Below are 141,017 nucleotides of genomic sequence, written 5' to 3'. Positions count from 1 at the left end.
TGTGGTTTAAAGTTAACGGCTGCAGTCATGCCGTGGTTAGGGTTAGGGGCTGGGGAAGACATTATTTGAATGGGAAGTGTGTGTGTGTGCGTTTGTGTGCATAGCAGTGCAGGGAATTGTCTGTGAACTGTGTGTGCAGGCCTATAGCTAAACAGGGTCTATAAAGCAGACACCCAGTGATTGTTGTGCAGCGCTATTGTTGCTCGGTTTCTCATTCCCCTTTTCAACAATAGAATCTTCCCCCTGCATTTTTCCACAGCAGTCAGAGGAGCCAACTTATCTCCAATTCATCAACCTGACTGTCCGTGAATGCAAAAGAAAACCATTTTAGCTTTATTCTGTTTGGCTCCTTTGGGAAAATTCATAACTGAAAGCATAATGTTCTCGGTGCAAGTAATAGTAAGACTGATTTAATGTCTTCCCTCCGAATGCCATAGCATGCATATGTCTCCCTCTTTCCTCGTCCCTCTCAGGCCACGGACCTTGTGTTTGTACAATGCAGAGGGCTTGAACTCTGAGCCAGTGTAAACGCTCCATGAGAAAAGATCAATTTTTCATGAATGAGTCCTTAGTGTTTTCAGAAGCAGGCTGGAGCAGGCGGGGTGTTCTGCTTTCAGCAGCCGCTTAACAAAAGAAATACTGATGTCCCACAAGACAACACAATGCAAATCCATGAGGAGTCTGGCGGATGTGAAAAGATTTTCCTTTAAAATAAAGTGAAAGAAAGTTTGAGGGAAAATGGCTGCGTCAATATTTCTTGCTTCCCATCTTTTCCGGCATCCTTTGAGTTGAAGTAACAGAAAAGAGAATCCGTGAATATATACTTATATTAATATTATATATTTTCTTTTACTTATTTATATTCCACCAACGTGGGGATTGCCAAAATGTATTTACCACTGAATCACAACAAATCATATGTACTAAACTGATCTCTTTGGTTTGTGTACTTGTGGTTTAAGTAAGTTTAAAGGTCCAAGGCTGTCCACAGTCACTCACTATTATCAGAACCTGATTTCTTGGGCCCTTAAAAAGTCCAAGAGGACCTGCGCTGCAGGTACCCTAGATACCACGTGCCAGCGGCTGTTTAACAAACTCTGGGGTGAAGTCGAGAGCCAAGGTTTTAACATTAACCTGGACAAGCAGGACGTGGACAAGGCCATTTTGAAATACATCTGCAAAAGGCTGCACCGCCCCAAATCAGCTTTGTGAACTCCTATGATCTATCGAGGTCCACAAATGGAAGACGTCATGGTGTTGTCTTTTAAAAAGCAGTTGAAGCGACGATCGGAGGAACGTGGCATCATCGCAGAGTTGTTCACAGCAATAGGAAGGACTTTCAACAACCCTACAGTTGGCCCCACAGTACCAGTGTTTTAAAGCTGAACATCATCATCATTGGTAAATATTTTTTTCTTTGTTCCCTGTCACTGCAACACCCTAATTTCTACACAGGGATAACTAAAGTCTTTTCTTAAATGATCTTTCTAGACGATTCCAACAGAGAGCTTAAGCAGGAGGCTACTTACTAGTGAGGATACCTTCCCCTGGACTGATAGCTGCCAGACAGAGAGCAGTGGAGGGTTTGGTTACTTACGTCTGGGGACACCTTCTCCTCCACTAGTTTCTGCGAGTCAGAGATCAGTGGAGGAGGGGGCACTTCCTGTTTCTCCCTGTTTGTGGGATTACCTTTTCCTCTGCTGGAATCCGCTAGATGGTGACCAGTGGAGCAGGGGGACGCCTACGAATAGGTCTGGACTAAGCTCATATCGTCATCTCGATGGACACTGGTACCACCTGACAGCTAGGTATAGGTAGGGTGAGGTATTGATTCCCCGACTTTCATGTGGCATCTGTACAGCTGATGCTGCTGCTGCTTACTTCTCTTCACTGCTACGTTTTACTGCAAAAAAAATAAATAAATAAATAAAAATATATTTCTCTTTATGTCAACAAATTAATAGTAATAATTATATAATAAATATTTCAAACAATAATAATATATACAGTACATACTCGGGCTGCATGATTCTGGAATCACGATTTCTTTGCTTAGAATTGAGATCCCGATTCTTTGGCATGGTTTTTTATTTTTTTTTCACAAAAAGTTTTTTGCACTGATGAACTTTAACAAAACGACACAAAGTTTTAATAATAATAATAAAAAAAAAAAACATTCAAATCGTCATTCAAGTAGAGTATCAAATATTGAGATTTCCTTAGAATGTGGAGCATACGTTTTTGGGCATGAGTTCGGTTCAGGTCTGTGGGTGACTCTCCCCATTACCGCCTGGAGTTTCTTTGCCATCCATTTAACTCTCTTTACCGCTGACTTCTCTCTGCTTCTCTCCCTCACTGTTTACACACACTCAACTGCAGGCGGGCTTCCTCCACTGACGGAATCACGTGTTGTAAAGATGTTTTATCATAGGTCGAGGAGTGTGGAGTGTGGTGAGGATCTCAACAACATTTTTTCAAGCCTTGTCCTTTCATTATCTCTGTTGTTATGCATGCCAACATTATGCTGTTAGCGGTTGTTAACTATCAGTCTCAGTGGGTTCTCTAGTAGTGGTGTTCTTCTGACATGCGGCTGATGATACCAGTTGACCACCAAATATTTAACGACTTTAACAACTTCAGGTCGTATCCAAGAACTCACAAATCAGCAAAACTTTGATTAGAACACCAAAATAATTACATAATAATCCATATTAATATTTAATATTTAAATTAATGTTAATCATTAATAATAATTAAAACACAAAATTCTCCTCAGTTAGTTAAAAAGGAAGATGACTGTTAAGTTGCTTATTTTTATTCAGGTTTTTGGTGACTGGATCATGTAAGTGACGTGACTGAGCACGCTCCTGTTTGTTTTGTGGACACAAAAACCTCACTGACGGTTTGACTGAATTACAGTTATGAAGTATTCACCTAAAAAGAGCAACAGGTGGCGAAACAGAGTGACCCTCTGACTTCTTTCGTGGGTGAACTCTGTGAAGGATCGCTCAGACACTTTAATGGACTTTTCAAGAGGGTCTTTTTAGTATTAATTTCACAGTTGCATAGCTACAAGAGGATTTAATTTGCTCGAGCCAAACATGGCTGGTGTGACTCTTTGACTCGCAGTGTGAGATTGGAGAAAGTCCAGTTTGGTGGCTTCGCACCTAATTGTCTGTGAAATGCAGCATGCCTATTTCGAGCCAAATGAAATTTCTCCCTTTTCATCTGATGCAATTTCAAAGCAATGAGGTTGCTAAGAGGTGCTGAAGCCAATGAGGCATTAAAAAGCAATACATTTTTGTATTGTTAAGCACATGACCTTATATGCCACGTTCAAAGCATCCTCAAACAACACACATACTTACACGGTAAATGACTTGTATTTGTGTTGCACCTTTCCTACATGTTGCTACTCAAAATGCTTTACATTCACAATGTCATATTTGCCCACTCTTTCACATGAGCACACACTTTCAGGGTTCAGTGTTTTCACGGACACTTCAGCGTGTGGTCCGTGCACTGGGGATCAAACCACTAACCCTCTGGTTTTTGTACATCCTGCTCTACCTGCTGATCCATAGCCTGAAACACTGTACATCAGTCCAGTAGGCAGCTCGCCTTCATCACTCATCCTGCGTATCAAGACACCGTTAGGACTTCTTGAGAGGAATCGGACCATGGTTTGTCTCGAATGGATAATTGTCTCGTTGGCTTTTTTTTAAATATCACACACCGATGCTGAACAAGGAGACGGAGCAATCACCTAGCTGATTAGATTAGTGGACACGGGCAGATCAAGTGTCGTTCAGCTGACTGAGAGAAGACTGAATGCGGGCCAGGACTTGCAACTGCACATTAATTGTGCTTTAAGTCTACCGACCCGCGGCTTAACTAACACTTGTTCCCAGGAATGCCATTAATATGGATGTCTACTTGTTGCCCACCACGTCCCAGTGTGCGTGTGACGACACACACAGATTAATTGTCTTGCGCACACATGCGTGAGCACACATGCTACATTAGCTGCCTCCCAATGAGTTTCAGCACAGTCCGCTATGATAGCGTGCGAGTCCTGAGGGCACAGCATTAATCAAATGCTCATTGCTGATAGCCATCTTGTTAAAGCCTCTTATGCTGTAACTGCGCAGGGCTGTGGTAGAGCGTGTTGCGGCCATGCAGTTCAACTCTCTGATCTCTCCCTTCTTATCCCCTATTAATAAAAACAGAATTGGTTTGTGCCACACACAGCCTCTGCATCTTTGTAGATTCATATGACTGCAGATGAGAAATGAAAAAAATAAAAATAAGAGCTGTTTGAATGGTTTAAAATTGTAATGTTAAAATTGTGTGTGCGTTTGAAGGACTCAGAGCAGAGCACTGAAGAGGGATCAGCATGACAAGACACCTGAGCTCCAAACTGATGTTGGACCGTACAAATGGCAGAAGATGCTCAAATTAGGCACCTGGGACCGCTCCACCAATTAAGCATAATTAAAAAAGAAATACAAAATGCCTTGAAGCCTTGTAGTGAGTTGGTCACTTTCAAGATTTAGGTTCTGGATTTAATGCATGTTTTAAAAAGGTGGAGTTGACAAAGTGGCAGCACGCATTATAAGACAGACAAACATCAAGACTGTGTGCAAAGAGTTGGACAGACATCTTAGAAACTTAGAAAGCAAAAGAAAAAAAAAAATTTCTGTCCAAATGTGATGCGTCCTCTATTTTGCATTGACAGCTCAACCAGCTGCAGATTAGTCAATGCAAAGAGTTGCAACAATCCTGCCTCTTGTCTAATGTGGTGGTAACGGTATTTTGAAGGTTACCAGATATCTAGCTTGGTTTGAATGCTTTATCCAAAACTTGATGGGTTTTCTTGAAGGCATTTCGAGAAAAACGCACCTAATCTGTAAACGCCCAGATCCTCTTGAGAGAATTTTAAGGCTAACCTCATGGTGTCTTCTTTTCACATCCAGAGAATCTCTAAAAACTCACTAATGGCCAGAATCTCGCCAGACTCAAGGGAAAGGTGCTAACTCTGTGTTGTAACACTAAACAGATCGTCTCCTGGTCGGCCTCAAGCAGATGGTCCCGTCTATATATAGTTGGGTTTTTCTCAGTGCTTGATCTGAGGGGTTCAGGGTGGGTTCTGCAAAGCTCCTCGAGACAATTTGGATTGTTGTCGATCCTATTTGAATAAAAGTGAATTGATGTGAACACTGACCTAGACAGTTTCAGATGGGCACCACCCACAGATGTTTTGATAAATACCTGAACTTCACACCAGGCAACTAAAGAAGAGATTTGGATGAAAACTGAGTAACATCGAATGCAACCTTGTCTCTTGTAGCTATTACTTCCTAAATCAAAGTAATACAGATGTGAAAGCAGTGCGAAAAGGTTTTTTGAGATGACATCATTACTTGGGCCTATCAGAGAAAAGTTTCTCATATATATTAGAATTTGTTAAGTTTTTTTGTGCCGCTAATGTCTAATCACTTCATTCTTGAGTTCAAGAGGACATTTGTGGAATAATTCGATGAAATACCCTTGAGGTGTCCCTCAGATAGAGTCAAAATTTAGCTGAACCCGATAGCTGGTTAGCTTAGCTCAGCGTGAAGAATGCAAACAGGGAGAAACAGCTATCCCTGGCCAGGACTGATTATCTGACAGAGGGAAGGAGAAAACTGCGAGGCAGCTGATGAATCCAGCCCGTATAGAATTTAATTGCCCTTTTTAAGCAGCTGCTGCAGCATTGTGCCTTTACAGACTATTATTTATAACTCGTTTCTAACTCAACATAAATTGCCGCTCTTGAATGCTTTGGCAGGTGCTGCTTTGGACGTGACAGCTAATACTGCTGCAGGATGTTAAACGCCATCCATGCATAGGCGCTGACCAGTTGCTCTTTCCACCCTCATCTTCACCTTCATCTCTCTCCCCCTCTTCTCATTCCTGCTCATTAAAACCATTCCCGTCACAGCGGTTCCTCCCCATTAGTTCTCGTGCTGGCCTCTGGAACTTTCTCACCTTCCTTTGTCACTCCATTTTTTGATCCTCCGTTCAGCCTCACTGTATCTCGCTGCGCACTCCTTTACCATTACAAACCTTCACCGGTTTTAATTCTTCTTAATCTCCGCGCTGTGTCTCTGTAATTCGATGGCAGACTTCAGTGCCCGCAGGACAGATTCACACAGACGTCATTTCACATCGAAGCAGAGCTCTGTCAGCTTTTTGGATCTCCTGATGTAATATTTGTGATGCAGTGCATCGCCTGTTCTCTCCGTCGGCCCCTGGGCACCTAATGATGAGATCTGTAACGACAACAAAATGAGATTTTGACAATGCAGTGTCACTGAATATTGTGACTTTGTTGTTTGAATGAAATAAAGCCAAATGAAGTCCGATAAATAATTCAAGTCTGAAACCTTTTGATATAAATGTTGAGCAAAGCGTGGTCATCGGTGAGAGCCTTTTAAAGATTTTTAAAGCAAGGACAACGAGAGACAAAGAGATCGGTGGCTCGCTGCACACTGGATGAGTAAAATTTTAGTTTGGACAAACAAAACGATCCACATCCCACAGATATAGTTTAAGGGACCTTAACACATGTTTCAGTGCAGCAGAGTAAAATGATCTGCTGAGTAAAATGTGAGATTTAAGCGTATTTCTTAGAACCTGCTGTTTTTACCTTCGGCAGGAGGATGCAGTGAACCTGAGTGGCTCTGTCACTCTCCTCGTGGCTGAATTTTCCTCTTCGTGCCTTTTGATAGCACACTGGTCACACTGACACAAACAGCTACTGAAGCCTTCCTCACAAGTGCAGAGAGCCCATCAGACAGTCTCAAATGAGACAATTATAAGTTCTGACCAAAATTTACCGCCTGTCTGAGAGGATACCACGTCAACCACTGGGCGGCCAGTGATTGTGCATCACACTCATAAACACGCCTTGCGCGGCTGAATAACTAACCGTCTGATGTGAAATGACATTTTTTTAGATAAGAACAAATGGGGTCCTGCCCCCCTTTTTCACCCGTCCGCAGCCCTGTTTTCCTAAACTGTTCCAAGTGCTGAGGGGTAATTTCCAATAACAGCCATGGCGCTTTCAGTGGGAGTGGCGAAAAGGTTAATGAATTCAACACAGTGAGCCACGACTCCCCTTACAGTGGGCACAGAGAGAGGTGGCCGGTGCACAGGACCCCGGCAGCATGCTGATGAAGGCTCGGTGGTACAGGAGGGTGTCGCTGCCCCCTGAAGGTGGAGATCAGTCAGTGCAGGGCTCGTGTGACTGGATGGGCTGTCGGATTTAATTCAACAATATGCTTTTAATTAGATTATTATTATTGCTGCTATTATATTCCTATGCTTTTATTATTATCATTATTATTATCATTACTTCCTGGCTAAATTTGAAACTTTTTTAGAAATGAATTAGTTTGACATCAGTAAACAGAACCATTTATGTTATCAATTATGAGAACTGCGGTGTGTGGAAGCACTGAATAGATGTTTAATCAAAAATATCAGATGTTTCCTGTCGAGTTTCTCAAATGAAAATAAAATACGTCGCGTCCTGCATTTTAGATAGTAAAATGTGCAGTGGTGTCCTTATTTTGGCACAAAACCATAAACTAATCACAAACAGCATCTCGATATTGCAACATCCGAAGCACGGGACTGAGATGAAGGGACACACCGGCGGATTGTGGGATCACATAATCAGCAGCACATGCAACTTAAACAAGCAGAGGGAGAGAACAAGAGAAGGATAGAGAAGTTCAAACCCGGCTCTGTGTTTCTGTGCGTACAAATGTGTCTGTGTCTGTGTCTGTGTGTGTGTGTGAGAGACGGAGAGAGAAACGGGGAGGATTTGTGTTCGCTGTATCTCACAGTGCATCTCAACAGCTTGACAGAGGGCGTCGGCAGCAAGAGACCTGAACCAGTGACCAGAAACAATCCCCAGGCAGGCTGTGTATTTCTGCTTTCTTTCCCTCCACGTCCCCCCCCCCCCCCCCCCCCTCACCCCCCCTGCCTCTCCCCTCTCCTCCCTGTAAATCAAAGCCTCATGCAGCGTAGTGTGTGCAGCTCCATACTCCAGCTACTGGTACATCAGGTGGAAGAAAATCCAATCTATTTGATTGTGATATTATTTGCATAGCGTACACTGCGGCTATTACGACTGTGATTAAAACAATCATTCCAAATCCGCTCCCAGGGAAAGTTGGCGGAGCAGAAAACACATCATTGACGTGATTGGATGACACTGGTATATAAATAAAAATAAAATAAATAAACAACCTTTGGAGACATATCTTAGCTGTGCATCCCCGTGTCCCACGAGGCCGTATCATTCATTTTGTGATGTGGTTCAACGTTCGGAGTCACGGGCCAGCAGCTCCGTGTTTACTCAGTAGTTATGAAGTCTGTGGAACAGCTCTGTGTTTTCTGCTCCCTGTGCAGTTACCCCCTTCTGCACTTAAAATGACAAGCTGTGCGTTTGCAGCCCTGCGACTCCGGGCGTCCAGTCAACACGGAGAGGGGGGAGAGGGAGCAGCTGGGGTGGATGCACCATCCTTTATTTATGGAGCTGGAAGCAGCCGTGACTGACAACCTGGGCTAGCAGAGAGGTCCGTCTCCCTCAGTCCCCCCCCAAAAGCCTCAGGCAGTCTCACACCCAGGACGCTGTCACACACACACAAACGCAAACATAGGCGCCGTCGTGTGGAAACCCCACGTCTCATCTCCGTAATGTCACCTTGTCAGGGTCGCCGTTTGCTTGACAACCTCTTTGAGTTCACCTGGCCAAGAGTAGGATTTCGCTAAGCTGCCGAGGAGCAGGCAAACTGTAACGCCAGTAAAAGCCGAAAATCAACATATTCCGAGATGGCAGCGTTAGACATGACAACTGTGACGTGTTGACCTGAGTGTGGAGAAGCAGCAGCAGCGGCGGTGGCGGCAGCGGCTCACTGCCATTACACCCAAAAACTGGATATGAAACTGACACCCGGGCAGACGCTCACGTCTTATTCTCTGCTGCTCTGCTGCTCTTTCCCACACCGATCCCTTATCCCGCTCGTCTGCTTCATTATTTAAAACATTTCTCTCACTTTAACCGGTGTCCACGCTCACCAGCCACCCGTGCAGCAGCAATGAAAGAGCGTGCGGAGGCTTCGCGCGAGCACCGCTCCATAAATATTGCAGCTCACCAACACGTTTGGACGATTTACACTTTTTACTTTTTCCGACAGCTCCATCAACAACCGACTGGTCGGGTCCCATTCACATGAATAAACAATCAGGCCGAAACAATGCGTGGGTTGTTTCAAAATAAAGTTTCTCCCCATCTGATGAACAGCGTGGATGTGCTGGACTTCAGAGAAGCGAGCGACAGCTCTCACATAACTTTGATTTTATCTGTTCTAGCATACAAGAGTGCGTTTTATTCCATTGGAGACAGAAGCATTTGCTTTTTTTCACCCCCCCGCCCCCCACACACAAAGCTATATGTGAACTTCAAAGCAACAGAGGACGACACATAATATCATGGAAATAAAATACAGAGTCTCCTTTTGGGATTGGCGCTTGCCGCAGAATGTTTAAAATTTAAACATGCTTATCGCAGCCTTTACAAAGTGCCTGGCAAATTATTAGCAGCAGCAGCAGCGAGAACATGAAATGGTTCCACAGATCGAATGCTTTTAATAGCGTGGAGATGGTACACTGCAGAAGTGTTTGCTCTGCTGGCGAGAGATCACTTCACAGAGCTTCCATTGGTCTGACAGCCCGAGAGAGCCGTGTAATAAGAGCCTTAACAGCCAGCAACAGGATGACAGCGCTTTTATACTTCATGTTCGCTGATCGATAAAGGAAGAAAGTCGACACTTTCCTAAGAGCACCACTTGTCCTGAGACTCGGAGAGTAGCTTGAAAAACCTGGAGGGAGTGAACAGCAGCGAGACAGACTTGATCAGTAGGCCCGCAACATGCGAAGGATCAGTGTCTTCGGGAGCAATTTGATTCAGAGGCGCACAAGGCTCGACTTTGCCGGGAGCAAAGATGATTTTTTTAGCACTCGCTTCATCACTTTGTTGTTTGTAGTGTGATTTAGCTTTTACTGTGGAGACAGAACACAGCTCACATGGCAATTACAGGGCTACATGTAGGAGGTGTGTTTCAATGAGGCTCAGCAGTCAGGCGGACGGGAAAGTGTTCCCACCATCACGAGAGCCAGATATACATGATAGCGCGATCAAATTCATATATGCGCTCGCCGGGGGGAGAGAGAGATACAGCACAGAAACCCAAGTCAAGGCGGTTTTAACTTATAAATATAAACTCAAATCCCTCTTTTTATAGACTTCACAGGATGTGACATCCTCTATCTTTAGAGCCCCAGTTTGGGGAAGAAGAAAAAAAAAACAAAAAGGGCCTCAAATGTTTCAAAAAAAAAAAGCAGACGCCTCGAGAAGAGCCACAGAGAAGGGATGAAATAAATATATGTTTGTGTACACAGAGTACACCGTAGTGCCTGTTTAAGCACAATATGAAGAAGCGTGACGATGCGAAGTGAAAATAGAGCGGAGCTACACCTGCCGCCGCCTACCTGACCAGAGGTTAACGCTGCGCTTGGGCTGCAACAGCGTGGATTAAATTGTGTGGAATGCGTCAGCACTTGACAATGTCTATGGTCATCCCTAGCGATTACAGCTGTCTAGCATGCTGAAAATGTCAGAGCTGGGCTGAACCTGATTGTAAAAAAATGGATGCTTTGTAAAAACAAATTGAGTCACCACTATGAAGAAGCACCTCCGTGGACAATGTCGCCGGCTTTAACACCTCAAAGCGACAGGTCAGCAGCATAGGTCAGAGGTGATTCTCCTCTAGTCTATGGGAGCCCATTATTTGGATTGTTCCACTGACTTTAGTCTAATCGTTGGTCGGATTTGTCGCCGTGTCCTCGTTTGTGGTGTTTCAGACAAGAACTCAACAAAGACTCTCTTGAGTGGATACTAATGGCTAGCATGGCAGCGGCGCTTTCCAACACTTTCTTTCAGCACATGCAGCACATCGAGCATTATTGTCGTAGGTTCTGTCTTATGGCTGGTTTTCCTTCTGTGATTTATTATTTAAGGTTTTTAACACGTCCCCCTCATTGTTACTAAAAAAAAAAAAAGACTAAAAGATTTGAGGCATTTTGTTTGTCAGGGTGAAAACAGTTGGCAGCACATAGCAGCGACTATCCCTGTAGATGACAGAAAAGGCGTGAATCCACAGTTTTTCGCTTTGTGTGCACTGTTGTTACAAAGTAAAGAGCTACTGCTGCCGTGGCGGTCGGCATGCAAAAATGTACTCCTCAGTTTGAATTGTCAAGCTTGATGGTTTCAAACGATTCGTAGTTTTAGGTCAGAGGGCGCTGACCGGTTTGTGAAACTCTCTTAAAGAAGTTGTGAAATGCCCATCAGAGTTTCTCAGAGCCTGAAGCAAAACAGATTTGCTTGACTCCAGTCTGAACTTTTGTTTCCTGCATTTGCATTGATCCATTGCATTGTCTTCTTGGATGCACATCTTTGTATGATTTAACCATAATGTGAAATGCAGCTGCGTTTTTAATTTGCTAAAGGTTGCATCCACCCAATTGGAGCAGAACCTGGATGGAAATCTATGTGGTTTTGTTTTATAGGCCTAGATGTACCTTTAAAAAAAAATGAAAAATGAGTCACTGGATGCATTGATTATTACTGACTCTTGCTGTGAAGGAGTAAAACATCTGTGATAGCCTGGGCCACTGACTTCTTTAGGTCACTCCAAACAACAGTGTGTGTGTGTGTGTGTGTGTGTGTGTGTGTGTGTTAAACCTTGTAACTTTCACATTTAAAGCTGTGTGACACAACACTTTGGTGCCTCCAAATGGTGCCAGGTGGTAACTGCATGATCTTGAGTGAACTGCCAAGTCCCCCCACACTCCTCAGTTTGGCATATGTCTGCCAGAGATGGATGGCCATTCTCTAATATTATGCTTATTTTCTGGCACATAAAGTTAAATTTGTGTTCATATTGACGCGGCCAAAGCTTCAAATAATGAGGTAAGTGACGGTCAAAGTAATCTCTGTAAGCCTAAAGCTCTGACTTCAGTCTGACCTGTACACTTACATATATATTTCACAAATTTCACAACAACCAGACATCAACATGTTTTTATCACTTATCATCTCCAGACAAAGCACAACCACAAAGATAAGGCAGGGCAGTTCACTGGTGAATCACAGTGGGTGCCGCAATAGCTCTAGTGTCCACTAGAGGCTCCATCACTGAGTAAATCCTCAGACATGTTTATAGCTTGGCACAAAAAGAAAAAAAGAAAAAGAAAAACAGTTTTGGCCTCTATATATAATTTATGACAACTGTACAGGGAGAATTTTTATGGAACTCACCTGTTTGAATAATTCATTATTATTTGTTCATTATCTGTACCTTCTTGGACAGTCACGTACAAGGGTGGGGTAGGGCTGAAGCCTATCTTGGCTCACCAGTGTATCAAGGCTTACAGTCCGCCTCAGCTGCACAAAGACCCCGTTCAGACTTTGCATTAGCATCCGTCCAGGGTAATGTGATCACAAGTGACTGGCTTGAAGTGCAGACGTCAACACGTGCAGGACGCATTGAGATCACATTTGGGAGATCCGATCTCGGACCATATTTGGAGTCGGTCTGAGTCCAATGTTTCTGCATTTCCTTCCCACATGAGAATCTAGAGTTTTTGGTCATGACGCACACACACAAAACAGTGCTGTTCTTGGTACCAAAATAGCAGCAGTATTACAGTATTTTACCACATTCCCGAATGATTTCAGTACTTATTTGCATACAGAGAGTAAAAATTGGGATCAAGTAAGAGGAGGAGAGGAGAGATTCAAGAAGAGGTGGCAGGAGAAGCATTCGGAGAGTGTGAAGACATGTATCTAAAACGGGTCACTTGTGATCCCTAGATGGGATCTTAATAACAGGTCTAAACAGGGCCTAATGTAGGCCATTTATTTGAATTAGCTTGGAGTTAGGGGGAGTCAGGTACTACCAAGATGGAGACGGCTGAAGACACCACACTGAGCTTCAAAACCTTTCCTTCATCTTTATTCACAGGTAGTGGAACTTCTGGACCTTGGCCAATCAGATGAAAGTATGCCTTCAGGGACTGGGGATATGAACTGGGCGGCTGCATAACCGCAAACGGCGCCAAGCTAAGAAAATCTCAGAATAAAAATATGAAGTTACAAATAAACATAATAACACCCTTTCAACTAAGATCCATTCACAAGTAAAACTTTCCAAGGACAGGCATGCAGTGGTGCTGCTCTTTGAACCATTTAGCTTGTATTTTTATTTTTCTATACCGTATTTTTACACGCGTTAGACAGCGCGTGAATGAATAACAGCCTCAGGACCCAGAGAAGAAGAGAGCTCACAGAGGATCTATTCTCTCCCGCACTCCCTGGCTCTGACGCAGACCAGGCCACCTCTGATTTCCCTGGAGTGGAGCTCTGATGTTCTCTAGTAAACTTTATCTACACAGCAAAAGGTAATGGGCACAAAATCAAGATGCATCAGGTCAGGTAATCACCCTGGAGGAGGCTGTCAAAGACGTACTCAGCATCACCAAGTTAGTTATGGTTTGGTCTAGTTTTTTTGTGACAGGCAGAGGGGAATAAATGTGCAGCCTTGTTAAAGAAAATGACAAAATGTTGCAGTTGTTTTGTTCTTTACGTCATAAAAATCAATCTGCCACGTTTCACTTTTTATGAGCTGGAGACAGATGGAGACCATTTATCAGTTCAGAGACTGGACGGAATGATTGAAGCACAAAGTGGCTCCTCAGAGTCGCCCCAGACATTCCTGACTCGTTGAGTTTCACAGGGAGGTGTAGATGTTAGGTGTAGATAAATGGTTTACTGGAGAACCTGACCATCTACCTACCTGTGATGAAGAGCAACATTGCAGCAGCTAAAGCTTCAAAAAGCTGCTGTATCCTTATAAATGTATTATATTTGATACTTGACCTCTCCAATACCCACGTAATCAATACTTCCCTGAAATATCTGTTGTATACAATTTGTGACCAGTCTAGTAGATGTACACATGCAGTCAGTAGCAAGCCTTTGCTTTCATCGGTTTACTTGGAAGCTACTCATTTTGTAAAGGTTGCATTAAGAATAGCATTTATTTTATAACTCGGTAGGAATTTTAATATGAATATTTACTTCTATTATTATTACATACTTTATACGTTATGTTATAGTATAATATAATGTATAAAGTATACACAACTTTTTTTTTGGCACAGTCTTAGTATAACAGTTATACTGAGATTGAGTCAAAAAGTTGTGTATTCAACTGGAGAGATGTAAAACCACTGAGACTGAAAATGGATAGATGGTGGAATTAAGTTTGCAGCTGACCATGGGCATTTCTGTGCAAAGATGGATTTGTATCTCAAGGTACCTGGGTGTTTGGTGGATGTGATGATGTGATGGTGTGCTGTTGGGAAGAGACATCTATCTGAATTCCTCTTTGCAAAATATTGCTCAGCCACTGTCTACATATAGTTCCCCCTTTACCTATTGTGGTCAATACTTATAAATAAATGTGAACCTTTCCTTTTACATATCTATTTCTAATTTGCTTTATATTTACCTATTCTATTGTTACACTTAATCTTTAGGCCTTAATTCATATGTATGTATGTGGGTATATGTATATGAAGATATCTGTATGCATGGGTGTGTGTGGGTTTTATTATCTGTTTCTATTTATTCAATTACTTGCTTGTTAATTTATTTATTCACTTTTTATTTATTTATTCTCTCTCTTATTTTGGTAACCTATACTGCTATAGGCCTGTCTGTCATTTAATATATAAAGTAATATGTGAGGAAATGTTCTGTATAAAGTTATGTAAAATCTTTAAATAAAAAGTTTAAAAAAAAAGTTGGGCATTAAATATAATACATACAGTAACTAGCTCATTATATGTATTGCATTTTGTGATGCTATCTGCATTATGTGTTTTTTTGTTTGTTTGATTTTTGTTTTTTTTTGGCTTTTTTTGGAGTTTAGTAGGGGCAGTTTTTCTTTTGGGAATGAATGTGTTACTGGAGGAATTTTATTTTTTGTTCCAAAAAAAAATTTACTTGCAGTCAGTAAATGACCACAAATTGTGTCATGATACCACACAACAAAAACAACATGTGGAAATGTTTTGGCATTTTGCAGTCAATCACTGCATTAAGTCAGGCTTCAGGGGTTAACGTGGAGAGTGAGTCCGGGTGAAACGGCTCCGCATTTTCAGGCCGACGGTTCTCCGCGGATTCACTGATTTATTTGAGTGGACTACATGCAGATTCACAGGACAGCTGAGGCGAACTCTGCGCTTGAATGCAGTAAAACAGAATTTGTGGTGCATCCTCTGATCGCACCCCCAGGAACACCCGCTGGACAGCTCCGTGACTGATGAGCGACTGAACGCACAACGGAGGCAGATAATCTGCCAGGGTAAAGCAGCAGAAAAACAGCAACAACAGAGAAGCGCGCACACCAGCGTTGGTGAGGTGCTGACAACCGGAACAAAATGGTAAAACAATGAAAGTGGAGTCGCGCCCTCGTAGTCAAAAGTCGAAAGTCAGAAGTGTTTTAATGAAAAAGTTGCAGGCGTGAGCGACGCCGGGACCTGGAGGTCTCCTGATGCCCCGGAGAAGACCTCCGAGTCAAACTTTAACTTTTTCATTAACATCAGAGCTGCGAGTGTGCGACTCGACTTTATTTGTTTTAAGGTGAAGTAACAGAAATGATAAACACATCTGCCATCTGACTGCTCGGTGGCGTTTCCATTAATGTTGCAAATGTCCCCACGTGAACTTGTTTTCAAGTGTTGGTCTGTCTGAACAGTCTGAGCTCCAGTTCAGTTTGTTGTGTTCAATTAAATTCCAAAGTCCTCCCACGCACTCGATCAAAACACAGATACAGATATTTATTTCGCAACGTGTGTCGACACAGGAAATGGATGCCATGGGCAGGCGATCTATTAGTCTCTTATCGGACCTCTTTAAAAACTTCAGTTTCAGACCCCGTGGAGCAAATTAGGCCAAACTCATAAAAATTGTTTAACGATGTTGGAGAGGTTTGAGACTCCAGCAGCCACGCGAGAACCTGATAAAAACGTCTTTAATTTTTATCATGTGCTCACATCTGACCCGGCTCCGTCTCTCTTTGAGATCTGTTTACTTCTGTGCAAATGTGACTCTTAGACTTTAAGAGTGTTTCCTTGTCGCTCATAAGTGATCACTTTTCACTTAGGTCACAGATGATTCAGGAATCAGGCATCTGCAGCTGCTGCAAACAGCTGTGGTCAGATATCCTCGCAGGAATCACTTAATTGTTGTCTTGCTGAGCCCCCTTCTCCCTGAGGAGCGCGGCATTTTTCTGCGACGCCAATTAATTTGCCGCTCCGTGCGACGAAGTCGCGTGTGACTGCCCGGTTGTAGAAAGAGAAAGTGGTGAGTAACCGGTTTTATTTGAGAGGGCGAATAAATGCAAACACATGGTTCGCACGGACCTGGCGATTTCTTCGCCACAAAGGGATTTGAATATTTGGTTTTGTTGCCGTAGTTTCAGTCAGAAGTTGAAGAAGAAAACTGAAGCAACAGAAGAGTTGTATCAAAATCGGTTTTATTTGTCTGTCGATATAAAAACATTTGAACAATAAAAACTTTTAAATAAATAAGTCAACATAAATAATACTGACAAGCAAAAATATATAAATGTGGGCATGGGTGCATTTCATCAGTGGTGTTCTTACACAGACTGGCTGCTTTAGTTACTTTACATATGTTAGTCCCTTTACTCCAGCTTCTCTCCTTTCTGTCTTTTCCTGCTTTCCTGGCTTGTAATCACCAACCCCCCCTCATCCAAATCCCCCCCCCCCCCCCCACCCCTACCCCACCCCCGGCATTCTTCAGCTCTCAGTCTCATTTCTCAGTCCTCTGCAGTCCCTGTGCAGGAGTTTCCGCAAAAAGCTCTCTCCTCTGCGTTCCTCGCGCTGGTGGGCTTCAGTCCTTTGAGGCTTTGTCCTCTGCCCTCTTCTTTCTTTCGATACACTCCATCTTGCGGCTCTCGTCTTTGTTTATCCTAGGAAGAGCGAGGGAGAAAAACTGGATTTAGCCCCGACGACTAATGCAAAACATCTGGAAGGAGTCACGTGTTAATGTGTCATGAGATTTGGAGAGCTGAGATCTGCAATAAAACCTCTCGGATCTGGAGAAAGATCACTCTTGTCTTGGGTTTCTTTTGGTAATTTTGGCTCAGACACTCAAACAAATCCATCCTGATTATTCAACTCGGGTTCAAGTCAAACATTTAATCTGCCGCTCAGTCAGCAAGCGCAGCTCAGATTCTCTCATTTGTGTGCAGCTTTTAAGAAATAGCATTTCATATTTTTGGGTTCAGCATCAGAAAATCAGCAGAGGCGAGCCGCCGTTGCAGCACGAGCTGATTGCTAAAAATGTTTGTCTGGATGTGGGAGATGTTGTGAGGCTTGTGTTGTTTGGATCATTTGCATTACCTTTCCCAGCACCTCAGAAAAGCCTTGGCCATCTTCCCCTCAGTGTTCATGCAGATTCTTTCAGTGGAGTTGTTTGCATTGCTCTGGGTTAATCTGAGAAGAAAAAAAAAAAACATGAACGGTGAGCTCATAGATGTAAGGGGGGGGAAAAAGGGTTCAGATATGTCAAAACATTCCTCTAAACTTACATGACTTCAGTAAGATCACACCCAGGACGTCTTTCAAGGACTTCGAAATCTGATATGTTGCCCTTGACAAACTTGACCGTGTTGGGACACGAGCAGCGTCCGAAGAAGTGTTGCGCTGCAGGGGAAAGTTTAGAGACAGAGGTCAGACGTGCAAGATCAGCGAACAGAAAACAGCCCTGACACAGTAGGGTAAACGTCCATTAAACTGCAGTTACGGGCTATAACTGCATGACTTTTGCAGGTTTTTGCAGCGTAACACATCCTCCAGAAACAAAACGGTCACTTACCCTGAGAGCACTCCATCCAAACCGCAGCCACAAAAACCAGCAGAAAAGCGCAGTTCCTCTGTGACAAAGCCATTCTTCAGCCGACAGACAAACAAGTCCAGAAATCCTTCTGCGGAGAGAGCGAGAGTGAGAGCTTGAATCCGAGGAATCCGCTCAAAGTGAAAGGAGAGGAGTGAATGGGTGTGCTGCTGTGAGCTGCCTCTTCAGCTTTTATAGTGTGGGGCCGAGTGGGATTTCCCAGCTTCCCGTCAGGCCCAACCTGAGAGATGTCCTGGAATCTGGAATTTCCACACAGTGAGCTAAGCTTGTTTCAGAGAGAGTTTAGATAAAGTGACTCTGGATTCCTGACGTGGGTAGCTGGCCCCAGAGTGAGTCTTGAACACGGTGACTGGACAATATATTGAGCTGATTAACACTTTCTAATAAATCTTTTCCAGGCAAATCCAGTGTAACTGGGAGTACAGTTGCATAATAAAGACCCTGGCAGATGTTCTTCAGAATTTGTTTAGGGGTTATCAGCAACTTGAGGTGAGGGGGTTTGTTTCCCACCAGGGCTTCAGGCAGTGTTGCCAGACTCAACTGACAGATTCCAGCCTCAAAGTACGGTGCAGCCGAGAGAGCTCAACACACGCGCCTTCAGAAAACACATGCACACAGACATAAACAAAACTTCATCACCGCAAATACTCAACACCGCAGCAAACAGAAACGCATGCCGTCACATTATTTTAATCGTTATTTTATCTGAATTGACAAATTCTAGAAAACTAGAACTAACAAACAAAACAACCCATTTCTGACAGCGGTTCAACAACTTCAAAAGTCAGAAAACTTTTAATAGCGAGTGCATCCCAGCAGGTTCCCCTGGAAACCTCTTCACTTCATGCAGTGCCTCTCTGTGGCGTTGAGTATTTGCAGCAAATGTCATCTCATTGATGAAGATGTTTTCCGTTTGTGTATTTGCTATTAATCATAGATCTCCAACAGGGATCCGGGACCACCTAGGCATTCCACGGAGGTACTGCAGGTACTGGGTTGCAAAATATTTGGTTGATTAGATATCTATATATATGTAAATATATATATTTTAAATTTCTCCCACAAACTTAAATTTCTTTAAATACACATAAACATGAATCGAACATATTTTAGCAAAGGGATAAATGGAGGCAGAAGACGTTATCTTTCAATCAACACTTCAGCGATAAAGGAGTTGTCTCAACAGTGCACACTTTCACACGGAGCGCCTCACTAGACCTGTCAATCTAAGCCTCCTGTACACAGTAGGACTCGCCCATATCACTGCTCAACTGAGCTCTTGGCAACCATACAAATGTTGCTCAAAAACCACAACAACTCGCACAAGAATACCCAAAATCAGGGAAATCCTCCAGAAAAACAAACCCCTAATTTCGTTCACCCGCTCAACGTTATGTTGACATGCAAAATGAAATGTAAAACCACCCATTCTGTCAACACCGACTTCCACTTTAGAGCAGTGTCTGGTGTAGAATATTGAACAGAGAATGCAGTTTGTGCCAACTAAATTTAAAGATTAGTTGTCTGCATTCTTCCAGACTGCTTACCCCTTTAAAGATTTACTGGAAACGACAAAACACAATGACACACCGTGGCGTCGCAGTGGGAAGAGGGGCGGGAGAGGAGGCCCATTGTCTGGAAGGAGGCCAGCCGACGGAGCGGCACCTGTTTCACGGAGGCAGTGGAACACTCACTGCGGATAACGGTTCTGCTCATGTGATCTGAACTAATCTGCCCGTGTTTCCGGTATTTACAAGTCTGCTCGCGTACGGTGTCATGCTGTGGCAAGCATCGTCCTGTGACTGAATAGCTCACAGCGTGTGAACTGCTCACTTTCCCACAACTGCTAAAACACATTTCACAACAGGTAAACGTCTGTCACTCATACTCTTTATCTGAGCATTAAACAGCCTGAACCCATTTCAGGTGAAGGGGCGTCTGCACGCTTCACCGCTTTGCTTTTCTTTTCATCTGCAGGTCATGAGGCGAGCAATGAAGACAGTACCTGCATTTAAATAAAGTTTGTCTTAAGAGACAAATTACGCTTTTCAGTGGAAGCAATGTGAGACACTTGAAAATAACGGATGAAAACGTACTGGTCCGTAGGTCATAAACTGCCAAACAGGCTGATCAGTGAAGTACATTAGCATAGACTAAAACCTGAGCCAGGACGGCTAGCTATACTCTGCCCATTTGCCAACCATCGAGCAAATCTGGATACCAGACTCAAAGATGGCTCTGCTCTCGTCAATAAAAATTTCTTAAAAAGTACTTGCACACATACTCGGCAGTGTTTCCCCGCCCTCCCCAAGGGCACAACAGCATGCTATCAAGAAAACAACACTCACCTTTCTAGGTTGCAGAGCTAGACCAACTTCTGCACCTACACTGTGTTTGAGGCAGATAGTTGGTCTGGAGTCTCTCTGTTGGGAACTGATCGTGCTCTGGGACAGATCTGCTGAGCCAGTGACGGGGGGAATTGCAGAAAGGGCGTTCCCGTTCCACTTGTACAATAAACTTTTATATCGATACGTCTGAAAATTCCATTACCAGTTTTTTGTGGCGATATTTGTTTTTGTGCATTTCCAGGGGTAATGGAAATGCAGGAAGTGGTAGACAGAAGAGTAACAGTAATGGCTCGATGGGGACAGCCGGAGACACCGCACTGAGCTTCAAAACCACTCTTTGGGATGGAGGGTGGTTCGTACATCTTTATGTACAGTCGCTCCTCTTAATACATCCACGGCGTTAAATTCATGTCATGTTTTTAGAGATCAGAGCAATAAAGGGGTTACTGGTGTGTGCTAGTCATGCCGGTAGAATAGTTTATAGTAGTTTTATAGTAGTAGTTCATAGTTTGAATCATTTAATTCCTGAATATGGGATGAGGCCTTTAGAAAAAACTGGAACGTGTTCAGAGCTTTCCTGAAGCTAGTGAGCCCAGAGAAAGTATCAAGAATGCTAACGTGGCTGGATTACAGGAAAATTGAGACTAGAATGATTTGAACAGATTTAATATCTCCACGCGAACACAGGACAAACTTACTCCATGTTGCAGCAGCATCGGTTCAGGGTTAAAATGCCTGGAGTGGTATTTCTGCGGCCTCATTTTCACCTGTTAACAAACAGATGAGTCAACAAGTTGCCGACATATTCGTACTCGTAACCACATGAGAGCGAGCTGTCATTGACAGCCTTCACTCTGACCAAGCAACACAGAACGGAGCGCCACACGCCTGGCGTAGACAGTCCTCTGACAAACCCAAATAGCTGAAGTCAGGAAGCTCACTCAGCTCTCACAGCTGCATCCTGCAGTCCTGCAGAGTCTGTGATTGCAGAAAAAGAAACCAAAAGAACAAAGAAAAGAAAAAAGGCGAACAACAAAGCTCCTCGTTTGGCTCGCTCTTTCTCCTGTGTCAGGTGACGGTGGACGACAGTGAATGGCACACTGCAACTTGCTTTATGTCTCCTTCTTTTATTGACAACTTTATTTCAAAGTCGATATGATTGCACAGCGTATTACAGGCAGGCAGTTTAACAGATCATCACATTTAAATTTTTACAGTGTGTTTTGAAAGCACCACAAACATTAACAGCAGGAGGTGATCAGACCTGAGCGTGACATTTATTAATTTTGACTTGGTGATATCTTTATCTCTGTCAGTGTAATAAAAACACAGACTGAGGTACGGCCTCCTCATGAATTACGGTGTTGTATTTCCTGTAAGAAAGTAAATCTTCAACAACCAAACTGCCTTTGTTTATTAACCTCGTAGAGATGGGGGCAAACCTGAAGTTTACTGAGTTTAACTGAAGCCAATGAACCTCTCAACAATCTGCTACCCACTCAGTAGTAGCAACACACTAAGAATAAACACAGCAGCCCACACAACCGTGTCACTGTTTATTTTCTACATTTCATCGGCCTTCGCAGCAGCGGTGCTTTGAAAGTTAGCATATTGTACACAGACGTAAAGCTGCAGCAGCAGATTTTAATTCATGGAAAAGCAGGAAGTGTGTTTAATGTAGTGACACACCAGCAGGAAAGTTCTCTCCATGTTGCATCTTAGCATTTTCCCTTCTTCGTCTGTTTGGATTCATGGCCCACAACCTCACCTCGTATGGGTCAAAAGGTTGCACTACAACACGCCGTGAAGCTTAAAGCCAATAGCCTGCTGGTGCATACACCAGTCAGCCACAACATTAAAACCACTGACAGGAGAAGTAAAGAACACCGACCATCTTGTGACAATTCGACAGTTCAGTGTTCTGCTGGGAAACGTTTGGACCTGGCATTTATCTGGATGGAACTCAGATATGAAGCACCCACTGGACTTCACTGGAACAAGTCTGATCCACAGAGGACCCTCCCCTCAACCCATAGGACCCAAAGGTCCCCGCTAACAACATTTTGCACCACAGGACACCCTCAGGGCGACCCGTGTCCATTCTCTGTTGTGTCACAACTGTTTTTCTTTTGTGAAGGCACAAGGAAGATCTACACAATATTAAGCAGTATACGCCTATATAGTACACCACTAGGTGACAGTAGTCTGAATTTATTATTCAAAAGAGAAAAAAAAATCAAAAGGACCACCTAGAGCAACAAATTACTGTTTGATTTGTTGTGCAATGTTTTAGACGAGCCATTTAGAATAATCTCTCTCACCGACCACTGATTAAATGTGCCCAGATGGCCGGACAGCGAATAAATTCAGTAAAAGTTACCAAATCAACACTAGACGGCAGACAGAAGCAGTTAACTCAACAACATGCTGGAGCACTAAGGAGTCATCCGAGTTGCGTTGCCTGCAACAGGTCAGAGCTAAAAACAAGGCAGCAGCAGGTTTTCTCATGAGCACTGTAGAATCTGGAGTACATATGAATGGCAGCCACGCTGAGATGGACTTGTGCAGATCAGCAATGCAGTGCTGTGTATTGTGAAATAATGAGATCATACAAAGTAAATGAAGTATAACTGTTTTATTTTGTCAAGAAACTTGGGAATTCATCCAGACTAAAAACCTGCTGATAATCATCAGTAAATCCAGTACATGTCCCGACTGGAGCCTGGCGGCCTGCAGCGACAGTCCTGCAACTGTTTAAAGTTCAGTTACATTTCAGGAAGATGATTTGTAGACTTTTTCGATGGATTCTGGTGATATGACTAACTTCTAGCGGTATCCTCCGACACTCTGCTCCTATTCCTGCAGCCATCTTTGGCTCCATTTCTTGCTCAAAGCCACACTTCAGTGTTTACACGCCACACAATCGAACTCTGGCTCATCGGCCTCCTCGGACACACACAGCGCGTCTTCCTGCTCGCAGTAACTCACCGATTTAATGAGTTCTGGAGAAGAGGCCGTACCTGGCCTTCACCATCACCATGGATAAAATTTCAAAGAAAACATTCGCTGAATGCAGAGCCTCTGCTGAAGCAGCACTTCCCTGCTGCAATAGGTGTTGCGCAATCTAAGTTCTGGCTCTGACTCATGAGTCTTATCTATAGCAGTAACTTTAAAGACATCCGTGACTGTCATAGAATTTTATGACGACTCTTCCCAGTTCTGTGCAATCGCTATCCTGCGGGGCCCTTCATGTTCATGATCAACGTATGTGCGTGAGCAATCTGGGGTCAGTCAGAATAAAACTCAGAGGCCTGTTCACTGGAAGTGTCTCTTAGGGGAGCGCCACTCTACTCCTCCTCTCTCTCCCACCACATGATTGTTGGAGGCAAGTCAGGCGAGTCCTGCCAAGAGCCAGCTGGAGTCAGTTTTCCCTCAGTCGCAGAACTTCGGGGAAAACGAAACTAAAAGTAAACGACTGAACATGAAGCATGGCCCCTGACAAGTCACAAGAGGCAGTGCAGGATGTTTACACGAAGAGTAGCTGTTAAAACTTTGTTTGAGCTTGAGTAAAATGCCTTTGAAACTATATCAACATATCTGCAGCTCAGAACCGTGAATACATTAAGACTTGTGCAAAGGAAATTTGAGGTACTTCCTTTTATAACTCACCTTGGTTCCTGCACACATCTGGCTATTAAATGAGATTTAAAATGTCTGAGATAAAACAAATCAAAGAAAGAAAGAAAGAAAGAAATACAATATTTAAACATCCTCGGTTTGGGGCTCTCGGCAGAATTCGAGGAGGGAATGTGTGAATAGTTAAATTGGGAAGTGACATCTTCAAATTGTTTGGGGCCTCTGTGGTGGCTAAGAGGCAAAACTTTGCAACCTAAAACCCAGACAGAGTTTGTTTTAAGGTCATATAATGTCCTAGGGCCCAGCGCAGCCGCTTCCTCTTCATTAATTAATCAGTCTTTTGTTAATAGTTTATAGTTTCAGGCTCTTCAGTGGAAAACATCATGGAATGTGACTTTAAATATTTGGGGTCAGGATGGAAAGAAGCCTGGTGGAGGGTTTCAGCTGGCTAAAACTTGAGGCGACTCGGCTCATTTGTTTGTCCTGCCCTTGATATTTTCCTTTACTTATCTGTTGTTTCATGTGTTGCATCCATTTAGCACTTCAAAGACAATCTGTATGACTTTTTGGTTTCTTACGAATGATAGAACACAGCACGCTGCAGGGGTGTCTGAGCAAAGGAAATCAGTCCACTCGCTCATCTCCTGGCTCACACCAGGCCTGCATACAGAGACTGTTCAGCCAAGATGTCCAGCAGTGTCTGTCCAAAGCGCTGCGGCGCGTCATAGTTCGACTGGTCAGTCAAGGTGAGCAACACGTCTGAAAGGTCGACTGGAAGCCAGGGGGCGTAGGACCTCGAGGAGTTCGGAAACGCCGGCGCAGTCAAAGGTGCAGCTCGGAGGCCTCGCGTGCAGACCATCCAGCGGCGGTGGCCTCTGAGGGGCCCGTGGAGCGGGAAGGGGGCCGGCTGGGAGAGCTCCTTGATGGAGTCCACGTACTCGTCCAGAGTGTGGTAGGAGGAGTCCAGGTCTCCGTCCTCCACGTCGCTCTCCTGCATTTCACTGATGGTTGGAAGTCGGTCCACAGTGGAGCGCACACATCTGGGCTTCATCCTGCAGGGGAGAGTGGGCCTTCTGATGAAAAAGAAAAAGAAGAAGAAAGATTGTTTTTGGCCATTGTTAGGTAAAGAAAACAAACAAAAAAAACTATGAAATACAGTTTAGCAGATCTCTGGCTCGACAGATCTCTATCATAGATCTCTATCATATGCCATAGAGGCATATGAATAAAAACACGTAGAAACAGTGGTGAATTGAAGTGGCATATGAGTAAATCTGAATACTGTAATCTGATTATTAAAGGTTTAAACTCAGTGAGGCTGCTGTGGTTGTGGCAAATTAGAGAAATGGGCCTTAAATGGCCTATTTAAGTTCTTATTTCTGAATTTCCAACATGAAAAATAGAGACCGCACTATACAAATGTTTTATTTATTTAGCAAGTTTGCTTAGTGACTATCATTAGTCAGATTTTTGGGCAGCAGACAGTTTAAGTAGAAGTATTTCGTAAACATAAGAGAGGAGGAAAATGTGAAGAAAACTGTTTTCCACGTCTAGACAACAGGCAACAGTTCAAGTGTTAAATGGACCCATCTCCAAATCTGAAGTTGAAAACAAGGCCCACTTTCTGCAGTAAATTACCTTTGTTTAGATGAAGCAAGACTTGTGTTCTTCTAAACAAATGAAAAATGCTTTCTCTCTCTAAGCACTGCCAGATTATGCAACGTTCTTTCCCAGACTTGTCCAAGTAAACTACTGGAAAAGGATTAAAATTGTTCTTCTGCAACACGGAGGTCTAGATGCACTTTTAAAGCCACTACCTAGTTGTTTGGGTAAAACACAAACAGACTCACCTGTAATTCCTACTGATGTTTCTGTGTTTCTTCCAAAGCTTCTTCTTCTACTTCTTCTTCTTCTTCTCCACTCAGCTTTTAGCGACGGGTGTCAGCTGTGCGTCGCCGCGGTTCCCAACATTTACAGAGTGTGTTACGGTGGAACGGAGGTGATTGTGTGAGCACTGTGAGAGGATCAACCAGGACAGGGGAGCTCCTACAATCCATTAGCCTGCGAGGCTAAGAGATCCAATTATAGCTGTTGGAGCTCAGAGGGAAAGTCAGGCCAGTCTGGATGGACTGAACCTCAGGAGGCAAACATGGTGGTCAGAGGTGACGAGGTGATCAGTGAGCGGGTCATCGATAATTGAAGTGAATGTTTGTGGCTTCGCTGCAGCTGGTATCGATTGGATGAGGCTGTGGTTGAATTCGTCAGTCTATGAGGTTCCTCTGCCTCTGATAACCTGAATAGAATTTATTGCGCAGCTTTTAAAGGCAGAGCGACTCAGGTGACTCCTTAGTGCTCCAGTGAACAAGGCGAGGACAGTTAAATAACAAAGACACTGGATTAAACTATTTCTGTTTGTTTCCACGTTCACGCTAATCACCAGTCAGTTAGGTTATGGTGCACCTGATCAGCTTAGAGTAATGAGACAGAACGCTTTTAGCTCCGTGTTAGAAAGTTTCCAGGTTAAGATATTTCTGGCATTGGCCGGTGAAAGGAATGGGGGAAAGAAAGAACGAATTCATTTATAATACATGTATAAATAGGAAGTGTCTCATCACTCACTAATTTAACCTGAATTTACCAATAAATCACTTTAATTTCATTGAATTTTCAGATAAATAAATTTGATTTATAACTTAATCAGTTTATCTATTAGTTATTAGTCGAAACTATAGTTGGATCCCAGCCAGGGCAATTAAATGATATTTTCAAGCAAATTTAAGACATATGGGGATAATAATTAGTAAGGTTATCCTTGATGCCTGTGCTGCTAAAGGCAGATATGAAAGGAAAACAGAACCAGTTTCAATTAATTCCAGAAACCAAATTCAGTGTATTTGGACCACGTTATAATAAAGATTAATATATTCATTATTTATCTGTTGTTGTCATTGGTCAATGGGTCTACACATAAAGAGCCTCAGAAAAGGTCAATACTTTGGTCAATTCAGAAATTCCCATCATTTCCGAACTATCAATATAACCAACTCTACAGTTAACTAATAACAATGAAAAGGAAATTTGTCAAACGTTGAACTTTCAAAACATTCGCACACAATTCAAGGAAGACGTGTTACTGTGTGTAAGACAGTGACTTGAGAGGGAACAGTTTGTGTGTCCTTTTCATATGAAGCCGGTCACTTGAAAGGAAACAGAGATGACTGTGAGTTCCGTGCAAGGAGGGCAGTGCCTGTACGAGAAACCTCGATAGTTTAGAAGATAACAAATCTATGAAATGAGTGTAGGGGAAAGTCCGGTGTTCGGTACAGTCTGGGACAGTTAATGAGATTGTCGTGCAACTTAATTTTAACATAAACATACCCCAGGGATTACTTCCTAAAATAGTTAATTAGATCCAGTTTTGATAACAATTAATCTTTCTTTCTTTTTTTACTTTGAAATAAGTAATAGATTACTTTTAAATTTTTTTTTTTTTTTTTTTTTTTTTCCCAAAATCTGGATTTATTATCTATTACACCCACTCTCTCATCTGTGCTGCTTCTGTTAGTTTTGTTTTTCGTTCACCTCAGGTCAGGTGTGTCTGATTTATTGGCTCTCTTCCCCTCTTCCTCTCATGTCTAGGTGGAAAATACCTAGTCCGTGGAACTGCGCCTCCGCTACGTTAGCTACTCACAGGATAACACAATAACAGAGACACAATCTACAGTTCGTTTTCAAAGGACGTCCACTGCTATTTTCTCAATGTACCTGTCAAAGCTTTTCACAATTTTCACAAAGTTTCACCGGTTACCTTTCAAACAGACGACATCAGTGACACCGTCAACGAGCACTGAGTTTAGGAGAAGCAGGCATGTCCGTGAGCATGAACTTTACCATGAACATGTTTTGGCGGCCACATCTGGAAAGCTGCGGGAGACCCTTGTCCCATCAAACCGCCACAACTGTCTGTGGTATTTTTCAGTTGAACACAGCAGCGTTTTCTTCGTCTGACTGTTGCTTCCAGAAAGTGATACGTCGGGCTGCAACAACAAATGCGGCTGTAGTGAGGTCTTAGTCACTGCTGCTGAGCGGACTGTGGCTGCAGAGGAAGGCATTCTTCAGCTGTGAATTCACCCACTTTCATAAGACCTCTGCAATAAACACAGCACATGTAATTGCTGTGTTTTGGTATAAAACAACTGATACAGATAAAAAAAAATACCCCTGCACGCACGTCGGATAGTCCCAAAACCAATCATAAAAAAACAAGTATGTGACATGAAGTGGTTACCTGCGACTACCTCGCTGTTACTCTTCAGTCCCTACATCACCACATAGTCCGCCCGAACGATTTGATTGGCTCATTAGATCTTTGCAGAGCATAATCAGTTCCCAACAGAGAGACTCCAACTTTCCTCTGCAAGAAATGTGCAGAAGTGGAAGTTGCTCTGGCTTTAAACCTGTTGGATGAATAGCGAATAAAACCATATTCAAGTGGTAACATGAGTGTAAAGACGAGGACACAATACTCGTCTGAGGTTCATTATTTATATGCAAATCTTTTATGTTTTCTTCATGCTGTGTTTTATTTATGTTTTATTTTTTTTACTGTCGTACACCTATTTTTCTCTTTACTAGTGGTTTCCAAGTGAGTTTTTATGTGTAACTGAGCTACTGTACTTCCTTCCTTTCTTTTTTATTTTCTTCTTTAATATTTTCTCCATTATTTCCTTCTTTCTTCATATACCCTTTTCCTTATTTCCTTCCTTTCTTCCGGGATGGACCTCCACGCTGGATCTGTATGTTTGACCTCAATGTTGGCCCTCCCTTCTAATTGTCCTATTTCCAGTCATGAATTCCAGCCTTGTCTGAAAACTGAGTCACTGTTCCAGCTCCCCGTGAAATCCAGGATATGAATTCCATCCTCGTTACTGTAGAGACATCACTCACAGCATGTGCCAGTTTTTTTGCATTCACCCATGTCTCACTCTCATGTGACACTTTCAGGATGTAAACCAGGGTTTCAGTGAAACAGTTACAGCGGCATGTGGAAGAAAATGAGAGTGAAAGTCTTACATCGTGCTGTGAGCCAAGCCAGTGTCAGCCTGCCCCCGGTTTAATGCGAAGCAGCAGCTCAATCATTGATGGGGTAATAGTAATATGTTAATGTGGTGATTCTTAGGTGGAAACTTTAATGAAAATAAATGGCCGCTCTGAATGTGTGGAAGACACAGCTCCGCTGAGAACTGACCTCTGGGACTAACAGCTCACTCTAAAGAGGCATCCACTGAGCTTGCATGCTAATGTGCTATTTGAGGAACATTTCTTTGCCAGCATGGGCGGATGTAAACCTGAAGATTAGGGTCAGGACCAGAAATAGACGCTGCTGTGTTTAAAAGGGCTGGCACACAGATTTAAGGAAGACAGAAATAAGTTGACCATGTCACCTCAGTCTGGACCAAAAACTTAACAACACTACAAATACTGCAGCCATCAACCAGCGTACCTTCTACGTCTTGAACGTTTTTCAGACCAAGGACCCCCAAACTGAGGGAGAGATTAAGTAGGAACCCTCTACCCCTCCACCCCCGCAGAGCCTCGCAGAGGTCCGTGACCCCGAGAGGGCCCATGGACCTCCTGTTGAAGAGCTATGTTCTACACCTAAGAGGAAATAACTCTTAATATCAGTAGGTGACAGCAGTCTGTATTCATCTTTCAGGGGAAAATATGCAGCTTTTTGTTTACTGAAGATTATTTGAAGGGCGGTCTGCATCCAACTCCTTCCTCGGCTCAAACATGTGCTCAGTAAACATTAAAAATATGAGGTCCTCAAACTGATTCAGATTCAGGGACTTGATCTGGAATCATGTCTAAATAGATACAGAGAATAGAGTCTATTTGTCATTTGCACAGGTACATTACAGGACAGATACACTGGAATCTTCAGGTGTTTCAGGCTTACTAAAATATAAAGGGATGAATTTTCTTTTCTTTTCGTTCCATTTAAAAAAGGCATATATATATATATATTTTCTTTTCTTTTAAAAAAGGCATATATATATATATATATATATATATTCAAAGTTTCATTCAATATATTCAAAAAATAATTTCCTGAACGGCAGAGTTTCCCATATTGCACACATATGAAAATATTGTATTGCACATTGTCCATATCTTGTCCTTCTTTTCTTTTTATCTTGTCTTTATCTTATAGCTGTGCTGTACACTCCTTCCCACCTTTATATCCCGTGCCACTATATGTGACAGTGGCTAGGAAGAAAAGGCATGTTTTTGTTCAGTTACAGTATCATTTTAATTGTAATTTTATTTTAAATTTTTCATCTGCCAAATAATTTCTGTCCCGTTTAAAAAAATAAAACAAAACAAAACAATCAGGTATTATAGGCTACTTGTTGATATTTGTTCTACATCTGTGATATATTGAAAGTAATATATTAAAGATATTTCAAGTTAACGTGTGTGTGTGTGTGTGTGCGTGTGTGTGTGTGTGTGTGTGTGTGTGTGTGTGTGTGTGTGTGGAGTGTGGGGTGGGGTGGGGTGGGGTGGAGTGGGGTGTGGGAGGGGGGCTGTATGTAGTTACAGGAATGATGATAACGGAAGCAATGAGAGGAACAATGGAGGGATATTTGACACAGAGGAAATGATGACAAGTTTAGTCTGTATCTGTGACTCCACATACGATAAGAACAAGAAGAACATGTTTAACTTCTGATTTACAGCCTCATGATGGCAGTGGCGGTGTAGTGCCCCCGGTTGGTCAGAAAGCAGTACAACACCCTATTTTGGTTCTTTCGTCTGGCCTCCTGCACAGTGAAAACATGCGCTGAAAATAAATTAGCAAAGTTGCTCACACACAAAAAGAAAAGTCTGAGAAGATCAAAGGACTGTGCAGCAATTGGCGAGAAAATGATGGTTCCAGCTAAATGCTGCTGAATTTCCCCACTAAGTGAAAACAAGTTTCTTTCTTTCTTTCTTTCTCCCCAAATGTTGGCTCTGCTGAAACAAACCGAAGACAGATGATACAAAGCAGCTGTCGCTTCACGTCCAGGACATTCCTCAGTGGAACAACTCTCCATTACGCATTTAATACATCCACATCAGATTGCTGTTGCTCAATAACGATCTTGCCTCCTTTCCAGATGTAATTCCAGAGCATTTCTTATCACTTCCTGCAGCAGATCAGCAGATCAGTATCTGAGGTCATCCACAATCAACACTGCACCGATACAAAAACAGAACAGTATCAGGTAACAGAAGCCAGTTTTTAGCTCGTCAGCCACCATGTCTTGCACATCTCCAAAACTTGACATTTAGACTTAATTCCCTGACAGTCAGAAATTTCCTTTCTGAAGCAGCAGGTGCAGCTCTGTGAATGCTTTACAGCGGTCTTCTGGTATTGCTGATAATCTGAAAAAGGTCAGATGACACGTTCTTTATTAGCGCTGATACTGTCCTCTGGGTCAAATCTGACCCGTCTGGAATGTTTCTATAGCACATAACTTCATATTTAAATGTAGTTTACTGCTCATGATGTCAGTAAAGAAGCATCTATTATTTAGTAGGTCGTTGGAAGGAGGTTGGTTAACATTGTGTAACACCAAACTAGGTGATACACTTTATTTTAGGCTTCATACGGATTCAAACAGATTTACTGCTTGACTGGAAGACAATACAATCACAATTGGAGGTAGTTGACAGGAAGGATAGAGTAATCATGGAGGTTTAATCTTTTCAGCGTCCTCACAGATGACATAATGTCTGTGAGGACGCTGAAAAGATTAAACCTCCATGATTACTCCATAATGTCTGTTGGTTTGGTTTTTCTTTCATTTTGGTGCCACAGCTTTGGGTCATACTGGGCAGATTGCCTTAAAAGAAAGAAAGAAAGAAAGAAAGAAAGAAAGAAAGAAAGAAAGAAAGAAAGAAAGAAAGAAAGAAAGAAAGAAAGAAAGAAAGAAAGAAAAGGAAAAATACTCAGTGAACTCACCCTTCTATGGAAACACAAACAGTTTCTTTGGAAGAAAGCACCTCATCACAAAACTCTGCAAAGCAACAAATGTTTCTTTAAAGGTGCTATGAATGTTCAAATCAACTCTGATATGAAATCTGACTGAGCTGAGTGGGACAACTGGAACCGAGTAAGTCACCAGATCTGATTGATCAAAATCAATCCTAAAACATCCTGGAATATAAAAAGGAGTCACGCTTGATGTAAAAATCATTTGCTCAGTAGTGGAGGTGGACATATTCTGCTCCGTGTGGCAGCCATCAAACAATGCACGGGTCAGATTCAGCATTCGTCTGCAAATATTAGCATTAAGCGCAAAAGCACCACTGAGCTGCTGGAACGTATCCTGTTTAATGATGAAAAGTCAGTTTAGGTGAATATTCTTTGTGAATTAGCAATCATGCACTAATGTTTTAATTAGATTTGTGCTGGTTTTATATGAACATGTGATGATTTAGTTCATATATTAACTTTGTAGAATTATCCAACATGATACGACGGAAAAATAACCACTTCAAAACTCTGGAGTGATAAACAACTCTCTGATTTATTTGAAAATTTGCTTTAATCCATCCTGTGTGGATTTATTGTGCAGTTCACACAGCTGCATTCTTCACACAAAATGAAGTAAGGGTCTCAACACAGGGATAATTACTCCAGCCGCCTGTAAAGAAAGAAATGGGATAAAGATCAAGCCGTAACTCGTAAAGCTGCTAGGAAATGTTGAAACCTTTAAATCTAATTAAAAGATAACATTTTGCAAGACTTGAACCAAGTGTTGAAGAGCTGCATAATGTTTCTGTAATTATTTTTATTTTATATTTTTATAACATTTTACATGTTTCTAAACCTAGAAATAAAAAGGCGGCAATTGTTTTGGGAGTTTTGGAAAAAACACTGTAAAAAAGATGAATGAAAACATCAAAAATTATTATCAGTTTTAATTGATAAAAAGAAATATATTTGCTAGTTTTGAATTACAGCAGGATATAAATCCAACAGAGAAAGAAAGAAATATTTTATCAAGCATTTATAGTGCAGTATGTAGGTACAAGGGGTTACATTGGTCACAAATATAAACGATATATGTGTTATGATTTTTTTAACCAAAGACAAGCTGCATGTGTTTTCTATGGAAGTCTTCTTACCTGAGTTGAATGTTGAAAAACATGGATTGGCGCTGACTGGAGACATCTGGCTAAAAAATCCCTGATAAAACCAGGAGCCAATCGAGCCAAATCCACTGACCCTACAACCAGACAGACAGACAGACGCACATAAACTCCGTCTAGACTGGAAGTAGGAGAAAACTGAACATACCTAGCATCTAAAGCTGACTAATTAGCATCGTGTATCTTGTCTATTTAATTCATACACATAAAAGAATATAAAAAGCAAAATTTCACAATCAGAATACTTTATTAATCTTTGAAGGAAATTGTTTTGTTGCTGTTGCTCCCATAACGTGACAGCTGCAAGGTGATAGAGTAAGACACTATGGTGCTGTGGTGATGAGCCTGTTGCTGAAGGTACTAATTAGATGGGCCCGTTCGTCATGGAGTGGGTAGGAGGAGTTGTCCAGGATGGTCTTCACCCTAGCCAACATCCTCCTCTGTGATACTATGTTCAAAGAGTCCAGGTCCACCCCTCCTACAACATCACTGGCCTTGTTTGTTGAATCTATTAGCATCTGCCACTCTCAGCTTTATGGTTTGATTACGAGCTGTGTACTGGATTATTTCTTGGAGCCATTTGACTTCCAGGGGACTCAGAGACAACACATGGCAGCTGGCGAGATTTTAGACTTTATGCAAACTTAGCTCAGCTAGCAGACTTGGAGACTGCTCTTTTCAACATTACTACCTCGTCACAAATAAAACCAGACATGAAGGTGGTTGAAGTTAGAGAGTCCCATAAATATTCCCTCTTCTCTTGCGGTGTAGTTGATACGAATGGAGAAATTAGCGATAGAGACTAAAACTGTTTTTGAACCAGGCTGTAAACTTGTCTATTTGTGCAGTTATTGTTGTCAATGATTCACTTATTCACTGTTACTCCAGGAGACATTTTATGAATTGGAAGTTTTTGGCACTTTTTCGGCCCTGGAAGTTGCTGTTTGTTTTTGGGCCAGTTATGATGTTATGACTACTTTGCTTGTTCAAATTAGCTGTCAGTTCACTATAATTTTGACTTGTTTAATTAACTTAACATTTCCCAATATTATTGTGTATTATATGTCAGAGACGGGGACTCGTGTCATTGTGAATTGGACCTAAGTCGACTGGAGTCGCTGTTTGGTGACTTGTGACTTGAATTGACAAGAAATGAAAGACTTGAGACTCGACTTGGGCTTGGAAGTTAAAGACTCAGGACTTGACTTGACTTGAGACACGAAGACTTGAATGACTTGACTGTTGTTGATTTCGTGTTTTCAGTTTTAATATAAATATGACATTAATAGTAAACATTACCCCGTATGAGCGCAGGCTGAGAATGGCGGGGTCATGATTGGATCAATACCCTGTCAGTCAGTCTTGCCTCCTCTGCCTACCTTCAGATCAGTATCACAATGTCTGCTGGAGGGGTACCAAAGGTCGGCCAATATGGTTTTCTTAATTACCACCACGAAACGAAACGACGGACAGCGGAGTGCAAGACATGCAGCACAAAGATATCAGACAGCCAGACGACAACATCAAACTTTGTCCGTCACCTGAAGAGTCATTCTGCACAGTAAGTACTTGTAAACTAGCAAATATTATCATGTTAGTCAGTAGTAGCTAACGTTAGCTTGATATGATATGTGGTGATGGAGGTTTTTCGGCTTGTCGGAACTTTTTTTAGTTTTTTAATAATTGTTTAAGTTTTAATAATTTGCTAACATTTAGCTACCGTTCCGACCCGTTCATCATGTTTTATGAACTAGCAACAGCGGGGTAAATGGGCTAAATGATATGCCAGCCAACTCAGAATCATTACGTTTTTAATTAAGTAATTATTAATTAATGATACATGTTTGTAGAACATCGTTGTACAGCCATGTTGTACAGTAGCCACGTTCAGCTTCTCAGACTCAGGCTGATCTCACTGCAAAGGTCAGTCACCCTCATGGTGCTTAACTCTTGAAACTGGCGGCAGACAACTGCCCAGATTTGATCGAGAAATACTGACTACTCCAGTCTGATTGTACTTATAATATCAGGCAAACTCTGCATTGACTGTGAGACTCATAGGCTTTCAAGCCAATATTTGGTTAAAACTGAGTAACCTAAGTAAATAAGATTTTTGCCTTTTTCTTGTGAATCGCAAGGCAACTTAAATATTTCAAATGAAGGCCCATGTATTTGACTAAATATCAGTAATTACAATGCAAATCAAGTTGGATAAATTGGCCAGGGAAGTTAAGTCAAAGTTACTAATATCTTGTCTTTTCACTTTATTAAGATCAGATTGTGTGGGTAAAATAAAGTGACTTGACTTGACTTGACTTGCCCAAGAAAAAATTACTTGGGACTTGCTTGAGACTGAAAGTTGAGACTTGTGACTTACTTGAGACTTGCACATATGTGACCTGGTCCCATGTCTGTTATATGTAGCCAACATGGGCCTACTGCTGTTGGCCAGGCTAGTTAGCTGGTATCTTTTTGTTGGTTGCTAGCTGGTAGCTGACTGTTAGCCTGCTGGTTGGTTTTTCAGTTGGACTGCACATTTGAACTTACCCTTTAGATAAAATAGCCTTCTGTTGATGTTGTAGATGGCCTAATTTCCATACTTGGGAGGTTTTGTCAAAAAAGACGGTGTTGACCATGATGCGTCACATTAAAGACCTTCTACTCAATAGCACAGGAGGTGCTGCTACATTCAAAAATAAAAACACACAACCAGAAATTAACAATTTTTTCCTTGTTGTACATTTTGTAGACTCAACCCCTCCACCCATTGACTAGGTCTGTACAAAGAGCTTATACAAATACCGCAAAGCCCACATATTGTACAGAGGTTTTAGTAGAAATTGTACCAGTTGGATTTTCCTTTTGTCTATTTCAATAACCTAAACAAATGTGCCAAATTGGGTTCTTACATTTTGAAACAGGAATCTGGTTACAAAATACTTCCCACCACAGGAGACAATGTGCACATACAATACTACCTTATGAAATGCAACACTTGAAATTCTAGCACATTCTTGGACACATTACAGTATCCACAAAAATACTGACATTCCCTCCACGGTTGTGCAAACATGGTTTGTACTCCCAGGGAAATGAGTTTCCAAAAACTTCACTGCACTGACTTCTTTTCTGGATTATTGGGTGTAAGTGGTTCAATGCCTGTTCTTACACCAGCGTTTTAGGTGTAAAGATGGCAAGATAATGTGCAGTTAAACTTTCTCACCTCAAGGTAGAATCCACCGAGCCAGGCTGCGTTGGAGATTTGTCGATAGAGGAAGGAATACTCCTCAAGAGTGTGGACTGACACCAGGCTGGACTCGAGATCAGCGCAGAAAGCCTAGTGCATATAACCAAAGCCATCAGTGGAGTGGCTAACAAGCAAAATAACAGTTGTTGTGTGAATAGAGGAACAGTTGTATTAGACCTGGAGGGGCACATTGTCAACTTTCACCTTTTAAAGTCCTCATGAATTCACATTTGATGTTGAAGTGTTTAGATAATGTCTTGAATTCTTAATTTTTAAAAATGCTGATGACTTGCACCATTAGTTTTGCACCAAATTAAAAGTTTTCTCCAATTTCTCATACTCTTATCTCCGAAGTTTTTTTTTTAAATTTTAATTATTGTAATGTATTTACATCAGCTTTGGACCAGGTCAGAGGGCTGCGGTTGAAGTAATAGCAGCGGCCATGGAACCCCGTCCAGCCGTCAGGACAAACCACTCTGGACGCTATAAATATAAAACAAAAATTTAACAGAAAACATCTGGAATCCACATCAGGACAATCATTGATGACACAGTGATCTCTAAACAGGTCAACTCAAATACCACACTAAATGTTTTCCAGATGTGCCTTCAGTTTAGTTGTTCTATCAATTATTAAACAAGAGGCTTAAATAATATCTTGATTTAAATACAGAACCAGTGGAGAACAATGTCTTGGTGTGTGTCCAACGTTACTTTCTGATTCACTACTCATTATATTCGGACATACAGATGTTGGAGCTCTTTGCACAGATGGAGGCGAAGCCACCAGCGTCACATAGGGTATTAGTCCATGCTTCTGTGGAAAGAGAAAAACAGAAAAAAATAAAAATAAAAATAGAAAAGAGGCCATGAGAAGAAAGTAGCCTGCCCGGGTCTTACATAACTGTACTGAAAAGTCCCCTCCCCCCCTGTGATGAGCTACAACATACTCACAGAGTCACTTATTGTTCTCACTCTTCCATCTAAAACCCATTTTTACAGTGTTGTCCTACCATTAGAATTGAGCATTAGGCAGGGGTTTTCACTGGGGTAAGGGTTCGGGGACTCGTTGTTCCAGTTGTTGTCGTAGAACCAGGAACCATCAATCCATAACCACTGATCCTGCAGGAAAACACAGCTTCATTACCACTGACTTCACAGTTCACTATATAAAAAGTATTAAAATTTGAAAAAAAGGCACTCTACTGGCAATCATAACACAGCACAGAGCGTTGTCCTTACTTTGTGACTTAGATTCCTCCTCAGTGAGTCTATCTTTGTTCCCTGTGATAATAAACACCCTGAGAACCAGCAGGGTGAGTTGAGTGGAGCCAGCAATGCTAAGTAACTGAGCCAAGTCAGCCCCGTTAAAGGGTGACTGCTTGTTCTATTTCTAAATGCATGCAACAAAAAATTAATCCTAAAAGCCACAGCTCTCAGCTGTTAATTAAAACAGCGTGGTCAACCGTGACCAAAGCCACGCCGCGGTAATGACCATACATTAAATATGTCTAATGTCTGGGCAGCGTCCAACTAACAAAACTAAATATGTCAGTTCTCAACATTGTCAGTATCAAAGTCAACAAATAACAGAGAATGTGTTCAAAACAAAAACAAAAAAAATATAGAACAAAAAATAAATAAACCATCACATCATCAAATTAATATTTAGTACTCCTGACATTAGCAGCAGTAGAGCTCTAATCCTTGCTGGCATATTCCCCACGAGCCTCTCACTCTGTGAAGGGGTGATCTTGTCCCATTCTTCCTGAAATACTACTTTTAATTCTTCCAAATTCTTTGGTTTGTCCTTTGAAATAGGCCTTTTGGTAAACCACCACAGATTTTCAATGGGGGTCATGTCCGGGGATTGAACTGGCCACTCTAAGACCTGGATACTGTGCTCCTGCAGCCAAGTTCTACTGGCTGCAGGATGTGTGGCAAGGAGCATTATCCTGTTGAAACATGCAGTTTCTACCTCGACGGAACAGTGCACATGCAGAACGGAGGATGTCAGTTCGGGGAATGGCACGACATTTGAGTTCAATGTGCCATCACAGACAGTGAGATGAGCCACACCAGCAGACGGGACACCAGTTTGGTTTGACTACTACTGTTGGAGCTCCTGTGATATCATTTGGTAGTTTTCCCTGCATATGTCGATCAGGGTGAGGTCATTTCTTGCTGAAGAAACCTTTGGACGCCCAAATCTTGGTTTGTCTTCCAAGCTGTTGTTTGTCTGTATTTCTGCAGAGTGGATCCAAATGCTGAAGAACCAATCAATTTTAAGTTTTTAACAATTGTTTTAGTATTTGTTAAGTATTTTGTCTGTGGCTGTACTAAAAGAAATTACACTTGAAGACAAGTAGTGATTATTAATACAATATTTTCACAAATGCATGGGGTGTCTGAAAACTTTTTTCCACCATTGTATTTTCCTTTTCAAGATGAAAATATGGTACAAGTAATGGTGTGACATGCTTTAAAATGAATGCCAAATAATCCAAAAACCTCAGCATATGGATCATAGATGAACATAAGGATCTTTATGCTGCTAACTATTAGCTACTAGCTAGGAGACCCAACATAAGTCATGTCATGTACAATATCAAGTTGGAGAAAATCAGATACACAATCAAGGGATCTTCTGAAGTGCCTCTTCCATAAACAGTTATTTCTAAAGGTCTGCTGCAGATTGTCGTCGCCGTGGCTAATGGTCGGTACCTGCAGGTAGAAGCCGCCCACCCAAGCTTTTTGGTTGCCGGCCCTATTGGTGAGCTGCTGGAGGAAACTGTATTCCTGAGGGCTGTGGACGGACACCAGTGTGGACCCCATCATGGCACAGTTTGACTGGTGGGAGAGAGGACAGAGGGGCATAAAGAGAATAACGTGTCCTGCTCATAAAGACAGACTGAGGTTAAAAAACACATTCTACATTCAGTTCAAATGTAGGAATTTCATCTGCATTGGCCTGATCAAAAGAAACACTTTATCTCTTAATTAATGGTTTAGATGGATTAAAAAAGTGTGGACACACCAAACGGACATCAGAAACGTTAGATATCTATACGTTAGATATACTACTATTTCAAACCCCCAAATCTTTCATTTCAGTTTTCTTTTAGTGCACACACTCAGACCTAGATGTTTCTAATGCCTGAGTTTGTATAATCAGAGCATGACAGTCACAGGTGACACACATGTGGTTAAAGAACATTCAGTTCCATCAAGGATCCAATTAAAGACCCAGAGACACCAAACCAACATCCAAGAACTAATGACAACCAAAGACTGCCTGTGACCAAAAAGTTGCACTTGAACACACCACAGAGACTACAGCCAAAGGCTCGTGGCTATGTACGTTCTGCACCTGCAAGAAAATAACTCTTCATACCAGTACTTGGGAGTAGCCTGCATTCATGTTTCAAAAGAGGAAACAGGAAGAGTGACTATTAGCTGGGAGGCTAGGCAAGAGCTACAAACTGTCCATTAGAGAATCCTGTGTCTCTTGGCTTCCTTTGTTTCTCTAAGTGTCAAATGTTTGAACTTGCACCTAGAGATGTGTGGATGAAGCTTCATGAAGGTTTTGGGGCTCCTTCCTGATTGTACCAAAAGAAAAGATTTGAAGCTTCAAATCCTCAAAGACAGACACCGCCAGTGATATTTTGTGGTCAACGGCAATTACAACAGTCGCAAACTTCCAAATGATTCACACATCTCGCTTGAAGCTCCACCAATAAAACAATGAAGTCAGCGTCAGCAGCTATGTCCTCATTCTGGGAATTATTGTCCACACCAATGTCAGTTTCCTATTAAAATGTTTAAATGTGTTACACTGTTAACCCTTATATCACTGAAACAATAGTTATAACTATTATTGAAACATGATTCAGATTGATATGACAGGTATTTCTGTTTTGGAGGTATGATTTAAGGAGTTCTTATGCAACGCTATGAAGCCGGAGGGAACGCCGAACATTTTACGTCTCCTTGTAATGAATGACACAGCGCAAATGATTTGAATCAGCCACCTCACTACCGATTACTCATTTGAATTACTACTGTGTATATTTTTCCTTTTTCGCAACACTGCTGTCACTTTGTTCATCTTTTCTCTTTCTCTTTTCCCCGTCTTTTCCTGTATTTATCTGGCTGACCCCAAGCAGATGTTAATGAGCTGGGTTCTGCCCAGGGTTTCTTCCTGTTAGAAGGCAGTTTTCTTGCCTTAGTGCTTGTTCAGGCAGAACCCAGGGTTCTATATAAATAAAATTGAACTGAACAGCTGTTTGTTTTGCTCCCACCATGTTTTCGTACGTCCTCCTGGAAACTAAGTATTTACATGTTTTAGAGTGTGTGTTTGGTGCTTTAGCCATGTTCAGTGTTTACCTGAGCCTGAGGCCACGTCATGTCCTCATTCTCAAAGTAGTAGCAACGTCCCTGGAACACCTCCCATCCTTCAGGACACATCTGGTTCATGGAGCGAGATGATTCCCTAGTCAAAACTGGTGCCAACTCAACTCATTTTGGTGGTGTTGCTTTAGCCGTCGTTGTAAAGATCATCGTTGTTGGTGGTGGTGTTGTGGTTGTCAGTGGAGACGACATACAACTTGTAACTGGGGTGGTGCTTGTTGTTGTTGTTGTTGTCGCCGTTGTTGTTGGCGTTGGTGGCAGTGTTGTTGTTTGTGGAGGCGGAGATGTAGTCATGCAACATGTAACTGTGGTTGTTGTAGTTGGAGTTGTGGTCAGCATTGGGGTGGTGAGGTCGTAAATCGTCCTCCATGCAGGAGTTCTCGTGGTCGTAACACTGACGACCTCTAGAGGAAGAGGCACTGTGAGGGAAAAAAACATAAAATCCTGAATCAGTTCATAGGGATGACGAAGATCTTCACGACTGTCTTACACAAGCTGAGAGAAGAAAACACTGCAGAGCCCTGACTTCCAAGAGTATCTCAGACTACTGATGGTGTTCCACCTGTAACACAGGAACCCGCCGTTTGAACATGAACTGTGTTGTCTTTTCTGTATGGAGTAGTGCACCCTGTGCATGTGGTCAGCCTGGGTTCGGGGGAGCCAGACTGCCCTGCGAGAACGTTCGCAGCTGGCTCCACGATGGACGTGTGGGAGAGGTGGCGGGTCATGTGTCTGGCGTCTCTTTCCATGGAGAACATTGAAGATATCTACCTATTCAGAAGCATGGTCACGGGTCTTTTGCTGATTGGAATGGTCACTGCCCTGGTTTATCGAGGAAATCAAAGAACGGAGACAGCTGTCTAATGCCCCACAAAGCTGCCCGGGATGATTGAAACGGTGGGCAGAGCTGTGGGCACTCAGACTGTGGCTATTCAGAACTTGAATTACAATATGGGTAACATCATGCAGAAGCTTCTGGCTTTGCAAAGGAGAATGGACCGTTTTTGTGACCAGAATGGACAAACAGTGTAGTCGTGCAAAAGAATGTGTCTACTCGCACCAAGACCAAACAATCCCAATCTCATCTGCTTTTGGCGCCCTAACAGCACTAGCCTCGGCCACTACAGTGAGATGCTCTTGCATTCCTGCCCCCACTCGGGTTGATGGCTAATCTCGCTGGTACTTGTACTAGTGACATAAAGGGTTTTTGATTGATTTTGATTGATTTGATGTGTTGGTTTCCTTCAGGTGCCTCGTCTTCCTCCAGCTTCCTCCCACAGCCCAAAGACATGCTTGTTAGAGGATTCTAAATTGGCCACAGTCCCCCGCTGGGACCTCAAGAGGACAAGCGGCTGTAGATAATTAATGACTGAATTGATTTAGCTGAGGCTTTCTGTTTGAATTTCCTCTGCAGTGAATATTCCTGCTGCTCTTGTCAGCACTCTCCGAGCCAATAAGATCCTGTTCTTTGAATTCTTCATAAATCTGTTGCTCCATCTTTCAACCCTTCACACCATCGTTAACTCTTCCTGGTATCCTGGTCTCCTAGAGTCCTGTCTCTATCGTGTTTCTTTATATGGGTCTCTGCTCCATGATGTCTCTCCTCTAACCTGCACTTTTTCGCTTGCTCATGTTTCTGTAATTATTAAGTCATTCCTATGTCTAACATAATATAAATAAACACTCGTACACTAGCAGATGTGTTTAAAGATGTTAAACCTAATCTGTCCTCATCTTGAATAAGGGCATCTGTAAATCAGTTTGGATGTACTGTATCTTGAATTAGATTTAGTGATTTTATTTATATAGTGTCAATTACAATCCAATTTATCTGAAAACACTTCTCGGAATCTACAGTCTGAAATCCCCGCAGCACTGAGATGACAGTGGCAAGAAAAACTCCCTTTAACAGGAAAATGCTTTGAGCAGAACCCAGCTTATATCTTCGAAGTGGAGACAGAAGAGAGAGAGGCGGAGGAAGAGCTGATAAATTCATAGCTGTGTAGGTATTCAAAGTCAACTTAATTACCTCAGAGGACTCTGAGGTGGTGTTTACCGTGCTCGCAGCGACAAACACGGAACCCTTTTGTGGTATTCACAACCTTGTAAGAGGAGATTCGGTTTCCAGCTCAAGAGTTCTCACATTGTAATATGTTTACTGACGTCCCCAGAAATGGTGGAGGTGGTTAGTGACTTAGTTATAATTTAGTCGAATAGAGTTTCAATTTTATAAAATATCTGAGGAAAATCAGAAGACATCCCAAGTCTACCTTCATTAATTCCCATGTTAGCCACTTCCTGCAAAGTAACCACACATCACACGGACTTCTGTCTCTTTGTGACATTGAAATACTGTCGGTGATTAATCACAGGATTAATGAGAATCTCCACTTTTTAAATTTTTTTTTATCTTGCCATCACACTAATTGACTGTTGATGTTAGTGAGCCAGTGAATACAGCAGCGACATTAATAATCACACTCTCTGATTCTTCCTTCACCTGCTCCACCTACATGAACCAAAATAGCTGGTGCACTTGGAGATGTACACACGGTCTGTGCATCTCCTCGTGCAGGCTCAGTGGCTGTGTTTGTCACATTGAGCCTGCATGAATTAAATATAATATATAAAACTAATTTCTACATCACTGCAGAGAGGCAGCAATGAGATGTTCTTCAGCAGATTCTGGCTTTAGACTTTTAGACCAGGGGCAAATAAATTAAGCAGAATAATTGGCTTAGTTTAGGCTGCAGGTCCAAAGGCTATATCAGCTTATTTTGCGCATTGCATGGCAAAACAGTCACCTCTAGATCCATTCAACAGAGGAAAATGTCTTTAACTGCCGACACAACAACCTAGGGGCTAACTTTCATAGTCTGTCATTAGATACAAGTATACTGTGGGTTCAACTAAATTTTATCCAAAGAAGGAAAGTGATTTCCCACCTGAAAACCAAAACAATGAGCTGACATTGGATCTGTTGTATGCCTTCAAATGCGTTGACTGAAACAGTACTGAAGCAGAATGACAGCTGTGGAGGAGGATGTGTGAAGCTCTACCTGCTGCAGCCCTGACAGAGAAGACAACGCCCAGGAGGGCACAGAGGACGAGAGACGACGACTTCATGGTGGCAAACACAGCGCTCCTGAAATTTAACAAAATGTTCATCGCTCAGCATCTAAGTGTCACTTGTTAAAGTTCTGAAAGCGAGGACTGAGCGTCTTACCTAGTTCCGTGAGGAGAAACCAAACCCCTCTGGATTTTATAGCCTGCCATTACATGTGGGCACGTTTCATTCTGCTGTGTTCTCCATGTGCTTCTGATAAACTAATCGTCATATCTACATTCAGATATCAGTTTATCAGCGTTTATTTAAACTGTTTCCAGAGTGCCCGGAGTGAAATTTGTTCCAGGAAGTCTGAACGAGAACTCAAAGATATGATGCACTTCAAGAGATTTAAGTGTAAAGTATGAACATAAGAAGAACAAACTGATTTGATGATGTGAGTCAGTGACCTGGAGCAGCACCTGCTGACTTCAGCTGCTGGGAAATTAACTAAACAAGAAGCTAATCAGTTGGTGAAGGTCATCGCAGAAGTCAGGTTGTTCTTAAAGCTGCTTTAACGCGTTTACTGTAGATACTGCAGTCTGTGGAAAAAGAACAGTTGTCTTTGTTGCACAGCGTGGTGTATGGTTGAAATATGGTCCCAAAGCTCACTCCTCATGTTTAGAAAGTGACTCAACACTTGAATTCAACAGTCGAAACTAGAAACTTTGAAATAAAGGAAATTTAAATCACATCATGTAAAATGTGACCCATTTTATTATTATTATATTGATATTTAATAGTAGTGAAGATTAACTTGAACTTGAATCAATGAACTTTATGGTTAAACACAATTTCCATACAATATATCAGTACAAACTCTAATGATAGATATGTGATTAAAGTAATGCTGGCAGGCTGTAAAATACAGTATGTATATTTGGACCTCTTCTCGCCAATAGATCTTTCTGATTGAGCTACAGCACCTAAACCATCAACTTGCATCTTAGACCCCATCTCAAATAAGAGGTTTTGCATGAATTCCCCTGCTTGAATCTCCATACTAGATACCAGATAAATGTATGCTTTATTAACAGGAAATGTCTCTCAGTTTTAGTCAGATTCCATTTTTGTCCCATGTGAACAATTATTATTGCACTTACAAAAGTAGCTCATGGCGTTCTGCAGGGATCTGTACTGGGACTGTTATAGTTCATATTCTACATGCTTCCCTCAGGCAAGATTATTAGGAAACACTGCATACATGTCCAATCTATGACACCAGATAAAACAGATCATCTGGTTAAACTCCAAGCATTACTAAAAGTCATAAAGGTTTAGATGACAAGTAACTTTTTTACTTCTAAATTCAAGAAAAATTTTACTACCTCAGATTTCTAACATCTAATTTTTGGGTGGCATTACCTTGGCCTCCAGTACTACTGTGAGGAACCTCAGGGTGGTATTTGATATTTGGATTTGTCCCGCATTTAACATTTAAAATAAGCACTTTTTCTTTCACTTGCGTAATATTGTCAACATTAGGAACATCTTGTTCCAAAAACTAGCTAATTTCTTGCAGGCTGATTTACTCTAAGTCTTTATTATTGGCTTGTCCAAATAGCTCTCTAAAAAGCCTCCAATTGATTTAAAATGCTGCAGTGAGAACATTCACAGGAATTGGCAAGAGAGATCACACTGCTCCTGTTTAAGCTTCCCTTCATTGCCTCGAGAATAAAATTCAGAATCCTTCTTATATACAAGGCCCTTAAAGACTTGGCTCCATCTTCTCTTCCGCTCCCTCTGACCTCTTATTTCTTAAGATTCAGCTCATGGACAGATGTCCGGATATTTTACTTCAGAATTCACTATTAATTGAGAATTCATTGGTCCATTAGTGATGGAAAGCCATCATGACCCAGATGCAGCAAAATAAAGTCCAAATAAGGACATCACCACCCCCGTGTATCACAGATGGGAAGAGGTTCAGATGCTGGAATGCAGTTTTGTTTTGTCCCCAAACATGACACCTCCCATTTAGACCAAACAATTCTACTTTGGTTTCATCTGTCCTCTCAAAGTTTTCTGGCCTGACCACATGATGTTTAGCAAAGTGCAAACAGACACAAATTTTTACTGGGGAGAGCAGTAGCTTTGTGCTTCCTGCACACAACTACTGTGCACCGTGCTTTCGAGGTGATTCTTGTTGGTTAACCGTCTTAAATCTCAGTTTGTTCACAGTCTGACTTTGGATTCCAAACTCTTTACAGATGGTTTTGCGGTTTTCTAAATGGTCCGGATGGACTGTAATTTCACCTTAAAATTAGATTGTAACCCTAATGGTGCTCGTACTTTTCCACATCACAGATATGTGATAATTTTCCTGAATAAGCAAATATGCAAATATAATATTTTTGTTTCACAAGCTTCATTGGTTCTCTTTGTCTACTTTCGGTACCTGTGAGTCATTTTTATGTAGAACTGTGGAAAATACTGAGGGCTGCCAATGCCTTCAAGCAGCACAGTGGATTATGTCCTACAGATGGTTTTAATACCACTGCTCTTACGTCTATGACAGCTGTCAGAAGGATGCCTCACACTTTTCTTTTCTTTTTCTTTTTTTTATTGTCTACCTACAATTTTGCTGACAAAGAAGCTCATGAAGTTATTAGTACTGGGGGCTAAAGGAATAGACAGCACAGCAGAGCTATGACTTTTTTTTTGTAGCCCAACTACAGGGCTGAAAAGAAAATCTGGGGTTGTTGTTGCTGTTTTCCCATGTTAATGATGAATAAAATGCTGCTCTAACAGGGCTTTTTTTTTTTTTTTTTTTTTTTTTAAATAAGTTGTTAAACTATATTTCCAGGATAATTCAGCTGTGTCAAGAAAAGAAACTTTAGGTAGCTGAAGGTAGGCAGAAGTAAATAATAAAAGAATTACCTCCTTATATCTAGTTGCAGGATCATTATAGGCATTTACTGTAACAAAAAGTCTTTCCAATAGCTGTGGAATCCCACATTGTAAATTCAAACTTCATCAGGGAATGGTCAGACAGCAAAAGAGTATCTATGCACTATATCAGAAGTAATTATTGATTAAAACAATGAGAAACCAATCAACTCTGCTCTACAGAGGCTCCTCAACATATTGAACCACTTACAACACAAACACACACACACACTGGGGGAAAAAGAAAAAGAAAAAGAGAAAAAAAGGTTTTAAACCTTATGTAACTTGTAAATAAGGTGCACAGTTGTACAAGAGCCCCCTCTAATGAGCAAGAGAAAAACGTGGACTGGAAATGCTCTCAGTGCTTACTGCACAGAAAAAAATAATAATCATCTTATACATAAACAAATTCATTCCAACCTAACCGGAAAATTCACAATAGCAGCAGAAACAGTCTACTGTTTTTTTTAACCCATGCAAATATTTTAAAGTCACTCACTGACCCAGTCTGTTAATGTCGTTTTATATCTATTAGTTTGTCTGTGCTCTTGAAGTTCTTCTTTGTATGCAGCAACAAGCCATTGGCGCAATAACTTGACAAATCAAAAAGCTGATGCAGTTATTTATATTAAAGTCAATGAAATTCAATTTAAAAATGAGTTCATCAGAGCTGCATTGGCCTGTGGTTTTGTGTCAGTGAAACAAGCTGAAGAAAAAGTTTGAATACTTAAAGAGGCACCCATCCTAGATAATGACCCCTTTCCTGTGTTTTTTAATCAATAACTTTTTTTTTTTTTTTGGTTAATGATGCTTCCTGATAGCGTGCTGATTTAATTACTTTCATTTAAATTACCAACCTGACACTGACTTGTGTAAGCGCGTCTGCTGATTGCTGCGCTTCCACTGGCTGCCTCACATGCCAGGTTTTCTTTTCCTCGACATAATCACAGACCCCTGTCAAAACACAACCGAGTCGGAGGTGTTGCACTGCATTTCATCTGTCACGTTCGTCACCTTCTACCATCTGTGATGACAGTCAACTTTAAAAGCTGGATGAGATCAAATTCTGATGAAGACCTCATTAACTTTAGCCTGAACCCATTAAAAGCTAAATATCTTAGATAGCATTTTTTTTTTTTTTAGCATAATAAGAAACTGATCTGGATGACATGAAGACCACTGGCGCCTCGTAATGAAGCTCAAACTCTCCATAAAACAGGAACCAGGGGATTGCATGCACTGCAAGAATTAATATCATTTTTATTCTCAACACATTCATCAGTTAGAAGGAAAAAAAAAAAAAAGATCACAAAAACAAGCAGTAAATCCACTCAGTCAAAATAAGAAGAAACAGAGATGAAAAATCCTTTTCATAGCGCTGCATAATCACGCAATAATTGCTATTAATTATGTAAATAAATCAAAACAACATCAATGAAACCTTTGTGCTGTACAACAGAGTATTTCATGAAATAAAGACAGCTTGGTAATGTGTCTGTGCAGTTTAAACAGTTCTTCAGGGTAACAGTGTACGTAGACTGTGTGTGTTCAGTGCTAATGAAGGAAAGTTGGTGGAGGTACGGAGGAAGACTTTATGTGTCTTTTGAGCAAAACAAACAAACAAGAAACAGCAATTTTCTTCCTAAACAAAATAATAATAATAACACAACAGCAGCGCAAATCTTTGGAGCCCAAAGGAGTTCGGTCATATGAACAAATAGAAACCCATGAGAACGGTGAAACAATCCGATTCCCAGCCATGCTAGAGGAGAAACGCTAACATCATGATGGTAATGTTTAGCCTGGAATGATTTCCAGATGTTTAGAGAAGAGTAGCTGAAGATGATGGAAAACTTAAGTAAAATCGAAACCTGGACCAACACCAGGAGTCATCGGAGGTTGAAGGGTTCCTGAGGAGAACATGATGTATTGAGGATCTATCCATCAGCTCACGTTGATGAGATATTTCACAGCTAAAGCTAAAGTGCGAACCTCGCTATGGCACCAGAGAAGAAATAATTCCACACTAAAGTCATGAATGTCTGAGCAAAGTTTTGACCAAGCATCTGATGGAATAACAGTAAATACATTAGGGTTCATCCTACAGGAACCATACATGTCTGTACTGATTAGTGGTTGTATCCAGCCAAGCATTCGTTGGCTGATTTCATGGACTGATTAGATATTATATTGTCACTTATTCACATGATTTGATTATTAATTATTTACTGAGGTAACACTGATTCGATCTCTGTACAATGCACAGGATACTTTAAACAGGGAGAAATACATTCTCTATTCTACATACAAACACTGAAGCCTTGGACTGATACAAATCTGTCTCCTCCTTTAACTGGAGCAGGCAGTTGTTGTTGTTGTTGTTGTTGCATCAACTCTTTTTCTGTGGCCTTCAAAAAGCTCCTTTGTCATGATCTGCAAACATGTTTTGTGAAGATCAGTCTGTGACAGAGCCCTGGTTTATTCAGACAAAACAGGGTGCTGAGAGACTCCTGAGTTTCGTTTCATCGACTGGAAACACGTCTGAACAGATACACGTTAACTTTGGCCTTGACATGAACTTGTACATCCAGAGGTCCAATTACATTAACCCTTCGAAGACATGAACACATGATTCATTTTCTTGAAGAAACAAACACAAAAAGCTTCATATTCCCGTTTCATATGTTTGATTGGGTTCTCTTAGTCTGACTGGCAGGACTTGTGTCAAAATACGTTTTTTTGTCATTTTTATGCAAAAAAGTAGAAAATTATGAGGGCCACAATACTTGTACCCACCACCGTCTGTCATCCTGTGTCAATATGTAACATCTTGAACTTATTCCGCCGCTCTTTTACTATTGTACAGATAGTGTCTGGATTTGAATTTTCTCAATCTATAAATACATAATAACCTTCCAGTGACGTCATCCAAGTACTGAATTATTGCCAACTAGAAATAGTTTTTATTAAAACTAGTTGACCTATGTGTCATGTGTAAAAATAGCTTTTGTTTGGTTACAAAAAATAAATTTGTAGCACCGCTTTTTAACTGTCTGCTTTGACCATGCGTCGGACTGATTGTATGGGCTTAGGCGAGCGCACGCTTTCCTCTGCGAAGGAATATTAGAACCTCCCCGAATTAATGAATATTAATTAACAAGTGCACTCCTCTACAGTGTGATTGAACCCGCTGTACAGTACGAGGAGAGTTCATGTAAACAGCTTAGGCAGTAGACATTCAGGGAAATAAGAAACGCTGGCTGTGTTTCCATGGACGACAAACCTGATCAATCATTCTGACCATGTAGGCTACGTAAAATGATCTGTGTGCTTACGCACCGTAAAACATGAATCACTGTGAACTTTACTGATAACATGAAGAGCATCAGATTTGCTGGGAATTTACGGAGGTGGAGATAAGCTAAGCGGGGGGGGAAAGGGAGTAAGAAGGAGGAGGGGGAGAAGAGATGAAGGAATGGCTTTGATTCAGTAGAAGAAGATGAACCAAGATGCCTCCACATTTCCAACATGGATTCTGGCTTCGCTCGTCTCTTCAAACACTCGTTTATATGGTTATTAGGAGGTCACATTTTCCTCCTGAACTGATTAGTCTGTTCTGATTGAAGACAAGTTTTTTTTTTTTTAGTTTTATTCAGTTTCGTTGGAATATCATCGTCCATGGAAACACAGCCTGTGATGAACGTCCCTCGCTTCATACGAATTTTCGCGTAAAAACTACGTTGTCGAGGAGCGTCGTCGTCAAGTGCACGGCAGCATTTCATCCAGTAGATTCTGTCGTACCTGACAAGCTGCCGCCTGAGGGTCAGCTCCTCGCTTCCACCTTAATGGGACTGAATCAGGACTTCATCAGTTCTCTAATTAAAACGTCAGCCGGTGATAACAGATTTCTTTGCGATGATGATGAACTAATTAAACCCCCAAAACTATATCCTTGGCTTTAATTATACCACCGTGTTCATACAAGATGGAACAATCTTTCCAGTCAGTCAATCACTCACGTGACCCCGACGGATCCTTTTAGGGAGGTTGGTGGAGGAGAGTCTGTCTACTATGATTATCTGAGGGAGTTATTTTATATGGCTCACACTATGGAGCTGTAAATTAAAGCTTTATGAAGGGATCAAACAGGCTCCTGAGCAGTTGCTGTTGATCCAGTGAAATCTGTGTAAAGGCATGAATGTGGAGATGAACAGGAAACACTGGCAGCTTCCCACTGATGGTTTTGGCTTTTCATTAAGCCACTTCAAAAAGCATGATGCCGTCAAAAACACAACACTTTAAAGCCTCTGCACCTCAACACCGAGTGTACACTATAGAACACGACAACCTGACTGAGGTTAGGAGATTGTCTCTTCATCTCCGATGTCCCTTCTGCTTTTTATTCCTGGCCGGGGTCTTGATCGGCTGACTGGCGCCTCCGTTCTCCAGCGCCATGGACGCGGGGGCCGCCGGCGGGGGGGAGGTGGGAGAGAAAAGGTCTGGCTCTCCGTCCATGCTGGACTTGAACGGTCCAGCAGGGGAAAACGTCAGAGGACTGAGAATAAAAAAAGGAGACAGAAATATATGATGGACGTAAAGAGAAATAAACATGCTTCATTTATCATCCTTTAATAGACACTCCCTCGCCCTAAAGAAACGTCCCCTGAGGAAGAGACCAGCAGTGATGTGTCCACAAGAGACCATGAATGTTAATGAAAGCGGCTCAAACTGTTCGACAATGTTTACCCCAAGGAAATTCACCATGCTGATAAAAGGCTTGGACCCACATGGAGCAGTGTTTTTATTATCCGTATTTTTGGACATGGGACTTCTGAGGATGTCCTGTGGTGTCTGTCAACAGGATGTTGTTAGTGGGTTCTGTGGGTTGAGGGGAGGGGTCTCTGCTGATCGTCTCACAGATACTTGATCAGTTTGGGATCTAGCGAATTTAGAGGACAGGTCAACATCTTATGCTGTTTCTCATGTTTTTTGAGTTGTTCCTAAACCATTTTTTGTGTGTGTGTGTGTGTGTGTGTGTGTGTGTGTGTGTGTGTGTGTGTGTGTGTGTGTGTGTGTGTGTGTGTGTGTGTGTGTGTGTCAGGCTGCATCCTGCTGGAAATGTTAATACATAAAACAACATCTGCTGCTTTGTGTTAAAAAAAATATTTTAGGCAACTAATACTCTATAAATTAGATAATTAATTAAGTTATGTTGCTGCCTTATGGATGGAAAATTTAAAAAAAAAAAGAGTTTTAACAGAGGCTTATTTCAGAGCTGATGATTTTCTGGCCCATCAATCTATTGTGAGTGTCTCTCAGTTATTTTATTTGGAGGATTTTTACCTTCAGGAACGCCGTTGACATCTCAACAGACCTGAGAGGTTCACAGTAGCTGAGAGCTGCTAAAAGTGTGCCTGGTAACTTGTTTGTTTTTACATATTTGAATAGTTTTTATGCCTTATGACATGTAGACTTTATGTTGAGTTTCTGTTGTCTGCTGTTGTCGGTTTTTAGATATTATGTATTTTTTATCTTAATAAAACCCAGCCTGAAACCCCCAGAGCAAGTGGGAGTTTTGTTTTTCCCCCACATACCATGCTGCTCTTCCTGTTTTTTCTTCTTCATTAAATATAGTTCATGTCTGTTCTGATGTCGTACACGCTCCAAAAAATGTTTCAAACATTCGTAAACCTGCGCCCAGTTTGTGCTGAACGCCTTGTTTCAAAGTTTAAAATACATCTTTGTCCACGTCATGATGAGGCCCTGGAACATCCGTCCAGAGGCCAGGAGAGACCCAGAATAAATGTGCATGAGATGCCATCTTTAATAAAGAGACTAAAAGGAGCTATTTTTAAACTGACCTGTGAAAAACCAGACTGTGAGTGTGACACTGGTTTTCCTGTGTGTGTGTGTAACGCTGTGGTTTGTGTTACCTGATGGGTGTGCGTGGGCTGCTGTTGTGTCGGCGCACAGGACGCGTCCGGGGCTCGAACGAGAAGCCTTCTTTTAGACTCTCCAGGACCGATGGAGCCACGTAGGTGAAACCCTGAAGGGAAAAGATCCCAGCGGTCACTCACAGGTGGACAGACTTTAACTCTTATCATGCTGCTGAACACAAAACTAAGGTTTTATATCCAGTAAAGTGCAGTTTGGGAAGTCTTAAGATAAACTTTAAGAGATAAGAGTCTCACAGCGAAGGCGAGCTCAGCGCTGTGACTGAGCCTGGTGTCGTCTGGACTGTCCACCGGCGTCTGTCGGGTGAACCTGGTGTCAAACTGGCTCACATCCTCGTCTGAATGCTGCAGAAAGAAAAAACAACGTTTTATATGTGAAGACGTAAGACAAGGACAAGGAAAAAAAGGTGAGTTTGCTAATAAACTAGAATAAAAAACTACTAGGGCACAAAATGACAGTGATACCAGCTGTGGTTTATAGGGCGGCTCCACTCTCTTGAGCAGCAGGTCGTCCCAGTTGATGTGCTTGAAGAAGGGATGTTTCTGAAAAGAATTGGCAGAAACCAGAAATTAGTCCTAAGATGATCTAAGATACGCGTCCCAAAACATGATGGTGTCAACATGAGCCACTTTTATCCTGCGTCCATGTAAATGTAGTAACTGTAACTATTCATACTGCACATTGTAAATGGTGTACATTCCAGTTAACACTCACCAGCCTGTTTACTGCAGGTACAGATAAACATGATGGGAGAGAGTGTGTGTGTGAACTGAACAGTTACCTGGATGTCAGCACAGTCTGCTTTACCAGAGCCCAGCCTCTGAGCTGGATTCTTCTTCAACAGCTGGAAAGACACGAGAGACGAGCGTGTCAGCACAAAAACAGATGGCTGTTGTGTCGTTGTTTTTGTCTCCAAATATAATAATTTACAACCAATAAATATAATACATTCATCTGGGACGGAGTAGTTGATATTGAATAACAATTTCCTTCAGGTTTTTTACGAAATGACAAAACACGTGAGTTTGTTTATGTTTCTGGTGATGATGACTAATAAGTGAATCTGCTCGTTTCTCTGCGGTTGTTTGATGGAAATGACTTGACAGGAGAAATATCTCAACAGCCCCATTAGCGGCGCGATGGATTCGTATGTTGGGCTGAAAACTTACACCTAAACACAAACGCCCAAACCAAACATTTTTGGTGTGTTATTTATGACGTTTCAATTTAGTGTTTACGCGATTTAAAAACAACCCGAATAACTTAATATGGCCTATTTACAAACGTATTACAAATGGGAGACACTTTTTTGTTTAATTTACTGGTCCAGAACTCATTTATTTTAGTCGACAGCATGAACCTGGACTAGAGAGCTCAACGTAACACAAGTTAAGGAGATATAAACAAATTAAGACAACACATGCGATGCAAATACTCAGCAACAGTAAATGTTGTGTTCACTTTGTGGAGGTCCCTTAGAAATATTTCAGCTGCCATTTGCTCTAGTAGCAGCATGGTCCTGTATTTGCCAGAGTTGTCGCCACTAACCGGTGTTGTGAGTCAAACTGATGAGGACGTTTTCTGACTTTGCTTGTATTTTGTCTATTTGCGTGTGTTTTCATGTGTTGCAGTGCCTTGTGTCTCTTTGCTGACTTCATAAGCCTTTTTCTGAACAACAAGCTCATCCCTGCAGGTTCATCATTTTTAGGGGGATATTTCTGTTGTTGTTGCGCTCCTTGTAGTGCTTTTTTCTGTTTGTTGTTGTGTTGTGACTATTATTCGGGTTCTTCTGCTTCCTCCCACAGTCCAAACACATGCTTGTTAGGCGAACTGGTGATTCTACACCGGCCTTAGATGTGTATGCGAGCGTGAAATGTTGTTTGTCTTTCTGAGTAGCCCTGTAGAAGACTACAGTGACCTCTCCAGGCTGTACTCCGCCTCTCGCCCAGTGACAGCTGGGATTTACTCCAACCCCCCGCCACCCTCATACATAATAGAAACACTCTGCATGTGTCCAGTAATGTGCGACTGCTGTATGTGGGAGAGAAAACACAATTTTCCTGCTATAGTGAAATAAAAGTTTAAAATAATAAATAAATAAAAGTGCACATGTATCATGTGTGATTTCATTTCATTCGGCGTGTTGTCACAGACCTTCTTAATCAGGTCTCTGGCGTCAATCGTCAGATATGGGGGAAGATTGAGTTTACATTTCAAGATCTTATCGATGGTCTTCTTCCTGTTTTCAGCTGTGAACGGAGGCTGGTGGGACAAAAAAAAGCAAACATTGAGTGGGTCTGATCGTTTTTGTACGTTTAAGGTTCCTTCTTAATGTGTAAGAAGGAACCTTAAACGTACAAAAAAAGGATGTGATTTAGTTTCTTGAACACACTCTGAGGTTTAACAAGGACTAACTAATTTCCTGTAATTACAACCAGATAGATTTCCATCGGTGTTACATTATAAATGGGTGAATCAACCTTTAGCAGTCGTTAGCATCACAGCATGAAGTTTGTGGGTTGTAAACCTCTGGCCAGCTGGAATGTGACTATGTAAGTTTCCATGTTCTCCCTGTGTCTGCTGCTGTGTTTCCTCTCGCATACACATGCTAGTTAGGTTCACTGGTCATTCTAAATTGTCTGTAGGTGTGATGTGAGTGTGAGTGGTGAGACACTATAGGACAAATAAAAACAGTCTCAACTCTAAATATACCCCAAACATATCAGAAAATAAGTGGAAACATCTACAGCTCATAGTGACCGTCTCCTGACACGGTTTCCTCATAGTTAGTCTCTCTCAGTGTCAGCTTACCGATCCAGTCATCATGTCGTACATCAGGGCCCCGAGGCTCCACCAGTCAACCGCTCTGTTATGTCCCGACCTGGTCAGAATCTCCGGAGCCCTGGGACAGAGGACAGTGAAGATGTGAAAGGAGCAAAAATACAGTTTCAATTGAAGGTTTTTGAGCCCTTAACAAGTTCCTGCATTTCTGCATAAAAATGATTCGAAAGTGGACAAAGAGAACCCACACAAACAAATGAAACAGAAATAACATACTATGTGTATTTGTACATGAGCCAGGAAAATGAGCCAATATTATATATCAGTGAACTGCAAAAGCACCTCTAGGTTGTGTGTTAATGTTAAGTCAGGATCAGAGTCCATCTGTTTTTTGCAGCAGACACTGAAAATGAGGGTTCACTCACTTCTACCACTCACACATATTTGGAAAAGATTGATTTTCAATATATGCACAAGTATATTATTTATTTTTCATTTGTAAAATATTTTGAGTATTAGTTTTATGCAAAATTTTAGAAGATTCTAGAAGGCGCAAAAACCTTTATCGGTTTAATCGACAAACGTCTAAACAAATTAGAGAACTCTGCATTCGTGTTACCATCAGTCAGAGGTTATAACATAGCAGAGGAAAAGGCAGCATGACGTGACATGCCAACACAAATAAATGTTATAGAGAGTAATTTGGCCTTTCCAGAGTGTATGCGCGTTACCCACATGTATTCGATGGTGCCGCAGAAGGTGTGTGTGACGGTTCCATCGTGAATGGACTCCTTACAGAGGCCAAAGTCAGTCAGCTTGATGTGTCCTGAGAAGAGACAAGTGACACATAACATAAGACAACATAAGATAATCATTTACCACAAGTTTGCAGCAGCTGACCGTTTAAGGAGAGTGCACGCAGGACATAAAATAAGAAAATAACAAGCAAAGAAACAGGAACAGGAACCAATCCAGACAAATCACTTGTGCACAAAGATAGAAAAATCCCAAAGCGAATGGCTTTTAAGAGCTAAATTCTAATTACATAAATGTAGATTTCACTGTTCCTGTTCCTATATTCCCATTTCAAATCCTTGTTTTAGCTTCTTTTTTTATTGCACAGGAGCAGGATAATCACAGGTCCCAATAAAGGCCTGGAAACATCAAGCCAACACCCAAGAACTAACAGCTGTGACAGCACTTGAACACAGCAACAATAACCAATGACCAGCTGGTACATACACTCTGCACCTGTGAGGAAATAACTCTTCACACCAGCAGGTTGCAGTAGTTGCTATTCATCACCCAAAACGGGAAACAGGACAAGCTACTATGAGCTGAGAGGCCAGGGAACTAGAAAGAGGAACAAACTGAATCATGCTGATCAGCTGGTTGAGTTTATTCATTCTAGGTCATCAAGCTGTGGAAATATTTGTGTATTTAACTGTTAAAAGGTGAGATGAGGCCTCCGTATCTAATCCATCCATGTGTTCACACAGTGCTGTGTACACCGTGTATACGTTGCCACATGTCTGGCCAACACCACCTTTGGAATCTGTTATGTGGCGTGCTTCAATGGACACGGAAGTTAAAAATGTATGTAGTTGCAACAAATCGGGGCCATTTCGTTGTCAACAAATTTAACTCCACTGCTCTCATTTGACATGTTTCTCTAACCGCTCCACCACGAGCTATTAGCTCAGCAGCCAATCACACCTGACTGACTATTTCACACAGTAACTCAACCGTATTTGAAGGCAGCACTAGACAAACATGTGGTGCGTTACCTCGGTGACTGAGCATGATGTTTTCAGGCTTCAGGTCCCGATAAATGATCCCATTAGAGTGGAGGTGACCCAGGGCCAACGTGATCTCTCCTAGATAGAAACTACGCACACACAGTGTTCACTCAGAGCCACGATGTAAATTAAACGTTACCGATCCAATTTCATCATCACACTCAACCCGAGGAGAACAGATCCTTACCAGGCAGTGTCCTCCATGAATATTCCTTCCTTCTCCAGCTGCATGAACAGTTCTCCTCCTGGTGACAGAGGAGTTAGACATTATTCTCCTCATTCATTCCTTATTTTGTCTTCAAACGAGGTTTGTCCACAGAACAAGAGACGAGCAGCGATACGTCAACCGGAGACCACGAATGTTAATGAAATCACAACTTTGACAACCAATGGGAGAAGCAGATACAGCTGACTGTGTTCTTCCTCCCTCCCTCCATCAGTCCCACAGCTTACCACTCAGACACTCCAGGATGAGGTAGAGTTTTCCTCCGGTCTGGAAGGCGTAGAGTAGGTCCACAATGAACGGGTGCCTCACCGTCTCCAGGATCTCACGCTCTGCTCGCGTGTGTGCAGTGTCTTTAGCGTTACAGACTATCTTGGCCTGCAAGAGACGCAGTGGTAATGGTCACACTCAAATTTTGAGGGAGGCAAATCTGGGGGAAATATTAAAAAAGAAGGCGAAATAGAACAAGTGCGCACCTTTTTCAGGACCTTCATGGCAAATATTTTCCCCGTTTGGGCTCCTTGAACCTTCCTGACCTGGAAAACCTGGGCAAAAGAGTAAATGTAAAAAAAAGTTAGGGAAGCAAAAGAAGACTGACAGGTCTGTCTCCATACCTTTAATTCTTTCTCCTGCATCCACCTTGCGTAAACATTAAAAACATCTACAAGAAAGGATTGAAAGGATTGTACAACCACAACAACACACCTTGCCATAGGCTCCTTTCCCAAGCACAGTCAGCAGCTCAAAGCAGTCAGGTCCAACTTTCTCACTATCTCTGTTCACGCTTTCACTGGTCAGCTCCACCTCCTCGGTCTGAACACTGTGAGCAAAAAGAACGCAACAGTAGAAGTATGGGCACAGTTTTCATTTTTGTTCTTTTGTTAATAATCATTTTTAAACTTACTTCTCTGGTTCTGTCACAGTGAAGTCGCACACATCGTCCTACAGACACAAAACAGCATAAGAACAACACAGAAAAAACAACATAAAAGACATGAGTTCCGGTCTCACAGGGAAGCGTTATGAGGTCTAAACCGGGAGAATAATAAAGAAAACACTGAGTGATCAACTGTTGGCTTATCAGTACGGACCTCTGTGTCGCTGATGTCCTCATTCTCGATGTCAATATCGAACACTCCTGCCATCCTGAAACAGAGACTGTGTGGTCAACAGTCTGTCAAGACATTTTTCCACAAAACGGACTAAGAACAACAAGTAAACAATAAACCTGTGATCAATTTTTCAAAAAAAAAAAAAAAATGTGTATGATACAACAATATAAAGTTTAAGATAATAGTAATAAGCTGACTTTCTATCACATTAAAATATATAGATACATTAAGATATATACATATCCATTCTTGTCAAGCTGCTGGAAATGTGAATTTCTCATAGTCCAGTCATCTAGTCCAGTGGTCTTCTCAGTCCAAATCCAAATCACCTTATGTCCAAAAAGTGTCTAAGAAAGGCAGCTAGACTTTCTTTTGAGAGGATGTTTCAGGAAAAGAGGTCAGAGACAAACAGGTAAGTATCTAGCTGTTAATGGGCATTAGTCATGCAAGTTTCTGATGCTTAAAAGAAACAAGTCAAGCAAGTTCCCAATGGGCTACACCCACAGATGGTCCTATTTAAACCTCTGCTTTGCACCAGTCCCTTAGAACTGATGGAGCTCTGTGGATGACTGGTGAAACACCTTCTAAACTCCATTTGCCTTTTTTAACACTTTTTGGATATATGCACATATGCACATGTGTGCAATATACACATATATACACACACATATATACACACACACATACACACAAACACAGCACTGTGCGAAAGTTTTCGGCAGATGTAAAAAAAGATGCTTTCAAAAATGGAAGTGTTAATGTTGATACAGTACTATGTGTATATGCACCAATGGTTTCTGTGCTCCATGTTTCTGGCCCTCACAGAAACTCATCAAGCCCTCATGGAAACTTAGCAAGTCACCTGATGTTTACCCCATATGCTCAGGGATTTAACAAGAGAGACATCATCAGGTCAAATGCTTATACTGGATATAAACTTTCAATCTATCCATTGAAAACACTGCTACTATTTAACATTTTAATAGATCAAATCTAAAGGAAAGACACTAAACTTTTGTTATTAAGTAGTCTTCACGTAGTCTTATTCGGGTTGAGACCATATTAAGACACATTTTGAAACAATAACAAGGACTACAACAACAAGCCCATCAATTAACTCAGCAACAGCTGGTTGTGTTTAATAACAAACGTCTTGTAACCCGGGGCTGGTTTAGCATAGCCTCCACCGAGTGGTTGTTTTGGCAAAACATGGCAGATCTAAGGTTACATGTCTGAGGTTTAACCATCTCTAAGGTCTATTCAGAATGATTCAGGTTTGCGGTATGCCAGCAGCAGATAGATTAACTTAATATACGCAATGTTGGTCAAAAACGATCCTGCAATCCCAACGAAAATGTATCTTATTTATTTGTTTATTATTTATTATCTTACGTTCAGCTCGTTTCCTCTTTTCTTGACCTGGTTCGTTAAAGCAGAATCAAACAGTGTCAGTCAGCTAGCGTAACTTCTTAGCATTTTTAGCCTGCTACTTACAGCTGAGTAAACCAAAACAACGTGACGGTAACTGGTGTGATGCTCGCGCTTATGGTCTGTAAACATACCACGGAACCACGGTTTTCTGAACAACCCCCCGCTTAAAACGGATTGCAGTTTTAGATGCTAGCTGTCACTGCTCTGACATGGACTGGTTTGACAGGTAGCGAGCTAAAACAAACGGCGTGTTAGCAGTGAGCTAGCCTCTTACCTGGAAACGCTTCCTCCTCCGGTGGTGTCCTGGTTATCTGGTACTACACAAAAACCCTGATGCAGCTTTTATACACGACCAGCCACGGCTGACATTCTTTGTGTGTCGTTGTCTAACCAGGAAGAGAGACACATGGATGTTTGTGTTGCTGTCATGCTCCGGCTACTGACTTAACCTTTGACCCCTCTGCCTACGTCATCGGCGAGGGACGTAAACAAAGCTCAACATAAAACATAATGGTGACAACCAACAGCACATTTTACAAGACTGAACGAGAAAGTATGAGTCGTCGTTCAGTTTGAATTACTTTTTGGAAGAATAATTATAATGTGTATTTAAAAAATGTTACTTTGAATATAAACTGTACAGTCTATGCTTTAAATAAGAATAAGAAGTTGAAATATCATTGTCCAGTGAAAAACTATGAAATACTGTTTGGCAGCTCTTTGGTTTTGGAGCAATAAAAATAGAAACTGATGCAGCATAAAGATAAAAAAAAAACTAGCAGCTTCATTTTATAGCTTAATTCTCATTTAATGGGTGAGCGATTACTTGAAATGTGAGCATAAAAACGACTTCCTGAATGTGATACACATGAAACCTGTAAACGCCACAGAGGCCAGACTATGCAGGTGGCTGGTGAGTCACACATGGAGAACTGAGACATGAATCCACGCAAAACACAGAACTGATAAAACTTGTGTCTGCTTTAGGATGGACTCAGTGCCTCTCTAATGGGAGGAGATCCACAGCCAATCATCAAAATCCTGGCTGTTTCTGAAAAGTTTTCCCTGTAAAGAAACGGACACATTTAGAAGCAGGAAGTTACTGGACATAAAGTTTCACTTTTTATTGCCTTATTGTGAACTGTGCATGTTCAACAAACTAAAATTTTAATTATATGATGGCACATCTCGCCTGGACTGGTGCAACAACCCCAAGCACAATCATATTAGTATTCCATAAAAATTATATATAATATTACTGTGTGTGTGCTGACCAACAAAGGAGAAAATAGTCCGACATAATGAGCCCAATCTAACCTCAAATGAGAAATGAGGTTACAAAGAAACCATAACATCCGAGAGAAAGGTAGAAAGGTTCTCAATCTTGTGAAACCTTGCCTTCTGTGGTGACAAAGCACAGTGAAAGGGACACTTTCAACCTGATATTACAGGATGTTTTTTGACATATAACTCAACACGTATGTATTTGTGCTTTAACAAGTTTCCTCTGAAGTCTCTTGTTTTTTACAGAGGTGAGACATGTTGTGCTGTTTAGGCCCAGAATTGTTTTTAAGAATACCTGTATAGATTTACTTCTTGCATTCTCGCCACATTCACTGAGTAAAAAAGAGAAAACATCTCACAACAGATAAATTAGATTAGCAAAAGCTTAGGCCACCATGAAATAAAACCCATAAACAGCTTTAGCCAAACTTGGGCTGCTAGTTCACAGTTGGATTCAAGATAACAGCTCCAGCTACCACCAGAGAGGCAGTTTGAACTGGTGATTTAATGTACATCAGTCAAAAGATGAAGAGCCCCAGTCAAAATTCAGAAGTGAGCCTTCAGTGGAAAAAGTGGTTTGGCAGAGAAAAGGAAGTCAGTGTGGTTAGATCGTGTAGTGTCACTGATGTCAAGGGCAAAAAAAACAAAGACGTAAGAAGATGAAGTCTCACTGGATTCCGACGATTCTTGTTGGTAAGTACAGCGCTTGAAACAAAGGAATCCTTATATGTACATGAGGAACATTTTGTTTTAAAAGTTGAAAAATTGGTGAGCGGGGAGAAAGAGGAAAACATTACAAAGACCATAGCTTATTGTGTTCTTCTGGTTCTTTGATTATTTCAAATGTCCAACAGGAACAAGTAAACGAACTACAGAAAGAACTACAGGAACACACTGTGAAATGTGCCACTGAATTAACAAATTGAGGCAATAACAGCAGAGAGTGTCTGAATTAATCTTTCATACAATAACCCACTTGTGACCCCACCCAGGTTACAAAGGGGGGATAATAGAAAGAAACTGTATCAGCCCTAGACACTGACCATCTGAGTGTTGACACAGGTTTTTAAAGGGTTCAAAAAGAGCGGGAGACGTGCGTTCAGTTCAAGGAATATTTATTTTAAAAAAGAAAAGTATACTGGCAACAGACCTGAAAAAAAGGGGAAACTGTCAGGATAGTCCAAATTATTTTTTTCTACAATACTAAAACAGTTAAAACGATGAAAATATAAATAGCAAATGACTTAACATGAAATATAATAGAGGATAAAATGACTACAACAATAGGCAGGGTACTTTCCGCGGGGAGATTCTGAGTATGCTGAGGTTCAATTTCACAAATGTTCAGTACAGTACAGTCAAATATAGAACAGCAATATTCAACCACCTACATCGTAGTTCAGCTTATATAGTCCATAAACACATTTGTCACCAGCCCTGGTGAACTGGTTCAGGCAAAGCAGCAGTCTGGCCTCAAATCTCAGTCAATGTGGGGCTCTGCTGAAAAGCACCACAATAGTTGACAGGCTCCACTCCGGTCTAAACAGGGACGAGCTGAGTCTTTTCCTGAAGAGATGATCATATTATATATTAGTGATGGGTCTACAGTTTAATGAAACCCAAAAGTTCACTAACACATACCTCCAGCGCAGAACTACAGAGCTCAATCTGAGTCACCTCAGGACAGTCACACCACAACTGAATACACAAAAAGCCTCATTAGTTTTCCCATAAGGCAATATAACACATCTTTCCACTTTCAATTGCCCTTGCCCGCATGGACACTGCAACCCTGCCACACAACCAGCCGCACAACCAGGCCTCAGACAAAGAGGCACTAATTGCCCTCACCTGTCCTTATAAAGGCGGGGAGCTACCTCTGGCTCCACCTGACAGGACGGTGCTGAAAGTAAATGACAAAATGACAACCCTCACACACTGAAAGAGCAAACAGTGGACATAAGTTTGGTCCATGGGGGACAATAGAAGGGAGTGACTCTGTGGAGGAAGAAGCTCCACCACAGAAAAATGTCTTGGATTATTCATGTCAAATAAGTGGATTGAACTAGATTCATGTACTGAAAAGATTCAGGAATTAACAAGATTACCAACTGCTTATTAGTCTGCTCTTAATAATCCTTAGAGACAAAGTGGAAAAAGTTTTAAAATAATCTTAAATAGAAAACATTCGGAACCTCTCGGGCTCTTCACAAAACTGATTTAACCTCTTAAGCCTTAATGTGGTGGAAGTTGAAAGTCACCTAAGAAGACACAGCCAGTAAAGTAAATCAGGAATAACTCCAAAACTATAGAGTCTATATGCATGACCCTAGTCTCTATGACTGGGCAGGGCTACATAAATATCAGGGTGCTCCACAGGGCTCGTGGCGCCTTGCTGCATTTGGTAGATTACTATCAACTGCCTGAGATCAAGCAAACGCCCCTTATTCAGTCCAAAGATAGTCAGCCTGTACAGTCGTGTGACATTTCATCATAGTTTTTTATCACCAGATATTAGCTTTAGATTGACTTAGTCATAGAAAACATATTTTTCATCATCATCTTTGTTGACAAAGTCATCACTGTAAACTTAAAATGAAATTGAGATTTTTATCCTCACATAAAATTTCTGAGTCTGATTACAAAACATGACTTATTCCAGCTCCATGGGCCACTGTGCACACAATACAACACATCCATCAAAGTATAAATAAGTATAAATGCAACTCAGGGAAACGAGTCACCAACACGTTACGTAGTTTTCATGTTCAGTACAAGATGTCTGTATTATGTTATTTATAGTACCATCGTAAGTCCAGAAGATCAAGGCAAAAGACCATTTATGAAAATGATGGAAAAGGATTGGATTCTGTCAGGCAAGTTGGTGGTGCATGGTTGATAGAGAACCATGTGGATGGACTGAACAAAATATCGGTAGGCTGAGGCTGGTTAGGTCAGGCTATGTGATGCTTTGAATCAACTGTATCCACAAAGTCAAATGACACAGAGACAGGGTGGAGCGGAGTTAATTGTGTGCACTGTTGCATTCCATTATGACTGTTCTTCATGTGCGTGAGGCTCTTGACTCTTGACTAAAATATGCAAATTACTATCAAACGAACACTGTATGAATAAAACAGGCTGTGTTAATTTATCGGTTTAAAACTGGCCTTTCTGAAAAATTAGCAAAAAAAAAAAAAAAAAAAAAAAAAACACCACAGCACCCGATGAACTGAGATCGATAAAAAACTTTTTTGAAGACGTTTCACTGCCCATCCAGGTAGCTTTTCAGTTCAGACAGACTGGTGCGGAATCAGGGTTTAAATAAGAACATCTGTGAGTGTAGTCAGTCAGAAACTCTTATGAGTATATGATGACCTAGATGACTAGGAATCTTCACAAATAATAAAAGTATCCCTACAGAGGAGCATGGGTGTGGCAGCATCATGCTATGGAGCAGCAGGAGCAGGGAGGCCGGGCAGAAGTGAGGACAGGGTCAATGACAGACTGGTGCGGAGTCAATGTTTAAATAAGAACATCTGTGAGTGTAGTTAGTCAGAAGCTCTTATGAGTATATGGTGACCTAGATGAGTAAGAAACTTCACAAAGTAGATGACTAAAAACCGCCACAAATACTAATAGAATCCCTACAGAGGAGCATGGGTGTGGCAGTATCATGCTATGAGGCAGCAGGAACAGGGAGTCCGGGCAGAACTGAGGACAGAATCAGTGCAGCCAAACACAGAGAGGTCCTTAAAGGAAACCTGAGAATGGGACGGTGGGTGGACGAGGGGTCAGCTTTTGCTTCATATCACTGGTAGAAAAAATCTCAGTCTGGCAATGGATGCATGATGCAAGATTGGTCCCATTAATATAAAGAAACAAGTAAAGCATCACCCACATCTTCTTAAAAATCATACTATTCTTTGTCTGTGGTTGATCAAAAGCTTTATCCCAACTGTGAACATCTCTCGAGTCAGACTGTTCTCCATTTGATTCATTTCAGCATTTGGCACCATGACTGGGCCTTGGATGCTGTTTCTGCCTGCTGCTGAGGTCCAATACGTCCAATTTGGGTCAACTGTCACTCTAAATTGTAACATCTCCTATCTTTACGACACAACGTGGCTCAAGAACAACCCAGACCTCACGCCCACTGAGGTCCTCACCGCCAGCCTCAAACAGGGACAACCAGCTCTAAGTAGGACATGATCTCTAATTCTATGTACACAAGGACAACACAGGTGTTATGTCTGGTTGAATGTGGAAGAGAAGTCGAGTGATTGGACAACATACCTTATGCCCACTGTATGTTTTTTTCAGTTTTTCAGATTGACCCTCGTTTTTCAGTGCGCTTGATGAACCGGTCTCTGGCATTAGTGATCCCTGATATTGAGGAGAAAGACCTGGGTCTGTACTACTGTATTGCCAATGTGAATCAGCGTTTATTAGTTGGGACAGGCACCAAGATACAGGGTAAGTGTTCATACAGACTTTAATTTGTAGTATCTATTGTGATGTTATGTGATGGACACAATCTATTCAACACGTTCACACGCCATTCCCCCTGAAACCATTTTTATTTAACACAATTAAGGCAGTCAAGCCTTGAAAAAAGGCCTAGTCCTTTCTAGGATTTGTCATACTCACTTGCTTTTAGGAATTATAATGCCCTTCCCTTAAAGCGGTTGATTTCTCTGCATGTTTCTTTCCCAACCTTCTCCCATACTCGCCCCCACAATCTCCTTCTACATGAGAGCGGCCATCTGGCTCCAGCACATTCTTCTCTTGCTGTGTGTTTTAAGTCCAGATACATGGATGGCAAAGCTCGCAAACTGCGGCAAACAGCAAAACAACACATTATAAGTTACCATTTTTGGACTGTCACTGCAAATCAACACAGACACGTAATTAATAGCAGGCACGTCCTCCAAAAGCTGAACAAAAGCTTAAGTCAAAGAGGAATATTCCATAAATCTCTACATACCACGTGCTTTTAAGTCCGCCACGCTGAAAGACAAACAGAGGATTTATTTTCTGGAAATATTTGATTACATGAGGCGGCTCCCTGTGACTGTGGATTCATTAAATGCAGATTTTACAATCAGCTTAGGGTTGGTTTATCCTCATTTTTTATTTGGGTCTCTGTGTATGTCCTCAGTTACAGATCCAGATTTCCCCTGGTTTCACGTCCACCACTGGTACTGCGTGGCTGTGAGTTTTGTGTTTCTGATCTTGGTGCTGGCTATTTGCATCACTCACTGGAAGGTTAAGGCGAGGAGAAGCTCCAACACGACCTACTGCTAACACCACCCTCGAGACTGCCTTTGGTGACACGCGAACAACATCTCCAACAGGAGGATATGAAACCAGACTTGTTTTTCTGTGCTTTGCTTCTGTGGAGTGGATGTTTTTATGTCCCCAATTTACTGTCTAATTTTATTTATTGCATTCTTCTGCACTTGTATCAGTATTTCATGAGATGCTGAAGGAAAGCTCATGTACAGAGATGAATATAATATCTCTTGAGGCCGCGGGCACTTCAGACTAGTGGAAGTTATTTTATTCAAATGTCTCTCTCACATAGTTCGTCTTCATCTGCGTCACTCACTACTGTCTTGATTTGTTTTTCACCTCATCCTGTTTCCTTTTCTTTCTTTGTCACTCCCAGGGGGATCACTTCTTTTTATTTTGAATCGCTGTCATATTAAACTGCTTCAAAGAGTCCTGCACGTAGTTAAAACCAGGATAATTGTGACACTATAAATTAGCCTTAATTTGACTAGAAATATTTTGGCGACAATGTATTTCGCCAGTATCTTGATTAAAAAATGCATCGGAATTTATTTTGCTTATTGAAACCATACCGCTAAGACCCGGGGCGGCACTTTACATAGGCGAAATAGGCGGTCGCCTAGAGCGCCATCTGCTGGAGAGGCGCTACCGGGGACCCTTCTCATCGAGGGAAAAAATGAAAATAAAAACATTTAAAAAAAAAAAGAATAATAATTTTCTATGCCTAGTCGCCCTCCTTAATGTGTTCTCTCTTGATATTTATAAAGATATTTATAAATATTAACAAATAAATAAACAATGATGTTCCTAAAATGCGGTGCTGCTAAGTCACATGACGGGTGCGCGCCTCATGGTCAGAGGGATCAGAGCTCAGGTCACGGGCAGGTGATGGTTTTGTTTTTTACGATGAAAAAAGGCCGTTCAAGTCCTCGGGTGCGCAGAACCGAAAGACAAGAAAAGAGGAGAAGAGGAAGCTGCAATATAAAGGTAACATTAGGCGGTGCCACTTTTTTAATTATGCCGTTATGTGTGACGACGTTTTATTTGCGCTAGCTCGGTAGCAAACATTTCTGCTTGCTAGCTACACCGCGTTTAATGTGAAGTGCGCGCTGCATCGGCGCTGTTTACGTATGTGATGACTTTTCACGAGTTTTCTACACAGTTTTCATCTCTGCCTGTAAGTCCGTTCTGATTTAGTATTTTATTTCAGTTTCACCACGTCGTCATTGTGTTTGGTCGAGTTGAAAATTTAAATTTACCATAGTCATAACTAGTAGTAACAACTGTGTGCCTACTGACACAGTTGCTGCTAGTGCTTAATTCTCCTACTGGCTTATCACGTTTGATATTGTGCTGAAATTCAGTAGCCAGGTGATGAAAATGCAAGCTGCAGCAGGTTATTATTTATTGGGCTTAATAATGTAATGTAATACGTTTACTCTGTCTGTCTAGATGCACTCAGAAAATGCACTCTGCTGTCGCATAGAGGAGCTTATCCAAGGCTAGGCAGGTTTCATTTGATGATACCAAAGATTCTCAGACGTCTACAATTTTAGTTGAGTTGAAAGACACGCTGGGAAGAGTTACCTGAAAGTTTGCTACTGTCAAATTGAACTGTTGTGATTGTTCTTTTGGCTGGTGCAATGTAATCGTGTGTGTGTGTCGGAGGAGGAGGAGGAGGGGTGGGTGGTGGAGGAGGTCGGGGTCGGGGTCGGGATGGGGTGGGGTGAGGTTGGGGGGGCAGTGATGGTACCTAGGGCACTAAATTAGGTAGAACCGGGCCTGGCTAGATCTTGATTATAAGAATTGCGTCTGAAAACGCAAAAAACTGACGCCCGAACAGGGACTTGAACCCTGGACCCTCAGATTAAAAGTCTGATGCTCTACCGACTGAGCTATCCGGGCTCTACTGTAATATGAAAGCCTACTGTATATGAAGCAATAACCCGCGAGGTGCTGTCCTTGTGGGTCGGTCCCTTTCCCGTTACTGCCTCCTATGAGATTATTGAGCAAACGTCCCCTGGACGTCCCTATTAGCTCTCCCTGCGCCACTGCGGATGTAATATACTGTTTACCACCACGTGTTTGTGGCGTTAGTAGTCAGACCAGACCGGAAGTCTAAGTCAAAAAAATGGTTTTATAACTTCAACAAACTTTAGCACAACATAATTACTGTAAATGCATGCAGCATGTAAACACGATGCAAACAAGAGGACAGTTCATGATACAGCTGATGCATGCTACATGGGAGATTGATGATGAATCAAAAGAAATGTATACTGAAAGCTTTAATGTTAGGCTTAAGACTTCCTTTCCTATGATGCACTGAGCATCTATCCTCTGCTTGCTTCTCATTCTTTCCTCTCACATTGAGCACATATATCCTCTAATTTCCCTCACTCCCCATGCATTTGTGTGCTTTTGTACAGTATGTCATTAGCTATTTGCCCACCTCTTCATCTCAGGTTTACATGCTACATGTATGAACAGTTCTGTATATGACAAATGTATGCATCAACTTGTTCCTCCTGCTCTTCTTTTTCTTTCTCTACCCTCAATCAGATGTTTCCGTCAATATAGGCTTGGGTCTGCTCCAGGTTTCTTCCTGTTAGCTGTGCTACTTGCTCAAGGGCAGGAGTCGGCAACCCGCGGCTCCGGAGCCGCTAGCGGCTCTTCCGTTCCTCTGCTGCGGCTCTCTGCAGCGAGCAGAGCGGGGCAACGACGCTGAATAAAAGTCGTTCACTTTTTCACGCTAACTGCCTCAGAAAAGCGGCAAATGTTCAGCCAGTAGTGAACAAACAAGAGCTACACAACAACTGAATGACATTGAATGCCACACCACCACTCACACTCATGGTCGTAACCACTGACTGTATATACTAGGTCGTAACATCAAAAAACACTTAACACCCACAGTGCATTGCAGCGCATATACTCTTTGCTATCGAGTATTTAATTCAAATGTATTTTATTTTAGTTCTTTGGTTTTTTAAACATAATTATAATAAATTAGAATTTATGGTAATCTTGTAACATTAAAATGAAATGTGTTTAATTTTTTGTCGCTCGTAATATACGTCACGACTGCCGATGTGCGACACCCGCCGGCAGGTCCAGCCCGCTATTTATTGAACTTTTCCACCGCAGATAGGCCAACCGTGGATAAATCCCTGTTATGTATGCATAAATACAATTTTGTTTTCTCTGTAGCAATTCTTTCATTTCATAAATGCAACACACTATAGTTTTTTTATACCTAGCATAGAAGTAATAAACGATATATGCAGTGTTACGTTCAATCTGCTTTTTTCAAAATGTTCAAAATGTATTCCTGTGCATAAACAACATGTTGCTTTCTGTTGCAGTTCTTTCTTTTTATAAGTGCAACACAATATAGTTTTTATACATAGGCCTAGCATTGAGGTAAAAGCGATATATGCAGTGTTGTCTACATTTTAGATGTCAAAGGGGTTTTATGGCTCCCAGTGTTTTCTTTTCTATGGGAAACGGGTCCAAATGGCTCTTTGAGTGTTGAGTGTTGCCGACCACTGCTCTAGGGGGTTTGGGCTTGGTTCTTTATAAATGTTGTGAAACAAAAGAAGAATAAAGATTCTAATGCTATATAAATAAGATTGGATCGAAACGTTTTTGTACTCTTGTGTGTGTGACATTTTTCAACTCTGTTGATGTTTTGTGAGCTCTTTTGGATCCATGGTTCTTGTCGCAGGCTCAGTCAGGAACGTGTCTTTCAGGTGCAGACAGGTGTGTAGGGCTCCACGCACTTGATGAGAATTTGATTCTGAACATGGGAAAAGATCCAGTTGTAAAGAAGTTTGCAAAGTATTTTATTCAGTTTTCTTCTCTGAAGCGTATCTCTTTGGTTTTCAGTGGCACCTCACAGGCAGTACATTTTCAAAGTAAAAGTAGTTCTTTGTTACATCACAAAAACTTTACACTTTTTATTCCCACTGTACATGCGTCTGCTAATGAAATAAAATCAGGGTGCTACAGTTTGCTATGCTGCGTCTCAGACGCTTAAATATAGCATTTTTCAGAGTCTCATGAGACACATTCCCTTGAAAGACAGAAAACTAATAGTATAATTTTACCAAGAGTTGTTCACACATGAAATAAAATGATTCATTGTGTTTCTTAATCTGGCTGACACGTTTCCACCTTGTTGTCATTGTTTCTTTCATCGAGTCATTTTTCCTTTTTTAACATGAGCTTTTCAACTTTAAACAACAAACTAAAAAAGTTTCATGTTTTGTTTTGTCATGATAGGAAGGGAAACTTCAGTATTTATTATGTATGTGGTTTAATGAAGTTATTGTGTTGTGCATTGTCACACTCCGTGCCTGTTGCTGACAGATGAAGCCGTTTCCGTGGGATACTTAGATGTACACATGAAAACCTCAACAATTCACATTTTATTAAGTATTCAAACTGTTTAATACCACATGTCTTAGTGAAACAAAAAAAAAAAAGAAAATGTGGAATTCACTGTTCAGAAACAAAATACCACGATGTTAATCACAGGTATCCACTGTGTTCAAGTAAACAAGGTTGTTTTTCCCCCAGTATTTTTACTACTTAAAGACACCTTTATACCCCTTTATACAGTAAAGTATGTTCAAAAGATGTAGAAAATGCAAACCTACAAGAAATTACAAAAAAGTCAGTTAACTTGTTGATTTACGATTATGCTCATATTCTGTTAAACTGTCTTGCTGGATGAGAAGAGGTGGGAGTTTCAGTGTTTCTCCTCACTTATCACAAAGGGACATTTCTGTACGTAATACTCATACTTACGGTACCTTAAGGCCGCCGGGACAAGCTGGTTTGAGAATATAAAAATATATACAACAACGACAAAGGTTCTTCCCTCTTAGACAGTACTGTAACTGTGTTAGTCCAGGCGCTGGATGAACTTCTCCTCCATCATACAATAGAGAGCCACATGAGACAAGTCAGAAATGAAGCTGTCGCAGGCTCGTCTGCTAATGCCCCTGCAACCTCTGAGGTCCAACAAAGTCAGAGAAGAGAGACGCTTCAGGTAAGACAGACAGCCGTCTGTTAACTCGCTGCAACCTGGACAAAGACACACACAATGTAAATTAGTTTAATGAGTTTTTAGTTTTTCTTCAGTCATCACAACATCCAGGATTTGGATCAGGTGGCTCATGAAAAAGAAAATGCTCAACTAAGAATCACTAATGATCATCTGTAACCAAAACTGAAACCCTTCTATGACTTCTAAGCGTAAGGAATGGTGGCACGCATCATATAAGAAGCCGTGTCATGAGGTAAACGCGACTGTGAAGACAGACAAACAACCCAGAAACAGGCTGAGTAACAGGCCAGGAGACAGTTCAACTGGAGAGAAGCTGTGCTCAAACACACACCTGCCAGAATGAGCTCAGTGAGGTTGTTGCGAGTGTGAGTCCCTGCTGCCGCCAGCAGTGCGATGGAGGAATCCGTGATGTCCTTGCAGTGAGCCAGGTCCAGCTTTTCCAGCTGGTGCATGTGTCGCTGAATGAGCCTCAGAGTGGAGTCACTGACGTCCAGACCGGACAGACACAGCGTCACCATGTTCTTCAGTCGGCTGCGGGACGACTCCAAACCTAAACATAGTCAGACAATGTTCATCTGAACTGAGCAGATCAGTGAGGGAGGATACAGAGTTTAACTTGAGTTTAACATGTGAGTATGTGGAAGGAAACTTGCACGTGGCCCAAGATCTGAAGTTTAACATTATGAATAAATAATCTCAAATGTTTGCCAAGACCTTCTACACAGATGTCAATTGTTTTCTATGTGTCGTAGTTGTGTGGGTTGGTCCTTAGAATGATCGACAATCTTCAGTTTAAAACAAAGTGGTGGGGGAAAATCTTTTAAAAAAAGTAATTCATTTAGATTCTACATTTGTACATGCAATCTGGGTAGCAAACGGTACGGACATAATTAGGTTGTAATGCAATTAGGTAATTATCCACAAGTAAACTGGTTACTCTGAGTTCTGAATGGACGTGACTGGACATTTACCAGTATCCAAAATAAGTCTGACGTGACCTCTCTGTGGTTTTTATTCAACAGTCTGATGCTTCTTTGGAAAGAAACCAGCTGATCTGTTGTGTGTACATGTTTGACAGTGTGAAACATCACCCTGTTAGAGGCTGCAGATGGAACACACACCTCCTGCCTCCAGGTGGCAGTAAAGACACTCCACTGCTGACTATATTAGACACATTCATCTGTCTAGCTGCCAAATTCAGAATTAAATTTATAATTTTCTCTGGATTTTACTGTGGTTTACATGAGGGTCCCTTTACAAAAAACATTACAGATCTGCTGCGTACACACACACACACACACACTACATTATGCTGCAGCACCTCCCCACTGTGTAGAAGTGTGTAGAATCCTTCCACATAAACATCCAGGTAGAGCTCAGGGAATAACTCACTGACCAGGTACAGTGATGATCTCTTTAATCTGTGCGTCTTTCAGGCCGTCACACCAGCGCAAGTCCAGCAGGCGCAGGTGTGGCAGAGTGGGAGAAACCAGCGCTGACAGACAGGACCAGGACAAACCAGTCACCCTCAGCTCCCTAAGACCTGGACACATGAACACAGGCGGAATGATGAGACGCATACGTAGGCACACTTAGAAATGCGTGCGCGATAGTGTGTGTTTGTACCTGGGAGCCTAGTGAGCAAACAGTTGAGCTGTCTCTTGGCCAGGGGTGTCCAGGACAGATCCAGCGAGGTGGGGTGGCGTTTGATGATGCCTGCCAGGGCTTGGTTGCTGAGCGGGCTGCACCGACTCACATCAATGTGGCTCCACAGACGTTTATCACAGCTCCTGCACAGAACAGAGACAGGGTTGGTTAAAGCACAAGCTGTGGAGCTCTGGAGAAACTTCTACATACAGCACATATTCACGAGTGTAAAACTGCTCAACATACCACTTATACCACGCCCTACACACGGTCATGCAGGCCAGCAGCTCAGCTCTGGTCAAGTATCTGAACACAGACACCCACACCTCCTTTTCCCCTTCTCTCTCATTGCCCACGTCTTTGAAGGACGGCAGATTGAGTAAGGACAGGGGAGACAGACAGGAGGACGCAGGAGCAGCTTCGTCTTCTGAAGATGACGATGAGCGGGTTCTACTGCCTTTGTCCCCGTGGCCACCCCTCAGACGAGGCCTTTGAGATGAACAACAAACAAAACATAAATTGAGTTAAAGACGTCAGAGTCGTTCAGGTTAGATAGAAACTGAACTGTTCTCTGTATAAAGTGTTCTAGTCAATCATCACCAAACCAAACGCAGAGCTGCCAGGTCTATTATACATCCGTAAGGTTTGTTTTCAGTGTGAACACATGTTACCCACAGGCCGATCAAATGCATACGCTCTTGTTTTGATTTGATTATCATGACCAATCACAATTCAGTTTGCAAGCATGTAGTATTACAGGTGTGTCAGAACTTTTTCTCGACTTTCCTGTGAAGACGAACTGGACCCAGGTCAAATGCAGCACTGTAATAATGTTGTATGAATGACTCTACCTGCCAGGTCCTCTGGGGGAAATGCTGTCGGATGTGGAGTCGTGTTTGAGCCGTGAAGGTTTGGACAGAGCCGTCTTTCTCTGGATGAAGCCCTGCTGAACTCCTCCGCTGACTGAAGCGCTCCTCTGACCCATGGCTGCTTCCAGCTTTGGAACGATGGAGCCTGAACAGCAAACAGTCTCTGTTAGAGATGAAGTTATTTCTGCTTGCTTCACAGATTATGAGAACGTACAGAACAAATATTGAGTATGAATTGAACCTGGACACACAGTGAGTGTTTGGTGTGAAGTCTTACCGGACTGTCTCTTGGTCTTGTGGGGGCTCTGCAGAGTGACCGTCAGGTAGGAGCCACTCAGCAGGTCGTCATTCAGATCAGACACCAGAAGCACCGGAGGTTCTGGGTCTGAATCCCAGTGCCCTTCGTCCTGGACGTCTTCATCCTCTTCGTCTTCCAGAGTGTCCATCTCCTCCTCCTCAGGGTCGAACTCCTGCCCCTCGCTGTCTTCATCATCATCATCCTCTTCATCATCAGTCCTGTGTCTCCTCCTGCGCCGTCGATGCTGTCGCTCCCTGTCTCCGTCTTCACTGTCCTCCTCTTCCTCCTCCTCCTCCTCCTCTTCCTCGTCCTCGTCGTCGTCGTCGTCGTCATCGTCGTCCGAATCCTCAAACTCGTCCCCCCTCCGCTGCATGCTGGAGCCGCCCCGCAGCCTCACGCCTCGTCCCCTGCGCCCAGCCTCCCTTATGCCCATCCCTCGCTTCAGTTTGAGGACGGAGGAGCTTTGAGACACAAGAGCTCCTCTGTTTCCTCTGTGAGCCGAGCCTCCTCTCAGCAGGCCTCTCCTGTTGGCACCGAACGCCTTCCTGGAGGAGTGGCTCCCCGCTCGGGCATGAAGCATCTTTCTTCGATGAGATGCTGCAGAGATGCACGAATGAATGGGAGAGACGAGCAGGTAAAAATAAAGTAATCACAAATTCTGATTTTGTTTAACTTTTAACCAAGACAAACCATCATCGTCATCACTGGCAGAGTCGTCCCCATCACGGCTGTGTCGCTGTCGTCTGTAAATCTTAGCTATACGCGCGTCTAGCAGGGAAGAGGATTTTCTTTTCTGGACGTGGGGAGGAAGGAAGAGAAGGCTGAATAGTCATAAAAACATAAAACTATGGACAAGTGCTTTCAAGAGCAAACTGAAAATCCTAAAGCAAAGGCGTGATAAAGACTTACCACTGGAAGGCCGTCCCCTCTGTCGCCTTTTGACTGTTTCGGAAAGAGAAGAAAAAATATTAACAAAAATAACCCCGGGTCTCTGAGATTCTTCCTCCGACAGGTTTTGCTTTGCATGAATAAATATTTGGTCATTTACACATCTGCAAACAACTGGAATGGAAAAGCCTCATGAAGCGTCAAACTGGACCCCACTCAAAGCCATGATAAACAATAAGAACTGCATTAACAGTATATGGAGTTAAACACAGTGTGACAAACAAGGTGAAGGCAAATGATGTCATGAAGTCATGTCTTCTGTCCTTCACTGACACTTAAGATTTAAATAAATAAATAAATAAATAAATATACAATCTTATAAAGAGAATTTATGAAGCACGCATTAGTTTGTTCAAATATAAAACACTAGATGGTAAGTATTGACACATGATACTATACTATACTATACTTCACTATACTATACTATACTAGTCAATATGGTTAGTCAAAAAGTCACTTTTTTTCTAAGAGCTCTGAAATACAACCAGACAATAATTGTGAAAGAACATTAATTGTCTTTAGATTACTACATACTTTCACCTATTAACATTTTAATTATATTTTCACCAATTTTTCTTTTCTTGTAAAGGGCTTCTGGTTTTGTGAGGCAGTCTTGCGTGTACTGAGGCCAACAGATGTCCAATGTTTAGATGTGCTATGTTGAGAGACTCGTAGTAAAACCTGCAATTTGCACCTTTTAAAATAGATCACACATTTGCTGATTCGCAGCCAATGGCATGAGGTATATTCCCCTCATGCCATTGGCTGCAACACGAGCCCAAAAGCCTGATTAATTCACCCACTGAAAAGTAGGAGAGGTGTTCTTTCAAGAAACATCCTGCACTCCTTTCTTCCTGAACATGCATTTCCTCATTTAAACCCAACAAGTTATATTTCTTATTATTATTACATCCACAAGATTTGTTTGCAAAACACAAAAGGCTTATTTGGAAGGTCGTTTGCAAACCCGGAAATCATAACATGTGCATGTGTTGAAGAATTTACCACCACTGAAGAATATGCAAAATATTTCTTAAGGTCGTAATCCGATGAGCGGTCCTCAGAAAGTTTTCTACTCGTCAACACGTCAGCTTCCTTCCAGTCTTTGGAATCACAAAAAACTCAAGCCCGCTGACCCATTGCCTGCCCATATTTCTGAAGTTTGAAACTGTGCACGTTCCATTTATAAATCTACTCACCAAAAACAGAAAAGGTTCACATTCGGTTCAGGCTTTTTTACACAGCCACATTTAATTTGATTCATGTCAATAAAGCTTGCTCACAGTGAATCAGACTGAGAGGAAGGTGAGGACAGAGAAGAAAGGGAAGGAGAAATCGAGGTGTTTGTGGGTGAGGTGGAGGTTAGAAAACGTGGGGTTTTTTGGGTGGTTCAAAAACAAAAGAAAATACAGTGGATAACAACATTCTGCTGCTGTCATTAAAAGGATATGGAGCATGGTGATTGTTTCATTTCTGGACACAATTCACAGGTGGTGAACACGAGACAGTGAAGTGTCTGATAGAGATTAAACACACAAAACTGTATCACACTAAAAAAAAAACAACTACTACTAATCTGGCTTGTCATCTGCACCATGTAGAAAAACCTCAAGGCCTCAGCACGTTCCCTGGGGAAACCGCTTCCACTATAAGAGCACTTTACTCATACCTTGTCATAGCTGTTTGTGATTAGCCATGAAAACTAAATTATTCAGAATGTATGGAGAAGCAAAAACAGAACAGAATTTAATCTTATCGAAAGGCAGCGTAAAAAAAAAAAAAAAAAAAAAAAAAAGCAGTGACACAACTCTCAAACAAATGAAATGATTCTCTGTAGCTTTCCACAGTTCAGAAAAAAAAGGGGAAAAAAGTGATGGGGTGCACGCGACAGACGGAAGGATGTACGCAGAGTAGCCGGCACCTCTCACCAGTCTCGAGCTGATTGGCTGAGAAGGCAGAGGGGCCGCCACCAACAGAAGTGAAGCGGAGGAGGAGGAAGAGCAGGATGGAAGAGGAGAAGGGAAGAAACCACAGTGGACAACCTCCCCATCCTGCTGGGAGCCCACAGGACCCCCTATGGTAGCAGAGGGCCCGGGACCCAGCCTGAGGACCAGGGGGCCGTGGGGGCGGATGTGCTGTCGGTGGCCTGCAGCCAACGATTCATCACTACCTGATGACTGACGGATTCAAATTAAAGTCAAAGAAAACGGAAAGTAAAGCAACCAGAGTACAAAAGGAAAAGGGTAAATCATGAAAAACAAAAAGAAGACACACAATACCCATTAGCTTTGAAACACTAGCCAAGTGTGTGTGAACACGGGGTTAATAGACTGTTGACTGTTGGATAAGATGTTGTTTACCTCTGGATCAGTGATCCCCTGGACACACTTTGGACACTCCCAACAGCTGGGCAGGTCTTTATTCACCACTCCTTCCCCTTGGACCTGCAGAGGAAGATGCAGAAAATTAGGACTGTCATTATTAATACAATCTTAAAGAAAATAATAAAGGAAAAAGAAAAACACGGTGTACAAAAAAAAAAAAAACAGAATGCAACGATTACAAATTACGTTTACGTAAAAACTGCTAAAAACTTTAATTAAATTTGGCTTCAACAGTAAAGCCACTAAGCTATTCTCTGTGCATCATTTTCACTGTCCTCCTTATTTCTTTCTGACTCATGTTCTGTATTCAGCAAGTGAAATACTTGTTCCATCAGACGACTGCAGAATATCTGTCTTCTCTACCTGAAGACACTCGTGCAGTGCGTTCACATTATATTTTGGAGAACTGGTCATGTATAGTGTCAAGAGCTGAATTCATCTGGGTACATTTCTCTTTGGTCATGTACTCAATAAATATCCATTAGTGTTGGAAACACTCCTCACTGTAGTTTACAAACTGTCTGGTCTGGATCATGGGCGGTTACCAGCCAGACTTCAAGTGTCCTTGGTTACAGTTATTCATGGGCAGCTTGTTCTTAGTTCTAGTTAAACTATTCCAACACTGCCCGTACTCAGGGCTGAGTTAAATGTAAACAGTGGATCCCAGCAACACGAGTCACTTAGAATGAACTCCAAGCTAGTAACTGATATAGTGTAGGTAGGTAGGTGTGTAGGCACGTATGTAGGCATTTTATTTATACCGTGGGATAAATAAAGTCCACATGTTTAGACTTAAGTTAACAGATGTAGCTTTGGCCACTGCAGAACAGGGAGCTATATATTTAGGAGCTACATACTGGCATGGTGCGATATACTCAGGTTAGTATATGCTGTACCGTGAGGCAGGCAGGATGGACTATCTGTGCACAGTTGGAGCACTCCATCAGAGTGAGGGACAGTTCCCCAGTTTCCTCTTGGTTGGGCTCCTTGCAGATCTCACACACTGCAGACAGAGGAAGGCCCGGCTGCACGAGAGAGAAAGTCGCACAGTGGCAATGTTAGAGAATATATAAAGAAAATTATGATGAGTGATTCAAAATATTCTGATATCTGCTGTAGTCTTCTGAAAACGCTGCAAAGTGCAGAGAAACTAGACTGGAAATCAGTTTCGTTTGAGCTCAGTCAGGTTTATTTACATATGGACACCTGGCAGCAAAATGGGGAAAGTGTGGAGTTCTCCTCCAAGAACAGTGAGTTTTCAATGTCACTAGTGGATAACGTGTAATGTAAACACTGTTGCTTGTGAACTCAACAAAGAAAATTAGTCGGATGTTTCTAGTGTCTATCAGGGAGTTTAAAATAACAGTGCAAACACACCAGGTGTTAAACAAGTAACACTAAAGTAAAGTCACTTGGACTTAACATTTAATGAGAAATCACTTTAAGATATGTCAAATGTTTATGGATAGGACAATGAGAAACTTCAATGGGAAATAGTCATTTAATGTGCATTAAAGACTTGATTGTTTATGTCCTTCAGGGTTCCCATTATCCATGAATGCACCACTGAGAGAGAACAAGTTATTACACCAGTGGCTGCGACACAAAGTTCATTTGTTATGTCTATAAACAACAGGAACAACAAAACAAGCAGGAACGGCCGTGACCGGTTTCGTCTGACCAGAGAATATTGACTCAATAACAACTGGTCAACTTTAATAAGTGTGTTACTCACAGAGAGACACTGCCGTAGCACACAGGTCTGCTTGAGCTTCCCTGGGCCTCCAAACTTTTTCATGTCTCTGCAGAAGTTACAGTCTCCACACTCTGGTCTCATACAGGCTTCACAGCGCTTACATCTGGAGAGGAGAACACGGATTCACTGAGCCGAACATGACTGAAAGTGACCAAACCAGCACTCAACACCATCTTTGCTAAATCGCTCTCTTTCTCCATCATTTATCTTTTGTGCACACGTTGTTACCTGACCCTGCGCCGCCTCAGCACAGACATGGAAGAAGCTGGTTTCTGAGGCCGCGGGATGATCGGAGTGGAGGCCAGTTTAGGACGAGGAGGTGGAGGTGGAGGAGGAGGAGGCTGGTACCATGACGGCTGGCGGAGGGGGGGAGAAAAGTTAAACACAAGCACAACATGATTTCTGGTGTAATATTTGACTAACAGTGAAGATTGCTCACCCTCTTCGGCCACTTAACGATGGGTTTTCCCACATAGGACAGTTTGGGACTGTCATTGGCATGTTCCTTTAGCAGCGCCTGCAGGAGAACGGAACAAATGTTGACACAACTGCATGAAAGATCAAGAAAAGAGCTTTATTATACCAAAGAGGTGAACCATACAAATGAGTGTACCTTGATGTGTGTAATGAGTGCTGGTGCGTTGTGTATCCCTGCTGGAACACACTTTTTGTTGGAGGGCAGAGACTCCAGTTTACCCAGCAGGTTCCACAGCCCCTCCAGCTCAAACGGAGTCATGTGGACTTTAAGGTCCTTGTCAGACTGTTGCCCTAAATCTTCTTCATCACTACCACTGCCATCCTCGTCTTCCTCATCCTCCTCCTCCTCCTCGTCCTCCTCCTCTTTGACGTGCTCACTGGCCAGTCCCAGGCCAGCGGGTTTCTTCAGACCTTAAAGATGGAAAGATGAGACATTTATTTGCAAATAAACCACAGACAATGGGCTGAACGGTGGGTGTATTCATCCCAAAATTGTTTGGGTGCGACTCCTATCAGGTGCTAACGCTACAGTATCATGAATCAGTTACACTCAACATAAGCACCAAGAAACCACTTGGTTCGTCCAGTGACAATCAATGAAAATTAATCAACAAAATGGGTTTGTTACTTTGTGCAACACTAAAGCTGAAATTGAACTGATTACTCACATTTATTTGACTCATTTTAAAGTGCAGTATGCAGGTTAATCAGGTTTTGGATCATCACATCTGACATTTAAGTTGTAGTAAGGAACCGTTGGGAACACTGTGGATCTGCCACACCCTCAATTATGCCTGTCAGAGGCTGCTACTGATATGCCTAGAAGGCTACGCTCACCTCATTTCCTCCTCCTCCGCACATTTTTGGATTAGTTAGGATTCTGCTGACTTTCTCCATCTATTGTCAGTGTTGCATGTGAAGACGTGCCTGTGTGTGTGTGGGTTGTGATGAAGACGTGGGAAGCATATATCCACTCTACTGAAATATGCTGTAGTTACATTGACGCCTAAGCGTCAGTAATTGCGTGGGAGACTAATTCAGACACTTCTACCGAAAACTCCCTCTAGTACTTGACTCATGAATGGGCCTAATAAACTGGAAATCAAACCTGAAGCTATCAAAAAGCTAATTTTTCAGAAATCCTTTAGGCTGGTGTAGAGACATGAAAAGTCTCCATTGTTCCAGTTATCAATAACGAATTATTGATAACTGATCATTGTTATTTAACAGAGACATCAGAGCTTGTGTACATACCAATGCCCAGGGAGTGTTTCTGAAACTCTGGCGTCAGGTAGGAGGTCTTGGTGAGACTGAAGACGTAGCGCTCCAGCACATACCAGCACATCTCATAGTAGAAGGGGTAACGAAACTTCACCGGCACCTGCAGTAAAGGAGAAAGGTGTTTTCTAGGAAACCATCCCCTGCTGTTATTTAGAGCTCTCAGGAGAGTGTGTCTGCACCTACCCGCGTTCTGTCTTCTATGTTAGAGATATTGAGTTGCATGGGGATGTTGAAGCTGTGCAGGAAGTTTCCTCCAAACACCATAGAGTCCACAGGGGTGTACACAGCGTGAATCCAACCTGATGTGTTTTTTTTTTTTTTTAAAGCACACAGTTTAATACTGTCCTTCTGTCACATGATTAACATTCAGCGTACGGTGAGTTCAATGCACACCTGAGGGTATGAAGAAGGTGCAGCCCTGCCTCAGTTCAATCCTTTGGCAGTCGGATGTTCTGTCTCCCAGGAAAAGATCTCCCTGTTTTCCTGACAGCACCCACTCCTCATAGAGCTGCAGGTTCTGGGAGGTTGGAGGGATCAGCCAGAACACCTGCAAACACACACATAGAGTTCAAAACGAACCCCAATGTCTGTAGTTGGCTGTGACGCGATCGCTCAGATTCTGGGCTGTAGTCTTTCTTATCAATTACCAAAATTTAACACATAAAAACAGAGTTTATGTGATGAATGGACTTGTGTTTATATAGTACTTTTTTACCTATTGTTACTTCCTCTAATAGGCAGTAACAGAAAAGACATCTCTAAAAACGACAAACTCCTTCATTCCTCACCTTGGTCCCTCTCAGAATGTGGTACCAAACCGAAGTCCCTCCAAAGTCAATGTGAAAGTCTGTGTAACAGCCCTCAACGCTCATCAGACAGTACCTGCAAAGACAAAACTTATTCAGCAACAACATAAAATCCAGTAGACGTGTAAACTAAACCAAACTAACAAGATAAAATTCTTTATTACGATACCAAAAATGAATAAATGAATGAAAAGGCAACTTTGTTGGAATGTGTTGCTGTGTTTGCTGAAAAGACCATGACACCTGAGACACTTGGTCTTGTCAACAGGTTTATCCTGCAGAGGGCAGTAATACAACAGATATCTCTGGAGCGTCCATGTCCTTCCCTGTCTACTGTGTTTCCTCTAACGTTAGTTAACTGATCATCTGAAATTGAGTGTAGGAGCATGAGAGTGTGAATGGTGACCCTCTACAGAACGATACATGCGTAATACAGCAGGATAATACAGCTATATTTCCCATTACAATCTGCACTCAAGTCACTGAAGTTAAATCACACTCAACACTACGTACCCTAATTAATGACACAATATAGTTTAAAAAGAAAAAAATTACACTGAATAAATGTGAACTTCTGTGATGAATAGAATCGAACGTAAAAGTTTGAAACGGGTTCTTCATACTTAGATATTATCAAAGCAGTGTTTAAATACAAGTTTATCAGTAAAAGTTCTGTTTATTATTCAGCGTATTACCAAAGGATTAATCAACCACTCAAAAAACAGTGGACAGATTAATCAAAAAAAGTACTTATAGATGAATCGTTTGTTGCAGCCCTACTAACCTTACGGCAGTCTAATACAGTCAATCTCAGTGAGGGACTTACTTCTGTACTTTGGGGTACTGCATGTCATTGATGGAATTGGTTGAATCTCTCTGTCTCTCCTTCAAATGACGAGGCCACATGTTGTCCACCCAGTCTATGAGGTCTACCTGCACACGAACACAGAAGAAGGGGGCATTAAGACAGACGGTGAGAGAAAGAACTGCCCCCAGCTCAAAGGTTTTCTATTTCAAATTAGTGTAAAAGTTTAAAACATTTTTACACACTGAAACATATTCATGTCTGTACGTACGGTGGTAGGTCTCTTGACCAGGTTCTCCAGTTTGGTGTGGCTGAACTCCAGGCTGATAACATTATAGATCTTGTCTCTCTGAGACGGAGGGGTCTCATAGTAACGTGTCCACTGGGCCATGGACATCTCTGTCCCCTTCTGAGTGCTCACATCCATCACGTCTATCATGCGTCTACTACCTGAAAGTGGGGTTTTTACATTAGCGACAGAGTGACGTAAAAGATCACATTTACAGATGTTTGAACGCCGTCAGTATTTAAATTACATTTTGTAAAATAAATGATGTAAAACACACTTTGTTTAAAATGAAAAAGGTGGATATATTATAAGTTCTACTGGAATTAAGTGGTTTAGTCTAATTACTGCTTCAGGCATGACTCCAATTTGAGGAAAAAAATAAAAAGTAAAATAAGAGTTTAACAACCAGTGACTTATTGAGTTTTGAGATGAACTGACTGCAGTTTGATAGAAATAAATTGGAAACATTTTTCAAAATGATATAATAATTAATACAGACTATAGAATCTGAAGTCTTACCGACAAACATCTTGACTTCATTGACACTGATGTCAGGATCTGGCATCCTACAGAAAAAGAGGTTAATCATTACAAGGCTGACGTTTTTGTGTTACATCATAAAAAACAGTCACATTTACATCTTTTTTTGCCCAACTCAAATAATTTGCAGTGAAGATTTTGAAGGAATTAACAAAAGTGTTTTGAGTGTTCATGTCATGGTGAAGTTGACCTCGGACCTTTTGGATATGCATTGCCTTCACTTCCTGGTTTAGCCTTTTAGAAAATTGTACAATTGTGAAAGCTTTTCACAAGTAGCATAGAGGTCTTTGGTCAAAAGTAGATTTTAGATCAGTTTATCCTTCCCATTTGGACACTTGTAGAAAAACTGGCACTTGTAGAAATGCCTTCAAGGTGTTCCTGAGATTCTGGATTTACAGGACAGCTGTTGATAGTGTGTAGGCACAAATGAATGACCTAGTAAAGTACATGTAGATGAGGGGAAGAAAGGAAGAAGCGTAACATGAAGAGACAGCCTACTTCATCCCAAGTCCATCAGGCTTCTCAAAAAGGAGTGGGTCCCTCAGGCCACCTCTCTGGACGAACTCATAGGAAAAGTCTGAGGAATACAGAAATACAAACAGGAAAAGTCTTATTATCCCTTTCTAACATGAACTGCATGGCAGCGTCATTTATGGCTGAACATTTCTCTCTCATATCTTAAACAGATGATGTACGGTTACACCCAACATGAACATGCATCGCCACATACTTCTTGGGTAATTGTTTGCGATCAGATTACAGTTCTGTATATACAATGATCACGTAGCCAACAGGATTTGAGGGGCAGTGGAACATTGTGCGAAGAGCTGCTCAGAGTCAGACAGCTTTAGGTTCACAGTGACTGCCTACCTTTTCCCTCCATGCGAATAATCCGGTCAGAGCTGAACCTCTTGCTGCTGACTTTCTCCTCCAAGTCAAACATTCTCCTTCCATCAATCTCCTCATCTGAAATACCGTCATCGTGGTAACGTCGCCGGGTGCCAGACCGCTGGGGAGGGGGACAGAGGAGTGAACAGGTGAATACAAATATGAAGAGTGAGCACACAACAGGTGAAACACCAGGTGGATCATGATGCATGGCTCAGGGCTGAGCCATCAACCCCCTTGGCCTCCATGATCTCGTACACCTTTTTACTGGTGTCTTGATATTGTTGGGGCAACACATGTTCTAAACCAGATGTAAGGATCAGACCATTTTAATATAGAGTCACCCTTTTTTCAAATGTAAATGAACAAACAAACATTAACTAACTACCCAAAATGTAACTGATATATACAGGAATAACCAACTCTGGGGGAGGTTGCTTGGGCCTGGTCTGTAGCTCAATTCAACGCATATGTTTTTTGTAAACAGTCAGTAACAACCTATTGTTTACAGATGGATTTTCCCAAACAAACGATTGAAACAAAACATAGTAATACATCCCAACATTCTTTGTAAATCCAAACACACTGGGTGTTATTCGCAGAAAACATCTCGCTCTTTCTAGTTTTCATTTCTGCAGCAATAGTGAACAACAACCGTGAGAGCGCTGCCAAAGACCTGGATCTTAAACCCTGCAGGTCCTGTGGACCCGCTCCAGTGACGCAACAGTTTCTTCCCATCTACAACTGGACACGTGAATAATCACACACAGTAGTAGACGCTTATCCAGCTTCATAAGTCATTACACATTACATTAATCATTACATGTATCTTTATAATAAGCAAAATACTTATGAAGATTGCGTTAATAAAATGATAATAAGCAGAAAAGCAACTTGTGTTTTAGCCAATTTCCACTCACCAGCAGCAAATGTCAACAACTCCAGAACTCATAAAGCTTTGAACACCAGCTGTGTATGGTCCACAGGCGTCAAACTTACGGCCCATGGGCCAAAGTGGTCTGGCAGAGGGTCTGATCTGGCCCGTAGGAGGAATTTGCAAAGCTTTTTTCAACTGCTATTAATACAGTTGCTCAACTGCTGCAGTCCCTGTTAACTGCTTTAGTCAGAGAAGGGGACAGAACACAACACTGAGACCCAAGACTAAACAGCAGACAGCAATGTGCCCAAATTGCACTTATTTTTCTTAAGAAATCTGTACTAAAACAAATGGAAAAAATCTGGACTTGTCATTACTTATAGGTTATTATGTTGTTAAGTTACTGGTCTGGCCCACTTGAGATCAAACTGGACTGTATGTGACAAAATGAGTTTGGTCCATCACTTCATAGGGTCCAGGGAACAATTCTGTTGTTATTTGCGCTTCTTGCAGTGTGTTTGTGTGTTCGCTGCTGCTGAGATTATCCTCAGTGCACCTGTCGTGTAATTGTTTTCTTAACTTGTTTGAGTTTTGTCTGTCCGCAATACTTCAGGTTGCAGTGGGTGGAGCTCTCTCGGCCACCGTACACCAGCCACAGTTTTAAAGCGCACTTGGGGGCGAAAACGCGCCCATCATATTATTACACACATGTGTAAAAGCTGCTTATAGTGTGACAATGAAAGGACCTAGCCACCCTCCACTGAGACTTACCAGCCTTTTGCTGCACCGAGGTTTGGCATCATCCATTGTCGCCGCAAAGAGTGAGATGTGTCCCACCGAGTTAACCAAACCACCATTCAACGACGCAGAGTTTATACGAACACTCACGAGAAATGTTCACTTCAAATAACGCAGTAACGCATGTCCTCACTGGATAGTGAACAGTGGGCTGGAAGCAGTATTTTCAGCTCTAGCTCTGAGGTTTGCGCGAGTTGTAACAAAGTAGTGACCAACTCTTAACACGCGCCTACCGATAACGGGTCCGTGTTTACATCTTCCACTAACAGACTTCACGCAAGTTTGGTCTAAAAAGCGACGAGTGGGCATGAAAAGGCGAATATGGAGAATACTGCTTTAAAACAGGCTACTACTTCAGTGTGGTGAACTGAAAAGAAACGGTACAATTATTAATGACATAAAACCTTAAAGAGGGTCTCAATACTCGAACTGGGTCCCTTGTCTTCATCAACTAAAGTCGTGCACAGATAATGCTAGCGTTTGGGACGGCGTCCTGTTATATGCAAGTTAAAGAAAAACATGCACTCAAGTCGTATTTTAATCATTCTAAAAAAAATTACGTGAAAACTGTTTGTTACTGTGGTTATTACTCGCCTAGTATAAAGTTAATACCGTCTACGAACAGCCGCCATTTTCCACCCCGTCACAAAACATCACTACGTCCCGCCCACAAACCTAATTTGAACCAATCACTGGCAAGAGGGCCGCTCATGTGACATTTTAGTTTACTGTGATTGGACAAGAATAACCAATACGTATAAAGGAGTTGGCAAGCCACCAAAATCATCACAAATCGAAAAGCATTGCATATGTGGTGTTTGTCAGTGGATAATCACATAGATATTGAAGAGAAGGAGTCAATCATCTAATGAATATGGGCGAACCAAAGCAACGCCCAATTTCCCAGTACAATTAGTCATCACGCTGAAATAACCACGATCTCCTCAAATACGATGCGTCTCACAATGCTTACCCCCATAGGCGCACAGAGTCCTCCACTTACAAACGACTGCAGTATTACCGGATGTCTTCTGTGCCCTGTTTCCTCTCCAAGAGACTCACATCGCAGGGACACGCTTTGTATCCTTCATTTCAACGGGGAAGTGTCTGCTGCCCCATCAATGGAAGAGCACATTGAACAAGCTCGTGCCGGTTGGCTGGAAAGTGTTGCATGGGCCGCGTGATTGGAGGCAGGGACCTGTCCTTCAAACACGCACTGCCCGAATACGGCGAGCGAGAGGAACAAGCGAAGCTGCGATGAATCGCCGATTCACCACACAATGAAGGAAAGTCAATGCAGACTTAAGTAGTAAGTTCATTTTATTTTTTTGAAATGGACAAAACTACTAAACACTATAAAAGATACAAATTTCCCCCACACATTTGCTAAATAATCACAGGCGTTTATTAAGATAAGCAGGAAAAGCCACACAGAAATCACACAACTTTAAGTTAAGTGTCACACCAACTAATAATAACAAAAGAGCTGAATGGCCAGTGATGACTGAACCATGGTTAACCATTAGTCTTGTCTTATTTCCTACCCTCCTCCCTTTTACCCCACACTCCAAACCCAGAATTATTCTTATCTTTTGAACTATTGTAAAATCAGAAAGTTTAAGATTTCAAGTAGCCAATCCACACTAAATATCATACATTATATCAAGGTGGTTTAAACTTTGGAAGCCAGATGAAACTCCAAAGGTATACTCTATTGCGGCGTGAGGTGCTCCCCCAAATAAGAAAACTCCACTTGATATTTTTCTCGCTGATGCATGATGTTCCAGGTTAAAATGTAAAAAGATAAAATCTGAAAGTACACCTGCCCACTGCATGTCAATGTCAACAACTAACCGACGTCCAACCATGACATGAAACAAGAATGACATTTTTGTAAACTCAGCTGTAGTCCTTTAAGAAATAGGAGGGAAGGATGCATACACATACACACCGAAGCAGAAACACCCTCAAGGCAGTGTCTGTGTAATCACATGAAACAGGGCTGTGTTTTTTGTTTTTTTTTTTTTTTCAGGTCTAGTCTACCACATTCAAAATGAACTTCTATTATTGGATACACATCATCTAGAATCAATCCACTTTTAATTAGTTCAACATCCAAACTATGTGCGTATTTTTAAACACTTCCATTCACCATTAAATTAAGAAATCATTTGAATAAAGGCCCACTAGGGACATAAAGGGGGTGCATATCCACATCATGATATGAATTGTGTAATTAGATGCAGTCGATAGCATAAGTATTGGCACAGAAGTATGGTTGCACATAATAGCACGCATACAAATATACAAAAACAGGAAAGAGAACAACAACAACAACAGCTGTTTCAATACTTACGATACAGACTTTGATGTGCATCAGGATGCGGGGGTGCTACGAGAACATCTGTTCAGACTTTTGTTTCACTTCATTCAAATGTTAACACCCACAACTATTAATTCCTCATGTGTTCATAAATCATTTCAGTTGTTTTGTGGATATGTCAGCCTATTTAGCATCTCATTCATGGTTTCATTGTGATAGTGAAAGCCAACCCTGAGTAACTACTCAGTGTCATTGAAATACTCTTTGATTATTGGAATCATCTATATGGTACCCACTGGTAAGAGAAACATTAACACCTAATAACGTACAAATATTACAACAGGGTGGATACGTTGTAGAAAGGTCAGTTCCATTTGATTGTAACTGCAGTGATTCAAAAAACTCAGCTGAATTTAAATCTGGAAAACCATGAAAAGGTTAAGAAGGTTGCCACAAAGTGTTCCATAATGAAAACTGGTAACGAATGCAAAGATGCGCAGCCTTTATTTCTATTATTTTGAAATCACAGTAAAGTGAGCCCTGGACCATATGAGGGCAGTTCTGCTCCCCCTGATCCCATACAGCGTGGACTCAGCCAGACGGCACCCACGTCAAGGTTTTCTATTTGAAGAAGCTGTAGACGTATGAGCCAAGGATGAGGGCCAAAATCGCTAAGCAGCAGAAGATCATCATTTGTTTCTGGAGAACAGGTGGTGGTGGGGTAAGACACAGAAAGAATGAGGGTGTTAAATTAGTTTACACTGAAGTCGTAGACAAGTATTTTGACAGTCTGTACTTCAGCATCTGTCTTCTGGCATATTAAATTAAAGATACAACATTAAACACGGCAAGGTCAGTAATAAGACATGAAGAATTATGTGGGCGATACAGCATAGCTCTTTTAAAAGTGCCAAAATAACAAAGGTTAACAAAGGTTGACAATATAATTGAAGAAGTGAAGGAAGTAATTAGCAAACCCTTTGTAAGAACAGCAGCAAAAATCAATGTTCACCTTCCAAAATGATAGAAAGAAGAAGGCATTTCTTGTATGGTCTGGGCTTGTGGCTGACAATGGAGCTGGTATTTATTGAGTATTTTGAAGCAGACCATTACGTTCGCTCAGTTTAAGTCAGTTTAAGTCCCAAACGTACAGTGAAATCAGCAAAATGCAAAAAAAGTTGATCAGTGACTCTCTATTTCCTTGAGCTGTATTCCACTTGCTAAAGAACAGACTTGTCACAGCCTCTTCCTAAGTCAGATGTCACCGCTGTGTTTGGTTTAGATGAACGACAACTGAGATCAATTAGTTCCGACTCACCCTGCGTGCCTCCTGCTGGAATTTGGCTGCCTTCTTGGTGTCGGCCACTGCCCTCTCCACGAAGCCCACAGACTGGTCCATGTTGCTCTCAATTCTGTCAATCATGCCACCCTATCAGGGTCACAGCAAGTTGTGAGAGAAAAGAAGACAAAAAGACTGAAAGATCAGGCCCATGCATTAAAACATATATCAGTTCTCCGACTCTCATGTTCTTTTTCTTTGACGGTCTTGTTACAGAGGAAGAAGGGTTACAACACAGAGCTGCAAGAACAATTATAATACTATAAAGAAGAACACATTTTATTTGTGGGTAGCTCTCATCAGCAATATAATGTGTTTGAGTCCTTAACAAGAAGGTTTGAATTGGACCCAACAAATACATAATAATCCCAACGGTACCATGAAGGGGCTGCTTTATTGCTCACACAGATGCTGGGCATCACTGATGATGGTTTTACAGCTGATGGTGTAAAACAAAGCTAAACATCTGATTTGGTTGGTTAGTTTCTGTTCATTTTCGTCCTCATTAACAATAAACTTGTTTAGAGCTCAGCTGTTAGAGTGCGATAGGACTAAAAAAAATGGATTTTAAAACCCCTTGTTTCCTGTTCAAGCATGGGGCAGCCGGACAGAGCTCATCTCCCTTTTACTAGTTTAGTAGCAACTAGTTACCTTTTTGGTTGCTGCATGTATTTGTCATTGAAAGGCTTCTGTAAATCGTAGCTTGCAGTTTGTAGTTTAGATCAACATGGCCTGGGACCAAGGGTGCTCAGGGTGAACAAGGAGGAGGTTGGCATCTTTCAGACATCTCCCAGGTGCTAAACAAGGTGGACATGGACTGAAAGACATCCTGCATAGTCCCAGTTCCCAAGAACAAATACCTCACTGTGACTTTAAACCTTTGAGGGGCTGGTTCAACAACAACAGACCATCAGCAACCTCAGGCCTCTGGTATGTAGCAGCATATCAGCTAACTAACTGTACAGTCATTATTATGTCCTCCCGTAGACTTCTGACTCTGCAAAAAGTATACACCTAAACTAATCAAGACTACTAGTCATTTAGAACTAAAGAAGCCAATTAGATGAGAGGCAATATCTTCAGGTAAGTCTAGTCGAGGTTTGGCAGGTTGTGATGAGGAGCACTTCTTTCGTTCACAAGGAGAAAGTGACCTGAAATCTTCAGAATGGATGGTGTCATTCTGTGTCATGGTTGTATACGCGTACCTGGTTCTCCACCAGCATAGCGATATCAACAAACATGTCGTGGAGTTCTTTAATGCTGCTTTCCAGCCTCATGATGTCTTTGTGGCGAGCCTCGATCTCATTCAGGGCCTGCTGGTTGATCTTAGAGTCCATAATCTGGGGGAGGACAGCAGCAAAATGACAAGATTACTCATAATGGTTTATAATGGCCCCTTTATAAAGCAGTTGAGTGCATTGTGCAATGCTGTTTACACAGTCCTTCAGAGTAATTAAGTTCCATACACCCTAAATGTGCATGGTTTGCTATTTTAGTTCCTGATCGATCTGACCATATAATGTGAGATAATAATGTGAGACCGTCCAGTTTCTACGACTCTGACAAAGAAAAGTAGAAAATTCCACCATTTGAAAAGCTCAGATTAACTGATGATAGAAATGGATTTCCATTAATTTACCAACGACTGACTCTCTAATTGTTTGAGCTGTGGTTGTGTTATTTTTCATAGTGTTATGTTGAGTCACGTGCACATCCTCACGGCCTTACCCCAGCAGTGAAGACAGCAGCGTTGCCTCCTTCCAGCATCTCTTCTAGTTCATCGTCAGTTGTTGCTTTCCCCGCTGTGATTACACGGTAACAGATTATTAGTATTATTATTATACTGGTGTCTTAATGCCATTCTCTTATAATATACAGTATACTGTAGAGTGCTGTCTGCAGATGTATCCCGACCCTTTCAGTTTTCATAGGCTGTTGTTCATCATTTCTAATGAAAACAACACACATGTACAATACACCCTTATATGGAGCTTTCAATAGGCTCTGATGTAAAATATATGAATTCAATAAAAAAATATGAAACAATGGCATGTGAAAATGTGCACTGTTGCATGTTGTAATATATCAGTTAGAAGTAGTACTAAGTAGAAGCCGTGTCTGATAAAGATGATAAACTGTCAGTGCTGACTCCTTAACCTGAGTCCATGTCAAAGTTTCACAAAACAGTCAACTGGAACTCACTGATCTCCAGCTGTCTTGCGATTCGTCCTTTGCTCTTATCTCTGAAGTCAACCTGAGCCTCATTGTACTTTGTCATCACCTCTACAAACTTCTTGGCCAGGATTGCGTGCTGTGGGGAAAGACACACAATTTAGAACATGACAAAGGCTTTAATTAATGTCATTTAAAAACAAGTTTTCCACATAAAATACACCAACAATATATAATGTATAACATTGTGCATTGCTTCCTACAGTGGCAACAAAAGCTGTTTACACACATTCAAAGAAGAAGTGAAATGAAAAAGTGTCAAGTCCACATTATATATATTTCCTGTGGCCCTACAAAGCCACAGTGGATAGTGATAATGTTGAGAGGAGTTTGACAGTAAATCAGCAACACTTGAATTTCCACCTTATCAAGAAATTAAAGAACACATAAACATTGAATGTAGAACAGATTGTATAGGTTAGTTCAAATAGAGTGAATTTAATATCTAACCTGTGACTTGCGTATCCTGAGGTCAGCTGAGGCCCTCTCATCGGTGTTTGACTCAAGCTGCCGTTCGATACCTGATGGATACACACAAGCAGTCCAGTTAACTACACAAACTAGTCTGTGGTTACTCTGGAATAAACTACTCATTCAACATAATGTCTTGACTGAAACTGCCCAATACCCTGAATACGTGTGCAAATGTGTGTCATCTGTTCTTCCATCAGAGATGAAATGTCTAATGATAAACTCATTAGTTGCATGTTTGCCAGCATTTAAATGTCCAGTGTGTAGGATTGAGAGCACAGCTCTTCAACAGTCTTCAATCTTTGGTTGATTAGAGAGAGTAGAGATATTTCTGAAGGAAGTTTTTTTTCTTGCCACCATCACTTCAGTCCTTATTCTGGTGAATTTAGACTTTGGGTTTTGTAAAGCATCTTAAGACAATTTACATATTGTAATAACAATATGTAAATGACATTAATTTGAATTGAAACAATTCCTACAAAGATATTTTCCCACTTACACCAACTAGTACTCAACCTTGCTAAATACTATCAAAAAATAAAACACTTCCCATTTATTATCTATGCCCACTTTATCCCATTAAAAAGAATAAATACTGACTCTTAAGTTTGTTTCTTGCATTGTTGGCCGACTTTTTGATCTCGTTGGTGAGGGCTTCAACATCATCCTGTGTTTCTAGGAGGTGAAAGCAGGAAAGTTATAAAGAAGTGAAAGACTGTAATAGACATGCAAATAATTCAAACGTCTGTTTCTGAGCGTGGGAGACATTTACTCTGATCAGACGTGGGGGCCGATAAGATTGTGGAGTAGAGTTTTTTGATTTCTGTGACGCTCTCATCAATCTTGTCAATGCTGGAACGGATATCTTCAATCTGAGACACACACACAAACACACACACAGACACGAGTTAGTAAGCAAAGACATTTCTTTTTTTAGAAATGTGCAGTGCAACAGACAGACATAGTGTGTTATTATTACCTGTGCAAAGAAATCATCCATAAAAGCCTGGTTCTCAACGGGAACCTCAACATCATCGCCCGCCGGCTCACTCTTCTGTTAAACACATACACACGTTTGTGAAGAACATACCAGTGTTTTAAAAGAGGATCGTTTCTGAACTTAAGAATTTGGAGTTTTGACCACCTTACGCATTTTTGTAATAACACACACATGACCCAGAGCAGTCCAGTTTGATAATATTTGAAAGATAGACACGAATCTCCACACCCTCTGCTTCGCAGGCACTTTGGTTTATCAGCAGCTACATGTGTGATACTGTCATGTGACACCTCTCGCAGGTTAACATGGATGTGTACCTCACATGCACCCTTGTCTTCCTTTGAGGCACCTCCGATTATTTTAACATGTGTTCAACTACAGCCTCCACAATATACAAAAATGAAAGTAGTGATCAAAAGACAAGGCTTACAGAGCTTCTTACAAGTAAGTTTTATTGATAGTAGTGATAGGTGTGCTCTTTCATAAGAATCCCTGTCAAATACATTCCTTGGAGCATTAGATTGATGTCACCGGCTGGGTAGGGCCTGGACTTGCAACAGGTGCTTCCACAGGATAAATATGACAAATAACTGGCCCAGGTTCAAATAAACGTTACTTACCTCCTTGAGCTGTGCCAGTCGGTCCTTCATTTTGAGAAGTGTTGGTACAACAAAAAATGTAAACAGCTGATGAATGACAGTAAAAAGCCCTGGACTCAGAGAGCTGTGTTTCCTCTAGCTTACGCAGCTATTAAGATGGCCTCCAAATTAGCCTCGTGGAAAAAAAATGCTCTTTCAGTTACTCCAAGAGGTCTGACCTGAAGAAAGTTGCCAGAGCCAGAAGACCACCGGAAGACACGGAGGCGTGTTTATCCAAACAATAATTTAACACTGTACTTGGAAAGAAAGAAAATGGTCCTGGGTGTTTGGATAGTTGTCTCTTAGACAAGTAGTGGTCAACACAACCTGAAGTCCCACTAAGCCTCTATCCTCTAAGAGCGGATTAGGACAACTGTGTCCAGGATGATAAAACCCCCACCCCCCACCCCCCAACGTCCAGCGTAAAACTCTGGGTGTAGCCTACAGGCTTTAGTATTAGTCTGACAAATGCAAATACAAATGGACAAATGTTCATCTTATTATTTACTGTGTTTTTATTTAAACCAAGCTACTTAAATTGGGATATGACAGGTTCTTCTGTATTCTGACATTGTTAGTGTTTGTAAATAAATAATAATAAAACTAAATGGTTTGTTGTCTCAGACTTAGACTCATGACCAAGATTTCATTACACCACATCACATACAATGAAGACGAGTGTTTTCATGAGCTGTGTCTTCAAACTGCTTTTCACTTTTGTTTTTTTTTTTGGTTTAGGTTTAGTCTCCAGATTTGGCATATGACAAAATGATGCAGGTGGCTGTCAGATCAGAAACACAAGAGAACAACAAAATATAATAATGGTGACAGAGCATATTTTGGATATTTTTGTCATGAACTATGTGTTTGAAACACATAAAACATGCAGATATTCTTGTGACCCTCTATTCAGAGGGTCGTGTTGACATTGGACTAAAAACCCCTGCCTGAACAGGCTGCTGTCATGGGGCTAAAATAAAAAGATAAATAACCAGTCCCAGCCACACCTATGTCTTTGAAAGATGGGAAAGAAGCCCACACAGAACATACCAACTATGCATAGGATGGTCCTAGTCAGTGTGCTGGTTATTAAATTAATTTTATATAACAATAATATTAATAATAAGAATAATATTTTATGGAAATTTCCAGGAATGTCATGGGGGTTGAAAGAGGACTACGGACTACAGTATGGTAGGCTATTCTAGTCAAGTGCGCTTTTTATTCTTTACTGCCTCTAAAACCATTTGGAAAAGTCACAAGCTCATGCGAGGTTCTTATTCACTGACTTTTTCCTTAGAATTTAACTTGATGCAGCTGCACCTTTTACTCACTAATGAGTGATTTTAGATTGATTTATGGTCATCAGACTTTTTAAACTAACAGAAAGCAGAGGGTTTCTGTAAATAGTTGTGTCTCAAACTCCTTAGCTCTGTCCACCGGTTCACCACAGGGGTGTGTCCTCTCCCCCTTACTCTTCATCCTGCATACGGATGAATGCAGGAGTGTGAAAGAAGGCAGCTACTTAATCAAATTTTCTGATGATACTGCACTCCTGTGCTTCCTTCAAGGACCTGAATCAGGACATGGAGAGACTCTTGTTGATTTTGTCTCATGGTGAGACAGTAATTACTTAAATGTGTCCAAACCTAAGGAGCTCGTTGATTTTAAACTGGTAAATGGTTGCTTCATAAAACTATCTAGGCACCTTGTTTGACCAGAATCTCAAATTTGATGTAAACACTGCAGATATTGTAAAGTGGGCGAAACAGAGAATTCATCTTCTCCACAAACTGAACTCTTTGTCAGTCGGTCCTGCTGGTTTCTCAGCCTTACGCTTTGAGATAAAAAAAAAGGGGGAAAAAAAGCTTGCATAACATCATAGAGACATGTTCCAAGACCACAGCAGTGAAGTTTAGGGACTTGACTGGAATTTGTGATCAACAAACTCTTAGGCAAACAACCAACATTTTGTTCTCCTGGTCATGTGCTTGCCAGTGAATTTTCTCTGTTGCTGTCTGGTCATCAGTATCGTATTCCCTCTGCTGTTCATCTCTTACATTCCATATAATCTTTTATCTGGAGGCCTTTTTAGTTGGCTATTTTATTTAGTTCCTTGGCATTTTACATGCCCCATTCTGCTTTTTTTTTTTTTTTTTTTTTTTATTCTACTTTTATCTGTTCCTATGTTATGTATATATATGGTATAATAGTGTGCAAGCTGTCCAAAACATATGTATATTAAAGTTGTCTGAATCTGAATCAGAATATATTACTCTCAGTATAGTAATATGGTAATGCAGAAAAGGGTGGTGTCTGGGAAGACAGGCGGATGTTTAGTGTGATGGCCACTTAACTGCCAGACTATAGCATCAACAGACCGTAGATGAAATGAATGATTAATGAATGTAATCCTTCGTGGGGCACGCCCAACCTTCAAAATAAAATCCTCAGTTAGTAAGGCTATAGCATACATGCCATTCTTTTATACACAGGCTGTGGCTTAACATGATGCTGAGCAGTGACTGCCGAATTTTCGCCTTCGGCTATGTTGTTTGGAGACGCGTTAAAGCGCCTACATGGTGGCCGCTAAGGCTGGACGTATCGATCCGAATATCGATAGTACCGATACCAGGGCCATTATCGGTATCGGATCGAGCGCAGCTTCTCTCCAAGTCTGTGTTTCTCCATCTCCACCTGTAGTAAAACGCGCGATATGGGCTGAGCTCAACACAAAACAAATCCTAACATCACAGCAGCATCGCACAGCTTTATTATTACGCTGTTGCTTTTGTTTACTCATTTTGTTCAACTGACTGTGTTGTTTACATTGTTCTATTTATAGTTTCGTTACATTGTTCCTTTTTCTTATTTTGCACTTATCACTTTTTTTCTAAAACAATTGTGCGTAGTAAAAGGGGAATTATTGTAATTAATTAAGAAAAACAGGGTTGTTTGCCTGCATTTTATCATAATCATAATCATCAAGTTATTCAATGAACATGACGTTACAAGTGAACGTATCGGTATACACGATACTAGTCCTGTATTTATTTGGTATCGGATCGATACCAAAATCCTCCGTATCGCCACCCCAGGGGCCACCGGAGCATACGCTGCCCCAGCGCCATCTAGCGACGGTGGTCCGACAACAAGCACGAACTCTCGGCGTGTTTTTATCATCTGCACTTTCCAGGAACAGTTCAGGTGAGAGGGAGGTAGAAAATGACGACGATAAACATAATTTTATGATGCTTGATGTTTTCATCGGTGCATGTTGCATGCATGCTCACGGTTTATTTTACCCCTACTTGTTTTTCAAATATATACATATATCACATATATGTTAACTGTATTTCCCACCCTATCCAGAGGGTTGCACAATTCTTGGCCGCGCCCCCACTCGTCTCCATCCAGAGTGCGATCTGTCCATCGGGTCTAGTGTCTGGTGTCTGGTGTCTGTGACAGTCAAATCCCGCTATCACCGTGGAAGGAGTTCCACACGCGCACTGGTGCACATTATAAGGTAAGTGGTCAACTACTTACCGTCACCTTTGTATTTGCATGTTCAGTTTTGCAACGCTGCCAAATTGTTTTGCATGGTACAGTATGTTCAGAACAAATCAGAGCGCAAGTGACCGGAAAGGGGGCAATCAGCATGAGAGAAATAACCGCTATAAGACGGCACGATTTTCGGCAACTATAAAATAAGTCCCCGTGAATTGGAAATAAACTTAGTGCGTTTTGCTCCCGCCGTGCAGACGCGTGCAAAGGTTTTTCATGAGCCCAACGTGCACCAGGCACTAGGAGCGCACATTACTCTGCCGCTATCCGTCTCTAGGGGTCTGCTGCTCTGGTTTGTAAAACACACGAAGCAGGAGTTTGAGAGTGTTGTTTACTGAAGCCCTTATGTAGTTTATTCTCTTCTGACCGGTTCTTCCTCCAGTGCAGCCTGTGCCGAGCGGGAATGTGTGAGGTTGTGGCATGAAAGAATTGGGCACAGATTCCTTTTGTGCCGGCGACCACACCTCGTTCTTTTATGAGAGCAGCACTTAGCGTTCAGCCTGCCTTAATCCAGACACAGGGCTAAAAACAGCAAACCCGGTGCCTGCGCTCTTTGTTTTCATCTCTGGTTGCCGGGGTCGCCTCCCCCACCCATGGCTGCGGCCTGGGAGGCTTCCATGTCATGCCCGAAATATCGGCAGTGAGGGGAGGGCAATTGTTGCCATGAAGGCTGGCCACCATACATTGCTTGGCAATGGTCGAGCTAGATATTTTTTCTCACTGGATTACCCAGCCCAGACAGCGGTGCCATCGATGCACACTGATGGAACGCTTCGTTTCCATTTTCGATAATAAGTGCGATTAAATGCACTGATTTATTTATTATGCATCAAAATGCGACTTCCCAGTGTCAACCAGTCAGCGCCCGAGGCCCCGTTCAGATCTCATATCAACGTCTTTCCTCGGGAATCTGAAAATACCAGTGTAAAGTACAGGTGTGAACAGGACGCATTGAGATCTGATCTCTGAGCACATTCGGAGGTGTCCTGATTGACATCTGTCGCATGTGACCACATTCCTTTGGTGGTGTCAACGCACAATGTGTCACGTTGGAGACCTCCTACTCAGCAGAGTTTGGTCTCATTCATTCAGAAAAGAAACACACACGCCAGTTCTCTAACCCTGGAAGCTTCCATGTGCACCGTAGTCTTCTGTAATAAAGTTAATCCAAGACATCAGTGATTGAGGAGATGTGTAACTTAACTCTACTCAGCTCCAATAATAACTGCATGCTGATACATTACTGACAGAATCACAAACTATCTACTCGTGTTAAATGCTTTCATTTGTTAATCCTTCATTAGATTTATATATTGTTTGGTTAGTTACTAGGTCATAATCTTTAAAAGCCTCTCATTACTAATGAAACAGACATTGCTTAAGAGGCTTTTTCCTTTTCCAGCGGTCAATTATAATAGGGGTTGGTGTTTTTTTTCCTGAACGAATGAGACAGAACTCTATTTACAGAAGATAACCTTTTTGCGAGGGAGGTCAAAATGTGACTCAGGACTCGTTATATGTTCTCGCTACCAAAGGAATGCGACAAGATGTGTTGCAGACTGTGCAATGTGTTCACACCTGTACTTTATGCTGATCACTTAATGTAATGTAATGGGATGGATGTTATACTTGAGGTCTGAAGAGGGCCTAAGGCAATAGTAGCGAGGAAAATTCAGGGATGAAAGGAGAAAGGTTTTTAAAACTAGATTTTACACATTGCCCTTCAGTGCGTTTACATGCACGTGAAAAAAACCAATTATTGCCTTAATTAGACTATAACAGGAGAACTTAAGTTGCGAACCTCCAGTGTATCTGTGATGTAAAAAAAGGGAAGAATATACAGACTTTTTTACACTGGGGAAACAAAACAACCCCTCCACAAACACATGTCCCGACACAGGAGTGCCATCTCATCAGGAAACGACTCATCGGCCCAACTCCACCTAAAGGATACACTTTTTTGAAGATAACAATGTCCAACTCCTAGCCAGAGGAGACAGATGGGTTGAAAGAGGAGTAAAGGAAGCCATCTATGTCAGATTTGAGAAACCTTCTCTAAACAGAGGAGGCGGACTGAGATTTAATCTGCCATCAGTCTACAACACAGTCTTAACCTCTGTCCCCAACAAGTTTCAACCCAGTTCAGACCTTGAGACTGGAGCCTCTGGATGATAATGGGTCGTTAGAGCATCAGTAGTTCCACTGGTATTAGGATTATAATAATTTAAGAATGCGTGAAGGGATTTTTTACCCTCACCAAAATCATGGCGAAGAGGGCCAGTCCTACCTGTGCTTTCCGCTCCAGAGCCGGAAGCGGTGGAGGAGCCGAGGGAGTTGGGGTTAAATCGTTGAGACACCAACAAATCCATAAATTAAATAAAGGACCATCTGACCAACATTGCAAATACTTTATTGCAAATAAGCGAGTCACCGAAACAGATTTAAATAAAAAATGAAATTAAAAACTCTGTATGATCTTCGATCTTGTTTTAATGGGTTTTTGAGGCTTATCATGAAGTCCGTTCCTCCCGCAACATTTAATAGAGACGTAGTTGCATCTCACGTTAGTTGTGAATTGATTGAATAAAATCACGTAACTGAACTCATTGTGTGGTTTTATTGTGATGTGGGCGCAATCTGTGGCTCCAAATTATGTTTGGGAATCCAGCAATGGCCTGAATTCCTCGTTTATTTTGGGCTCGTTGGTGATGTCTGTTTGGGAACTGCATGTAAACTGAGGCCAGAGAAATGATTTCATCTGACACAGCCAGGATGATTCTGCTTGGTGTCGACTGTGAAATGCAGCTCTCTAAACTCGCTGAAATGTTCCAGTGGACAAACAACTCAGGGTGGACTCAACTAGATGTGCACTGGGACGGCTTTGGTGCAGTTTGTCTCTCGCTCTAACAAGAGTTTTAAATCACGGCATAAATCCATCAGTATGTTTTTCAGAAAGTGTGTTGGACAAATCAGATTAAGGCTCTTTGAAAATGCATGGTTCTCAAAATCCTCCAATAATACAAAAAAAGCAATAGTGGTGTACTTCATCTTTTCTTTTCAGGTTGTCTTTTATATTATGTCTTTTTATATACTTGTCACACTGATTATTTAAAGTGTCTGTTAAATTACATCTCTCTTAATGGGTTCTAAATGTAGTTCCACTGTTCTACCACTAGATTACATACATTACATTACATATTCATCTTCTTATCCCTGGCACACTTTTAATTTATCTCAAAGCTGAGAACATGTCTGTGATTCATTTAAGTGTATTAAGTGTTTTCCCATAATTTAGTCGTGTCTGTCTTGCTATAGCCCGAACTTTTTATTTATCTCTAACTTTTCTGCAGTTGTCCTCCTTTTCTTTTTCTAGAGGATGCAATTTGAAGTCTTTGTTACCCAGAATTTATTGTTAGGAAAACATTGTAAATTTCTTAGACTGCATCTGTCCATCTCTCCATGAAAAATAAGTCAGTGACATCGACTTGTTGATGAACATCTGAGCCTGGCTCGACCATAGAAGAGTTCAATAGACTACAATGAAACTAACCTCTCAAAGTCGTAGACTTTGTGGTGTGTTCAAGACCAACGTTTTGTCCATGGCTGGTTTTGGTGACATGAGGTGATTTTTGATGTTGGTTTGGTGTATTGGTGCCAAGAGCCAGACATCAAATGTCTTTGTAGCATCCCTTGGATGATTGGTTGATATACATGAGACAGAAAAACTGACTAGCTTCAATAAGCTAATGAATAGGGATGTACCAATACTGCTTTTACAGTATACAAGTACTTATAATTGAGTACTTACTGATACAAGTAAATTAATAAGGTCTTTACATTTCTTAAAATTACTTTGAAAATGTGGTTTATTTCTAGAAGATATTGTCTATTCTGTGGCAATAGCTTTAAATTGATGTTACTTATCTGGATATCCAACTGTATATTTTTCTTAAACATGATTATGCCATCTTTGGTCGAAATCTTAGAAGCACATTCGCAGCAGGAATGAAGTCTGATGTCAGGGCAGTAGCAAATGTTGCTTCTTTTTCAGAGGGGAGCAGGAAGATTGACAGGGATCTTGTGCTCGGACGAGAATATTGCCCCCATCTGCTCCATGAGAGAACGTATAGTATGTGCTTTTCCAGCAGGCTGATACTTCCTGTTGGAGTATTTTTATTGGCTGGTTGAGTTTCACCCAAATATCTTCCAGATAATATCATCTGGACGGGAGTAGGCTAAGGCGGAATGTTTAAAACATAGCATTTTATGTCTGGATGCTGCTGTATCAGCTGTGTTGGTGCGGCTTCTGTGCCAGGGTGCCTTTATCACTAGGGAGCTGGAGGGAGTTTGCGACACGCGGCAGGCTTGTGACTCTTGCCTTTAATCATATTTGTGGTGTTATCCAGAAGCGTGGCTTGAATTGATGTGAAGTGGTATTGGGTGTTGTATCAGACCACTTGCATGAAGTGGTAGTACATGTGCGCAGAATTGGACAAATATTCGATGCTGGTATCGGTATCTGTGCAGGCCACATAAATACAGGTACCATTTGTCCAGGACCTCACTGATTTTAGTAGGACAGTACACACAAGTCCAATGATGTTATGCAGGCAAGACATCATCCAGCGAACAGTGGTTCATGGAAGTTATAGTTTCTATTAAACACTGAATTCCTTTGAGCATCACTGTTCTAATCTAGAGCTTGCAATGAGTCTGTTTGAAGCACATTATATATTTATTTGCTATTGTTACTGATGTAGTTCAGTCACCACAGTTGTGCATCATACAGGCCGACATCCTTGCTAACGGCAGTGGAGAGGCAACGAAACCAACCACCACTTCTGGTCCCGTGAAACGTTGCACAGCGGCACAGTGGAGAGCTGTCTCATGGAGCCTTGGAGCTCCCCACACATGCCCTTGCATTTGCTCCCAGTCGGTCCGCGACCACTGCTGTAGTTGTGGTGGTGGCGACCACAATGGGTTGTTAGGAGAGACAGGCTGAGCATGACTCACAAGGAGTGCTTGCTCTGTGGTGATGTCATAGTTGATTAAATCTTTAACAGAATTTCACTGACTTGTTTGCAGATGATTTGGAACGTTGTGATCCTGCTGTCGGCTGCCGTCATCGTAGGTGAGTATGATCTCACCACTCCGACACATTTACTCCTGTGTGAAGTTTGGGATGCCAGTATTAACATCTGTATCATCAGTTATAGAGTTGGAGGAAGAACTTTTATTTTCTACTGGCAACACTCCAGTAGATAGACAAGAAAGGGTAGCACACAGCAAGATGTGAAGTGCTCATGGTACCTATTTGCACCAGACTAGTTTTAAAGTTTTCTCATTTTTACTCAAAAATAATGAAGGCTGTGTTATAGATTAATGTTTGGACAGCTGTTGGGTTCAAGGTATAGGACAATGCAGTGAAGGACAATGAGATGGAGGACGTGCACAGCATCATATGTGCTCAATGCACCACTAAAAGATTCATTGATAAAACTATAAATAACTTACAACATTAGGCACACCGGTGAAAATGAATGCATTCTTCTACTACAGCCCTGCACTAAATCCCCTTTCACGTTATTCATAGTATTATTGTTTGTCTATAATGTTCCTGTTATTAAGTCTAGCCCGCTGACAAAAATGGGCATATAATAGAGCCAATATTTGGAGCCGATACTGCTTTTTCTCTCTCTGTTTACATGATACAGTGACTCAGTTTAACCAAAAACATAAACATTTGTTGACCTCAAAGAATATTTAAATAAACAGGTAAAAAGAGATAAAGGACAAGCATTTTCCAGCTTCCAGCTCCAAGTACTCTGCTAGTGGGGGATGGTCAATGTATGGGCTGCACAGGTTCACAGCGTCTGCAGGGTCTCCAGCAGCACAGGGCTGCCTGTGGATGCCGGGATAAAAATAAATCAGTGAAGGCACCGATGCTGATACCAGTAAAAAACACAAATATCGGTCAATATATCGGTCGATATCTTACGAATACCGTATATTTCATGAATCTAGGATATAGTGCAGGACTGTTACTCTAGAATAGAGTTGTATTCCCTAATTTACTTAATGTACTGGCAAGTGAGTATATTTCCATCACTTGGCCTCATTTTTCTCTTCTACCAACCTCCTTAACACTAAAATGTCTCAAACCACATTATTTCCTTGAAGTTAACCTCAAAGAAGACACTGATTGCTTGACATAATTCAAGGTGTAATTATAATCGGATTAAAATGTAGTTTTACATCATCATCATCATCTCTTTACTTTATTCAGTCTAGCAGCCATTAGGGCTGGGCGGTATGACCAAAAATATATATCACAGTATTTTTCAAAATTCTGATGGTATCACAGTATATTAGGGAACTATTTTTGAAATACATAATCACATGTTCACAATATTTTCTACTGGTTGAGGGAGGAATTAATGCAGTAGATTTACTAAGGATGAATATTTTACTGCAATGATGAGGAAATATTGTAGAAAGATCCCACACTAGTAATAAAACACAGCCTCGTGTTAACACTGAATGCTGATGTGGGAGTCATGGGACATTTACAGCTCAGAGATAAAAAAAATAAATAAATGTTATCAAGATGAAATGAAGAAACAGGGACAATTGCGCTTTCATTTATTTTGACATATTTAAACATATTTAAACTGTTATGTCAAAAGCAGTGCGACCAGCTACTGTAATAATTGTAGTTTTTTCACATTCACAAAGCTAAATTTGGGGACATCTGGTCCCCTCCCAAAGAAACCCCAAACAACCGACACAACTTCTTGTTTTGGCACAAGTCCTCTTGTTCTGCCGCTACGTTTTTCGGACCTTTCCATCTTTCCACGCCTTGCAATGACGCATGTATAGAGGTGCTACATCGAAAATGGTCTGGTCAGTGTTTCACGGCGCAGCGTTCCGAATGTTGTGTAATCAAATACAGCGGTATGCCAGTATATTAAAAATTCATGTCATCACGGAAAAAAATAACGGTATTTGGTATGTACCGGAATGCCGCCCAGCCACGGCAGCCATCTTTATTTAAGACAAGTTACATTCCACAGTTATCGCAGGAAGCTGACCTATGCTGGATTTAGCTCTGTTTATAGTTTGCTTCCCTGACTCTGTAATCAGCAGTTCATTGTCCTTCGTGTTTTTCCTTTAACTCAGAGTCTTATGCTGTCCACGACATCAATGAGCGTTTGGCCCATGGCCGACAGCTGAAGATCTACATGGGCAAGAATACGGAGAAGCTGGAGTTCACTCCGGCTGATGAACCCGGAAAGACCTTTTTGTACTGGGAAAAGGGCTTCCACAGGTCAGAGACACTAAGGAACAGCCCACGTTCTGGTTGTAGACAGGATGGCAAGATTTGAATAGCTTTCAGTACTGTTACAGGAGCTCAATTTCTATGTGGCCATTTTGGTGTCCCCAATAGGCTGAACAAAGGCAGGGTGTCTGGAACGGGCAGTGACCGGCGCTGGTATATTGACAAGGTAATCAAGGTTTTATTATTTTACTTTTTTATCATCAGAATTTGCTAAAATGGCTCCTTTAGATTAATGAGGTGGTTAATGTTTTACGTAAAGGTATTGCACTTCTGTCCAAACCTAAATTAGTCAGTTTTCTTTCAGGTTACAGGTTCAGTAAGTCGTACATTGACTTGCATTTGCACCTTTCAACCCATTGGTATGACAGTGCTGTACAGTCTATCCACTCAGAGCAGTTTGGAGCTCAGTGTGTTGCCCATGGACTCATACAGCTCATACACCTGGGGGTCGAACCACAACCTGCTCTGTCTACAGAGCCACAGTGATTGTTTATTTATTTTTTATACAGCGTATTGATTTGGTCTGTATGTTTTTCCATTAGGTGACGTATGAGGACCAGGGCACGTACGTCCAGAGAGACTACTGGAACAAAGAGATAGCCAACGTGAAAGTGGCAGTAATACGTAAGTTAACCAGGAGTCGAATCAGCCGTGTTTCCTAAGAACATTTGGTTCTTAAAATCTCTTACATAACAGGCTGTTGATTAAACTGATTTGAAGTTTAATCAACCTAATCAACATCCTGTGAAGGATGCTGGCCCGTCACTCATTGATAAGATTTGGGCCAAATACAGTATACTGACGAGATAATGAACTGATCAGACGCATGCTTCCGATCCGTGTGAACCAGATTTCAGAGGGATTGTAAAGATGTGAGCCTGTCCACATCTCATGCAGCTACTTCTCTCAGCATGATTAAAACTTTTGTTTCTAACCGAGAGCAAGAACAGAAACGATCCTTTTGGGAACAACTGCATGAGCATAACCATCCACACATGCTTTCTGTTTATTTATTTGATTCGTGACTCTGTTCTCTCCCTTGTTTTTCCCTCTCGCTCAAGAGAGAGAGAGAGTGCACAGATGTGGCAAAGCACGCAAGAGAGGGAAAGACAGTTTTTTGTGTTTGCGGTCTAAAGCACAAATAAACACGTCCACATCTCTGCTGGAAAGTCCTGCATTCCTGGATGTAGTGTAAATGCAGCCCATAAACACGTAACTGGTAACTGAGAGGGGTTCTTTTCATACGAGTTTGTTCATTGTTTTGTCATTGAAAAGTATAAGCGCTAACCCACACACATTCACACACTTGTTTGTACTTTGTTCTGCTGAGCTGTGATATTTAATCTGGACTAGAAAAGGACACGTGGAAAAATGTAGTTGTTTATGAAAAAAAAATAAAATATGTCCAAAGATTTTCAGCTGATGGCCAGTCTGATGTAAAGGCACGTTACTGTCATGCTCCGAGTTGTGAGGCGGGCCCCAAATGCTTGGAACAAAAATACAGTAACTTTAAATAACGTGAAGCAGATAAAATCCAAAAATCCAGATCCAGAAACACGTGTAATCCAAATAAATAGAAAGCCGGACGAGAACCCAGGAACATGATCATTTGAACAGGAACACGAGGAAACACACACAGAGGCACACGGGGAGAAAGACCACAAACACAGGAAGTAAAGCACGTTTAACAAAGGCGCGGGAAGAAGATTTCAAGATGTAAACAGCAAACACAAAAACTAACAGGATTACAACAGAACGAGATTTAGTTTTGATCACTCCTTTGCTTTGTTCTTCTCTCTATTCAAGCCAGACGTAACTACTTGACGTGTTTAGCCGGAGAGAGTCTCTACATCTCACTGGAGGGAGTCAACATGGCCGACGCTTCCCTCTCCTTCTCTGGGCAGAGTGCTAACGTTACACTGGTGAGATGCATTTAGCAGATGTTTCACTTGTCTCTGGTGTAAAGGTCACAGTTTTCCGGGCAGTAACGCGCTGGTGATCCAACATGTTTGTCACCCAAAGGTGCGCGATGGTGCCAGGGTGTCCCAGGACCTTCCAGATTACTGGGACCGGGTCCAGACCCACAGCTCGAATATTGAGATCAGGCACGTGAACTTCACTGATGAGGGACGTTACACCTTGACAGACCGAAGGGATCGGGTGGTGTCGATAACCAAGATGGACCTGATAGGTGGGTTTTGTTTTTTTTTGTCACTGGTGTAGCAGGGAAAGGGACGCAACACAAAGAAACAAGACTGGATGAAATAATAAAGTTCGGTTAGTTCAGTCTAGTCAGACTATTGTGTGTTTTATTGTGTTCACGTTTTATCTGAGGACGTTATCGTCTGTTCAGATGTTGCTGCGCTCAGGTCAGTCGTTCTGGTTGTGTTTAAATACTGGGGGCACCGTTCACTGCATGTGAGTCCATTATTGAATCCTACCTGCTTTAACGTTTAAGTAGTTGCTCTGTTCCTATTTGGCACCATTGTATCTCATAGTCCAAATACAAACAGGGTTACGTTTTTTCTCTCTGAGCTTGTTTTCTGTTTCATTTAAAAATGAGATGTCTCTGCTTTTCAGTTGGTTCTATATCTCTATCTATATCTCTGTCTATCTATATGTCCTTGAGTAGTTTTGTCTCCGTGCTGCCCATTAGTCGAGCCTTTTTAAGTGTCCATCGCCTTGATTGTTGTATGCACACTGAGTCCTCGCTTGAACTGAAATGTTATACTCTTACTTGATTTGTTTGTTCTTTATATTCTGGTTACTTCATCAGTCACTTCACTGGGTGGTTTGTTTCCCAGAGCCCAAGTGTCATTTACATTCCTTTAACATGACTGAGCAAATGGTAACCTAGCAGTGGTAATGACAATAGGAGGAATTTGACAACCAGCAGCATGGTAACCAGCAGACCGTAAACTGAAGAGAGGAAAGAATAGTTAAATGAGTAAGCGAATGCCTCGGTGCTGGTAAAAAATAGTTTTGTCTCGTGAGGAAGGCGTGTTCTGCTGTAACCTGCGTGTCCCCGTCCCATCCTCTTTTTTATCTTCTGCAGACCACCGTGAGGGAGTACAGGGAAACCCTCTCATTGCTCTGCTCCTGCTGCTCGGTATCCCAGCTGGAATTTGCTGCTGCTGCCGGAAAAAGATTTTCAAAAAGAAAGCCACCAACGCTGCCACGCTGCAGGTACAGTCGACAGCAGACACAAAGCTGTTACACACATAAGGTAGCGTGAAAGCTGTAGATGTCTGGATTTTGTTCTACTTAGCCGGAAATGTTCAGTAGGTTTCTCTTTTGGCCAAAGCATTGACACGTTTGTAGCGTAAGATGTGCCATTAAGAATTTTTCAAATGGCTCCAGCATCTTTATGACATACGTGTTTAATCTAATATACAGTTTTGATTGGGGAAGTTAAAGTGTCAATTTTCATTCATGTTTTTAAAATCTCACTCTTTCCTACTAATGATAACAATAATTAGACTTAAACCCCCCAAGTTGTTCAGCTGTTGCTGTGACCTCATTCAGATATATTGTTTTTTAGGTTTTTATTAATAAAAATATTAATAAATGATTTCGATGTTAAATATGGAAGAATTATAAACCTATATGAGCTCCAGTCATTTCACTAAATAGCTCATGTTTTGCAATGAACTTAACATTAAAACTGAAGAACTAGAACTAAAAAAATAACTGGAACTAAATGAAACTAGGTCTGAAAGACGAGAGAAATATTTAGTCCGAGACTATCAATGAATAATTAGTGATGACAATAATAATTCATTCAGCTCATAATGTGTGTTTTTGTCTCTGCAGGCGTCCCCACAAACCATCCATCCTCCCTCCGGGGGCCCAGTTGGGCCAGTTGGTCCCGTTGGACCATGTCCTCCCTACAACTCGCCTGGACAACCAAATGCTGTGAGATTATACTAATAATATACTATTAGTATATTACTATAACTACATATTTCATAGTAGAATTATAATAAACGGGGTGGAGGCGTAGTTGGCCTGTGTTGAATTCAACCTGGTAATGGCTTGTTGATGTTGAACTGGTTAAATTACTTAACATATTTTCTCTGTTTGCAGGTGTACTATAATGGTACCAACCCTGGCATGGTACGTCACGTAACGTAACACACTTCACTACATAATACAGAGCACATGGTCATTACACAACGCACCACTGCATTTACTGGTTGTTTGTGATATATGCAGAAGGATTGTTGAACTATTTGACGAGAGCGTACTTGGATACTTGCCATGTCCTGTACAGGGTCCTGCAGTACATCCTCCTCCAGTCACTGGCCCAGGAGATTGGAATCCTCCTCCCCCCTCTGTGAGTATCATGAATTGAGCCTGCTTTCCTAAGTACAAACACACTTCACTTACCTTGCCTCATATCATCCTGACTACTTTGATTAAAAACCTGTTGGAGAGTGTGTATACACAAAAATGTTTCATGGCTTAACTGATTGTCTAATTCTGCAGGGTTTTAATCCAGCCTACCCACCCCCGAACCCTTCCTACCCTCCTGCTGGCCCAGCTATGATGCCCTCTCCCCAGGCTCCACAATGGAATGGCCCACCACAGGGCCAGTACCCCCCCGGACCCACAGCACCAATGGTATGATCTATTTACCTATCTATCTGAAGACTAAACTAAGCTTTATCTTAACCCTTAGGTAACCTTAGCAACATGGCACAAAGTCTATCCCTACTTAAAAAAATATATATATATTTCGGTGGCTCAACAGAACACTATGAATTTTTTTTCGCCTGCTAAGCTCAATGACACATGCACAAAAATGAATGAAATAACAAACATTTTATGCATAGGTCTTATATCCTTATTTGCCTTCGGGGATGAATAAAGTAATCTATCTATCCATCTATCTAATTGGGAAATGGCTGATTTTATTTTATTTCATGACTAAGAGAGCAAAAAATGGAGTTGTAATGGAAGTCAATGGGACGTTTTTTCTCTGCTAAGGTTACAAGAGGGTGGTAAATTTTAAATCTGATGCTACACAAAAACTACTAATCCAATCAAGTCAATATTTTTGATAATCGTGGTCATACCCAAGACTGATATGAAAAAAAATACCCCAGCCACCCAATATCAGTTTTATGGAAAATAGCTAATTTTTCAAGTTTTTTTTTTGTTGTTGTTGTAAAAAACAACAGTGACTTCAAGTAATCAAACTGGGATTTAAAGGGTTAAAATTCCCCAAAATGATTGAATTCTTGGTAGTTTTGTGAAGTGCTGAAGTGGTTTAAGAGATTTATACAGGAAAAATCGGAAAACTGTGTGTGACACTAGGCCGATATATGGGGACAAAATATGTGTCCCCACACAGATTTTCGACAACTTAAAACTGAATTCTGCTGAGAGAGCCGGGCATGTATTGACTGGTACTCAAACACTCTCCTGTTGAATTGAAAAAGGGAAGCAAAGTCAACATCGATTTGTTTTCATCCCCTTGAGTGAAGTAGCTAAGGATACTGTTAGAATAAGGATAAGAATGTGTAGATTTCCCAAGAGTGAGTTGTATTTTTTGTTTGGTTTGTTTGTTTTGCGTGTGTGTGCAGGGCTATGCTCCAGTGATGTATAGCGCTCCACCAGCATCAAGTGAGCCGATGAAAGAGTCTGCACCGATGGAGAATAAGGCTTCCTCACCTGCTGAACCACTGCTGAGTGCTGCACCACAGGTATACACACAGCACGGAGAGATGAGTCAGCTCGCTGCTGAAGGCGCTAGCATGTGTAGACAATGATTCTTCTCAGACTAGTGTCTCTTAGAGTTTGTACAGTCAGTAGAGTCTCTTGTTGATTCTCTTGTTTAAATTTGCATCGCCTCTCAAATGAATCTAAGCAACCGGATTTTTCCGTACCTACAACGAGCACACCATAGCAACATGAGTAGGCATCCTGTTGGCCCAAAACAACAAAAACAGTCTTTTCCATTTGAAATCAAATAATGTTACTGTAGAGTTTAAAACTTGTTTAGCTGCTATGGAAATGCCAACAACGAACATCTTAGAGCTAAGGAAAGGATGAGTTAATATAACTGCATCAGTCACATTAGCTCTATATTTAGCTCCATATTTTCATCCAGGCTATCCAATAGCTTAAATGTCATCTCATCCAGTCTTAATTCTAAATATACTGAAGAACCATTATTGAAAGCTTGACAGTAATAAGTGTTGAGTTTTAAATGTTTTACCAGAAAGCTGATGAAAAAGCGATGGTAAATGGGTTTCTACCTATTGGTATTCAAAGCACTTTACAGTTACAGTGTACACATTGTAGCTTTATTTGTTCCCAGGGAGCAGTTTAAGGCACGTGTGAGCAGTATGCCGTTCAAAACAAGACACTTTTGAAGGTAAAAAATGTAGAATAATGCAGAGACTATTCTATGAATTCATGGTTCAGCGTGGGACACATTCCAGGAATCGAACTGGCAGACACACCAAGATGTAATCATTTATGTTATTGTTTGAATGGTCCAAAAGATTTTTTTTCCTTCATGACTCAAACCATAGACTGTTTAAAGATGAATGTGGAACAGCCCAAGCAAGTAGAGCTCCCCCTGGTGTCTGGCTGCAGTATAGGTCATAAGCTCCAGCTCCTCCATGTTAGTGGATGGGACCGGGGCCAAACTACAACACTTAAATACACGTCAAATACATTTATAATACTGATGCATACTCAAGTGTCTATTTTCCTGATAAGCTTCGTTTTACTTATTTGGCGGTATAGAAACAGGATGTGACATCATGATGACTACCAGTTGCCATGCCAACCACCCCTAGAAGTAGCCTTGCAGTACTGCAAAAATTGGAAAAAACAAATTAATAAATAAATAACATTGTTATTATGTTCTATTATTATTATATAGTGTATAATCGAACATTTCTTTGTAATTGGTGGAGGTGGAGCAGAGTGCAATATCAATCAAATGAAGCACAACTGAGTCAGGCAGAGGTGCGTCATTGATAGCGTGGCTCCACCTGGCTTCAATCTTGGACTGTACTGCGTAGACTCTAGTGCCAAACTCGCATAGTGGTGCCACCTGTATCCCCAGCACAGTAGCGTTAGTTTAACTAGTGAGAGGACGTAGGGATGCGTTGTCCATGTTTATGAACAGTCTGGGGGGTCAAACTTACATAACTTAAAGAGCAATTAGGAGTCATGAAGCGATTGTTCGATACGCTGCTTCAGTTCCAATGGTTGACCAATGTTACATGGCTCACTCTCTCCCTTGATGAATCGAGAAACAGAAGCAAAGTCATCGTATGTACGTTTGTTTTTATTCCCAGGGTGACGGTGCATCTTCTCCTGCGGCCCCTGACCCTTCAAACCCCGCCAACACTCTCACTGACTCCAGTGGTGCTTACCAGTTCCAAATTGACAATGGGAAATCCTCCAGCTTCCTGTAGGAAAGTTGGACCCTTGTGAAGTTTCTTCCGTGTTCACTTTGATGTTACAGTGCCACCGTGCGCAATAAAAAACATATATATATATATATACAGTATAATGAATAAGTGGTGTAGAGCCAGCTTTGATTTGATGAGTGGTTTAGAGGGATGGGACAAAACATTATACAGCAGGAGCTACAACCACTATACAAACTATTTGTATACACAGCCAAAACATTTTCAGGGCCTTAAATTTAATAGGACAAATGAATAGAATGGTCAGTTTTAATACTATGAATACTTGCAGTCTGAAAGCCTTAGAAAGTGGGCAAAGAATGGCTTTCCTTGTTTGTGACAATTTGCTGCAGCTGTCTTCATAATCTTTCCAGTTAACTTTGCTTTATTTGTCTGAATCTGAACAGACAGCATATCCTCACACAGTTCAGATTTCATCAGACTGCTGCTGTCACCGCATCTATAAACATTGCTTCCTCAGTGTCACTGTAAGCCATGCATGCTGCCTCCTCTGGGCTTTACAGATAGCGTTACATTCTTCAGATAATCTTCATATTTGATGTATTTTTTTTTTTTTAACCATTTGGGTTCAAAAACATTTTAATCCGTCCTCCAACTTGGACATGAATATGCTCAAATTGAAGTTGAGTCTCTACACTTATTTTCTGTCATGTAACTTTATTTATGTTCTACTTATGTTATATGTATGACACTGACTTGAATATGTTTTGGTAACCAGTTGAAATAACAAAAATGGTCCCAGTGTCCTAAAATGTATGTTTTCCCCACACTATATCATCATGATATAGATACACACACTGTATTGGCAAAAGTATTCACTCACCTGTCTTTACACGCATATGAACTTAAGTGACCTCCCATTCTTAATCCATGCGGTTTAATATTACATGGGCCCACCCTTTGCAGCTATAACAGCTATATTATGGGATTTGACCATTCTTCCAGAGGCACATTGGTGAGGGTGTTGGACTAGAAGGTCCTGCTCACAGTCTTCATCTAATTCATCCCAATGGTGTTCTCACTGGTTGACGTCAGAACTTTGTGCAGGCCAGTCAAGTTCTTCCACACCAACCTCGATCATCCATATCATTATGGATCTTGCTTTGTGCACTGGTGAACAGTCGTGTTGGAACAGGAAGGGGTTCATTCCCAAACTGTTCCCACGAAGTGCATGGAACATGGATCACGGATCATGGAATTATCCAAAATTTCTTGGTATGCTGAAGCATTCAGAGTTCCTTTCACTGGAACTAAGGGGCCAAGCTTAGCTCCTGAACAACAACCTCACACCTTAATCCCCCCTCCACCCAAGTTCACACTTGGCACAATCCAGTCAGACAAGTACCGTTCCTGGAAATCACCAAACCCAGATTGGTCCATCAGATTGCCAGATGGAGAAGCCTGATTGGTCACTCCATTGAACGTCTCAACTGCTCTATTGAGTCCAGTGGTGGTGCTTTCCACCACTGCATCCCGCGCTTTGCATTGCACTTGGTGATGTATGGCTTGGATGCAGCTGCTGGCCCATGGAAACTCGTTCCATGGAGCTCTCTATACACTGTTCTTGCGCTAATCTGAAGGCCTCATGACGTTTGGAGGTCTGTAGCAATTGGCTCTGCGGAAAGTTGGTGACCTCTGTGCACCTCAGCATCCACTGACCCCGTTCTGTCATTTTACATGACCTGACACTTCATGACGGAGTTGCTATCGTTCCCAATCGCTTCTACTTTGTTAGAATACCACTGACAGTTCAGTGCACCGCGCTGGAATTCAGTGAGCTCCTGAGAACGACACATTCTTTCACAAATGTAGAAGCACGTAGATGCATGACTAGGTGCTTGATTTTATCCACCGGTGGCCATGGAAGTGATTGGAACACCTGAATTCAGTTATTTGGATAGGTGAGCGAATACTTTTGGCAATATGCTGTATATATATACATTTTTAGACTGATCAGGCATAACATTATGACCACTAACAGGAGAAGGGAATAACATCGTCCTGATCTTGGGACAGTACAATGTTTTGCTGGAAAACAGATTTACCTGGCATTCACGTGGACGTTACTTAGACATGTACCATCTATCTAGACCAGACCAGACACTCCTTGATGGCAGGAGACATCCTCAGCAAGCAGCAGCCTGACACAGACACAAAAACGGTTTAGAAACAACTTAAAAAACATGAAAAACAGCACAAGGTGTTGACCTGGGCTCTAAATTCACTAGATCGAGAACTGATCAGGTATCTGTGGGATGATCCAAAGAGACCCCTGCCCTCAACCCATAGGACCACATGCCGAATAAAGTGTAAATCTCCACTGTGCTTGTAACATACACATGAATGCCAGGACCAAACATTTCCCAGCAGAACACTGAATTGTCACAGGATGGTCAATGTTATTAACTTCTCCTGTCAGTGGTTTTAATGCTGTGGTCGGTCAGTAGTAGACTTGCTTTAGGTGCAACTCAAAATACCTGCTTGTATTGCAAATTAACTGTATGTGCCTTGCATATCCACGCTGATTGGATATCCTGGAGTAGGACCAAGTTTTGCCGTCCTCAGGAATCTAAAGCAAGTCGAATTACCTTAACACCTGAAGATACATCTGAAGAGATTTCACAGACAAAAATTTCTTTTTTTCTCTTTTTTACATAATTGTACACAATGTGGTATTGTAACTGGATAATCAAACTGGAATATACAGATCTTGGGGTTTTTGAGGTCCCTGGGATAAGCAGCCCTGATGTTTTCCTGCTCTGTAATACAGCACAGGCCCCATGGAGTCAAGTTGGCACCACAATTTTGTCAGTACCAGCGGAGGTTTTAAAGATAAAGGTGTGGCCCAGGATCAAGCAAAGATCTAGTTTTGATGGCTAGCGGCTGGTCTTAAACAATGTCTACCTCCTTTTTGGATTCTATGCCTCTTCCTAAAACAGTGAGTTTGATGGGGGAAAAAAAATCTCGTCAAACATTAAGATTGTAACAAGAAGAGTAACTTCAACTGCCTTTTACAGTGGCTTCGTGTTTTTCTGCTTTAACGGCAGTAAAACAAAAACAAACCGTTATGTCACTCATTCTCCATATGGCACTTTGGTGCCTCTGTCCTGTGCAGACAGCATCAAATCAGTCGGTCAGTCAGAACCCACACAGAGCAAACAGGTGTCTGTAGTTGGTTTTATGGGTGAATTAACTTCTGTGATAGACTGAAAAGGTGTTTAAACCCAAGTGCTTTATTGATCATTGATGATACATTTGTATGCATGAAGTGATCAAAATGCATATAAATGTACAAACAGACTGACTGGACCCTGCTTTGTCTGCCCCGATGTCTATGATGGAGATCCCCTCAAACCGCTGACCTACTGGCCTTGTACTGTAAATAACATCACTAATGCCTTTCTCTTTTAAGTTTGTCGTTGGGGCAGCTGCATTTTCTTGTTTAAAATTGCAACGGACTAACTCTGGACTACTCTCTTGTCAACAGTCTGTCAAACAAGCTTTGGTGTAAACTTAAATTTTCATGAACCTGACTATAAACACCCTCATTTTCTGAACATGATGTCATTTCATCGGTTAAAGTAAAGGTGAACGTGGTCTCTTTTCTACTTTCTCATTGTGTTTTTAGGTCAATTTTAATACGATCCACATATCAAGACCTGTTTTTGACATTGTGTCCTAGACTTGTTCCTTACAAGTAGCGGTGTTCAGTGTCTTAACTGTGGAGTGGAACTTGTAGTGTAAATAATGTAACCAGTTGTATTCACTGTAGTCGTAGTTGATGGGTTACACCAATGGACTCTCACGTTGGGTCTCCTACCTCTCATTTATCACCACTCATATTGTGTCTGTATGTTCAACTGTGTTCCAAACTAAAACTAAATAAAGTGAATTTTCCTGTCATTTTATGAAGCAGGACTGGAGCTGAGTGCTCAGGAAATGGGTAAGCAGAGAACAAACACAGATCATTGCAACAACACTGCCCCGAGCAGCACTTGTGAGGAGGTAAATGTTACTTTTATTCCGACCGAACCAGATTGGAGGACTGATGTCTGCCTGGTCTGGTTGGGGTCAAGAGGAGAGCAAAGAGTGAGAGAACATTAGGATAGAGTATCCTGGAACTTTAACAATCAGAACTTAACGCCAGTGTTGTTAATCGAGACAGATATCTGATTGTGTACTGTAGCATGCCCCCATCTGCGTCTAAAGGTACAGTGGAGCATGTCTGTGTATGATTGACGAGACTGGCCTCCTTCCAAAGGGCATGCGGCTCATGTAAAAAAATTAAAAACAAACACAAAGGAGAATAAAGCACGTATGGCCTGCAGCTGGGAAAAAGGAGAAAACTTTATCCCCAGGAGTCTGTCCAGGTCTCCACTATATGCAGCTCCAACTATTCTGTCTATATGCTTCAGATTTCATGAATAAAAACCTAATTTTACTGTTGTATACAAGTGACACAAACATTTATTTTCATATTTTAAGAACCTCTACCTCTTAGAGTCACACGATACAAAATGTGAATTATTTCTTGGGTGTGTTCAGTGTACTTGGGGACCTTAGCAATAACGACTGGAACTTCGTGACAGACTGCAACTTTATTTATTTGCAGAACCATCTTTGATATTATACACAAACATGACACGTCGAACTCATGGAGCAATTCAAGCTCAATTTCTCACAATGTAAAAAAAAAAAAAAAAAAGGCCACCATCAGACAAGATGTAGTGTCTAGGGAAAAGACAGGCACTAGTTCGTATTGAAAGGCTGTAACTGAGATGGGACCACAGTACACAAGACGCTACTTATAAAATGTAAAAAACAGATTTATTGTGATTAGAAAAGAAAAAAAAACAGCATTTCTAGCTGTACACGTTCACTTCAGAAGTTCAACCAGTCTTTGGCTTTGCGACTTCATTGGTCTAAAAACGCTTTTAAATAAACCAGCTAAATATGAGGTAAATATTGTATTTTATCAGTTAAAATCGTAAGTAATCAAAACCTCTCTCAACATTATAGAAAACGTCTCAATTGTAAAAACCTATTCTTCCACCAATTTACAGAAACCCTAAAGGAATGAGTGCTCCGTCTAGATACAAGTATCACGGATCCTTGTATCTAGACAGACTACTACTCCCTCTTTCGCTCTTTTGTCCGCGTCCACCTCTCCATCTCTTTCAGCCGCCGCTCTAGGATGTTCACCTGCTCCTCCAGGCGAGCGGTTTTTTCAGCGGCGTTGGAACCCCCTGACATCCCAACTCCCAAAACGACGCAGACGCACACGAGGATTAGCAGTCGCAACGCCATGGCCTCCGTGCCCGCCTGGTGGTCCCTCAGGATAAGTCCAAACGCAACCAAAGCCACGGCCCACTTCAGCACCCTCAGAGCCTGCCTCAGGGTGGAGGCAACCAACCGGAAAGCAAGGGAGATCAGCCAGTAGCCGATGAAAGCCATGAGGGCCCACTGGGCAACAAAGATCAGCCCCTCTGAGGTTACTTCATCGATGGGGAAGCCAACTGAGAGGAACAACAAAAAAGAGGTTTGACAAAATGATAGAAAAAATATATTATAGAACAGAATTCATTTGCTTTAAAACTATTTCTGAACCTGACTAAAAGTTCGACAGTACGGGTCTGTATCAACGTCTCATAATTCATATTCACTTCTTCCAAATTAATTTCTCACACAAACATACAGGTTGTTGACGTATTGCTATTGATTCACTCAGACTAACTTTCCTCATATTATCACAGCTATTTTGTGTGAATAACATCAAAGTTCCAAATCGTTTTTGTCTATTCTTTGTAGTTTTATGTGATGCAGCTTCAGAGGACTTTAGCTAACAACTTCACCAAACGTCCTGCAGTAACAGGGACAGGAGGCTGCAAATCAACAGTTTGTCGGTGTTAAGTTATTTGACCTTTAGCTGCAACACACAGAAAGAAGGTGTCGGAGAAATACTGTGTTGTTTTTTTTGTTTTGTTTTTTTATCCGGCTTCACTATTCCACCTTTGGGACATGCTTGTGAAGTACTCTTAACTGCTACTGATGGTGCTGAGTGGGTTCCCTGTTTTTATACAGGCTGTACATATCTTCAGCACACAACATGTAGCACATGAGCCGTCTCTTCTCACCATTTGTATTCAGGTCAAGAATGTGGATTTCATTACCTCTACTACTGGCTTTTTATAAGTGGCGTAATTAGCGACTAGTCGGTGACTTGACTTTCATCACGTGACAGTAGCGCACTAGCTAGACAAGCAGCAGTTACCCGCCATTTTCACGTAGAAGATGAGCGTCCACCATAGTACGACACTTAGTACTTGGGAATTTCACATTTGGGTTGTTATCCTGCAAACTCATTTTAGTTCAGTGGCCACATGCAGCCCAGTTTGATCTCAAGGGGGCCGGACCAGTAACACAACAGCGTTACCCATAATTAACAACAGCTCCAAATGTTTCCCTTTGTTTGAGTGCAAAGAAGTACAAGTATGTTATGAAACTCAAAACACGTAATGAACAACCGGACATTACTGAAGATAAAAAGTGCCAATTCTGTTTAGTTCTAGATCTCAGTGTTATGTTATGTCCACAAAAACGGTGTGAACTCTAGGAATAGCAGTTGCTTTTATTGGAAAATTTGTCACTTAATGTCTTAATTTTTGCACAAATTCATCACACTGATGAAGTGGCAAAAGGGAGGGGGGGGGCACTCCTGACGTTAGAACGGGCGACTCGCTGTACATGTGAGAGGGGGGGGCAACATCACTGGCATCACAGTGTGAGCAGACCTGACCTGATGTATTCATAGGAGCGTCTGGTTTTATGCTTTACTGGGACAATGGTGGGAACAGCCTCACCTTGGATCCCAGCAGCCTGCAGGAAGTGGGAGATATACTGGAGTAGTGTGTTCACACCAGCGGCCAGACTTTCTGCTAAAACTCCCAGAACCTGAGAGAAAGCCTGTGGGTCAAAGAAGAAGACAAGCGGCACAGTGAACAACATCGCAAGTTATAGTAATGAATTAAGATACATGAGGTTTATGTTAACAAGGGGGGCACTTTACACCACGTACATTTATGAGCCTTTACTCTTTAGCCCATGATTTATCCCATGTTGCACGTTATGACACGCAGGGGTCATAGGTCACGGGTAGTTTTTGTAAAAGCGAGTCAACACTTCCGGTTTGGAACACTCTACTCTACCCTTCTTAAAGTCTTTTAAGTGTACGACGTGGCCTCGAGACTTCTGTCCCCTTGTCAAACAACTACAAAAACCTTTCAAAGAAAGCAAAGAATAACGCGGCTACTTGACTAAATTACTTGGATATCTCACCTTCTGCACCGACAGCACCGTCTGCTCCCCCGCCAGCTGGCTCAAGTAGGTCCTTCCCTCCCCGGTCAGGTGAGCCAGCGCGGCCCGGAGCTCGTGCATCAGTCCCGGAGAGCCATCCGGGAGGACCTTCTCCCCTGACACGCGGAGCACGAAGACGCCGAGGAGACACAGCAGAACTAGCGGAGCCCTTCCGTTTGAATGAGAGCACATGATGAGAGCGAAAGTTGGTGGCGAAGACCTCTCGAGCGAAAGAAACTTACGGACAAAGTAACAGTACAAACATATGAGCTTATAGTGGAGGAGGGAAAAAAACTCCTCGGAGCTACATGTGAGCAGCCGCGGAAGAAGAACACGCAACAAAGTTTCTTCTGCTAAGACCGAGAGTGAGGAGGCTTTTGTGAATGGAAAGACGAAAGTGCCACCTACTGGGCCGAGTGCGCATGTCAACTTTCCATGACGGCTTTTCTCTGTTTTGGTCATTCACAGTGGTGCCTAAAATTATTTTAACCCCTCAGAATTTCCTACTCCATTCCATGTTTCCATTAACCCCTTCATGCATAAATTATGAGAACCTTAGTCAAGGTTTTTTCCCCCTGTGTGTTTCATTACATTAATTCTTAGATGTTACTTGATGTCAGCATACAGTATTTATTTACCTCCAGTGGTACCCTGCTATTGAAGTATTAACACAAATCCCCGAGGTACTTGGCATTTCTGGCTCTCTGTCGCCATCTCGATTGTGAGTAAAAAAAAATATTTAAAAACTTCCACTTCCACCAACAGTGGCAGTGTATGGAGTGATGCACAAGCGTTGACTGTCCACTGTAGTGACCACTTTGCATGAAAGGGTAAAAAAAAAAAAAACAAGTCCAGGCTGTAGACAGAGAGAACCCAATAAAACAAATGAAGCGGAAATTTTGTTTCATTTGTTCATATATGTGTGGTGCAACAGTAAGTGAACCCTTTTGTTATCTGTTGCGACCCCCCAGTGCAGCAGTAACAGCAACTAAACATAACTTCTGATCAGTCGGCTGCAGGTATTTTAGACATTTCCTCAGTACAGAACCACTTCAATCCTGAGATGTTGGTGGGTATCCTCACACACTGTCTTCACAAGATCTCTACTGGGTTAAGGCCAGGACGTTTGACTTGACCGCTCTGACTGTATCATGTGTAATAATATTAATAATAAGAAGAAGAATCATAGCAATGTCTAATCTCCACAGACGTTCCTTCATTCATTCATTGGTGCTTGCTGCCTGTTGCGTTCGTTCCTGCCCTTTTCCAGCTTTTTCATATTTTGTTCCTTATCTTCCTTCTGTGCAATAACCCATATTTATACTAATTCTGTGTAGTAACTCATGTTCACTGCATATTCTTGTACAGATTCCCTTATATATTTATTGGACTCTGGACCCACCATGTGCAATCATTTTCCCGTTGTGTAATACCCCACATTCAATCCCACTATAGAGCAACAACTCGGAACTTATACTTGTACATATATATATGTGTGTGTGTATAAATATATTTTACATTGATGTGTATTCTCATTCTAATTACCTACTTCTTCTTATATATTCTTATTGCCTTATTGCTCTTTGTTCTGAACGCTTGAGTAGGAGCTGCTGTAAGTAAGGAAATAGGGGCTGGGGTCAAAAAAGTAATTCTTATTCTGACATTCATGCATTTTAAATAGATATTGTTTTGCCAGATGTGATTCTAAGAAGGCAAAAGTGATTGTGTGAATGTGAACGATACCTAATATAGATAAATGTAGGTTGCTGTACAAGGAAGGATTTTCTATGTACAAGTTAAAACACATCGAGTCAACCTCATCATTCACACCAGGGGTCTCAGTGGCCTTTAATTTGAAGTGTTTCTTAATTCTGTCTATCACCACTCCTTATATGGTTAGTTGTGATTTCAACCACAACCGCTTTTGAGGAGGAAGGACTCACTAACTGACTGGTACAGATCCTTCTGTGATCCGGTCTACTACCCATTTTCCCAAACGTGCTGTCACGCTGCTGACTGTATGTTTGTGAAATAATGAACTGTGGAACATATCACTTCAGCATTTTGGGGCCCATCTCCATGAGGAACTAAAGTAATTTAGTTGAGTTAAGTTTTATTTATGTATTGTCTCTTTACAGATGTGTACACACAACACATTTTTAACATTTAAGCATCATCCACAGACTTTTCAGCCGCCTTTATCCATTGCCTTTTTCCTGAATAAAGGCAGAGATTACAGATGCATGAATTCCCCTCGCCCCATGGCTCTGTGTGTTTGCATGCACCCACGCGTGCATGCACCTTAGTCAGTTTTAAGCGTTTTGAAGGCAGAGACCGACAGAAGACAGTGCATGATGGCGGCTCCGGTGTCATAGAGCAGCAACAGCAGTGTCACACTCGAGGTTAATTTCTACGGGAGTCAAGAAAAAAGCACAACGAACAATTACACACATTGCAGAGACTGACTATCCATTCCATATAATACCGATCGAGGCTCTATATGAGGTAAAGAAACAAAAACCAAAGACAACAAAGAAAAAAGTCTAGACTGAGAAAATGAATCAAAGACAGATGCCAGCGTTGGCCACACTAACCGCCAGGTCTGTTGGTGGACAGCTGTAAAATGATTGGTAGTAGTACTCATGTGGAATGGATGGGCATTCTTCTTCCGTGTCTTGAAGGCTCAGGGTGTAGCAGTAAAGACAGAAGGCGAGCAACGCCCCCAGCAGGCCGACCCCGTTACTGCAGGCGCAACCTCGGAGCTGTGGAGGGCGGTCGGATACAATCATCTGTTCACTCATGCCTTAGATTGACTGACATCAGCTGGTTCACAACATATTTGTGTTTATGTTTCATTAATGCTTTGTTTTTACATTTTAGAAGCAAAGGTTAAATGTGAAGTGCAGATGGAAGCTGGAATTAGCTATTTATGAGCTGGGAACAGTCGTGTGATTGATGAGTTGAGATCTATAATGATGTTACATGATAACTCAATAACCGGGCCATGGCTTGACTCCTTTTCCTGTAGCAGACTCACAATGAATGCAATTTTCAGTATGGAAACATCCTGCCAGGAAATAATGATAGCAGGAAAATGTGTTGTTTTAGTAACCCACCAGTAATCTGCTTGGGTTCCTCTCATTGGCCACAGTGAGGGAACCTCCTGCCACAATCTGCAAGAGACACAAACAGCAGAGGGACGAAAAGAGATGAAAAGCATGAATAATATCTGTGTTAAATACACCAAGATGTTAGCAGAAGATTGAAGATTTCTTATTGATTTTTTTTAGTGGTTATAATTTAATGTTTCCCTTCCCCCAAATCAAAAGAAACGTTTGTCCTTAGGCAAGTACACATATGCAAACCAGTATGGAGGGATAAACCTGAAGATCAACCTCATGAAGGGCGGCGATGTCAGCTCAATTCATTTGGCTGCTGGTTCAAACTATTCAAATCATATTCAAATCTTGCCTCAGTTCATGCTGTCTTTCAATCAGTTTGTAATCAGGTAGTAAAAGATGTGGTTGTCACTTATATAAGTTGTAACAGCTTTATTTTCATTGTTAGCTCCATCTCGTATCATGTGCTAAACTGGGGAGCTCTAAAAGCAAAATGCTGTTGTTGGTTGTGCTTAGTGACGCGGATGATTAACTATTATACTGTGTTTTGTCGTGTTAGTTCGTGTTATGATGAGGATCATAATATGATGAGGATTCATTGAACAGGGGTCTAAACTGTCCAAACTGATGGAGAGATTACGTAGGAACCTACTATTATGTATGAGTTCTATAGCCCAGTGCTATTTATAAGTATACATGATTATTTTCACTTTGCATTCAGTATTAAGCTATTCAGATAATATACGAGTTCTAATATATATTTTTTTAATTTATTTAAAACCTGTGCAACAGTAGGATGCTGGTAACGTCTTCTGCCTCCATCTGCTCCTATACTAAAATAGTTTGCATTCATGTTAATGTAAAGAAGATTAAATCTGTGGGGGAAAATTTAAAAAGATTTTGCGACCTCCCTGCAGTACCTCCGTGGAACCCCTAGGGGTCGCAGAACCCCGGTTCAAGACCTATGCATCAGAACAGGGGTGTCAAACTCATGTCCACATACAGCCCAATTGGATCTCAAGCGGGGCGGACCAGTAACACAATAGCTTATTACCTGGTAAATAACAACAGCTCCAAATGTTTCCCTTTGTTTTAGTGCAAAAAAGTGCAGCTACATGTAATGAACAACTGTGAATTTCTTAAGAAGGGCAAGGTGCAAGTGCAATTTCCTATTTTATCAAAAATTTTCAGCCTGTATTGTCAGTGTAGTTTTTTGCAAATTCGTCCAGTTTTTGGCCCCCGGCCCTTATGTTTGACAGCCCTGCATTAGAAGGTACGAGTTTATGAAACAGACTCGTAATCAGAGTCAGAATCATGAGGTTCATACCAGAAGTCCCGAAACCAGTGGCAGCACGAAGAGTTTCGGTAGAACTTCGTCTGTTTGAGCAACCGAGGCAGCGAGCAGCACCTGGAACAGTCCCAACAGGATGGTCGTCACCTGCACGGGCACAGAGACGCACAGAATGACAACTGACTTTGAATTTTATGAAGTTTAACTACAGGTTTTAGGCTGAGCGTTGTCTTCTTGATCTCACCGCGGCACTCTCTGGGTCAAACCATGGAGCGAGGCGGTGTAGCCTGAATTCAGCTGAAGGCTGCGTCTCCACAGAAGCCATGTTTCTGCAAAAGAGAAAACTAAAAATAACTATGGTTTTTATTTGAGCCCATTTCACACAGATGTTGCAGCTCAAAGTTGTTGTTTTTTGTTTGTTTTTTTACACGCAATAACAAAGTCAACATGCCCAGACAAAGACTGAAAAGTATACAGAAGACAGGGCTTTTAAAATGTGACCAGTTTTATAATAATTATTATTATATGTTGTATATTTTGGGGTTGGGTAAAAACTATAAATGGTCAGCACCAGACCAATCATCTTCATTACAAGCTGGCAATAACCAAATAGGAGCTCTAAAAACAAGCAGATAAAAAGTGCCCCTCTAGGATTGTAATTTTGTAATAAATGTAATGAGATGTTCAGTGCCTCATTCTGATAAAAGAAAAAAAAGAAAGAAATAATTAAGGATTTTTCACTGGCTGATCTTGATCTGATCCACATGTTAGCGGAAGTGTTTTATGGCACGGAGCTTTCCGAGGACCTCAGAAAATGAGCTGTTGTTGCTCATCAGGCTGAAAAAAAGTTACAAAACCATCTGTGAGGAGTTTGGAATCAACAAATCCACAGAGGCCGACTGTGAAGAAATGGAGGAGATTTAAGACTGTTGCTCTCCACAGGAGTGATTGATCAACAAAGGCATTAGCTTAATAGTCTGCGAGGTCACAAAGGAATCCAGGGCAACCTCTAAGAAACTAAAGGCCTCTCTAACGTTGGCTAATGTCACTTTCTGTTTTCTAACAACAACACTCCTTCCAGTCTGCAGTCTGATCAGCATCAAGTCAGAAAGCAAAAGTAGAACAGTTTGTCTTGTTGTGTCTGGAGGCTAAACAACACTGCACTCCAACGTCAGAACCTCAAACCGTCCGTGAAACATGGGGGTGGTGGTGTCCTTGTTTGAGCCTGTTCTCCTGCATCAAGGCCATCATTGATGGCAACTGTACATGAGCTAAAGCTGAAAAGAGAAACTGGGATGTGTAACAAGACGACAAGCCCAACAACACCAGCCGCTCTACAAATTATGATTAAAGAAGAACAAAATGAATGTTTTGGAACGGCCCAAGATAATGTGAGAAGTTCTGTACTGAGGAATGCCTGTTACTGTTGCACAAGGGGTCACACCAGACACCGAGACACCGGTTTGATTACTTTGGTAACTCGCAGATATGGATTCATTTTCTTGAATATATAAATAAACAATTGTAATACTTCTGTTCCACCAATGTTTTGGCTGCGAAACTTAGACCCAAAGAACAAGGGATCCGGACGACATGACTACGAGACCAACCACTAGCTGGTAAAGAGAGCGGGAAGCTGATGAAATAATGACTAAGCAGCGTACTCGCAATTGTCCAAGTGTATCCATGTGTATTTCTGCTGTGCGTGTTTGGGTAGGGGTGCAGGAAATGAAGAATGGAGAACAAAATGAGGCAGTGAAAGACAGAAGGGAACCGAGAGAGAGAGTGTGTGCAATTCATCAAAACCACATGTCAGAATCCTCTTAGGAAAGACATGAGCGCTGCAGGAAGAGAAGCAGATGTGGTGAGAGGAGGAAGGCAGTGAGAGTGAGGAAAGGGTTGGAGGCAGTGGTGGGCAGGTTGATGAACAAATACACTGACAGGGCCCCCACAGACATAAGGGGAACATTTTGTCCTTCAGCAGTCTACAACCAAGGTCGCTTATTTTTCTTAACGCCCGAGTTCGACCTCTGCCGGCTGAGATATTTGCACCACTGTGTGGGGGTTTGATATGCACTGTTAACTAAGGACAGGCTTTGTTGGGAAACAAAAATCACACTTCACAAGGCTTGGATAGGTTTCTTTCTTTCTTTAAGCCATTACATGCACCTGTGTTACACTTTAATAAAACAAAGCAAAGATCAAGCGCAGCCTGGGACAGTTTTAAGCCGGGAAGGAGGTGTTAAAAGACAGTTGTAACTAAAAAGACACCTGCACCTGCCAAATAAGGTACAGTTATTTTCAGGGTACCAAGTAATAAGTGTTTGTTTTTTTTTATTTTATCAAAGGGACAGTTCCAGCCTCTAAATTAGTGTGCACTGAAAAACTACAAAAGATGACTCGCAACTAGATAGGGATGGTACCTGTATCCGCGTGGCGTCCTGAAACAGAGTCGAGTTTGTATCTTTTTTAAGTATAAACTCTGCTCGCATCAAACTTGGACCTTCGCCTGTGACTTCTTTGACTATTTGTGAAGATTCTTTTTTGGACCTCATCTCAAACAGCTACCAGTAGATTTCAGAAGACTCAGATTAAATGCTGACTTAAAGAGGTTGAGGTTACCAACTGGCCTCAGTCTGTACCTACATATTTTTTTTTTGACACCTTATCCCTTAGATAAGGTGTCAAAAAAGACAGGAAAAGACTTGTAGGTACTGCCGCAGCAACACAGGGGTAGGATGGATGCCTACGGATTAAAAAGATAAATAAATGCAAAAGTTAAACTTTTGCGCAAGATAATTTTCTCATATCCTCTTCCTGAAATAGTAGGAGGATGTTCCCACACACTGGACATGGAGACATCCAACCCACAGCTCCTTTGTTATGACTAGTGATATTCCAATGAGGCTGACAGCCTTGCTCTCTAATAAGGTTGTCTCCATTCCAGGACAGGATCTACTGTATAAAAGTGAATGCAACATCACTATTGTCAGTCCATTCTGTACTTGCTGTAGCTCATGTAACAGGTTTAGCTAGCAGAGGTACCACTCCTGTGGGAAGTTTTATTAGCTGAAAAATAAAAATGGCTACTGGGAGAGGAAATGTTTCTATAAGTCAATAAGACACTGAGGAAAACTGAAATTCTAATGTACTAAAGCGTTTAGACTCTTAGATGTGGTGCTATGTAGAAGGGCCTTTAGTAGGAGTAACCGCCTTTTTGGGCAACGCACTTTGGGCATTGCACACAATTGGAGTTCTGCAAAAAGACTTTTTTTTTTGTTATGTCAGCTTCTGAAATGCAGTTTGGCAAACTCGACCTGGGACTTCTCCATCTGTGACAGTCACTAGTCCTGTTAGTCATTTTAGCGTAAGGAACAAGTACAGGCTTTAAGGATGGTTTTATACCCATGTCCTGGTCTATGCCTCACAGGTCTATAGAGGGTTTGTTTGGACTTTGTGACTAGTGTAGTGTGCCTTTCAAAAAGGCCTTTCTAAAATAGAGCCCACTGATTCCGTTTACCAGTGGTTTTCTGTTCTTGACAGCACCCCAGAGATAAACATCATGTGTTTATCATGAAATCACATTAGTGCACTTTCACAAACTCCTGTGCTCCTGGTGATTTGACTTGAGCCAGTCCACAATACAGATGTGAGACCTGAAAAGACCTTGAAAAGACACTGAGATTGCTCCCATTGCTTGGCAGTAGTGTCAAAATATCTCTATGCTTAAGTTGGTGAATGGGTAGATGTGTTACTGATTTACACCAGTCAGCCACAACATTATGACCACTGGCAGGAGACTTAAATAACAATGATCATCTGGTAAAAATACAATGTTCTGCTGGGAAACCTTTGTTACTTAGACATGTACCACCCACCTAGATCAGACCAGACACCCCCACCCCATAAAGATGACACTCCTTGATGGCAGCAGCCATCCCCAGCAGGATGCAGCCTGACACAGAGAACAGTTTAAGAACAAAACAAAACGCAAAAACACGAGGAACAGCACAAAGTGTTGACCTGGCTTCCAAATTCCCTAGATCCCAAACTGATCAAGTATCTGTGGGATGCACTTGAACAAGCCTGGTCCACAGAGACCCCTCCCCTCAACACATTTTCTTCATCTCATCTCATCTTCTACCATTGCTTATCCTCACTAGGGTGGTGGGGATTTCTCAGGCCTATCCCAGCTGTCATCGATCTATCGCGGGGCCAACACTCAGACAAACAACCAGTGCAACAATGGTTCCAAATGAAAAAACCAGACGCAGCTAAAATATTAGTCCAAGAAAGAGCAGGCCTCATGTCCAGATCCAGGCAAACATGCTCCAACCCAAAGGTGTCACATTACAATCCACACTAAAGACACCACAGTCATTACATTAAACAGTAATCTTGTCTCCTACATTGTCGGTGTTAGAAATGTAATGGACATGGTGTGGACGCATGAAAGATTTACGTTTTTTTTTGTTTTGTTTTTGTTTTTTTTTTACTAACAGACAACAACACGGACCAGGACGTTTTAACATGGTTTGGATATCACGTGGAAAGAAACAAAGCTAATCCAATATGTCCAGGTTAAACAAAAACACCCACATTCAGTGTAATTTAAGCAGTGGCATTTTATTTATTTTGGAAGATCTTGTGAGACCAGGCAGGTCTCAGTTAAAGAACTTAATTCTGATTTATCGTTGGGGATGTGTGTGAAAACTAGGAGCAACATTTAGTTGAATGACTACAGGACAAAAGACGCAATCAAAACTTTGCTCGTGCAGAACCTGCTGCTGCTCTAAAAGGCTGAAGCAGTGGTGATATATACTTGACATAGATACAAGAAATGACTGTTCTACAATACTGACAAAGATGCTTCTGTAATGTATCTGATCTGACCTCCTCCAAGTTTCTTCTTTTCTGGCATTGCTATAATAAATTGTAGCAGGTTGTATTCATGGTAACAATAGGAGTAACGGTTAAGAGGAGGAGTAACAAGACGGAACAGCTGACAGACATAAAGTATCATATACACTCTGCAGGAAGGAGTTTTCTTCTCACCAAAGCACTTCTACCTTAAAATGCCACATTAACCCCAAACATACGTTAGTCAGGGATTCTGCTTCATCTAACTTCATCTAAAGACAAACCACGACAAAGATGAGCTGGCAATGCTGCCTTACAAATATCTGCAAACACATGTAACCACTGTTCTGTGTGAGAGACTGTTCTCAGTCGCAGCAACACCGTAAACAAGGAGCAATCAGCTCTCCTCTCGGACAATGTCAACAAGTCAGTTTATCTTAGTAGCTGCTGGGATAGGAGGAATGAGGCCACATTAACGTGGATAAATATTTTAAAAAAAGAGAAAAAAAGTTGTTTTGCTGAAGGAGTTAATAAACACGGTAATTGGGGCTACATGGCAACGCCCGAGGCTCTAATGTTGTTTATACATTCCCTTCTTTCTTGAGCCTGTTTGCTTATAAATTAAACGTGATTAATGTGGATTAAAAATAAATGAAATGTATCCGCGATTAATCGGAATTAATCCACAGAAACCCTGTGATTAATCTGATTAAAATTTTGAATCGTTTAACAGCACCAGCTTTAATCAAACTAGAAGAGTGTGGTAACAGTTCTAAGAACATCCCTGTTGACATGGAGAACCATCCAACTGCTTTCATTTCCCATAGTTTGATGGATTTTAATCATGTTTAAGCTTGATTCCAACAGGTACGTGACACATAACGCCACAGGGGATAAGTGGGGGTTTCTGCGTGGCTGTGCTGAGAATGTTTTCATAAAGCATTCCTTCACATAAGATTGTTTAGAGGGATCGCCATCAAACGTTTCAGCAGTCTGAGAAGGTCCTGGCGTAATGTAATAGGGTAAAACACACTAACTAGAAGCTGGGAACACCGAGGGCTTCACTCAGTGTGCATTAACTTCTGAAGACTGAAGTGTTGTCCTCACCAAGAAGGCATACTACTTCCTCAAAAACCCCTTCTCTGCAAGAACACAGCACCCATATATAGCCGCCATTGCGTGTCTCCCCGGTTCACTTGAGGACAGCACCACCCCCACTTATCTCTTTCAATCTGTGCAGAGCAGATGGAATAAATGTTGAGGCATATTTTTGACCTCTTCCTGAGGGTAATAAAGGTGTATGTTTTATTTTATTTTTTTCAAGACATCCCTCATAGATTACTTACTTAAGGCCTCCCAGTGATGTCCCAACAACTTCAAATGACCAAGGCCAGCTCTGCTTTGGGAATGAAACTGGATGGTGTCCAGGCAGTGTCAGAGAATGACCATCCCTTTTATGTGGAGCTGGAACATAAATTTAGTTTTTCTCAGTTTGCTGCTGGACCCAGTTTCTCATAAGGCTCAACTCACTGACAGATGTCCTGACATTTTCTTTCAGACATCACTGGTATAATTCAGAATTAATTTATCCATCAATGATGACAGGCCATGCAGTAAAACAGGCCACACTTAAGCCAAATGATAGGACTTTGGTGTCATCTGTCAACATGTCACCATCCCATCATCCCAGCAGTATTCAGGCGCGACCACATTTGGTTTGGAAAACTGCAGACAAGCAGAAATGTTTCTCAGTCTTTTACACCATGGCCGTTCAGTGTTCCCCTCGTGGTGAATTCAAGAACATTAACATCACCCACCGAGAGAGAAGCCTTTATTTGCTTAGTCACTTGCTTTTGGATTGATCTTGGTCTTGGCTGGATTCCTGTGGCGTGTAACAGTTGTCTTAAATCTCCTCCGTTTGTTCACAATCTGTCCGACTGTGGATTTGAGGATTCCAAACTCTTCAGAAGTGGTTTTGTAACATTGTCCAGCCAGACAATAGACAGCAACTCCTCAGAAAGCTCATTCACCCATGAGTCTCGCTACATTGACTAGAAACGCTTCAGAACAGATGGACTCTAATTTGTCCTTGTAATGAATTGTAATGACTCCGAGAGGTGCACTTACTTAAGCTACCCACAGATACACATGCATAATCAGTGATGGGAGATTAAAATAAACGGTGTTACGTTTTTCAGTAACGGAGTAATCTAACTAATTACTATTTCCATCTTTATAACGCCGTTTCCGTTACTGAAAATTATATGGGGCGCGTTACTTGGTTCTCAGCCACGAGAGGAGGGAGGGGCGAAACAACCGCACAGGTGATGATGATTGGCTAAGGTGGAGTAGGCTTTCACGTTAACCAATCACAGACAGTGTTCAGTTTATACACAAATCACACCCACACCCAATTAGCGAAGGGAAGCAGCAGCAATGGTGAATGTGGAGGAAAAATTGCGAGCCGTCACTGGTTGGACCGGGTCGACCCGGGTTTTTTCTCTCTGACTCATATCTGCCTGTTACATTCAGCAGCCTTTTGAATTCTTCAGGTCATCAACAATTGTTAACTTTATCTGCAATGTACGCGATGACGTATGAGGGAGGAAAAAACAGACACGCAGCTCTCACAGGTAGAGGTCCGACTCGGGACTTTTGCCTATATGTATATGTCTACCTGTTGGGATCTGAGGTGCAATAAATATTCAAATTATTAAACATATTTAAACTTAAAAAAAAAAAAAAAAAGGAAGAGTTACGCAATAGTTACTTTTACCTGGTAACTAGTTACTTTTATAGTGGAGTAATTCAGTTACTAACTCAGTTACTTTTTGGGAGAAGTAACCAGTAATTATAACTAATTACTTTTTAAAAGTAACGTGCCCAACACTGTGCATAATGCTTCTGTTCCATGTATTTGATTGGGTTTTCTTTTTCAGGATTTTGTGATGTTTTGAGTGATTTTTATGCAGAAAATTAGAAGATTGCAGAGGGTCACAAATATTTTTAAGCAGCACTGTATGTGGCTGTATGACCAGTGGTTGGGCCCCGAAATGATCTTGTCATTAAGTCTACTTAAAAGTTTATTTTAAAGTAAGTATTACACTGTCCATGTTTTCATGTTTTTACTTTGAAGCAAGTCATTAAATGCAAAATAGTATTTGCAGCTTCAACTGGGACTGTTAGACATGGTTTCATATTGCAAGAAAAAAAAACAGAGAGAGACCGAGAGACAGACAGAGAAGGAGGTCTCATACTGAAAAAAAAAATCAACAAAACAGCACAACAGATGGTCTACTATCAAAACCAACATCTAAGTCAAGTTACATGTAGTGTCACCCACTACTTAACAGTTAGTAGTTGGTGCAGCGCCTTATGCGCCGCATATAGTGCATACCCTCTTTTTGCTCCACTGATGATGTACATTTAGGGAACTTGGACATTTTATAATCCCGTTCAAGCCCATTGTCCCAAAACGGAAAAATGTTCATGCTCAAGATGTTCGACATCTAAAACCCATCTACAGAAATGTTAGAAAGCAGCAGCAAGGTGACTTACCTTGGCTAAAAGTCTGTGAGACCTCTCGATGATACCGACAACGTTTGTGCGTAACGCCGAGAGAACAGATTTGTCTGGTTTGTCCTTAGCATGAACTTCTCATGGCGAAATATCTCGACATTAAAGCGGTATTTGGAATGCGCGAAAGCTGGAAGAGGAAGTGAAGGAGGAGCTCTGCTGAAATTCACTCACACACCGCCTGCAAAAAAAAAAAAAAAAGGGAGGCGCACTAAGTAACAGCAGTGGTCGACATTAGGCAAGTCTAGTAAAGAACGACAAATTACGGAGAAAAGGTAGGGTTAATTCATCTTTTCTTTCCTGATAACCACGCAACACATTGGGCGTACGGCGTCTGGAAGAGACAGTGGAGGTCGTTTAGGCTGCGCGTAACGACTGAATGATTTGGTTAGACAGTCAAGCCGGACAGTTTTTGTATTGTTATTTGTTTGACCAAAAATAAATAAGCCAGTGGCAGCGTTGCGCAATCCGGTTCTTTACGGTCAGACTCGGTCGTTGCTCTCAATTGCGTTTGTATAATGAATTATCACCCACTCGCTCTTAAAGTTACACTCAAGCGAATTTGGTCCGACTTTTGCAGAGTGACAATCCGCGGCATTGGGTCACACAAATCTCGGAGCGATAAAACGTAAAGCGGAGACGCGTTTCTGAAAAAGATCATTTAGTCTAATGCTAAATGGCAGAATACAACAATGTGGTAGCATTCAATGGAGAGTGTGAACTGTCAGGAGGCTCCACACTACACCAATCCGCTTCAGCGCCTCAGCTGCGGACCATGTATGTACATGCAAGCTTTTGTATTTGTTGTAGCGCACAAGCACGTTGTGTGAAACTGGCTCATCAAATAAAAAAAAAAAAAAAGAAAAACTCTCCTCTTTAGCGTTTTAGAGTTTGTGTGATATTCTTGTGGTATCCAGCGTGAAGGCAGTGCATGTAGTGAGCTCTGCCGTCCTCTGCAGGTGATGGCCGTGTCAGTCTCCAGGGATCTGACAGTGCAGGTGCTGCCAGATGTGAACACGGTTAAACTGTCTGACAGACAGCAGGAACTGTGCGCTGCTGTTAAGAGAGGGGAGCCCAAATGTCTTGGGGTGAGTCTAATGCACCGTATTTGGCGTGTGGTTTTCAACCAGCCAATTAGAGAAGATCAAGGAAACATTCTCAGGTCAAATCAGGGACTCTGCTTTATTAGGTACCACGAAGAGGTGTCCTCATATTGTCTAAAGTGATAATGACAAGTCCCTGAACCAGCACTTATATTGTAATGGTCTAAATACATGTTTGAATTTGTCTGCTACTTAAGGATATATAGAGAAAATTCATTAATTTTGATTTTCTATGTGAAAATGAAATATTTTGAAAAATGTCACAAGTCTTCTTATGACCTACAATAACAATCAAGGGTTGAAATTTAGGATTTCCACGTATTTCAGTGAGTGGCCTACAAAGGGTTAAGCCAGAAGTGTCAAAAGAGTTAATCAACCACTGACCATCCTTTTAAATGTAACTGGAGGGAGTATTTTTCACGTTTGTATTACTTTCATCAACATCTCAGCTGCTCAGTTCATAAATGCAGATTTTTCCTGTCCAGGGAACCCTCTGTCAGGACTCAAAAGCATAACCTGCCGTTCAAAAAACACATGTCTTCATCCGTTTCTGCTCGTTCCTTCTATAAAAGTTTGTGGAGCAATGGAGTTTGTGCCTGTGTGTTTGTGCCAGGTGAGTCAGGTGATGCTTGGGCTGATGGTCATGTCCTACTCCATTCCTCTCCACGTCACTGAGCTGACTCAGGTAGTCACCCTGGGAGTTCCTTGGTGGAGTGGCCTCATGGTAAGTGGCTCGGTTAAAAGGCATTTGTCACTTGGTCAGAAGGATCTTCACGTATCCGCCTTTCTATTCCCTCGGTCGTGTGCACCTAGTTCATCACAGCCGGTTTGGTCGCAATCCTCCTGGACAAACAGTGCACCTTAAAGATGGTAAGTCTTCTCAATGCGTAGACATCCGCTCTGTCCTGTTTGTAATGAGCCTGCATATTAATTAGCTGCTGCACACTATTCCCTTTAGTCTCACATATGGCGTTGTAGCTTTAGCATCTGAGGTCTGTTGTATATTAAAACACACACAGGATCTTCGTTTCCAAAGTTTCCATGAAGGACAAGTACCTGAGAAAATAAGATAAGATACAACCAAATATACAAAACAAAAACTCTGCAGGTCACAATACTGTTGCTACAACTTCTCGTTCCCCTCTGACGCTTAGAAAGATCAAATGTGTCTTTTCAGTTGCAGGTGTGCGTGATAGTGAGCTTGGTGTCCATCTTGCTCTCACTGGTAGCTGTGATCATCTACGCTGTCGACATTGGCAAGAATCCCGAAGGGGAGTGTGTCGGTGGCCGTACGTGTAGCGACCAACATTTTGCCATGGTTGGTGTTGGATTCATTTCATGTCACCACGATATCTTTGTGTGCCTTTCTTTGCTAGTCCTCTGTTTATTTGATGCTGTTTTCTGTATCTCTTGTTGTGTCGTATCTCTCTGGAGTGCTCGCACTCGGAGAGATAACTGATGATGATGCGATGACCGGCCAGACATAAGCTGATTATCATATGTACAATGTATGAATTACATCACGGTGGAGTCAGTCCCGCTATATTTATACTTCAAAACTACTACACAGCAAATGCACACATCGGCAGCGCATTAAGTCACAGACTCATCCAGATACAAAACTCATAGAATTTAAGGAGGTTCTTACTCATGACCTTTAGATTGCACAAAGGAACATCACCAGGTACCTCTAGCCTTAACTGACTGGGATATACAGTAAAAAATATATTGTATATAGATTATTATGTACGTGACGCTTATACGTGTTGATATAGTTCAATAAATTAATACACCAGTTGTAGACATTTTTATCATATCCTTCGCGTTTGATAGGTATAACAGTATGACCGGCTGCCTAATATTGTGTAGGCCTCCCTTGTGTCTCGAAAACGTTTGTGACTCATCAGAGAATGGACATGGGCCTTCTGTCCTGTAGTGGAGGCCTTTGGGTCTTATGGGTTGTGGGGAGGGGCCTCTGTGGATCAACCCACAGATACTTGACCTCACAAATCCCTGGTCATAATCAAACCTCATCGGTGTAATTCAGTTTTCTCGCTTTGAATTTTCCCTACGGATATCAGTTAAAATGTATCTTATCTGTAAAAAGCAGAGCCTCTCTCTGAAGATCACTTCCATACAAACCACAAATCAGATTACAGACTTGTAGCAGCCTTGGCAGAGACTTGGCCCCGACTTCCCGTCTATGGAAGGTTAGCTTTATCTAGCTCTTAAGTGAAATGAATACCACAGGGTTTTACAGGTGTAGGAACAGAGCTGCGTGTGACGTGTTTTCCAGGCTTGAGAACATCCAGAGATGCGGAATGAATTCCAGCCTAAATGTAAACGTGAACCGGGGGCGAGCAGCGTAGCAGGAGGGGGCCTGAGATGAGCCTGGAAAACAGGATCCGTACATAAAATGCAGGAAAATATTAGCTTTTTAAAGTCAAAGTCTTGTTTGGCAAAATACAACTGTGTCTAGCAGGCACTACCTGTTTGGTGGAGTATGCCTAGTATTTGAGGCTGCTGTTGACGACAACCTGACTCCACTCCACAGAAGAAACTTAGGGGCAGAGGCAGGCCATGGGACATCAGTATCGTGTCATTTATACTGACAGTTAGTCTGAGCCCAAAAATGAGATTTATGTGTCTTAATAATGACACGTATATGATTTTTGTGTGTGTCATCTGCCTTTTACAACAGAAGTTCAGCAACGGAGTGAAGCGGGCCCTCCTTATCTTCACTTTGGCTCAGACAACCATCTCTGCCGTCCTCTGCTACCTTCTCCTCAGGCAGAAACGCACATTTGGACAATATGCCGTAAGAACCCAGCTCTTGTTCTTCGACTGCGGTGGCTGCCTCGGCATTACGCATGCTCGCCGTTCTCACAAGGATTATAACAGCTGATCCGTCAGCACAGCAAATGTGTAGTATCAAGGGATTTTCCCCTAAGATTTGACTTTTAAATTGGAAAAGTCAAAAGCCGTCCAAGTCGATGAGAGACATTATTAACATGCGTGCATTGCCGTAGCCTAGCGATGCCTTGCTTTCAGATAGCAACACAATGACCAGGCTCAGTTCATTCATGAAACATGCCAAAGGATTTATGTCACTGTCTTGTTGCCGTTTCTATGGTGATGAAGTAAACACGATGCAACATAGTCATAAGCCAAATAAAAAAAAATAAATAAATCCTGTAGATTTGAGCTTCTTGTTAACAGAAAACAGCTGACCATAAGTGATAGAGGTGTTCTAGTCAGAGACTGCCTACAGGGCACCATAATGACTAGACATTAGGGCTAATCCCTGGACATTAGTTCATCCTCAGACAAGCACATTTTCAAATAACAGAATGTCCAAAGAGCTCACTTACTCTTTTTTTTTTTACAGTCTCTGGCTCAAGATGTTACAACCTCCTCCTCCACGCTTGCAGCCCCTGACCTGAACTGATCAATCACTGGACCAAACATCACTCGAGGATCAGGTCGTGCCATTAAGATGACTGATGAGCTGTGTGCCCTGATGGCAGAAAGTCTTCAAGTTGTCTGTGTAATTGTATCTGTAGAGCTATCGTATTCACTTAATGACACCAGTGTTTCATGAATAAGTCATTCATGGCTCGAGTGTAAGATTTCGGTCAAATGATTAAAACCTGGAAACAATAAACACCAGGGCGATTGTAAAAGATACAAAGAACGGGATGAATGGCAGAAGCATTGACTCTTAGACACTGGTATAATACATGATGTACAGACGTAATACAAATGTATGAAATGAGACGGGATGATTGTATCCTGATAATGTTAGTGGGGTTTCTGGTTGGAACATGCGGTGGGCTTTTTGTGACACACTTAATGCGTTACGACATAAAACATCCTTCACAACAGGTGGTTTTAGTTTAATTGCTGTATCACTGTATTTGGAAGGACAGACAACCAACCTCCTCATGAAACCTTTGTCATGTACAGCATCTCTCCTTTCTGTTTTAACTCCGATGTTATTGCTTATTTTATATCAAATAAAACCATCCATACGTACACTGTATATGAATGAAAACATCCAGTGAAATGTATTTATTCAATTCCACTACATTGTTGAAAAAGTACTAACCCAAAAAGGACAGACAAGGAATGTACTGCCTTAAAATGCACGGTCTACATTCGGAATGGTAAACAAGAGAATAAACACACATTTATGGGGAAAATGCTCTCCTTGTCTCAGTGATAGAACATGTCTGATAATATGAGGACAAGAGAACATTTGAGAGGAAATTGCTGAAATTCTGGGTTAAGTACTATATCAATGGGCCTTTATTTCTAACAGAAGTGACTCAAAATGCTGGGATGAAACGGCTGTGCTAAATAAATGAAAATAATATAAACAAAGTCTGGGCGTTGAATGTCTACTTAACACAAAAAGCTGTGCAGCTGACAGAGCTCCTTGTCTGTTACTGTGGGGTCAGCAATGTGGGGGCGCCGCAGGGGACTGTCCTGTCTCCGTTTCTGTTCACTCTTTACACCTCTGATTTCCAGTACAGTTGTGGGTCCTGCCACCTGCAGAAGTTCTCTGATGACCCTGCAGTGGTAGGGTGTATCAGAGATGGACTTTGTGGCGTGGTCCCAGGCAAACCACCTACTCCTGAACGTGGACAAGATCAAACCAAGGAGCTGGTCATTGACTTCAGGAGGAAGAGGACACCAGTGGAGCCCATCACCACTCTCCAAGAAAGATGGTTGCAGAAGAAGAAGGTAAATGGAGCCGCTGGAAGAACCGTCTGAGGGATAGTGCGCATCTTATCTGCACCAGAAGTAGCACCAACATTACGTACGAGATTGAAAAATGTATGATTATCCCCGTGGTTATTGTTTGAAATGCCGGTCTGCCACATGAACGACTCTCGTTTATTATATAACATAATAGGTCAACTGGAAAGGGGGCCGCATTAACGTGGTATTAACCCGCTGAAAAGACACGTATTGTCACTTAGTGTGGGGATAATGGAAGGGGTTTCTGTAGAAATGCTTGGAAGTACTATACTAGGGGAATAGGAAGTGAGACATGTAGGCTTCTGGGAAAACGTTGTAGTCACACTAGAGGTATGTGAAGTGGACATGTTCTCGTCAGTTATTCGATTTTCTTCCGCTGCATGTAAACTGACCAAGGACTGTGGTCAGAAGGTCAAATTTTTGAGCATAGCTCAATTAAGCACTGCATGTAAACACACTGAGTGATACTGTGTACAAGAAGGGCCTGAGCCTTGAATGTGTGCATGACTTAGTAGAGTCTTTCTATCAGTCTGTTGTAGTGAGTGCCCTGAACTATGGTGTGGTTTGTTGGGGAAGTAGCACCAGCAAAAAAGTCACCAGTAGGATCAACAAAGACTGGACATTTGTCTGAGTGAGACAGGACAGAAGGACACTGGATAAACTGCTCTCCATTATGGACAATTCATCCCATCGGTCTACACCAAACATTAGAGGGTCGGAGGAGCTCATTCTCCAGCAGACTGACTCAGCTCTGCTTCCATAGTGAACGCTACAGAACTCACCCATTTGTATCAGATAACATGTTATCAATGTTAATGGACGCACCTTCATCATATAATAATATATTCTTCTGTCTCTATTTCTTGCACATTTGTTCATTCTGTAAACTATTACTATGCTTGAACTATTTTTATTTTTCTATATGTTACTTGATTTTACTTATACTTTATTTTAATCTTGTTTTATGTTATGTCATATTTGTTTTATCTGTCATTTTAGTTGTGGGTCTCAAGAGAGTTTTTTACGCGCAACAAAGCAACCACATGACCAAGTTATTTCCTTTGAGGATCATTAAAGTCTATCTATGTCTCGGTCTTAAGTCAAGCTCATAGATTCACAGTGTCCCTTCATGCAGAGAATTAATCCCCAAGCTGTGCCCCTTTTCATCTAGCGGTTGGGATGTTGGAGTTTTTTTTGACAAAATACACAAAGTATAAATGAAAATGACCAACCCCAAGGCTATGTGAACCCAAAAACCCTTGACTTGACTTTACTGACATAAACTTTCTGACATGACCTTTACTCTCTCAGATACTGATCCTGTCGTTTTGACAAATGTTGAGTCCTGAGCACGCATTCAGTTCGACTGAATTAGGACATGGACATGCTCATAATGATGCTCTATTTGTCCAGCTTGTCAGCTAGTTAGAGGCTCAGTGGGTCACTCTTTGTCCTGATCACTGTTTAGGCATAGGCAGCTCAGAAAATGACAATTTACACTAAATCACATAAACATTCATCGGTTATTAACAAGTTATCATATATTTGTTTGAGTTTGTTTTCTGATTCAACTGGTGCCAATGTCCAAATCAATGTCTTCCATCTGCTGTTATTTCTCGGGGCTACTTGTCTGTTTGATGAGTAAACAGAATGTTACTGGGTAGGACAGTGGCAAGTGGACAAAGAGCAAACAGGCCTAAACTTTGGCCTAAACTTTGGCCTAAACAGACTTTGGAAGATGTCCGTACGAGTTATTTGCTCAGACTTCCAAATTGTTGCATGAACTGTAGCTGAACTTTAGATTTTTTGACTGGACTGTTGAATGCATTTGTGATGGGGAGCCAGCAGGGAAAATGGGAATAATTACAGCCAACAGAGGTTCCTTTGTTACTACAGTCAGTAAACATGTGACTGTTTCACAATCTCTGTTTTAGTGACTTACTCCACCTGTAATTCATTCAATCTGTGGACTACCAGTATACTGATTACTAATTTATTATTATTATATTTTAT

At 41.6% G+C, this 141,017-nt stretch overlaps 10 protein-coding genes, 1 long non-coding RNA gene, 1 other non-coding gene and 1 gene segment (V, D, J or C); 3 read left to right on the top strand and 10 right to left on the bottom strand.

Moving 5' to 3' along the window:
* Positions 1-16,701: 16,701 nt before the first annotated feature.
* On the bottom strand, positions 16,702-18,284 carry cxcl18b (chemokine (C-X-C motif) ligand 18b). Its single transcript, XM_047578656.1, has 4 exons — positions 18,086-18,284; positions 17,799-17,913; positions 17,611-17,703; positions 16,702-17,177 (listed from the first exon to the last, which is right to left on the bottom strand). The coding sequence occupies exons 1-4, from the start codon at positions 18,156-18,158 to the stop codon at positions 17,099-17,101; spliced, it is 360 nt and encodes a 119-aa protein (XP_047434612.1). The 5' UTR covers positions 18,159-18,284; the 3' UTR covers positions 16,702-17,098.
* Positions 18,285-21,615: 3,331 nt separating this feature from the next.
* On the bottom strand, positions 21,616-26,360 carry si:ch73-6k14.2. The gene is made up of 2 exons (XM_047578754.1): positions 25,959-26,360; positions 21,616-25,181 (listed from the first exon to the last, which is right to left on the bottom strand). Exon 2 carries the CDS (start codon positions 25,157-25,159, stop codon positions 24,758-24,760), a length of 402 nt encoding a protein of 133 aa, XP_047434710.1. The 5' UTR covers positions 25,160-25,181; positions 25,959-26,360; the 3' UTR covers positions 21,616-24,757.
* A 6,305-nt stretch (positions 26,361-32,665) lies between these two features.
* Positions 32,666-44,351, bottom strand: LOC125004353 (type-2 ice-structuring protein-like). The gene is made up of 9 exons (XM_047578894.1): positions 44,026-44,351; positions 40,943-41,385; positions 39,281-39,406; positions 37,570-37,678; positions 37,305-37,373; positions 36,948-37,039; positions 36,533-36,646; positions 33,286-33,386; positions 32,666-32,801 (listed from the first exon to the last, which is right to left on the bottom strand). Exons 2-8 carry the CDS (start codon positions 41,030-41,032, stop codon positions 33,336-33,338), a joined length of 651 nt encoding a protein of 216 aa, XP_047434850.1. The 5' UTR covers positions 41,033-41,385; positions 44,026-44,351; the 3' UTR covers positions 32,666-32,801; positions 33,286-33,335.
* Positions 44,352-48,198: 3,847 nt separating this feature from the next.
* On the bottom strand, positions 48,199-60,718 carry LOC125004237 (ribosomal protein S6 kinase beta-2-like). Of its 2 annotated transcripts, XM_047578704.1 has the most exons (17): positions 60,537-60,718; positions 59,071-59,200; positions 58,811-58,865; positions 58,624-58,661; positions 58,425-58,539; positions 58,196-58,264; positions 57,950-58,097; positions 57,684-57,741; positions 57,485-57,585; positions 56,433-56,523; positions 55,728-55,818; positions 55,071-55,178; positions 53,698-53,760; positions 53,381-53,458; positions 53,153-53,260; positions 52,895-53,007; positions 48,199-51,516 (listed from the first exon to the last, which is right to left on the bottom strand). In XM_047578704.1, the coding sequence occupies exons 2-17, from the start codon at positions 59,076-59,078 to the stop codon at positions 51,336-51,338; spliced, it is 1,425 nt and encodes a 474-aa protein (XP_047434660.1). In that variant the 5' UTR covers positions 59,079-59,200; positions 60,537-60,718; the 3' UTR covers positions 48,199-51,335. The 2 variants fall into 2 exon arrangements, with proteins under 2 accessions (XP_047434660.1, XP_047434661.1); XM_047578705.1 differs by lacking the exon at positions 59,071-59,200.
* Positions 60,719-62,163: 1,445 nt separating this feature from the next.
* LOC125004388 lies at positions 62,164-67,738 on the top strand. The segment is given in 4 exon segments: positions 62,164-62,239; positions 65,553-65,747; positions 65,870-66,022; positions 66,708-67,738. Coding segments are annotated over 4 exon segments (528 nt in total).
* On the bottom strand, positions 62,645-63,495 carry LOC125004389. Of its 2 annotated transcripts, XR_007112329.1 has the most exons (3): positions 63,188-63,390; positions 62,938-63,112; positions 62,645-62,696 (listed from the first exon to the last, which is right to left on the bottom strand). It is a non-coding gene; the product is annotated as an uncharacterized LOC125004389 (long non-coding RNA). The 2 variants fall into 2 exon arrangements; XR_007112328.1 differs by having other exon boundaries at positions 62,645-63,112; positions 63,188-63,495.
* A 935-nt stretch (positions 67,739-68,673) lies between the features above and the next one.
* On the bottom strand, positions 68,674-68,746 carry trnak-uuu. The gene has a single exon. It is a non-coding gene; the product is annotated as a tRNA-Lys (tRNA).
* A 2,509-nt stretch (positions 68,747-71,255) lies between these two features.
* kdm2aa (lysine (K)-specific demethylase 2Aa) lies at positions 71,256-87,719 on the bottom strand. 3 transcript variants are annotated; one of them, XM_047578776.1, is made up of 26 exons: positions 87,552-87,719; positions 84,886-85,024; positions 84,514-84,592; positions 83,995-84,041; positions 83,458-83,636; positions 83,208-83,314; positions 82,364-82,457; positions 81,969-82,122; positions 81,759-81,874; positions 81,549-81,675; positions 80,431-80,705; positions 80,257-80,334; positions 80,046-80,173; positions 79,797-79,920; positions 78,958-79,086; positions 78,038-78,121; positions 77,606-77,854; positions 75,639-75,671; positions 75,420-75,522; positions 74,709-75,326; positions 74,414-74,576; positions 73,809-74,051; positions 73,542-73,705; positions 73,312-73,458; positions 72,247-72,465; positions 71,256-71,932 (listed from the first exon to the last, which is right to left on the bottom strand). In XM_047578776.1, exons 1-26 carry the CDS (start codon positions 87,555-87,557, stop codon positions 71,751-71,753), a joined length of 3,987 nt encoding a protein of 1,328 aa, XP_047434732.1. In that variant the 5' UTR covers positions 87,558-87,719; the 3' UTR covers positions 71,256-71,750. The 3 variants fall into 3 exon arrangements, with proteins under 3 accessions (XP_047434732.1, XP_047434731.1, XP_047434733.1); XM_047578775.1 differs by lacking the exon at positions 87,552-87,719 and adding an exon at positions 86,552-87,231; XM_047578777.1 differs by lacking the exons at positions 77,606-77,854; positions 87,552-87,719 and adding an exon at positions 86,552-87,230.
* A 246-nt stretch (positions 87,720-87,965) lies between these two features.
* Positions 87,966-94,918, bottom strand: zgc:165520 (uncharacterized protein LOC571872 homolog). The gene is made up of 10 exons (XM_047578778.1): positions 94,564-94,918; positions 93,923-93,997; positions 93,716-93,815; positions 93,544-93,618; positions 92,923-92,993; positions 92,443-92,551; positions 91,969-92,042; positions 91,446-91,580; positions 90,220-90,330; positions 87,966-89,600 (listed from the first exon to the last, which is right to left on the bottom strand). Exons 1-10 carry the CDS (start codon positions 94,591-94,593, stop codon positions 89,523-89,525), a joined length of 858 nt encoding a protein of 285 aa, XP_047434734.1. The 5' UTR covers positions 94,594-94,918; the 3' UTR covers positions 87,966-89,522.
* Positions 94,919-97,713: 2,795 nt separating this feature from the next.
* On the top strand, positions 97,714-116,850 carry wu:fc21g02 (DNA-directed RNA polymerase II subunit RPB1). Its single transcript, XM_047579552.1, has 15 exons — positions 97,714-97,788; positions 97,954-98,107; positions 103,231-103,276; positions 105,325-105,472; positions 105,593-105,650; positions 106,027-106,108; positions 107,291-107,406; positions 107,507-107,675; positions 108,540-108,670; positions 109,298-109,399; positions 109,571-109,600; positions 109,758-109,820; positions 109,973-110,107; positions 111,073-111,192; positions 112,804-116,850. The coding sequence occupies exons 3-15, from the start codon at positions 103,231-103,233 to the stop codon at positions 112,921-112,923; spliced, it is 1,320 nt and encodes a 439-aa protein (XP_047435508.1). The 5' UTR covers positions 97,714-97,788; positions 97,954-98,107; the 3' UTR covers positions 112,924-116,850.
* A 674-nt stretch (positions 116,851-117,524) lies between these two features.
* Positions 117,525-122,244, bottom strand: tmem109 (transmembrane protein 109). The gene is made up of 3 exons (XM_047579553.1): positions 120,274-122,244; positions 119,799-119,901; positions 117,525-118,454 (listed from the first exon to the last, which is right to left on the bottom strand). The coding sequence occupies exons 1-3, from the start codon at positions 120,751-120,753 to the stop codon at positions 118,069-118,071; spliced, it is 969 nt and encodes a 322-aa protein (XP_047435509.1). The 5' UTR covers positions 120,754-122,244; the 3' UTR covers positions 117,525-118,068.
* A 143-nt stretch (positions 122,245-122,387) lies between these two features.
* On the bottom strand, positions 122,388-133,269 carry si:dkey-9i23.16 (uncharacterized protein LOC571915 homolog). Its single transcript, XM_047579556.1, has 6 exons — positions 133,120-133,269; positions 124,946-125,030; positions 124,738-124,848; positions 123,408-123,464; positions 122,886-123,053; positions 122,388-122,701 (listed from the first exon to the last, which is right to left on the bottom strand). The coding sequence occupies exons 2-6, from the start codon at positions 125,024-125,026 to the stop codon at positions 122,594-122,596; spliced, it is 525 nt and encodes a 174-aa protein (XP_047435512.1). The 5' UTR covers positions 125,027-125,030; positions 133,120-133,269; the 3' UTR covers positions 122,388-122,593.
* tmem176 (transmembrane protein 176) lies at positions 133,261-138,294 on the top strand. The gene is made up of 7 exons (XM_047579554.1): positions 133,261-133,412; positions 134,097-134,225; positions 134,854-134,964; positions 135,054-135,110; positions 135,418-135,558; positions 136,942-137,058; positions 137,629-138,294. Exons 2-7 carry the CDS (start codon positions 134,100-134,102, stop codon positions 137,686-137,688), a joined length of 612 nt encoding a protein of 203 aa, XP_047435510.1. The 5' UTR covers positions 133,261-133,412; positions 134,097-134,099; the 3' UTR covers positions 137,689-138,294.
* The last annotated feature ends 2,723 nt before the right edge of the window (positions 138,295-141,017 follow it).

This window comes from Mugil cephalus, chromosome 2 (genome assembly GCF_022458985.1).
Source record: "Mugil cephalus isolate CIBA_MC_2020 chromosome 2, CIBA_Mcephalus_1.1, whole genome shotgun sequence".
Classification (NCBI taxonomy): Eukaryota; Metazoa; Chordata; class Actinopteri; order Mugiliformes; family Mugilidae; genus Mugil; species Mugil cephalus.
This window is presented reverse-complemented; position numbering and strand designations above follow the sequence as displayed.

Coding starts and splice junctions, on each gene's coding strand:
- cxcl18b (XM_047578656.1), bottom strand. CDS start 18,158: ATGGCTTTGTCACAGAGGAACTGCGCTTTTCTGCTGGTTTTTGTGGCT. Junction 17,914..18,085: donor TTGGATGGAGTGCTCTCAGG/GTAAGTGACCGT, acceptor TTTCCCCTGCAG/CGCAACACTTCTTCGGACGC. Junction 17,704..17,798: donor TGTGATCTTACTGAAGTCAT/GTAAGTTTAGAG, acceptor TTTTCTTCTCAG/ATTAACCCAGAGCAATGCAA.
- si:ch73-6k14.2 (XM_047578754.1), bottom strand. CDS start 25,159: ATGAAGCCCAGATGTGTGCGCTCCACTGTGGACCGACTTCCAACCATC.
- LOC125004353 (XM_047578894.1), bottom strand. CDS start 41,032: ATGAACCAGATGTGTCCTGAAGGATGGGAGGTGTTCCAGGGACGTTGC. Junction 37,679..39,280: donor TGGGCGGCTTCTACCTGCAG/GTACCGACCATT, acceptor GTTTTCCTGCAG/GATCAGTGGTTATGGATTGA. Junction 33,387..36,532: donor TCGGTGGATTCTACCTTGAG/GTGAGAAAGTTT, acceptor GTCTGGTTGTAG/GGTCAGTGGATTTGGCTCGA.
- LOC125004237 (XM_047578704.1), bottom strand. Junction 53,261..53,380: donor CGCCCTATAAACCACAGCTG/GTATCACTGTCA, acceptor TTCTTTCTGCAG/CATTCAGACGAGGATGTGAG. Junction 53,008..53,152: donor GCGCTGAGCTCGCCTTCGCT/GTGAGACTCTTA, acceptor TTTTCCCTTCAG/GGTTTCACCTACGTGGCTCC.
- kdm2aa (XM_047578775.1), bottom strand. CDS start 86,587: ATGGATGATGCCAAACCTCGGTGCAGCAAAAGGCTG. Junction 85,025..86,551: donor CTCGGTGCAGCAAAAGGCTG/GTAAGTCTCAGT, acceptor CCCCCTCCCCAG/CGGTCTGGCACCCGGCGACG. Junction 81,875..81,968: donor CACCTTCTTCATACCCTCAG/GTGTGCATTGAA, acceptor AAAACACATCAG/GTTGGATTCACGCTGTGTAC.
- zgc:165520 (XM_047578778.1), bottom strand. CDS start 94,593: ATGAAGGACCGACTGGCACAGCTCAAGGAG. Junction 93,619..93,715: donor GGCCCCCACGTCTGATCAGA/GTAAATGTCTCC, acceptor TTCACCTCCTAG/AAACACAGGATGATGTTGAA. Junction 92,994..93,543: donor TGCAAGAAACAAACTTAAGA/GTCAGTATTTAT, acceptor TGTATCCATCAG/GTATCGAACGGCAGCTTGAG.
- wu:fc21g02 (XM_047579552.1), top strand. CDS start 103,231: ATGATTTGGAACGTTGTGATCCTGCTGTCGGCTGCCGTCATCGTAG. Junction 108,671..109,297: donor CCAACGCTGCCACGCTGCAG/GTACAGTCGACA, acceptor TTGTCTCTGCAG/GCGTCCCCACAAACCATCCA. Junction 109,400..109,570: donor CGCCTGGACAACCAAATGCT/GTGAGATTATAC, acceptor CTCTGTTTGCAG/GTGTACTATAATGGTACCAA.
- tmem109 (XM_047579553.1), bottom strand. CDS start 120,753: ATGACCAAAACAGAGAAAAGCCGTCATGGAAAGTTGACATGCGCACTC. Junction 119,902..120,273: donor CGGTGCTGTCGGTGCAGAAG/GTGAGATATCCA, acceptor TTTGACCCACAG/GCTTTCTCTCAGGTTCTGGG. Junction 118,455..119,798: donor GCAGGCTGCTGGGATCCAAG/GTGAGGCTGTTC, acceptor TGTTCCTCTCAG/TTGGCTTCCCCATCGATGAA.
- si:dkey-9i23.16 (XM_047579556.1), bottom strand. CDS start 125,026: ATGGCTTCTGTGGAGACGCAGCCTTCAGCTGAATTCAGGCTACACCGC. Junction 124,849..124,945: donor TTGACCCAGAGAGTGCCGCG/GTGAGATCAAGA, acceptor GTGCCCGTGCAG/GTGACGACCATCCTGTTGGG. Junction 123,054..123,407: donor GGAACCCAAGCAGATTACTG/GTGGGTTACTAA, acceptor CGCCCTCCACAG/CTCCGAGGTTGCGCCTGCAG.
- tmem176 (XM_047579554.1), top strand. CDS start 134,100: ATGGCCGTGTCAGTCTCCAGGGATCTGACAGTGCAGGTGCTGCCAGAT. Junction 135,111..135,417: donor AACAGTGCACCTTAAAGATG/GTAAGTCTTCTC, acceptor GTGTCTTTTCAG/TTGCAGGTGTGCGTGATAGT. Junction 135,559..136,941: donor GCGACCAACATTTTGCCATG/GTTGGTGTTGGA, acceptor CTTTTACAACAG/AAGTTCAGCAACGGAGTGAA.